Source organism: Anabrus simplex, chromosome 3, assembly GCF_040414725.1.
Source record: "Anabrus simplex isolate iqAnaSimp1 chromosome 3, ASM4041472v1, whole genome shotgun sequence".
In the NCBI taxonomy this organism is placed as follows: Eukaryota; Metazoa; Arthropoda; class Insecta; order Orthoptera; family Tettigoniidae; genus Anabrus; species Anabrus simplex.
This window is the reverse complement of record NC_090267.1, coordinates 137,902,653-138,046,831: the sequence shown is the minus strand read 5'-3', so window position 1 is coordinate 138,046,831 and position 144,179 is coordinate 137,902,653. Positions and strand designations below refer to the sequence as shown.

Below are 144,179 nucleotides of genomic sequence, written 5' to 3'. Positions count from 1 at the left end.
GAAGGTTATGGTAACGCCGATTTTTTATTTGCCTTATGTAGCACCCACTCAGACACGCCTTATAGCTACGATGGGATAGCAAAAGGCTAGGACTGCGAAGGAAGTGTCAGTGGCATTAAGGCACAGCAGCCCCCATATTTGCCTGATGTGAAAATGGGAACCACGGAAAACCAGCTATCAGTGCTGTCGGCAGTGGGATTAAAACTCACTATATCCCGAATGCAAGCTAAGAGCTATATACCGCGAACCACGTAGCCAACTCGCTCAGTAGTAGTGGTGATGTAGGACTGAAAGTCCTCATATTACTCCGTATCGTTGGCAAAGGGGATGAGGTGACTAGGAAATTCTAAATATTGTAGGTGTGGCGTTGGACAGCAGGCGTCTTGTAACATCGTTGTTCACTTTATATTTATTTTCAAAATGCTGGGGAAATGTGCTCTGTAGGATACAATGTAATAATAAATAGTGGTATTGGTTTTTCGTCCTACCGACTACTTAGTACGGTTTTCGGAGAAGCTGAAGTGCCGGAGATTTGCCCCGGTGGAGTTCCCTTACGGGCCGGTAAATCTACTGACACAAAGGTAACCTATCTGAGCACCTTCAAATACCAAATACAAGAAAATAAAAGTAGGCCTAATGTACACGTGCTGGATTGTGCTACACAGGCAACGTAATTCTGCTAATCGCCCAAAACTGTGTACTTTAGTAAAAAAAAGAATCTTATCTAAAATATGATACTTATTCTTCGTGTTTTCTCTACAATTTATGCAATTGCATGCCGCACACGTAGAGAGCATATTTTCTTCGATCTAATCTATTAGAAGTATCGCACCGTATGCGGAGAAATTATATGAACGGCGCTTAAACTATGGAGTCGCTATTTCGCCTTGGCAACACCCAGAGCACTGTAGCAACCATGTTAGCCACTCTATAGTCCTCTTTCTAGCTCGTTGGTTTCAACAAATACAGTAGAGACAATACACGACACTTACGGATTTCGCCTCATAGAGTTAGTAAATGATTCACTAGAGGTAGCATTGGCGCCACCGTCTACGAGAGAATCAATGTAGCGAGCGGAGCATGTTGAAATCGCAGCTGTTTGGCAAAAAGCTCATTCCGCCGTACTCATCAATGTTAAATCGGGGCCTTTTAAAACTGTGTGGATATACATAAGGTTTAAAATTCTTACATGTAAATATTCTCAGATACTACAGTATACTTGTGATGCTTCTCTCCAGTAAAAAAGAAAGCCAAAAAAGCATGAATACAGGATTAAATGCATAATAAAAGGGGACGGTGTTCAGGTGTAGTTAAGTAACAAAAATCAATTTACTGTTCATATTAAGTCTTCTAACAACATACGTTTAGAAGGAGGGCTCGTATATTTCGCTATTTTTGTGTAAATTACCATGAATTTGGTATAATTCTGCCCAACGACCGAAAATGTCCTCTCTCGTACGAAGCGGATGAGCGAGATTTTAGGCCTAAAACGTTGGCGAGATTTTGGGGTAAAGTAGACAAAATATTATCATCGCCGGTTTAGACCCTAGCTTTCTGAGCCCAAGTTGGCAGGTTCGAGCCTGGCTCAGTCCGGTGATACTTGATGGTGGTCAGATAAGTCAGCCTCTTGTAGCACATGAAAGAACTCCCGTGGGGAAAAAATTCTGACACCTCAGCGTCTCCAAAAACCGTGCAAGTACGTAGTGGGACGTAAAGCCACTTTTATTATTATTATTATTATTATTATTATTATTATTATTATTATTATTATTATTATTGTCTATGTTTTCTAAACATCATTACAAGTGGAAATATGACATTCGGTTGTGGTTTCAGCCTATTATGGAGTTTTTATTTAGCTTTTCCTGAAATGTATGATTTGCTTTTAGATTTTAACTTGTAAAATGATTTCCGTTAATGGAAAGGGAGAGTGGTAAAACATATGATTGAAGAGAATTGAAAAAGTAGTTACAATGTTTTTTACAATTTGATTTACATCGCACTGACACATATAGGCCTTACGGCGATGCTGGGTTGGGAAAGGGAAAGAAGCGCCCGTGGACTTAATTAAGGTACAGCCCCAGCATTTGCCTGGTGTGAAAATGGGAAAACACGAAAAATCATCTTCGGGGCTGCCGATAGTGGGGTTTGAACCCACTATTTCCCGAAAGCAACCTTACAGCTGCGAGGCCCTAACCGCACCTCAAACTCGTTCAGTCTATTATACATTATGCTTGTATACAGTCCTGTATGGCATTTAAACGAATAATAATATTGACGAAAGTAAAGGACTCAGATGTTCACACGGTGTGGCACATCTAGTCTCTACATTGTAAAATGTGGTAAGCTGTGAATGGTGACTCCTACACGCATTGTATGAAGGGAAAGCAAAAAACTGTATAGGCCTATATAGAAAATATATTCAATAGCTTTTAATAGGCCTACTATAAATACACACAAAAAGTGAAAAACGGACCACAATTCCAGGCTATCATGCACATCTTTCCTTATTTTCTTTTTTGTACCAATTTGCTTTACGTCGCAACGACATACACAGGTTTACGATGACTATAGGACAGGAAAAGGCTAGGAATGGGAAGAAAACGACTTTGGCCTTAATTAAGGTGCAGCTCCAGCATTTACCTGGTGTGAGAATTGGAAACTATCTTCAGAGCTTCCGACAGTGGGGTTCAAACCCGCTATGTCCTGAATGTAAACTGACAGCTACGTGACCTAAAGCCTGCAGCCACTCGCTCGGTATCATGCACATGGCCATTCAGTGAAAGGAAAATGTCATCCCTTATATTTCGTAAAACATTAATTTCAGTCTTCAAGGTAAGATTCAAAGAATCTCATTCAGCCCCACAGGGGAATCAGTCGCGAAGTCAGCCTAAGTAGGCCAATTCACATGACAATGAGTGTCATGCAAAGTATTATTTTATACGTACGAAAATTAATTTCAAGGAAAAATACCTGTGAAATGATATGCTATGGCTCTTTATGAACCTCTCCATGTAGCCATAAGCTGCATAGGAGACTGACATTTTCCTTCAAAGAAGTATAAACTTCAATTTATTGGGAAGCTCCATTAGTGACAGTGCCAAACAATCCAGCTTTTGCCAAACAGCGCGCTCGTTCAACTTCGTACGCGACTGCAGCGCCAATGCTACCTCTAGTGTATAATATACTAACTCTATGTTTCGCCTTGCTAAAATGGGAGACAATTCGACGGTGGCGCTCCTAGTGACTTGACCTGAACAAATCGCGCTAAATTCAAATATCAATGGAAATGTATATACGGAAATGGATAAATAAATTACGTCTAGAAAGACAGTGGTATTGAGATATTAACTTCGAAGTTGCTAAAGCAATTCTGGATAAATGAATGAAGAATTATTTAAAAGGTTATTATTCAAAGACTGAAATTAGACATATAAACAAGGTGTGAAATGGACTGCTGTGAAATAGCATGATCTTTCATTTATGCATTACTTTTTTAGCTTTAGCATACCTACCTGAAATCTTACGGTTGGATTTGTCTTTTTTCCTCATTTAAAAACAGTGTATCATCACATTAAGACATTTGTCAATAAAAATATCGGCACATTCCTTACACATATGATGCAATGAATTAACATTTAATAGCTGGACAATTTTCCTCTTAACATGAAGCCTACTAACAGAAAGAAAATCTATAAAATCCCGGCTTTAATCTGAGAAGAGGGATAAAAGAAAGAAAAGTTTGAAAATGTTGTCGATAGTGATGCTTTGAGGAATATTTACGTACAATTAGAGTAAAAATGTAACATACCTTTGGCTGTATAGTCGAGGATTTTTAAAGTCGCTGGCTTGGAAATGATCTGAACAGGTCTTATAATTCTTATACAAGCGTAACGTCCCTTCTTTCTTGTACACTTTATCCAAATCGCTTCTGTGACATTTCAAAACCCACAGATCACACCTACAACAACACATCGGTATTGAAGGTTAACTGCTGCACTATACAATAAAATATGCGTATTATATTTTAAGCCCGTTAAAACATGGGTCGAGCAGGTCAGAAGATTATGAAGTACTATAAAAATCTCTGTCACTGGAAGAATATATATGCAAACACAATATTACTTACATGTTCTTGTCACGAGGGAACCTGAAGAACGAGCGCACATTTCTCTCTACTTCGTAAATACTGCAGCCAAACACAGTACATACCTTTCCCCTCATGTTGAGAGGAGATATCAAGGAATGACACACGCTACTATTTAATTATGTCAACTCACTGAAAACGCATAAATAACACCAAAAACTTCACACAAAAATACACGTGCTCTTATGACAGAATCAGTACCGTTCAGGTCTATCCGCTAGAGTGAGCTCCAATAGCTGTCCCTCGATATCTCGCTCAGTGTCGTGTATTGTCTCTACTGTATTTGGTTTCAATTATGATTGAAGGAGTGACGTATACTGAATGTGTTCAAGTCCATATTTCCTAAAGATTAGATTCAACGAAATGGGGACCACAGAACACAAAGAGCTGAACAACGAGCTACAAAGAAGACTATAGAGTGGCTAACATGGCTGCTACAGCTCTCTGGGTGGTGCCAAGGCGAAATAGCGACGCCATAGCATCTGACTTGATGCGTCGCTCTATCTAGCTCCTTGGTACAGATCTCTGCACATGGTTATGAGGGTATTTAGGGGTTGTAGTAAGGATTTAAAGGAGAGGGCATATAAATCTCTGGTAAGACCCCAACTAGAGTACAGGACCCTCACCAGGAATACTTGATTCAAGAATTGGAAAAAATCCAAAGAAAAGTAGCTCGATTTGTTCTGGGTGATTTCCGACAAAAGAGTAGCGTTACAAAAATGTTGCAAAGTTTGGGCTGGGAAGACTTGGGAGAAAGGAGACGAGCTGCTCGAGTAAGTGGTATGTTCCGAGCTTTCAGTGGAGAGATGGTGTGGGAGGACATCAATAGACGAATAAGTTTGAGTGGTGTCTTTAAAAGTAGGAAAGATCACAATATGAAGATAAAGTTGGAATTCAAGAAGACAAATTGGGGCAAATATTCGTTTATAGGAAGGGGAGTTAGGGATTGGAATAACTTACAGTCAATCAATCAATCAATCAATCAATCAATCAATCAATCAATCAATCAATACTGATCTGCATTTAGGGCAGTCGCCCAGGTGGCAGATTCCCTATCTGTTGCTTTCCTAGCCTTTTCCTAAATGATTTCAAAGAAATTGGAAATTTATTGAACATCTCCTTTGGTAAGTTATTCCAATCCCTAACTCCCCTTCCTATACATGAATATTTGCCCCAGTTTGTCCTCTTGAATTCCAACTTTATTTCATATTGTGATCTTTCCTACTTTTATAAACGCTGTTCAAACATATTCGTCTACTAATGACATTCCACGCCATCTCTCCGCTGACAGCTCAGAACATACCACTTAGTCGAGCAGCTCTTCTTCTTTCTCTCAATTCTTCCCAACCCAAACATTGCAACATTTTTGTAACGCTACTCTTTTGTCGGAAATCACCCAGAACAAATCGAGCTGCTTTTCTTTGGTTTTTTTCCAATTCTTGAATCAGGTAATCCTGGTGAGGGTCCCATACACTGGAACCACACTCTAGTTGGGGTCTTACCAGAGGCTTATATGCCCTCTCATTTACATCCTTACTACAACCCCTAAACACCCTCATAACCATGTGCAGAGATCTGTACCCTTTATTTACAATCCCATTTATGTGATTACCCCAATGAAGATCTTTCCTTATATTAACACCTAGATACTTACAATGATCCCCAAAAGGAACTTTCACCCCCATCAACGGAGTAATTAAAATTGAGAGGACTTTTCCTATTTGTGAAACTTACAACCTGACTTTTAACCCCGTTTATCAACATACCATTGCCTGCTCTCCATCTCACAACATTTTCGAGGGAGATGTTCAATAATTTTCCAATTTCTTTGCGATCATTTATGAAAAGGCTAGGAAAACAGCAGATGGGGAATCTGCCACCTGGGCGACTGTCCTAAATGCAGATCAGTAGTGATTTGATTGATTGATTGATTGATTGATTGATTGATTGATTGATTGATTGATTGATTGATTGATTGATTGATTGATTGATTGATTGATTGATTGATTGATTGATTGACAATCGGGTCCACGCACTGTAATCGGAGTAGTTACACAGTTCGACACGTGGCGCTGGCGGCCTATCTATTTGCGGTAGAAATGCGCACTTCTTTATGGAAAAGATATTGATTTTGTTTGCCGATTTATCGTAATTTAGAGTTATGGAGAATGTTACATAGGTCAATACTGTTAAAATGATTGATGTTAAAGGTTACTATCGTTGATATTTGCCAAAATAATGACGTGAAATGAAACTGCGGAGAGATGGAATAGACCAGCTGACGTTCTGATATTGACTCTGATTGCTGATTTATCTTAATTTAGGGAATAAATAGTATGTTTCAATGACTAATACTGTTAAAATTATTAATCCTATAGGCTACTTTCATTGATACGTGCCAAAATAACGTCGTGAAATGAAACAGCCGAGAGATGGAGTAGTCCAGCTGACGTTCCTTAACTGTGAGGAATAGTAATCGCTTTTATTATCATGGCATTTAGATACATAGCAGAACTTACCACAGTAATTTTGTCTGCTGATGTTAACCTTGAGATTAAGAGTCATTTTTCAGTTAGAGTTTCAAAATTCTTCAAGTGCTGCTCTCAGGAAAAGGGCTGGACAAAACATAAACATCCTTTTTTTTTTCTATATTCGTTGTATGGAAAACATAAGTATCTTGACTAGAGGTCTGCATTATCTCTGATTTTTACCGGCGAGTACCGCTCGCCTCTCTGGCTCTCGGGAGTATGCGGCCGAGCGTCCTGTGCAGCCGGTTGCGGGCTATCGATCATCAGCGACTGGCCGAGTGCGCCAAGCGCTCGGTCGGTCGCCAGTAACCGGCGGATTCAGTGCTAGCCAGCCAGCGAGCTGCGCTTTGCCGGACTCGAGATCATAGGCCACTACTTGACATTAACCCTCACCTATTTCTTTTACAAATGTCTTTCGTTTTTTACTATCAGTTCTATAACCTAAATATTAAATTGAATACCGGCATGTTACATTTGAAGTGTATTAATATGTCGCAGACTATTGGATTTTCGTCTTTGAGGTGATCATGTATTCCAACATTTGTAACGTTATGAACTGTAATGTCTTCATATAGTATTCTGATCCGTTCGCTAGATAAACGGGGACTCGGTAATAATGGGCTATGTGTAGCCTATCTCCAGACTCGGCCACATATACACTGTACTAATATCAAATGCAGGATAAACAAGGAATGCAGGATTGTTTTTAAACAAATACTCATCACTTTTCGTTTTACAAGCGTTAATTTGTAAACAAATTATGACCTGTAAATAAAATTACATGTGAATCATAACTATATAATTCGTTTTTCGTCATTGGTGCTGCCTGATGCACAGGAGTCATTTGTGTTCCTGGAGCTACTACTACAGCTAGCGGTTTACACTTCTTCCTGTGAAGTAAAGCGGAATCATACATTTATAGAGCTTGAGGAATGTTTCCTTTCTAGTGATTACGTGGAATGTTCAGAATACTTACGAAATGTTGATGGATCAATAAGAGATCATCCACCTTGTCTGATTCCAAGCACGACATTTTGCTGGACAGCAGGTGACCGGCCTGTCTAAAATTTCTCTCGCTGGCAGCACTAGTGGCAGGAATGCAGAGAACTCTTCTGGCTACTACCGACAGCCTTGGAAATAACTCCGCATGCGTTTTCCACCACTTCAAAATGTGTCCTTTGGCACAGCTACAGTCGGATTTGGAGAGCGAAAGGTACCTATCGAGATCATTAGTAGAATTTGTGTGCCCATCTTCGTCGTCCTCATCCGAACTTTTTCATGGGAAGAACTTGGTCACTGTTTGCTTGAATGGGCTCTAAAAATGAACAAAAACATCCGTAATGCATTCCTGTCATCTTTAAATATGTATAAAACTTAGTTAGGATTACTGGCTACTAAAAAGCTATATTTCCAGTGAATTCCTATATATATCGCAAAAATTACATCAAAGTGCATTGTGGAATTTTTAGGCTGCGAAACCCTTCCCAAATATTGTACATTTTAGACGGCATAATTGTTGATCAAACAAAAGGTGGAAGATTAGACAAACAAACATTCGTTTACTAATTTGTTTCAGTGATTCAACCTTACCATTTACAGGCAGTTCCGAGCACAATCGTCGAATTTCAGCATACGCGACTTGCTTTTCTTCTGCTGTGACTTTCTTCAAATGACGTCGTGATGGCCATAGAACCATTGCAACGTAATGGACAGCCTCCAATTTGCACTTCTCTCTGATGAAGTATGCTGCTCTCGTTTTTATTTTCGTCATGCACTGAAAAGGATAAACAATATATACATAATTAAATTCCGATAATTCAACAGGTTTATAAACGATCGTAACTTATAAAAATATTTCTTACTTCGTTGTCACTCTCTTCTGGTTCACAATGATGTAACAGACGCGTGTACCAAGGCAGCACACGTTTCAGCGTTGCTACTTTTTCACTTTCTAAATCCAAACTCGCTTCTTTAAAGGGGGTTAAAAAAGCGATAACTTCTCGTACGCACTCTTCATGGAAAGTTTCTAAGAGTTTTGATTCTAGTAGATCTCGAATATCGTCAATTTGACTTAGGATGGAATTGAGCATTAACAGTATACTGTTCCACCGCGTTACAGCTTCTTGCTTCACAGAGTGCTGCAGACGCCCCGAGTGATCCGATCTCTTCAAATAGCCTACTATAGCTCTTGCGGATACCAAGCACGACAGGATTTCAGGAGCTTGAAATGTGTGACGAAGCGCAGTCATCAGGCAGTGATCAAAGCAAGGCAAACGGTCGAAAGATTCAAGTGCGTTCTTCATATTAGCTCCTTGGTCGGTTATAAAGTAACATTTTGTAAGATCATTCTTGTTAATTGCTAACTCAAGCAACCGCTCTTCGATTTCGTAACGAATGTTCTCTGCTGTCTTAGGTATGTCCGGAAATGAAATGAAATGGCGTATGGCTTTTAGTGCCGGGAGTGTCCGAGGACAAGTTCGGCTCGCCAGATGCAGGCCTTTTTGATTTGACTCCCGTAGGCGACCTGCGCGTCGTGATGAGGATGAAATGATGATGAAGACGACACATAGACCCAGCCCCCGTGTCAGCGAAATTAACCAATTAAGATTAAAATTCCCGACCCTGCCAGGAATCGAACCCGGGACCCCTGTGGCCAAAGGCCAGCATGCTAACCATTTAGCCATGGAGCCGGACGGTATGTCTGGAAACTCACTTGTTAGCAAAACAAGCGTTCTTAGCTGCCACTCATCGTTAACATAATGCGATGTCACAGTCAAAAAAATTCTCTTCTTGTAGTTATCAGACCACAGATCAGCATCTAAAGCGCGCATTTTGTTCTTTAGGGCACATATTAGCTTGGGCACCATTGTCGCCCGTATTTTGTCGGCCTTTTCTTTAACATGCCGTGATACAGTGGTAGGGTGCGGAAGAACGACAGGATTTCAGGAGCTTGAAATGTGTGACGAAGCGCAGTCATCAGGCAGTGATCAAAGCAAGGCAAACGGTCGAAAGATTCAAGTGCGTTCTTCATATTAGCTCCTTGGTCGGTTATAAAGTAACATTTTGTAAGATCATTCTTGTTAATTGCTAACTCAAGCAACCGCTCTTCGATTTCGTAACGAATGTTCTCTGCTGTCTTAGGTATGTCCGGAAATGAAATGAAATGGCGTATGGCTTTTAGTGCCGGGAGTGTCCGAGGACAAGTTCGGCTCGCCAGATGCAGGCCTTTTTGATTTGACTCCCGTAGGCGACCTGCGCGTCGTGATGAGGATGAAATGATGATGAAGACGACACATAGACCCAGCCCCCGTGTCAGCGAAATTAACCAATTAAGATTAAAATTCCCGACCCTGCCAGGAATCGAACCCGGGACCCCTGTGGCCAAAGGCCAGCATGCTAACCATTTAGCCATGGAGCCGGACGGTATGTCTGGAAACTCACTTGTTAGCAAAACAAGCGTTCTTAGCTGCCACTCATCGTTAACATAATGCGATGTCACAGTCAAAAAAATTCTCTTCTTGTAGTTATCAGACCACAGATCAGCATCTAAAGCGCGCATTTTGTTCTTTAGGGCACATATTAGCTTGGGCACCATTGTCGCCCGTATTTTGTCGGCCTTTTCTTTAACATGCCGTGATACAGTGGTAGGGTGCGGAAGAACATCTTCTATATTGACTTTGCCATAAGTCGCGCCAACATTGATGAGCTCCTGCGAATAGTTCTTGAAGCCAACCTTACTACAAGTATTTAACGGTAGCAAATCTATTCCACTCATATCGACCAACTTATCAACAACAACTTTCTTTACGCTGCTTGGTACTGCACGTGTTCGGTGGAATTCTGATCCGCAGTTACTTTTGCAGCGCCAAATCATACCTGTTGTGCTTGACTGGTAAGAAAGTACAGTATCACATGTGGCACACTCCACGAAACCAGAAGAAGCCTGCGTGACAGGATCCACTACAAGTGCAAACGATTTCCAAGCTTCACTCTTCGCCTCCTCTTCCGACATATCTTTCTTCTTCAGGACTAACGAGCCGCTCCTAATTCTCTCCAGAATACTTCTCTTCCGTTTCTTGAATGCAGCGTTTACAACCTATACTTGGTTGATCCATAACGCTGTCTGCACTGCTCAAAGCCCAGTCACCAACTGATTTTACACACGATTTCTGATGCAAATCCGTACCGTTGAGCGCGCGGCGGGTTTACTGTCACCGGCCGGGATTATGATTACGCTCGAGCGCCCGGCAGTGCTCGACACATCCTCTGATCACCGAGAGGTGAAGGACGACCGGCCACATGGTGCATTAGAAGGCCACAGCCTTATCGCAGCGTGGGCTTTTCCCAGCCGTCGAGCAGCGGCACATAATGGGCAATGCTCGAGCGGTTGTTTTCCTCCAAATGCAGAGCTCTAATCTTGACTCAAACATGTTCAAATTTTAATTTCAATATATATAGTTTCAGATTACATTTCATTCATATCTTTCACTAGAATTTTAAATACCGGGCGAGCCGGCCGTGCGGTTAGGGGCGCGAAGCTATAAGCTTGCATCCGGGAGATAGTGGGTTTGAACCCCACTGTCGGCAGCCCTGAAGATGGTTTTCCGTGGTTTCCTATTTTCACATCAGACTGTACCTTAATTAAGACCAGGGCCGATTCCTTCCCACTCCTAGCTATTTCCTATCCCACCGTCCCATAAGACGGTGCGACGTAAAACAAATAGCAACAAAAAGAAGAAGAAGAATTTTAAGTAAAAATTTAGTGAGAGAATAGTATTTTGAGTAAATACATTGTAAATGGTTCATTGCACAAGTAACAACACTTCATGCGTTGGCTTTATCGTCATAACAGTAATGGTTCTTACTTGTCAGCGTTTAAATGTTTAAGTTCAGATTATCTTGGATAAAAATGTCTTGTGTTGCTGTAATACGACAAATACGACTCCGCCTAAAGGATTATTCAATTAAAGAAAATTTAGGGGTATAAATACGCGATTAGCATGATTAGCTGCCACCCCCGAAGGCCTGGGTTCGATTCCTGACCCTACCACGAAATTTCAAAAGTGGTACGAGGGCTGGAATGGGGTCTACTGAGCTTTGGGAGGTCAACTGAGTAGAGGGGGGGATCGATTCCAAACTCAGCCATTTTCGAAGGAGTTTTCCGTAGTTTCGCACTTCTCCAGGCAAATGCGGGGATGGTACTTAAGGCCACGGCCGCTTCCTTCCCTCTTCCCTGATTATATTCCTTCCAATCTTCCCATCCCCAACACAAGGCCCCTGTTCAGCACAGCTGTTGCGGTCGCCAGGGCGAGGTACTGGACATCCTTCCCAGTTGTATCCCCCGACCCGAAGTCTTGCGCTCCACGACACTACCCTCGAGGTGGTAGAGGTGGGATCATCCCTCGCTGAGTCCGGGGGAAAAGTAACCCTGGAGGTGTAAACAGATTAAGAAAAGCAGGAGATAAATACCCGAAATAGAAACGGAAAACTAAGATGAAACTGCTAACTGCTTTGAGCCACTCCGTAGTTTTGTCCTGGTCTACAGAGAATTCGTGAAATTATAGTGCCCCTTTGCTCTTATTTTCTTGTTCGAAAAACAAAAAGCCACACTGCAATACATATTCGAATATTTCCAAACACAGTTAGAGAAAAGCAAATCACTACACCATTAAAAAAGGAATTAGCGCATAAATTAAAATTCTTGTTTAGGACGAATTTGCAGCGAGACAACACTTTGAGCCACTCAATACATTTGTTCTTGTTTGCAGAAAATTTCTGTTAAAAAGTACAAAAAGGCGCACAAGAATGTCACAAATTCCAAGATTTGTAAACACAATTTTAGAATATAATCACCACACTACACAATAAAACATTAAACTCACTAGCGCATAACTATCAGCTCAAATTATCAAGCCAACTAGCACCTTACTGCGAACCGCCGCTGTCTCGATCCTCTTATACTGCCTGCTATATGCCACTAGTTTAACACAGGAAGGCGCGACTACCAATATTTCTCCAAGTCGCCGTAAGAGTGCAGCAGTAGACGCACAATCTTCGCTGTCAGTGTGGGTGTAGCACTGTGTTATTGGTGCGTGAATGTGTGTGAAAACCTGAGTTATTTCGTATAATGAGTAAACGTGTCTAGTCACTTCCGTTCATACAAGATATATTTTGTATAGAACTGTGAAATGAATTAATCATGTTATGCTTATAGATATTTCAAAAGTGATTTTAAGGTGTTGGTACTTATTTCTTTCCGTTCGTGCAGTGTATATTTTTCTTAGAACTGAAACTTCAGATTGTTTCCCCGAAATACCGTATTCAACTGTTATGTACCATTTTGCCAATCTCGGCAAGGTTGTTCGCAGCCAGAAAAGATACGACTCCATGAAATGCCGTCTAGAAAAGAATTAAGAGAAAAGCGGCTGTCGGCTCTATCAAGGCAAGGGGCTAATGAAGGAAGTAATTAGATATCCTCAGATTACTCTCGCATCTGTGCCTTTACACCTTATTTCAGAAGGTGATGGATCCTCTGTGGCTCAGGCAGCAGCACGCCGGCCTCTCACCGCTGGGTTCTGTGGTTCAAATCCCGATCACTCAATGTGATATTTGCGCTGGACAAAGCGGAGGCGGGACAGGTTTTTCTCCGGATACTCCGGTTTTCTCTGTCATATTTCATTCCATCAACACTCTCTAATATCATTTCATTTCATCTGTCATTCATTAATCATTGCCCCGGAGGGGTGCGACAGGTTTCGGCAGCCGGCACAATTCCTATCCTCGCTGATAGATTGGGGCTTCATTCATTCATTCAATTCCTGACCCGGTCGAATGACTGGAAACAGGCTGCGGAATTTTTTTCCAAACGGTGATTAAAGCCGTGGAGGATAGTGGATCCCTTGTGATAAGAATTGTGACGGACAATCACAAAACGTCCTCATGTTTAGACATTTTGGACAACCTCAGATATCCAGACGATAATATTCCAACCAAACTAGAAACAGGAAATCAAATCCTAATTTGCGGGTACTAGGTTCGTGTTATAGGAGACAGGATGGAGTGTGACATTTGTGTCAGCAACATCTCATTGCCTAGAGCTTCGACACCGCTAAATGGAAGTGATTATGCATCAGAACAGAGGAGAAGTTCGATACCCAAAACCTAGTTTTGTTGCTCTGGTGAAGCATCTGCAGGAGTTCGTTTAAGCTGCTGTGCCCTATTATCGAAGTCTTTCAAACGTACGAGCGTAATACGAGGACTTGCGACGTCTTCCCTGTCAGAATACCGGGCGAGTTGACCGTGCGGTTGGGAGCGCGCAGCTATGCGCTTCCATCCGGGAGATAGTGGGTTCGAACCCCACTGTCGGCAGCCCATTTTCACACCAGGCAAATTCTGGGGCTGTGCCTTAATTAAGGCCACGGCCGCTTCCTTCCCATTCCTAGACCTTTCCTATCCAATCATCGCCATAAGACCCATCTGTGTCGGTGCGACGCAAAACAAATAGCAAAAAAAGAAAACTTTCAGAATGTGTTTTGTTACAGTGTGAGGTCAAAGAACATCAGCAAACTGTTAGTGTTATTATCCTAACCAAGTTCGTAAGACCTTTATTATTTGATATTGCGTTGGCAAGAACACAAAAAGTACGGTACGGTACCACTCCAAGCTTTCGTCCAGGAAAATATTTAAATTGTGCATGAAGAGGCCAACTGCGACTTCATGCAGGTAATATTGCCGATATTTAATACTACTGATGTAATTTACGAACTTTAGAGAACGTATGACCATACTGCATAGTGTTTTGTAGGCTGTCGTCATTAGAATAAGTTTAGAACATTGTGCGTCTATGTCTGCCATCTAGCGGAAAAATTTTGTTGCAGCGTAGTCGCAAAAAGGCTCGCATAGAGCAGGTAGTATAGGAGGATCGAGACGGCGGTGCTGCGAACACACTGACAACATTTACGACAGCAAAACAATATACTATAAATAAAACTGGAAATGCGACAATTTGCGTTATACAGCCTCCTGTCAGTGAGTAGGAGGTCAGCGCTCCAGCGGTATTATGGTGAAACTTTCCAATTACATCTTTATGCTGGGCTTCACAAGCGATTGTCAAGGCCGGTATAAGGAGCGCAGTGAGGGATCCAATCGGCCGTGGCCATAGATTAAGCGCCGTCCATATAATTTCTTCCGCTTAGAGTGCATTACTTTCAACCAACGAGCTCGTTGGTACCGAAAAGAACTATAGATGAAGGAATTTTTGTTCATGGCTCAAAATGGTTTTACATTGATTTAACATGGTATATGTCATGGTACCTCGGACGTGTTTACAGTATGTACTATAGGCCAATATCTGAGATACACTGAGAATCTAACCCCAGATCAGGTTTGATATTTGTCCGATAGGCATTTGTCTTGTCCATCAGTTCAACATCATCGCTTGTAAAGTTGGTGGTATATAGACAGCATGGGTAAACACGGCAAGAGTACCCATTTCTGCTACTGACCATATTCAAATTGTGACACGGATGTGAAAGTGTGTGTCGCTAGTGTTGGAGTGAGTGAAAGTGATTTCTCCACAATTTTAAAAAGTTTCAGGGAGAAATAAACTGTTGCTGGTCGACAAAGTGAAACAACTCGCTGGAAGAATCGGTATTTGTTGCTTTCAGCATGTCAACTGCCCATCCTACTGCCACCTTATTCCATCAGGATCTTCAGAGTTGCCACTTTCCTATCAATAGTAGAGGAAAGCAACGGGAAACTATCTCAATCCTCGTTTCCCTAGTACACCTCTTGAGTGACACCTAGGCTATTTATAACAGCTGTTGGCAGAGCTGCAGAGGATCAAACCGGCCTTCTGGTTGAATACCCAACATACACATACATACATACATACATACATACATACATACATACATACATACATACATACATACATACATTCATACATACATACATACATACATACATACATACATACATACATACATACATACATACATACATACATACATACATACATACATATCAATACTATACCTAGCCATTTGTCCAATGTTTTCAAAGAACTTGGATATTTATTAAACATTTCCCTTTTGCTCGAGTCCTAATGCGCCGCACATTTCACAACTTTGAATGTATGGGCGACAGAAGGTTGCCGTTGTAATAAACCATCCAAATCATGACCAGGCAATTTATAATGTTTTAAAAGATAGGCCTATGTCCGTTTAAGATATTTAAATATAAAACCATTTTTCTGGAGAACTTTAAAATGAACATGAAACGGCAGTTTTACTTACGAAGAAGAAAGTACATTCCATATTTTGTAAAATAAAAAATAAAAACACATTTACGAGTCGGTTATTGACCGGCACAACGAGGTATAAAGAGGTGTCCCCTTTCTAAATCGTTGGACTGGCCTAATGTACATTTAATATCGGTAATAGGTTTATTGCGGGGCGCGCGGCTGTGAGCTTGTATCCGGGAGATAGTGGGTTCGAATCCCACTGTCGGCAGCCCTGTACCTTAATTAAGGCCACAGCCGCTTCCTTCCAACTCCTAGGCCTTTCCTATTCCATCGTCGCCGTAAGACCTATCTGTGTCGGGGCGACGTAAAGCCACTAGCAAAAAAAAAAAAGTTTATTGCAGCTAATGTACATTTAGAGTGTATGTATTACGAACTTTCAGTGATTTCTGTTCTATTTTCATTCTGTGCTGTAAGGCTTTCCCTATCCCATCGTCGCCGTAAGACCTATCTGTGTCGGTGAGATGTAAAGCCACTAAAAAAATATATATATGTATATATTGCAGCTAATGTACATTTAGAGTGTATGTATTTCGTACCTTCAGTGATTTCTGTTCTATTATTTTCATTCTCCATGTGTTGTAATGCTTAGGGACAGTGTAGGTCTAATCTGATTCCTTTTGTAATTATGGAACTGTACTGGAAATTCGTTTATTTCTCTTCTTTGTTTAATACATAATTATGAATGCACTTGCAGAATACATTATGCTCGTTTGAGTACTTTCGCAATGAAGAAAATGTGACGATTATTTTTCGTGCACTTCGTGTTCTCAATCAGCAACGAGTTGTAGCTCGATCGCCACGCCCACTTGTTTTCACCGCTAATAGTATGGCGGACGCGGCGTTCAAGAAGATTCAAATATGGCGGTCGAATAGCCACTCTGCAGTCCTCTTTCTAGCTCGTTGGGTCTGACCGTTGCCTACGAGGTACACAAGGCCGGGAAATACAGCACACTAGACTCGTCCTCGAGATACTTCCGGCAAGTGCCGCTAGAGTTCTCTTTACTGTTCTCTTTCGCCCGCTCATTACAACACGTTGGAATATGAAAAACTATAAAAATTCATTAAAACTAGTAATTTCAGAAGGCAGCAAACAGATATGAGATCAAAGATAGACCAAGAGCAATTGTTTGACTTATTTTCTACAATGTATTTCTTACAATATGCTTAAACGAAATAAGTAATTCACGAAAGAAGCAATGAAATCTGATAGCGAGTTTGTCACTTCTTACCGATTCCTTTAAATGTGCCTCAGAGTATCCGATAAGCGGATCGAGATTGCGGTCATAAATAACTTTGGGTTTAATCGCCCCTTATCCAATTATCAGCGATCCAATCTTTTCCTCATCTGATATTTTGACATTCGTATTGAAGCCGCTGTTTGGTGAGCGATGTTATGGCCGTTAAGCAAATATTTAGCGTCGTTTCACCGTATTTCTCTTTTTTTCTTCCCGTAAAATTAAATTTGTGTTCGCCTCTATGGTGTAGTGGTTAATGCGATTAGTGTCACCCCCGGAGATCCGGGTTCGATTCCTGGCCCTGCCACGAAATTTGAAAAGTGGTACGAGGGCTGGAACGGGGTCCACTCAGCCTCGGGAGGTCAACTGAGTAGAGGTGGGTTCGATTCCCACATCAGCCATCCTCGAAGTGGTTTTCCGTAGTTTCCCACTTCTCCTCCAGGCAAATGCCAGGATAGTACCTAACTTAAGGCCACGGCCGCTTCCTTCTCTCTTCCCTGCCTGTCCTTTCCAATCTTCCCATCCCTCCACAAGGCTCCTGTTCAGCATAGCAGGCGAGGTACTAGTCATCCTCCCCAGCTGTATCCCCCGACCCAAAGTCTGGTGCACCGAGCTCGATAGCTGCAGTCGCTTAAGTGCGGCCAGAATCCAGTATTCGGGAGATAGTAGGCTCGAACCCCACTGTCGGCAGCCCTGAAAATGGTTTCCCGTGGTTTCCCATTTTCACACCAGGCAAATGCTGGGGATGTACCTTAATTAAGGGCACGGCCGCTTTCTTCCCACTCCTAGCCCTTTCCTGTCCCATCGTCACCGTAAGACCTATCTGTGTCGGTGCGACGTAAAAAACTAAAAAAAAAGTCTGGTGCTCCAAGACACTACCCTTGAGCGGTAGAGGTGGGATCCCTCGTTGAGTCCGAGGGAAAAAAAGGCCCTGGAGGGTAAACGGATGAAGAAGGAAGAAGAAAATTAAATTCGTTAATCGTGACACTAATCGCATTAACCACTACACCATAGAGGCGAACACAAATTTAATTTTACGGGAAGAAAAAAAGAGAAATACGGTGAAACGACGCTAAATATTTGCTTAACCAATTTTAGCATGCTTTTCAATTTGCTTTTTGGTCAAGTTCAGATACGGTAAAACTTTTTTCTGATTTCATTACCCGTATCCTACTTCTCAATTTACAGATTATTTTCTGTAATCTGGTAAGTTACTTCATTTTCTCATCCGTATATTTTTTTTAGATTTAACAGAGATACTCGTAGACTTTCCTTGATATAGAAACGAGTCTTGTACTCCTTTTTTGTTTGTGGCTGACGTATGAAGATATGGTATGTTCATCGTTATCTGAATCGGAACTTTTACTAAATTTTGATGGCAATATATCATTTTTGGGAGCTGGACGCTTCCTGCTTTTGACATTTTCCTGTTTGTGAACAGGATACACAATGAAAACAGAAGGAAATTTTATTGATGTGTTTACACTGAGATCAGTTTTATGAGAAGAATTGCTAGGTACCTAAAGAGATCCTACTATATCACTTTGCCTAGAAATAGTTTGCTTCCATTTCTCCCTTAAACCGCACTCGGAAGGGAAACTATGGAACGTCAATTTTCATGCTTCTTTTTTTTAAATGTCATCCGAAATAGAGAGGTACACAACAGTGCACCTTCTTCTCAAGCTCACAGGCATTCACCGACAGAAACAATATTCACAATGAATTGCACAAAATCAACACCGGATCACAATTACTCCGCATATCACAATGTTAAAGTCCGCCAAGAACAGAACGGAAACCTGACATCTAGCGGCCAAATCGTGAACACGGTCGGGCCGCTTTTTCAGCGACAAATTAGTAGCTATGTCCCGGCCTTGTATATCTTGTAGGCACCGGTCTGATCAATTTTTAGAAAAGTTAGCGGTCAAGTACATTAGGGCCATCTACGACTGCGTGTGTCGATAGTGACGGTTTACTCAAGTTTACTATTTGAAATCACGGCCTACCAGTTTTTCCTTTGAATGCTGTCTGTTCTGTCGTGAATGTGAGATAAAATTTTCGCGAACATCTTTAGTAACCATCATAAAATATAGTTAATAGTGTCGTAAAGTGTCTCATTCTTAAAGTATTGGAACTGATTTGAGTGTTTCAGTTTTGTAGATATGAGGATAAACTAATTTTAGGCATTATATTATTTACTCGTGATAAGTGTGTACGACTTGGTGCGAATATCCTTGCATTAAAGACTGCGTGAGCGAGCGCGATTGTTGATTTAAACAAGTATGTCGATAGTGACGGTTTACTCAAGTTTACTATTTGAAATCACGGCCTACCAGATATCAAAACTGATCCAGTGTATCCAGATACGGTAAAGTCTATTTTCTACAGTGAACTTCTATCTGAATAAGTGTTATCTTCGAGTCTATTTGTGTAGTGGAGTAAATATCAGCCAAACGAGCACTTCAAAATTATTTTAGTGTGGTAGCCATATTGCTCTGCTCTGCAACGTCTTCGAGGGTGTGTTCCTAATGCCAGGGAAGGACGATACCGAGAGCACAGGGGACAACACTCCGTGCGGAGAATGTGGAAAACAGATAACAGAGACCAGTGCTGCTGTGGGCTGTGATGGAAACTGTCGTAAGTGGTTTCACAAGGAGTGTTCCGGAGTTAATGCGGGTGAATTCGCGACTCTCAAAAAGCCTAGCACTACATTGCTATGGATGTGCAAGATATGCAAAGATGATTTAATTATGTTAAGACATGGAAAAGAAGAATTAAAAGCAATATGGGAAGAAATAAGAAGTCTTAAGGAAAGCATCAAACAAACGGTTGCGGAAGAGATAAATAAAGCGATGCCTAGACAAAATGAAGAACATAAGAGCAGTTCTAAAGGAACCAGTACTTCTGTTATAGTTCAGCATCCTCAAATCACTGCCAAGAAAGGATTGGCCCCGAAACCACCAAAAGTGGAGTCAAATAGCCACGAACAGAACATTCGAGTAATTGAAGACAAAGAAACGTCATCTGATAACACCGAAGAGGGGACTTGGACGGAGGTTATGAAGCGAAACCGGCACCGTAGACAAGTAATCATAGGTTCGAGAAAGGCTGATGAAACTAGCAACCTAAGAGCGGCTAAAAGAACAGCCTGGTTGTACATAGGCAAACTTCATCAGAACACGGAGAGGGAGGATATTATTAAATTCCTTCGAGATAACAAAATATCTGATGACATTATTTGTGACCAATTAGACACAAAAGGTACAAAGAAGGCGTTCCGAATTGGTATTGGATTTGACCACCTAGAAAAAGTAAATAACCCAGAATTCTGGCCAGGGAGGATTTTGGTGAGGAGGTATAATTTTCGACCCCATAACGACTCGGGTACAATGCTCTCAACCAAATCCCGATAAGGACGACAACGTTTTGCCTACATCAAAGATTAAGCTACTATTATGGAATATTGAAGGACTGCTGAGCATGACAAACACACTAGAAGAGATGATACAGGAATTTGATGTAATAATCCTAGTGGAAACATTTTTAACGCATGCGTGGCAAACTAGTAGACATTATTCAACATTCGTCATGGCAGAAAAACCTCTAGTAGGGAGGCCCAAAGGAGGCATTGCATGTCTGTTCACTGATCAGTTCTCACCATTTAGTGTACAATACAGATCTACGAACGTTTTAGTAGTTCGAACCAAGCCGTGTGTTTGTGTATGTGTATATTTCCAGCCAGATTTCTCATCAGCTGAGATTATTGAGGAAATTAGTAAAGCTTTAACTGTGACTACTAGGGATGATGCCATTATCCTTGCCGGAGACCTAAATTGTCGCATCGATGCAGAACATCGAAAATCAACAGAAGTTTTGGACTTCTTAGAAGAGGAAGGTCTTCGGTTGGTGAATGCCTCTGACATGAATACCTACATGTCTCATAATGGTGCTAGCACAATAGATCTGGTGTTTATAAACTCTAAGTTTGTGTCGATCAAGCAGGAGGTTATTCTCGAGGCGCAACGGAAACACCTACCAGTTGCAACTTCCTTACAGCTGGAGAATAGGCCTAGTACGCTTGATACAGTTAGAGACCGTACAAAAATAAGTAGAAAAAGTAATCCGTCTCTTATCTGTGGTGAAGATAATCAAACGATACTTAACCTATTACGAGAGGGTAATCTTAATGAGGCTGCATTATATCTAGAAGTGCTGCTCCAGAATGCTACGCTACCAACAATACCTGTGGTCAGGAAATCTCAACCCTGGTTCACCAATGAATGCTATACATGTCGTAGAGATGTGCTGGAAGCATTACATACAGCCCGAAGAGAGAAAACAAAAGAATTCCTTGAAATATATGCCAGTAAAAGGAGAGCATACAAACTACTACTAAAAGAAGCCAAAAATCATTATAGAGAGGAAGAAGAAAAGAAACTCATAGAACGTGCCAGTCTAGATCCTTACCTGGCTCTGAAGCCTAGACAACCGAAGTTCTCCAGGAACTTACCAATGGAAGTTTGGGAAAAGCACTTGAGTGCAGTGCTTCAAGAGAGAGACACACGACCTACTAATTATTTCGTGCCAGTTTTTCAAATAATCCCTGAAATTGACGAATTTTCAATTAATGAGGTTGTATCAACTATTACAGCATCTAAAGATAACAAGGCATGTGGCCCAGATCACATTTTTAATGAACATCTTAAAGCTGCTCTCCCAAAATTGGGTGAATCCATCACTCGCCTAATGAATGAATGCTTGCGGCAAGGTAGGATACCAGACAACTGGAGAAAATCTACTATTAAAATGCTATATAAAGGCAAAGGTGATACCGCAGATTCCAACTCATATAGAGTAATAGCGCTAGAGTGTACTCTACTAAAGACTTTAACTTCATTAGTGGGTAAACGTCTCATTAAACTGGTGGAAAATAACCTACCGGAGTCGCAATTCGGATTTAGAGAAGGGAAATCAACGACTTTAGCTATCCGCTGTCTCCAGAATGACATAGAAGAAGCCTTAAAGAAACCAGGGGGTAAATTGCATGCCATCTTTATAGATTATTCGAAAGCTTTTGACACCATAAGCAGAACCATACTGTTAGAAAAATTGGAGAGTTTCATTGGTAGTACGAACTACCTTATACCGCTGATTAGGAACTTACTGCTCAACAATTCAATAGAAGTAGATGATGGCATTACCAAATCTATTATTTTGGAACAAACAACCGGGGTATTACAGGGAGACCCGTTAAGTCCATAATTATTCATCATTGCGACAGCAGACATAGTAGATCTGGTAAACCAGGAAAGCGTCAAACTATTAATGTACGCTGACGATATGGTCTTAACATCAACGTCAGAGAAGGAACTCCAGGAATCATTCAACCAAATAATAGGCTGGATAAAGAAAAATGAGCTCAAACTGAATGTAGAAAAAACAGTGTCCATGACGTTTAGAAGAGGGGGACCTCATGGAATCTTCTATTGTGAAGACCAAGAACTTAAGTCCGTAAAGCATTTTAAATACTTGGGCGTAATTTTTCAAACCCAAGGTGTTGTTTTCACCCTCCATCTCATAGACCGTCTAAATGCATCTATGAAAGCAATATCTGACATTAAGCACCTGAGAAACTTGTCTTTAGAAACGGCCATAAAACTCTTTCATCTAAAAATCAGCCCTATAGCAACATATGGCTTGGAAAACATTTGGGAACATTTGAGTATGAAACAGTTAGATAAAATCGAGAAGTTGAAGGCAATCTACTTGAAACGGGCTCTGTGCCTCTCCAAATATTATCCCTCCCGGCTCGTGTATGAGCTATCCAGAGAGGGATTTTATGTGAAGAGCTAAGGTTACAGTTGTTACTTCCAGCAACAACACCCTATATACATCTGCTTCGAGACCTACGATCGAAGAAGGCTGACATCTGGGAAGATTTCTACTCTACCGATGCCATGCTAAATCGCGAGTGGGTTCAAGGTGGATATGAACTGCGACACCTGCTGACAAGGTTCTCCGTTCATGGGTTCCATTATAAACTGTGTAATATTAAGCGTTATCATGAACCAGGTTTGAACTGTGTATGTCTAAGCTGTGGTGCACACTGTACTAGGTACCATGTTTTAAATTGTAAACAGCGATCAGAATCACTGGTGAAATTTTGCAACGAAGACTAATGTTCTATATAGTAATTCTTTGCACATTGTGCGCGTTAAATAAATTATAAAAGTTAGCGGTTGGCACTCCTTATCCTTCTGATCCAGGGAGTAAAGAATTCACATCTAGGAGAAATGTGATTGACGATGTTTATCAATCTTTGCAGGTGTTTCATAAATAAAGGGATGCCGCTAAGTTTTGTGTTGTTGTAGCAGGATATGCGGTGAGAGTTACTATGGTTGATTAAGAGATTATGTCACTTTTATTGCCTTTCCTCTATTAGATCGTACACGATCGAGAATGACTGTATCATAAAAGGTGAGGTAATATAGTATATACATTATACAGCAGGGTAACGTTAACCTTAACAAGTGGTGTTGTAGCCTAAGGACCTCCGTGTTTGACAAATGGGTTGGCACTGATAAATAAATATTATATAATTCCCTAGTACTGTAAATTTTCCTTCGTTTCAGAATCCTGAGAATTAAACATGGGTCAGATTCCAAGCTCTGATAATATTCCAGAAACAGTGGAAACTATTCAAGAAGATATATGTCGACATGCAAGAACATTTACAGAAATTGCTGCTCTGACGTACGAAGATTTCCAGAAATGTCTTTCCGAACTAAATGATTTGTAAGCATGTGTCTTGTTGATTTATTGATATAAGTATTAATCGTAGTAGACTGCGGCCCCATTCGCAATGCAGACGTAACCGTAAAATTTGTGGTATCCACAAAGGAGGGACGTGACATTAACGTAAAGAATACACAGCAGCCAATCAAAACACTGCCGTGTTGTACAGTATAGCAGGAAGGTCGGGTTTCTACACATTTCTGATCTCGGAGTTTTATTATATTTTAATACCGTGATGGAATCCAACAGCGTGCGAGTGGAATTCATGTATTATTAATTCAGCCCAGCTGTCAAGATTTTCACACCCGCGCAACGACTGTCGTATGACTTTCACACCCGCGAAACGATTGTCGTTTGTTTACACGCTCGTAGCCTTATCGGGAAGGTTGTTGTCAAACGGTGCCCACCGAGCTCGATAGCTGCAGTCGCTTAAGTGCGACCAGTATTAGGGAGATGGTGGGTTCGAACCCCACTGTCGGCAGCCCTGAAGATGCTTTTCCGTGGCTTCCCATTTTCACACCAGGCAAATGCTGGGGCCGTACCTTAATTAAGGCCACAGCCGCTTCCTTTCCATTCCTAGGCCTTTCCTATCCCATCGTCGCCATAAGACCTATCTGGGTTAGTGCGAAGTAAAAAAAAAAATGGTGCTCAGTGCTGACAACCTCTGTACTTGGGAACTAATGAGCGAGTGGTGCTTTGATAGCAAGAGGGACAAGGAAAGGGGGTGTGAAGCCCCCAGGCTAGAAGCCACGAAACGGCCCTAGGCCTTTAGTTTCGTGTGGAAACACGATTGGTCTGGACTGGTTCTTGTTGTGTGGACGGTTAGGATAGGACCTGGACAAAACCATTGGTCTGGAGTGTTTCTTGCCATGCGGACGGTTAGGATAGAATCTGGACAAGACCAGTGACATAAGGACAAGCTGTGAAGTGGCCCTAGGCCTCTACATTCATGTGGAAACATGATTGGTCAGGACTGGTTTTTGCTGTGCAGACGGTTGGGATTGGACCTGGAGAAGGCCATTGGTCGGGGTTGGTAATAGTTTATGATCAACATTATTGACGGGAACAAGATCACGTGCCACTTCACATTGGCCAATAGGAATGCAAGTAGCTACTTCAAAAATGAAAATGGCGTGTAAGAGTCTTCATTAGGTTTTAAAAGTAAATGTACTTCTTTGGCCGGGATGGTAGGTTCTTGGACATCGCAATGAACATCTCTCCTCTGAGATGCTCTACTTTACTTTTTCTTATCCTTCAATAGGAGTATTCAAGGAAACACATTTTCTATTTCATTATAAAGATTGAGCTGTTTATTGCTCTACCCTCAACAGGTTTTGGGCGCATTGACTCAGCGCTCTGGAAAGTGTAATCTTGTGAATTTGTGACAAGCAGCTTGATACTACGATTTTAACCAAGGACATTCTAATTATTTTATGTTAAACAAACACCTACATTGATATCCTCTTTTTACGATTTGTAAGAACAATCAGAATTCTGATTATTCACCTTATGGTTTGAGTTTGAGGCTGATGATGCTCTTAATATGGGCGAAACATGTCCCTTGTAACTTTTTATGTTGAGATTTAATTCTTAATTTACTAGATCTTTGTATTGAATAGGTGGATATTAAAAATAACACTTGTAACATATTTTGTATTTACATACCACTTAGCCGAGCACCTCGCCTCCTTTCCGCCAAGTCTTCTCAGCCCAAACCTAACACGAAACATGTTTGTAACGCTACTGTTTTGTTGGAAATCACCAAGAACAAATTAGGCTGCTTTTCTGTTTGATTTTTTTCAGTTCTTGGATCAAGTAATCCTGGCGAGGGTCCCATACACTGGAACCATACTCTAGTTGGGGTCTTACCAGAGACTTATATGCCCTCTCCTTTACATCCTCACTATAATCCCTAAATACCCTCATAACCATGTGCAGAGATCTGTACTCTCTATTTACAGTCCCATTTATGTGATTACTCCAATGAAGATCTTTCCATATATTAACTCTTAGGTACTTACAATGATCTCCATTGTGGCTCAGACGGTTAAGGCGTTAGCCTTCTAACCCCAACTTGGCAGGTTCGATCCTGGCTCAGTCCGGTGGTATTTGAAGGTGCTCAAATACGACAGCCTCGTGTCGGTAGATTTACTGGCACGTAAAAGAACTCCTGTGGGACTAAATTCTGGCACCTCGGCGTCTCCAAAGACCATAAAAGTAGTTAGTGGGACGTAAAACAAATAACATTATTATTATTATTAAGTAACATTCACATCATCAATGCAGTAATTAAAACTGAAAGGACTTTTCTTATTTGTGAAACTCACAACCTGACTGTTAACCCCGTTTATCATCATACAATTACCTACTTTCCATCTCACAACATTATCGAGGTCATTTTGCAGTTGCTCACACTCTTTTAACTTATTTATTACTCTTTACAGAATAGCATTATCTGCAAAAAGCCGTACCTCTGATTCCACTTCTTTACTCCCTATATTTAGGGTCGCACAGCTGTGAGCTTGCAACCGGGAGATTGTGAGTTTGAACCACACTGTTGGCAGCCCTGAATATGATTTTCCATTGTTTCCCATTTTTACACCAGGCAAATGCTGAGTCTGTACCTTAATTAAGGCCACGGCCACTTCCCACTCCTAGGCCTTTCCTATCCCATCGTTGCCATAAGACGCATCTGTGTTGGTGCAACGTAAAGCAAATAGGGCCTAATAATTACTCCCTAAAGGTTCAATAATACTGCCTAGAGGAATTCCCCTCTTAATTATTTCAGGGTCAGATAAAGCTTTGCCTATGCTAATTCTCAGAGTTCTGTGTTGTAGAAAAATAGCCACCCCTAGTCCAGTTGCACACATTTTTGCGAGTAGTCTCCCATGATCTACCTTATCATATGCCTTAGATAGGTCAGTCCCAATACAGTCCATTTGACCTCCTGAATCCAAGATATCTGCTATATCTTGCTGGAATCCTACAAGTTGTGCTTCAGTGGAATAACCGTTCCTCAGCCCGAACTGCCGTCTATCAAACCAGTTGTTAATTTTGCAAACATGTCTAGTATAATCAGAAAGACTGTTTTTCCAAAACTTACATGCAATGCATGTCACACTGACTGGCCTATAATTTTCAGCTTTATGTCGATCACCCTTTCCTTTTTACACAGAGGCTGCTATAGCAACTTTCCATTCATATAGCTCCTTCATGCAAACAGTAATCAAATAAGTACTTCAGATATGGTACTATATCCCAACCCATTGTCTTTAGTATATCTTTGATGGTTATGAATTTCATGTTTTTGGTCCGTATTGAACAATATATAAGTAATATTACTTTTAGTATATCTCCAGAAATCTTATTAATTCAAGCTGCTTTTCTAGTTTTCAACTTTTATATCTTATTGTAAATGTCGTTATCATAGATAATACTCCCTGGTATTAGACCGAGCTTGATAGCTGCAGTCGTTTAAGTGCGGCAGTATCCAGTAATCGGGAGATAGTGGGTTCGAGCCCCACTGTCGGCAGCCCTGAAGATGGTTTTCCATGGTTTCCCATTTTCATGCCAGGCAAATGCCGGGGCTGTACCTTAATTAAGGCCATGGCCGCTTCCTTCCAATTCGTAGGCCTTTCCTATCCCATCATCACCATAAGACATATCTGTGTCGGTGCGACGTTAAGCAAAAAAAAAAAAAAAAAACCCTTTGTATTAGTCACCTCCTCTCTCTGGACATTATCCTTGTAACCAACAATCTTTACATACTGTTGACTGAATACTTCTGCCTTTTGTAAGATCCTCGCATACATACACCCCTTGTTCATTAATGATTCTCAGGATGTCCTCCTTGGAAACTGCTTCTTCCTTAAAGTACATATACATACACTTCCATTTTTCACTGAAATTTATATGACTGCCAATTATGCTTGCCATCATGTTATCCTTAGCTGACTTCTTTGCTAGATTCAATTTCCTAGTAAGTTCCTTCACTTTCTCCTTACATCCACAATAATTTCTAATTTCCTTCCAACCTGCACCTCCTTCTTAGTCTTTTTACTTCTCTGTTATAATATAGAGGGTCTTTACCATTCCTTTCCACATGTAAACGTACAAACCTGTTTTCACATTTCTCAACAATTGGTTTAAACCCATCCCAGAGTCTGTTTACAATTTTATTTGCTGTTTTCCGCAGATCATATTTACTTTTTTTAAACTCCATCATGCCTATTTTATCAGCCATATGGCACTGCCTAATAGTGCTACCTTTAAGACCTTCCTTTCTATCACATTTATTTTTAAGCACAACAGAAATAGCTTTGTGATCACTAATACCATCTATTACTTCTGTTTCTCTATAGAGTTCATCTGGTTTTACCAGCACCACATCCAGGATATTCTTCCATCTCTTTGGTTCCAGAACGTTGTGAATCAGCTGTCCTTTTTATATTAACTTATTTTCCTTTTGTTGGTCATGCTTCCTGTTGTTTGCATTACCTTCCTAATTGACATTTGGTAAATTGAGGTCACCCACTGCAGTCACGTTCCTTTCCATATCGTTTCCCACATAGCTGACTATCATATCAAATAATTCAGCATCTGTGCTACCCTTACCCAGTCTGTACACTCCGAAGAAGACACCATGTTGCCTCTTATCTTTAGAATTCAGCCTTACACCTAGAATTTCATGTTTGTTATCTTTAATTTTTTCATAGCTTACAAATTCTTCTTTCACCAAATTAAATACTCCCCTTCCTATTTTCCTATCCTGTCTCTACGATAAACACTCCAGTTCCTTGAGAACATTTCTGCATGCATTATATCATTTCTCAGCCATGATTAAACTCCTGTTACAATGCCTGGTAAGTATATATCTAAATGACTTAATTATATTCCTTTCTTTACAGTATTTCTACAGTTCAAAACTGACATTTTGATGTCATCCCTACTTGACTTCCAGATCCCTGTACCCTTATCACCGCTCCCTAGACCACCCAGTTTCCCTGAATGTACCTCTCTGTAACCCTTCTAAATAAATTTCCTAACTTATAAGTACCATTGCGGTTTAAGTAAAGGCACCCTGATCCTTATCTTCCGTCTGTTGCTCTACCTGCACTGACTCGTACCAATTTCTCACAGACACCTGTCCTGAATTCTGCTCCTGAATAGGGCCCTTAGCCTGCAATACCCTTCTCCTTAAATCATTAGACCATATGTCCTCTACAGTTCCCTCATTTCTGTCCCATCCCTCTTTACACCTACTGTATCCTGTACATTGTTTGAGGGAGGCCTACCTTCCTTCCTGTCCTCTGAGAGAATCCTAATTATCTCCCGCATACTCTCCAACTCCTCCCTCCTACTCCTTAATGTCTGGCCACACCCGCAGTTCTTACACTTGTAGTCCTTAGTCATTCTTTACGGAATGATGAAAAATAACTTATTCTGTGCAAGAAAAAAATGAAAGGAAAGGAATATTGTCTAAGATAGTACACAAGGATCACACGACAGTAAGGTAATTAATATACTACTACACTACAATACTGCTTAGTCGTACTATCACCCTATCACCCTAATTACTGAATATTGGTTATAATATTAAGAAATATAGTATCAAAACTTCAGTCTGTTTCAGTTTCCTAGCAACTGGCGATTCTATTCCGAGTCTTGCGTAGAACTACAGAATTGGGAAATCCACACCATGCCAGGTGATACATGAAACCACTCATGCTATCTGGGACGCACTTCATGAGACTTATCTACCGTTGCCTACTAAAGAAGCTTTCTGGAGAATTGTGCAAGACTTCTACACACAGTGGGATATGCCATATTGTATTGGAGCAATAGACGGCAAATGCATTATAATTCCAGCTCCAAGCAACTCAGGCTCACAATTTTTCAATTATAAGAAGACATTCAGCACAGTTTTAATGGCACTGTGATAAGACATATCTGTGTCGGTGCGACATAAAGCAAAATAGCAAAAAAAAAAAAAAAAGTTGACATTAGAGCTTATAGATCACAGTTTGATGGGAAAATATTTCGTCAATCCGATTTTGGACGTAGATTTGACAGTGATTTGCTCCCAATTCCTACCCCTGGTCCCTTTCCTAATTCAATAAACCCCATGCCATATTACTGTGTTGGTGGTGAGGCATTCCCTCCGACAACAAATTTAATGAGGCCATTCTCAAAGGCTTTCTTAACGAACTTAAAGGCAAAGGTATTTGACTATTGCTTCTCTTACGCGCGACACGTTATTGAAAATACTTTCGGTATTTTTGTTTTTTGCTGCCATATTTTCCATTGGAATTTAAACTCGAAGCCTGAAAATGTAGATGATATAATCAAAACAACTGTTTGTCTTCACAGTTTCTTAAAAGTATCCGAAGTTAATTCTCTGGCTAAATTTTATTGCCTGTCAGGATATGCTGATAAGGAAATGGGATGGCCAGGTACAGGATGGCGATTGGCGGATGAATATTCCAGAGAATATGGGTGCAATTCAACATTTGAGGGGTAATCGTCAACGAGTTGGTGCATGAAATGTAACACTTGAGGACCAAGATGTGCGGGAAAAAAATTGCTGACTACCTTGTTTCACCGGCAGGTGCAGTAGATGGCCAAATTGAGTACATTTTGAGAGGAACTTTGCTCAATAACTAGTGTAAGTTTTGTTATTTGTCTATTATAACTTTAAATAAATATACATATTAGTTAAATAAATTTAAACATATATTATCAATGACCCTATTTAGAAATTGTTTCTCCTATGCGCCGCCTTAGCTTCCATAACGATAGTCTCATCCTTTATGTACTCTGGCAGCACAGATAGACTCTCAGCCACGAACTGTGAGAAGAAACTTTCAGCACTACTTTGCACTTATTCTGTTAGTTTGCTTGCACTCTCCACCACAAATTTCAAATGCTTCTCTATTCACTCCTCTTGTGGTATAGAAGAGCACTGCTTTTTACCACGGCACTCAGTGGATGGACTGAGCAGAATTCGAGTCTTCTGAGCACTAGTGGGAGAGAAAGCAGTGACGTCGGAGCTGTTGTCGCTCTCACCTCTGTAACCCCCTATGTCGAAAACTCTAAAGAAAAGGAAAGAAAACACATTTAAGCTGATTGCCCGTTTGAATGTAGTGAAACAGTAAGTAAATAAAGCTTTTATCAATATATATACATATCCATCGTATTCAACGACGCAATGTTTAATCATAGAGCAGCTGGGGCTCTGACAGGGAATTTTCACTACTGATATTGTTATTTCCTAAGTCTGGAAAGTTGCTGTAGGTTTTTCGAGGCTTGATGTGGTCGTCCAAGAAGGACATTGCCTCCACTAGAGGCCACGCTCTTTGATAGACTTGCCTGCCCCACTTCTTGTCTCCGTATGTAGTAATTTTTTTTCCTTACAGTATCGCTCTCTCAGGCGTTTCATTCGCGACTGGCAATGAGCAATTGAAATACAAAAAAATATCGTCCCTACTCTGGCAAACTAGCGAAACTGCAAATTGTCAAAAGGTTAGAGGAGCTGAAAGAAGTTGTGATTACTCATGTCAAATCAATTTTTATATTTAATAATTGGTTTCATGTGTTAGGCATAAGGAACGAGTTGCAGATGTAAGACTTTGTCAGAGGGTAGACAATATTTAACCAATAAAATCTACACCAAAACTTCAGAAGTACAGATTCCCTAGTTTGTCACTTTCGCTAGTTTGCCAGAGTGGGGACGATATGCTATAGTATACCAGGTGTATGCATAAGTTTTTGTCGGTTTTTGAGGTAAAGAAAATATGTAATTTTCGAGGGAAATTCATTTTTGTTTATTCAAAATATTGTCCTTCGGCTTCTACACACTTCGCCCGTCTTTCAGGTAAGTTATGAATGCCATGCCAGAAAAGCTGCGTCTTTTGCGGCAAACCATTCATCAAGCCATTTTCCAACTTCCTTGAAATTGCTGAAGTGTTGCTCTGTGAGCACGTGCCCTGTTGATGCAAAGACGTGATAGTCAGATATCACCAGGTTGGGGCAGTACGGCGGATGCGGAAGGATGTCCCATCCAAGTGATTTCAAGGGTCATTCACTGGTTTTGCTATGTGAGACTGTGCATTGTCGTGTAACAAAATCATTTTGCCATGTCTTCTGGCCCATTCTGGTCGTCTTTCGATCAATCCATGATTTAAATGGATCGTTTGTTGGCGATAGCATTGGGCATTAACTGTTTTGCCGGGCTTCAAGAGTTCATAATACACAATACCGCTACCAGATCGTGCACTGTCTTTCACATTGAAATCATCACGTATAAATTGTCTCACATGTTCTGATTGATGAGCATGTTCACCATTTGTTTATACCAGCAAACAATGACTTTCCACAGCCTTTTTCTTTTCATTAAATAAGAAAAGCAATGTGTGCCGCAAATGTTCTTTTTCAGGCACAACGTCGACATGATCACTGAACAGTACAACACAGTTGCTAGTGTTTGGCAGGCTCAACTTGTTTGTGTTGGTAGGTTAATGTCAGACGAACAAACTGATGTCTGTGTCAAATTCATACGCTGCGTACTGTTCTCTGACGCCGTCTCTTAGTGAAACCCCGGAGAAGACTTATGCATACACCTGGTTAGTCTAGAAAACATATTTAATGTATTTATTTTCACAGCCTCTTCTAACGTCTATGTCTCATGAATTTGTTGTATAATTCATTAAACAGTTAATTGTCATTCTAGGTATGCACAAAAATTAAGATTATGGGAACTCTCACACTGTACTTACCATCAGATTTCATTGCTACAGCAATTTCCTTCCATGTATTATCTTTCAATGTAGCATCTTTGTAAGTTTTTTCTCTTATCATATATGGTAAACGAGGGTTATTTTGATATATAATTACCAGTGTTTCATCGAATGAAGTCATTACTAATATTGCGCACAAATTACAATGTTTACCTATGTTCTGATTGGCAGGTTATCAAACTTAACGTAAAGTTAACCACAGAGCTTGGAGTTTGCACTCTCTTAATTTTACGGACTCTCAGTTAAGTTTACGTTGGCACATTGCGAATGGTTCCATCAGATAACATGATCGCAAACTTTTAAGTTAACATTAATTTTAAGTTTACATTATGTTACATTTGCATTGTGAGTGGGGTTTTAACAGTTTTCTAGTGAATAATAGTTGGTAGTGTTGGATCTACTGACATTTTCTTCAACTTCCAGGTCGAAGAAATGCACTGACCCATGTGGAAAGCGATTAGTGTTTGCAGTGAAGAAGGGAACAGATTCTACTATGTTGTGGAAGGGCACTGTTAGAATTGCTTGTGTTAAAGTTGATGCAAGCACTAGACAAGTTGACTCTTACAGACTGCTGAATTTGAGTGAGTTTCTGAAGGTATGTAAAGGACATGACGGCATGCATAACCCATTTTGAGTTCTGTAAAGTTATCATTGGCAATTAACTAACTGGGTAAATCTCTCAAATGGTGTGTGCCACTGGTGATCACCTGAATCTTTTCATCTTGGCCAACAATGTTATTTAAACCTATACACATGCACACACTTGAACAAAGTCTTGGTGGGTGTGCTAAGTACCAACTGATGAGCCCAACTTAGCACAGGGGGGCGAAACGCTGGCAACCAGGAACGAGTTAGCTGGAAAATTTATAATGTTCAATAATGGACCATTTATATTGGTATTATAAATTTACTCATTCGGGACAAATATTTCAGGTTCCCTATGGGAATCAACATCTATACCATGCTTCCTTAGCTAATCACGCCCTCCTAAGACCTTCCTTCAGCCTGTCCCAGTTATTTCTGGGGCCAGTGGTTTGAGCCGGGGATTGAAGGTCAGATGGCTTTCCTGATGCCACATAAGTTTTGAGATGTAAATCTCATTCCAGGATTGACCGGGATTCGAACTTCAGTCTTCCAGGTGGGAAGCCAGTCAGCTAATCGTGACTCACCATGCTGCAAGCAGACCAGTGGTGATTAGAATTGATGTGTATACCTGCACCTAAACAAAGTTTAACTCATATATCTCACCTCTCTTATCATAAATATATTGGGTGAAATACTTCTACAGAGAGCCTCCGTGGCTCAGGCGACAACGCGCTGGCCTTTCACCACTGGGTTCCGTGGTTCAAATCCCAGTCACTCCATTTGAGATTTGTGCTATCCAAAGTGGAGGCGGGACAGGTTTTTCTCCGAGTACTCTGGTTTTCCCTGTCATCTTTCATTCCAGCAACACTCTCCATTATCATTTCATTTCACCCATCATTCATTCATCATTCATTGCCCCAGAGGAGTGCCGACAGGCTTCGGCAGCCGGCATAGTTCCTATCCTCGCCGCTAGATGGGGCTTCATTCATTCCATTCCTGACCCGATCGAATGACTGGAAACAGGCTGTGAATTTTCTTTACTTCCACAGAATTGTCTTACAATCTGAGAAGAGAGTGACTTTCTATTTCCCATTTTCACACCAGGCAAATGCTGGGACTGTACCTTAATTAAGGCCACGGCCGTTTCCTTCTGACTCCTAGCCCTTTCCTATCCCATCGTCGCCAGAAGACCTATCTGTGTCGATGCGACATAAAACAAATAACAAAAAAAAAAAAAAAAAAGACTTTCCAAGGCCTGTGCAGCATTTGTTGATCACCTACCAGAAGCGATACACACTCATCTAAATGGAGCCTAATTTCTTATACTCGGCTTCATTCAGTTTACTCCAACAATGCGCAGACCGATCGTGACACAAAGTGAGTTGGCTCTGCAGTACAATTTATGTAACACTATTGTGGATGATGGTGGATTAAAAACCCACTGTCAGAAGTCTTGAAAATGGTTTCTCAATTTCACACCAGGCAGTTACTCGAGCTGTATCTTAATACCACAGTCACAATCCTTTTGGTTATACCATTTTCCCACCCCAGCATTTTTGAAAACCTGTATATGTGTTTGCAATGTTGCAAAAAAAAAAAAAATCCACTGGTGGTGACAAGTGAATTTACACAATTAAAACAAAGCTTAATTCCCTCCCAGACCCATCATAAATTGCAACATCACACCTGCCAAACAAATCCATACCAGGTGAGTTGGCCGTGCGGTTAGAGGCGCGCGGCTGTGAGCTTGCATCCGCGAGATAGTGGGTTCGAATCCCACTGTTGGCAGCCCTGAAGATGGTTTTCCGTGGTTTCCCATTTTCACACCAGGCAAATGCTGCGGCTGTACCTTAATTAAGGCCACGGCTGCTTCCTTCCAACTCCTAGGCCAGGGATGGCGAACCTTTTCCAACTAGTGTGCCATTTTAAGTCTGGTTTATTATTCTCATCTGTTGACTGTGCCACTTGTTTTCCACTAAGGGATGTCTACAACCTACGACCCCCCCCCCCCCCCCCGGCGACTTCCTTTATAAATTCCCGATTATGTTTCATAATATGTTATTTATTTATTCATTCACTGATTTATTTATTTATTTATTTATCTATTATACATATATCTTGTGAATACATTTGATTGCATGTTCCGTGGGGCTGTACTTCAATTATGGGCCACGGCGGTTTCCTTCCCACTCGTAAGCCTGTCCCATCGTCGCCACAAGACGTATCTGTGTCGGTGTGACGTAAAACAAATTGTAAAAAAAATATCATTAGATATAAAAATCAAAAGTACTAATACTGCGAATGGACTTTACTTTCTCCATTCCAGGTTGTAGTTTGTACACCCACAATTAAACTAATTTCTCCCTGATCACATTTCCATGAGGATATCTAAAGAAATGGCTATCCTTGTTTGTAAGGCCACATTCATGATTTCATCAAAACATACTGCATACATGTGAGAGTTAACCAAATTAGCTTTCAACTGCACCGAAACTTCTTCGCTCATTTTTATTATTCTATCCTTGACAGCAGTTCAGCTGGCTGGCATTCCTTTATTTCTGTTAAGTATTAGTTGTTTGTTAGGGAAGTTTTCAAATAATGTGTTGGACGTCAAAAAGAAACTTTCTTTTAACAGCTCACCATCGGAAATCAACTCACCATCAGAAATCGATTTCCCATGCATGCTGTACTATGCAGTGAGACAGATAGAAACAGCCGCACTGATATTATTCCTTGGCCGTACAGATGAGACAAAAGAACTGGTTTGTTTTGTGTAATGTTCGATATTTTGTGAAACGAACTCTCTTCTTTCTTCATTTGAAATGCAACAAACATTTGAATGACCAGTCTCGAAATTGCGCTTTACATTAAATGAGGGGATACAATTATTGTTTTCGAACACAGGCAACACATCCCTTTAACTGGCCGAATTCTCTTGGCCAGAGTTCTTGAAACATACGGTCACCACCTTTGTTAAGTTTCTGTTATTTTCGGCACCGAAAACGTGTTTGCGATGTCTGTGTACAAAACCACCAGAAAACGACACTATCTCACTTGACTTTCGGACCTATCAGTGTAGCCGTGTTGCCATATTGCACGTCCGAATGGAACTAGGATTTAGATTTTCGATATTTATTTCTTACACGTGAAACACTATAAGATATGCATTGTCTGTAGTACAAGACGTATATATAAAATAATATTATGTTCACGTGGCGTGCCACTGAAATCGTGTTCGCGTGTCACCTAGTGACACGCGTGGCATAGGTTCGCCATCCCTGTCCTAGGCCTTTCCTATCCCATTGTTGCCATAAGACCTATCTGTGTCGGTGCAACGTAAAGCTGCTAGCAAAAAAAAAGAAGAGAGAGAAACAAATGCATTGCTGTTGTAATGAGTTATTCAGTATTATTAAGTCAAATGTGTTAAAAAAAAACCTCTCCGCATTCATAATAAGCATAATGGCAGCCCACTTATCTGCCTGAATTTTGTACTTAATAAAGGAGCTGGGTGGGTTTATCCCCAGCAATCAAATGAGATACATCTCTCTTAACTACACAAGACTGTATTTAGATTATGATTGAAAATTTACCTGCTTTAAAGCTGGGGCAGTCATGAAAGCTACTAGCAAGGTACTCTTGCTTTGCTATGGTTTTAACTGAGGTTTCTTCTTTATGTTTTGGAAACTGCACTCTCAGTGGAGCCTGTGTAATACACCCTCTTCATCTTTTGCCGGTGGTAGGTGGCAATAAAGGGGGATATCAGGAGATGAAAAATAGTGAGGTATTGTTTAGCTGCCCCGAGGCATCTAGGTATGTTCGCCATTACTTTTAACTTGTGCCAGGTTCTCCTATCATTGAAAAAGAATACCCATATTTTCAAATGTTGCTGCTTTGAGTAGGATAAACATATTGAGGTGATAATAGGTGATTATAGTCTTAAAATGAAAAGGAAAGAAGGATTAAAGAAACCCTGTTGCTAGTAGTCGTTGCGTGACTTTGATCGGGTGATATAACCCTTGCTATGAATAGCACATCTGTTTGTGTGGTGTGTAGCAGGCCTGGATGATGGGAACCGCCCAGCAGACAGCTCAGTGCATGTTTTAGTTTGCAAACTTTGAATCAAACATGCACACCGGAGTTTACAATTAGGAATACCCAAGACTACTATCCAAAATCATCATCATCATCGTTGACCAACTCCAATTTCCCAGGTGTGGTATACGAGCCCTTTCCATTTTGTTCTGTCCATGAACCATTCTTCCTTCACAATCCGCTCCCAATCCTGACCTCTCTCCTCTACATCCTTCTTCACTAAGTCTGTCCATTTTTCTCTAGGTCTGCCCACTGGTCTCTTTCCCCTGATTTCTCTTTCATACTCCTTTCTTGTAGACCTGTTGGCACTCATTCTTTTCACATGACCAAACCACTCCAGTCTTGCCTTTTGGATCTTCTGGAATAAGGAGTTTTCTAGTCCTACGTCTTCTCTGACTTTTTTATTCCTGATTTTATCCCTCCTGGTCTTCTGGATCATTGTGCGTAGGAACTTCATTTCTGCAGCTTGGAGTTTCGAGTTGTCCTTTCTTGTTAATGTAGCGGTTTCCAGGCTGTATGTGCGGATAGGGGTGTAGTATGATTTATACAGTGTCATCTTGTTTTGAGTGGTACTCCCCATAGTAGCTGTCTTACTTGGAGGTAAAAATGTATTGCTTTGCTGATTCGACTATTTACTTCATATTTAGCTAAGTTATCCTTGGACATTATACTACCCAAGTACTTAAATTCTGTGACACTATCCAGCTTAGTGCCATTTAGCATGATTTCTGGCTGATTGTCACCCTTCTGTACCTTCAACACCACCGTTTTAGCCTTGTTGATGTTTAATCCATATCTCTCAAACTCCTGATTCCACCTTTCAGTCTCTCTTCTACATCTTTCTCTGAGTTACCCCAAATTACCACATCATCTGCAAATGCAAAAGCTTGTAAGTCTTGTTGCCCCTTTTCTTTTAGCGCCTTTAATATGGTATCCATTACAATGCTAAATAATAGGGGCGACAAAGCACTACCTTGTTGTACCCCCCTTTTTCTCTCAAACCAGTCTGACAGTCCAGAACCGACTTGTACACAGCTTCTGGTTTTCTCGTAAAGCACCTTAACTTTTGATTAGACTGTCTCGAACTTCGAGCTTTCTTAGGCACTCCCAAATAAGCTCCCTTGGTATGCTGTCATAGGCCTTTCCGATGTCAAGGAACAGTAGATATAGAGGCTTCTCTTTTTCCCAATGTTTTTCCATCAGCATCCTGACAGCAAATATAAGTTCTGTTGTTGGTCTTATTGTTCCTCTTCTAAAAGTGGTTCTACAATTTCTCGCAGTCTATTCTCTATAATTTTTTCCAGAATTTTTAGTCCATGGGAGAGTAGAGTGATACCACGGTAGTTGGTACATTTCCGTCTGCTGCGTTTCTTGAATATAGGTACAATACCTTTCTTCCAGTCTTCTGGGATGGTATTTTTCTGCCATACTACATTTAGGAGTCTATATAGCCATTGGATTGCTGGGGTTCCTCCTGCTCTTAACATGTCCACACTTAACTCATCTATTCCTGCAGCTTTCCCTTTCTTCATACTTTTGAGGCTCTTCTCTATCTCCAACCATGTGATTGGTGGCTCCATATTTTTACAGGGCTCTTCACTTTTTCCAGATTCTTCTCTGTTTCGAATTACATTTGATGCCTCTCCATTCAGGAGCTTGTCAAAGAAGGTCTTGAATTCTCTCCTGATTCCATCTTCCTCTCGTACTACTGATCCAATGTTTGGCATAAATATTTACATGACTTAATACATCTCAGAGAACAGATCACTGCTGCCTTTGCAACTGTTGCTCCAGACATGCTTCAGCATACGGGGCAAGAAGTTGATTATCGACTTGATATCTGCTGTGCCATTAATGGGATTCGTGTAGAAATTTATTAAGGTATTTAAGAGAAAACCTCTTATCTTTCTTCTTCAGTTTAAGATCATGATCGCCTCAATATATTTTTTTCTACTTGAAGCAGCAATGTTTTTGGGTATTCTTTTTCGATGACCCTGTACATTTCTATCGACTGTTGTTGGTCAATTCTTATCTTTCAAACCTGATGGTATTAGGTTTTCGTATTCAAGAGAGTCTTGTAGTTTTACTACCTTTCATAGTCCTTCTGTTTCATAAGCTGACCCCCTCATTAAACAACATGTCCGAACTGTTCATTTTTCTTCTTAATTATAATGGCTGATGACCCTGTCTTTATCCTTACAAAAACATCTCCACCACCACTATTACAGAACTTCCCTGTAAAATACATTTTCTTTTTATCTTCTGGCTAGAGAATTTCAAAGTTGTGAGGGGAGCTCGCTCTCAAATAGGTTTACAGTACGTTCTTATCATGCGTCTTAAACTTTGTCCCCAAGCATTCACTCTCCATGTTTCAAATGCACGCTTTTTCCTATCATAATAACGCCATTTGTGGAGGCTGTCAAACTCTTGAATTCTTCTTTTTGTAACATCTGCCATTGTAATACCAGTAGTTTTATGCAAGTTGAGAATAAACCATGGGTGATCTACATATTCCTACCTTGTAAATGGGGAAGACATCCCCCAGCGTGTTCGTGTGGAACCAATGCCATCTTGGCCCACTTCGTCTCTGACCTTAGTTGAAAGCTTAACATGATGGGAATACTATTGCATTTTTACCAAGGATGAAACTACTGTTGATCTTGTCATTCACTTTATGTGCAAGATTGGCCTTTATAAATAAGAATTTTATTGCAGCCAATGGCCATATAAGGAGTAAATACAGTATCTTTCCTCTTATTGTCACCAAGTTTGTTTGTACTTTTGATAATTGTCCATTATTCATTGGCAAGCTGGGTGATCGTTTGTTGCCTACATTTGCACTGTAAGGCATGATATTTCTTGCAGTGTTGGTCACGGAGTCTACACACACAATCCGGGCCTGGTTCATGGCAATTCAAGGTCTGGCATACTTAATAATGAAACCCACGTATGGCAAACCTCGTAACTGTATGCCGTAAGTCATATCCTGTGCATGTCCATTCACGGTTGATCATGGTGTCTGTCCCGTAGAAATCCATCCTAATATCTGCTCTTTTTTCTTTCAGTTCATGTAAGAGTTGCCAATAACTTTTTGTGGATGGTAGCAGTAGGTGAAGTCTTACATCCTCCATCCTTTATAAATCATTCTAAATTTCAAGTATGTAATTACTCAGGGAATATAGTCGCTTAAGAAACAATACTACCTATTTGACAATGCTCTTCGTAGCCATAATTTTCCTTAAGACTGGTCAAGCCTACCAGCCCCATATGGATATGCAGTCCATCACAACAATTTTCATTGTGTTCATTTTCGTATGCTTATGATGAAGGAAATTGAACCTTATATACAGCATATTGGAGGAGTGTGTAAATACGTCATGCAAACGTACAATTCTACACTACGGTATGGTAAGGTTTATTTTCCTTACACGTAACCACAGGAAAATGAACGGAATGAAAATTGTTCTGATAGACTGCATAACCATATGTGGCTGGGAGACGTGACCTGTCTTAAGGAACATAGTGGATAGGAAGAGCATTGTCAGATAGGCAGTATTGTTTCTTAAACAACAATATGTTACCTTTTGATTTATTTTTTATTTTTGTATTAAATTGAATTTTTTCCTGTTGCTCTTCTAAATTCTCTCATTGAAAGTTTGATTTGATATTTATTTTTATTGTTGGTTAGAGACCCAACATGGTGGCGGCTGCAATGACCTCACAGTACACTCAACAGGCTTACTAACGTTGATACATTACACTCAGCTACTGAATGACAAATACAAAAGATAGGTTAAAGCTGTTGAATTACTTTTTATCCTTTCCTTGCAGACAGTATTCATAGAAAAGAGCCTCTCTGACTTAGATTGGCCTGGATACTAGAGAAAATGTGAATTAATGAATAATGACTTACCTTTAATAGCGCAGGGCAAAAGATAACCCTCCAAAAATTGCAAGCATGTTTCTGGAATATGAAAAATAGTTTTGTTCCTGACACTTTCAATTTCAGATCTCTATAACGCACACTGTAAGAAATAAATCCCTTAATTAAGCCGTGACTGGTTAGTAGGGACCTGAAAAATCGCATTAGCGATAAATGCAAATTTTTTAATCTTGTACTGAATCCAAGCCTACGGTAATTCTAATGTGGAATAAAATCATTTTTATGCATAAATAGAAGTGCGACAAATTGCGAATTGTGACCCAAAATGCGAAATTAGTATGAATATGCAATTTTGGTGTGAATTCTGCAAAAATGTGCTATTTTACTGGCAAAAACAACATATTTTGGCAAAATCATCAGAAATACTCAAAATATGATGCATATGAAAAATTCTAAGTTCCCATGGAGGGAATTAGATATTTTTCACCAATAGAGCTTGTCAAAAACAGATCAGATGTAGGCTTTTCAGGCGTTTGCTCTATTAACCAGCGTTTTGTCTTAGGTCTGACACTAGACTCATCAAAGTGGGATGTGTTAGATCCTACCCACTGACGCTGGGGTGTATGCAGGTGAACTTATCAGAAGCCCATTATAAGAGGCACAGTCTGATAACTGCATACGGGAGATAAATCTCCACAATGGAATTATTGCCTGCCTAGCAATTCCGAATGGAAAATTCAAAGTTCCCATGGAGGGAATTAGATATTTTTCACCAATAGAGCTTGTCAAAAACAGATCAGATTCCCTCCATGGGAACTTAGAATTTTCCATTCGGAATTGCTAGGCAGGCAATAATTCCATTGTGGAGATTTATCTCCCGTATGCAGTTATCAGACTGTTCCTCTTATAATGGGCTTCTGATAAGTTCACCTGCATACACCCCAGCGTCAGTGGGTAGGGTCTGACACATCCCACTCTGATGAGTCTAGTGTCAGACCTAAGACGAAACGCTAGTTAATAGAGCATACGCCTGAAAAGCCTAACATCTGATCTGTCTATGATGCATATATCTTTCGACCATTCCGTTCGATAAAGGAAAGTAGCCGATCAATTGCTGTTTGCTGACTTTAATCGATATTTACAATGGGAATAGCAAGGGGAATAAGATCTGTATAGATTATTATCGAAATATAAATCGACTGGCATGGAAATAATGAGATAGAAGCAGCGTTGTTTTCCTGTTCAAAATTGAAACTAGTGAAGAGTAGAAAGTCGAGCGATCGTTTAGGTTATAGGGCGCACAACAAAAACTGCGCATGAAAGGGCTCAGCAATATGCAAAGGATGGTTTATATGCCACAGATTCAGTGACAGTGTTTTGCAAGTATTGTAATTGCCAAGTTGGGTGGGGAAAAAAAAAATAAGAAAAAAAAGATAGCCTTGTGAAACATGTTAAATCTGAAAAACATGTGGGTAAGCAACGCGATAATAAAGTTCAACCCTTGCTGCTAGTACGTCTCAAAGAAAGGAATCTTCTGTGCTTACACAGTTAGATAGTGTAAATGACGAAAAATTTCCAGAGATAACTTCTCGAAACGCACAGTTGAAGTATCTGCCAAAGCAAATACACCTCTGGAAAAGCTGGAAAACAAAGAGCTAAGAGCCTGGATTACTGAGTTTTCAAATGAAGAGCTGCCATGTGTAAGAACTCTACGTGAAGTATATTTACCGGGTAAGCTTCGATTTCATTGATTGGGTACGGGTTAGGTATTACAACATCGAAACCTCGCGCAAAATTGAAGGATACCGAATTTGAGTGCGATTTCCATATCGAACTATCTTACCCGTACGCAATTGATCCAGTAATTTTAAATTATATTGTTATAATTTGAGGTCTTTCTTCCTTTCTAGAAGTTGCATCTAACCACCAGAAAAGAACAGCAGAGGCTCTAGGCCTAGTGAGGAAGAACATCAACATACTCTGTAATGAAACTACAGATAGAATGGACCGTTGTGTTTTTATCTTCATATTCCAAGTCCCAGCCGGATCGAAAAGAGAGCTGCACATTGTTTCTGTGAGCTATCTTGATGCAGGAAATGCTACAAATTGCTCTCGTGCTGTTTTAGAAGCTCTGCTCAGTTATAGTGTACCATATGATGCAGTTAAAGTGTTTGTTAGTGACCGTGCTCCGTACATGACCCGGTGTTCTGAAACATTAAGTGTGGTCATAGGGGATCATTTACTGCATGTACAGTGCTGGGCACATAAGATCAGCTTGGTTGGCAGTAGTTGGGTCGCACTGATGACAGATTTAAATCATATGGTTGCGATGGTAAAGTCTGCATTTTTGAACACAAGAAAGCAAAAATTTACAATTCTTAACATCAAAGTATGGTGCTTCAAAAGAAGCAAAGCTTTTTCCTGCCCGTCATAACCCGATGGAATAGCTGGTTTCAGGCTGTGTTCTATTTGAGTGTTACTTCACTGATATTGTTACATTTTTCAAGATGTCTGATATGAAAGACATCAACAACTGTGGTATTTAGTACCTGACTGATCTGAGTGACCAAGAAGTGAATAGGCTTCACTCCCACATGGTTTTTGTCACAGATCATGCAGCTGAATTGGTTGACCTCCTTACTGAACTTGAAGGGTCTCTGTATCCTACCTCTCATCTCCTTTACCCCAAACTGCATAACCTTGACGCCAGTTTTATCTTCATTTGTGAGGGGAATTTTTCTGCGGCAACTAATGATGCTTTGATTAAGCGCACTCCTCTACAGCAGGCTGCACGTAGGGATACATTTGTCAAAGCTGCTCGTTCTTCACAGTGCAAGCTAGCCACATTGAAAGCTAAAGACCTCAACCATAAGCATTTTATGTCGTTTTCTCAAGCTTTGTATCCAAAAAATATAATTTTGAATAACACTGATAAATTAGATGAGCTTGAGAAATTGTTTGGAGTAACAGATCTCTCACAAAACGATATCTGGTCTGGTTACTGTTCTCTGAAACATGAAATTCAAACCCAGATGAAAGAAAGTGAAAAAAATGTGATGTCATGCTTGCATTAACTGCAGTTCAGACAGAGTTCAGCATAGTTGCTGGATACTGTCTTGAATTGTTGTGGATCCCAACAAACATTATAGATAGCGAGCGTGTGTTGTCTCATTACAACACAATGGTTACAGACAGACGGTGCAATGCCGAATTACTGACAGTGCTTTTGTTTGTACAATGAATTTGTATTGTGTGTGAACCAAGGACAATAATTGCACTTCATAAACTTGGAATCGTTAAAATTAATAATACCATGCGATTATTTTAACTTTGTAAATAGATGCTAATTTTGAAACAAATAGATGCTAATTTTTCAGGTCCCTACTGATTAGAAATTTAATTACAGTAAACAATGTTTTATTATAAACCACCTATTCAATACATTAAAATGTTATTACATTTAGAGTTTCACTATTAATATAAAGTTATAAGCGGGACATGTTTCGCTCTCTTATAGAGCATCATCAGCCGATCTAGAATCTCAAAGGTTGGTTTATATTTACAACTAATGACTTAAAAACTATTTGTACATTTTACAGTCTTAAACTTATTTTACTAATATCATAGGAGGCATAATCATTGGTAGCATGCCTTATTAACTAGAACTTAATAGTGGAAAAGTTGATAACAATATATTCATTTAAAATTATGGTAGAATAAGTTTGCTCTCAAATACTTACAAACATTTGGTATGTCTAAAATCTTGAAGAATGACTTGTGCTTCAATCTTAAGAACTTATGATTAGGTCATAGATATTTAAAGTTTAAAACATGACATCGGGTTAAAAGTTTGTTATCCTTTGAGGATAAGACTATGAAATTCTAAGATTTCGTCATCTTGTTGATTGTAACATGTGACAGGTTAAACTTTATTCTTTACGAATTTTGAACTTTTGTTGTCATTTGACACTGGTGATGATGTTGATTGAGTATGTATTTGTTGACATCAATGATCAAAGCTTTGAAGCAATGAATTAAAATGGAGCGTAGTTAAAAGGGACGTGATTCGACGAACAATGTAGCTACAAGTTGTTAAATAGGCCATCACTTGTTGGCGTGTCTGTAACAAGAAAAACGATTCATGTGAGTGTCGAATGTTACTGGTTAAGTGAGCCCTTAAGGAAACTTCACTTACCCCTCCAATTACTGCTTCTCTGTCTAGTGTTGTCTAAAGTTTCGTAGTAACTGCCTGTTGTTCTGCATCTGCTCCTTGTGTTGTACAAGTGAGATGGTAGAGGTTGTGGGGAGGGAGTAGGGGTGGGCAGAGTAATGTTAGTAGGTGTGGCTTAGGGAGGGGAGCGTTTAGAGGAGGTGCAGGGAGGGGTTGTGTTCATTAATGTTACATGATTATTGGTTGTTTTGGGGATAAAAACTTCAGCAAAATTACTTTTCTCTAGATTAAGTGTTTGTAAAAGTTTAGGCAGTTGTTCATGTAAAAGATTTTTATTTCAATTTCGTCATTTTAAGTTTTTTCCTTATTCAAATTAAAATGCTGGTCTAAATAAATATAAATATTTTCTAATTCTGTAATTAATTTTCCCTTTTCTATTTTTTTAAATGATTTTTAAGTCTTTCTCTATAGTTGTAAAGTGGTAGCCTGATTCTCTCATGTGAACACTCATAGCAGAATGTTTATTGTGTTATGCAGCATTGACATGTTCATGGTATCTTGTAAGAAAGTACGACCAGTTTGGCCTATGTATGAAAACTTACATTCTACACATGTTAATCTATAAATACCGGAATTTAGATAAGGGTTATTGCTTGAATTTACGCTATTATGGTTGAAAAAATGTTTCGGTTTGTGTTTTGTGTCTTGAATGCTATGTTAACATCTTGTTTCTTGATAGAATTGTTATTTGATAAATGGCTGGATTAGTGAATGTGAATGTTGCAATTTTGGATTTCTTAGTTTTGTCAGGAGTAAGATTAGTTGCTAATTCCTTTGACCGAGCTCGATAGCTGCAGTCGCTTAAGTGCGGCCAGTATCCAGTATTCGGGAGATAGTAGGTTCTAACCCCACTGTCGGCAGCCCTGAAAATGGTTTTCCGTGGTTTCCCATTTTCACACCAGACAAATGCTGGGGCTGTACCTTAATTAAGGCCACGGCCGCTTCCTTCCCACTCCTAGCCCTTCCCTGTCCCATCGTCGCCATAAGACCTGTCTGTGTCGGTGCGACGTAAAGCAACTAGCAAAAAAAAAGTTGCTAATTTGTGTTTTACTTTATTAATGATACGATGGACAATATCCATTTTGTAGCCATTAATTGAAGCCAGATCTTTTATGAATTTAAGTTCCTTTTTTAAGTTACTATCTGAAAGGGGAATTTTGAAAGCTCTGTAAATCAAGCTAAAGAAAGCCGCGTGTTATGTGATTTTGGGTGGAGTGAGTCGTTTTTTATCGTTAACGGAGCGTTATGTTAGTTTGCTAAATATTTTAAAGTCAAATTTGTCACCTAATCGTGTTACACTAATGCCTAGAAAGTTTATTGAGTTGTTAGATTCATCCTCTTTCGTAAACTTTATATTTGGGTCAATATTATTTAAGAAATCTAGGATTTTTTCACTATCGTTTTGTTGACTATCTATTATGACAAAGGTGCCATCTACATATCTAAGCCAAAGAGAAAGTCTTGTTATGTTTGTTTTTATTTTGTTTTGCTCCAAATGGTCCACATGTATATCAGCCAGTATGCCCGACATGGGGTCATCCATTGCTGAGCAAGTTTGATGGTAAATCTTTTTGTTAAAGGTAAAATTATTATTATTTAAAACAAATTTCAGTAAGTTAATAAATTCTTCCATTTTGCATTTGCTTTTAATCTACTCTGTTTGGAAAGATTGAGTTTGGTGATATTAATAGTTTCATTGACCAGTATATATGGATACATGTTGGTTATGTCAAATGAAACCATTTTATGATGTGGTTGTAAGTTGAATTTGTTTAATTTATGACATAATTCTATTGAGTTTTTGATCAACAATTTGTTATTAAACTTGTAGTGTCTTTTGAGGAAATAGTGTATAAATTTAGATGTTTTATATGTGGGTCTGTTTTTGCTGTTAATTATGGGACGTATGGGTACATTAGTTTTATGTAACTTGGGCAGTGCCCTTGCCGTTGGTATCTTAGGGTTCATGCTTATCATCTTGTTCATTAAACAAACAAGGTAGAATTCTTAAGGATAATTTTTAGGTTCCACTGAATCTTATTTATAGGATCTTTGTTTACTACAGTGTAGGTTTTGTCCTAAAAGAATTCCTCAGTTTTTTTAATATAGTCGTCTTTATTTAAAAGGACTGCAGTTTCACCTTTGTCTGCTTTGGTAACGATTATGTTGTTATTGTTTAACTTAGTTTTTAGTTTCATGATTTGTTTTATGAAAGTAGGATTAGGACTTTCTTTCATTTCTCTTACAAAAGTTGGAAGTTTCTTTTTGACTTCAAACCTGATATCATTTTGTAAATCTGGCATAAATTTAAGTTAGATTCGACTTCTGCTACTACGGTGATCACATCTTCTATTTTTTGTGAGTTTTAACTTTTGAACCTTTATTGAATAGGTTCATCTCATTATCCATGAAGTCTGTATCTGATTGATTGTGGTGGGAATGTTTTTTAGATCAAAATTAGGTTATTTTGCCCTGTTGTTAAGTGTGTTTGAATTTAATTTGTTTTCCTTTAAGTGTAAGAGTTTGCTATACAGGGTTTTCTGTTTCTTGTCCAAAATGTCAACAAGCTTTTCCGTTATGTAATTTTGGATAAATCTCCATTCTAGAGGAGATAATAGTTCAGAAATTTCCAAGTATGTACGGTATAATTGCAAGTTTAGAAATTATTTCTTCATATAGAGTAATTTAATTTAAATTTTCAGCCAGATTTCATTTATTTTGTTCTGAGTATCAGCTACCTTTGGATTATATATGCTCTTTCTTTGTATAGATTTTAAAAATCTAGGTACTAGCTTAGATTTTAAACATTCTTTCAGGAACCAAACATCTTTGGATATTTTGCAAATTTTAACTTTGAGATTCAGATGTGTATGTATGTTCAGTCTTCAGCCTCTAGAGCTGGTTGGATCCTCAACAGCTCCGCCATCAGCTGTCATAGATGGCCTAGGCATCACTGAAGAGGCGTACTAGGGAAATGAGGAGTGAGGTAGTTTCCCATTGCTTTCCTCACTGAGCCAGAAGTTTTTACATATTAGTCTGCCAAGCCCACTGAAATGCATGCACCAACCGACCCTATGAGCAACACTTTCACACCATTCATAGCAGTGACTGGCTGCAGAAAGAATAGCATTACTAGCATCGCTCATACCTGTCACTTTCATATTGTCAAAGCTAAGTATAAGACAGAGACAGATCAATGAAAGTAACAAAATTACTCTAGCCCATACCACAAGACATAGTGCACTGTAAACACTAGGTCCTGCCAACAAAGGCATGAGATTCAGATATCTATCCTTTTTGTTTGTACCAGCCTCGTTGGCCATTTCATTGCAAAGTAACTAACCTCAGTACTCAGCACTCGTCAGTACTCAACATCAAATTATGTAGTGTGACTACAACCACCACATGCCATGACCGTTTCAAATTCTGGGATTTTCTTAATTTCAAAAAATATGGTAACCCTGTGGCCACACATGATGTGAGCTCTGTCAGAGACAATATGGACATTGCCTTGATTACAGCTGGCCAATAGCAACAAAGAAAAGGGTCACATTTTCCAGTTTTAGGCTGTCTTGTCTTTAATTCTTTATAAGTAAGAGTACCTTTTTGGGGCAGGTTGATGTGTCCCTGGCAAGCATCAAGGAAGGATCTCTTGTCTGTGATACATCAGGTATTGTAAATCATCATATTCTGTTTCCAAACATGCAGGATGGGTACCTAAGTGCCACCTTACATTTAGATTCGCATTTCATTTTTTAAGAGAAGCTGATAATCATGATGTTTTGTCCCTTAAGCTTTAGTCCCTTGACCTACCATTTGTTTTTGAAAACGTGTGCCCTTACATGCTATTTATTTTTCACTTCTTATGGAAATGCAAAAGGTCATATACAGTGATTTTACACTCATATCAACAACTTTGGTCAGTCTTACAGTTCTTTAGCTGGTTTACTTGTAATAAAAGTAGGTTTATTTTCTTGAAGTTCCCAAATCCAGTCGTGACTACTGTTCAGGGTATCTGTTGATATGTTGCGGGTGTATGTGTGTAACATAAGGTACCTCATATTATCTGTTGACACTGGTGCGCCCAATTTAGTTTTGCCACTGTCACTTGAAGATGAATTATTTTGCATACTTTCATACCACTCTCAGTATCACTATTCTCAAGCCAATCATGAATAACATCATACCACTCCAGGGCTGCCATGTCCATTTACAAACGACACTCAGTTGAAGATAGTGAGGTGCATTTTATTTTTCATATTTTGTCGGTAACTGTAGAAATACGCCTGTAAGTAGACTGTGTACACAGATGGATTTGTTTGTCAAAGTTTATTACTGCATTTCAATCACTGGATGGAACCTTCCATCAAAGTTGTGCATGAAATAAAAGTCATAACATTTAACATAACGTTCAACCTATCCAGTCTATTCATTGTCTTATTGTAGGATAAGTTTAAATATTGTTGTTTACCTGTATGCAATATTTACTGTATATTTCCTCCCCAGGTTTTCCAAACTTTACAGTGCCAGTTGATGGCTGCAAAGCAACGTACTGCTGCTGAAGAAGATTGTCGAAGAGAAACTAATCTGAATCACACTGCCGAGCAAAGTCTGTCAGAGTCATCTTCATCAGGAAATACTCGAACCGAGTATGATAGTATTAAATATCTGACGGCCACCATGCTGCTTGAAGAAGTGGACAATGCAACTTCCAGACCAGGAGAGAGGTTGAATGAATGCTGTATATGTTTGGAGCGCAAACCAGATGTGATGTTGCCTTGTGCTCATAGTTATTGTCTTCCGTGCATTGAACAATGGTAGGTGTAGCTCATTGATAATACTATGATTTTGAATAATTCTCTGTTTCTTCCATCATCATTATAAGTGTTGTGTGTATGACAACTACAGGACCTTGAAGTAGAGTCTACCATCACCTTCACGTGTGCCCAGCGTGATCTATCTCTCCATCTTTATTTGGCTTGGTTTTCTTTTCCAACTATTTTCTTTTCACGTATCCAAAGGTTTCAGTGTCTTTTAAAAGCAGATTTTATCCTTAAAGCTGACAACCTAGATGTAAAGCCTGTATAATTATATACCGTATTTACTCGTGTATTAGACCCCCTCGCGTATTAGACGACATCCCCCCCCCGGCTTTTCGAGACGAAGAAAATGAAAAAAAAATTCTCGCCTGTAAGACCCCCAACGTAATTCGTCAAAGAACGACAACGATTCCGCTTCGAAGCGGATACAAGTCTTATTGCAGCTCTGATGACATTACACAAATTTGTGAATAGTTTTGTCCGTACGACCTACCCAATGAAAATGCGTCGAATCCAAGCGGTACTACAGCTCTGATGACGTCACGCAAATAAATGAATAGGCCTAGCTTCATGTCCAACCTGCACATTGCAAGCATGCATCGGCCATGCTATATGTCTGTGTTTTGTAGTTAATAATGTCCGCCAGCGTAATGATTAGCACAGTTAATTGCTGTTTTCTGGGGTCTGACTTCGATACCCGGTACCATACTGCAGGAGATTTACGAATGGCAGGAAGGTTGATATGCGATAAAAGCGATACATGTACCTCCCCTCCACTGGGGGTGTGTCTAAAAAGAGCTGTACCTCCTCGGGATGAGGAAACGAGTTTACTTTGGTTGAGAAATATTCGCGGTTGTTGCTGTTTATACAGCAGGCGAGATCATTAACAAAGTGGTCGTTTAATATCTCGTAACTCGGGCCAATATAGGTATATATTTGGAGAGAAGTAAGTTTAAAATGTGATAAAAGCTATCCAATTAAAACGATTGTTTTACTTGCCAACGTACCTAATAAATAATAATAACAATTTTATGTCCCCACATACTTTAAACGAATTTCGGAGATGCCAAACAAAACATACTAGGGTATGAGTTAATAATTTTTAAAAAAAGGAAACAACGAACATACGAAATTAAACATTATAATAATAAAACGCATTACTGCCACACCTGTAGATATCCATAAATGCGGTATATTTTCCTGTTATTTATTATTATTTTTTCTGTCGAACTTTTGGCACTATCAGGGTGATAATATACCTATCCTAAACAATGTGGTCTGTCTCACCTCATGGACAGCTGTTTACACAAATCCTGATGTGATAAATGTAGAGAACAAACATGAAATGTACTTAAAAATAAGGGTCTGTGTTTCAACAGCCGCAATTATCAAAAGAATGTTTCCAGTTACTATATATTACATTCGGAAGTGCAACTCGTAACATACGCTAGTTATCAGTTGATGGTTTGGCATGCCTTCTACAACACGCCTTTATTCGGAAGGAGTGGCTTCTGCTAAATATACACCAACTGGGAATATCAGAGACCATCTGGGAATAGATTTACCTGTTTAGACTCTATAGTCGGGAACGAAATTATTTTTAAAAGGTTCAAAAAGACGGGACCTCGTATGCTCTTGTTTGCAGTGCATGGCTCAAAGAGATGAAGCATGGCTGATGCGACTGACGAGAGATAGCAGTGAAGATGCCGTCACTTAGAATGCCGACACGCTGGTAGCACGGCAGGGAAGTTGGCGGCGCAAGGCGATAATTCAAAAGAAAGCAGTGATCAGGTTTACTGTGTGGTAGGCCTACTGCTGAACTGACAGAGACAAATGACTGGTCATAACTTCTTTTGTGTCAATATTTAACTATATGATAACACGATACCCTTATCCCTTTCTCCTACAGGATCGAGTATGAAATGAGACGAATCTTCGTAGCGAGTTTTTACGGCCATATGCCCTTCCTGACGTCAACCTCACCAGAGGAATTAATGAGATGTAACGAATGACGTGATATGAGTAACTAAAATGGACTTTTATATGTACCGTAGGCCTAAAAGTCGTGTTCACCATTTATTGTCTTTTTACGTTTAGAAATACTGCCTTCCGATGAAAATAGCCAGTATAACTTAAATATATTCTAAGTTTGTTAAATAATAGTGTAGGATGTTTACCCGTAAAATTCATACCTCTTTATAACCTAGAAGTCATGTGTTCGCTGCACACAATTTTGAGGTTATCGCACATTGGACCCCCCTTTACTATTTTTGGCTGTAAAAATGGGGGGGGGGAAAGGGGGTCTAATATGCGAGTGAATACGGTAATTACCATTTATCATGTTCCTTCACTGTGTTCTGTTTTATTGCATATTATTGCTTATAGCTAGGGACTGGAATTTTTTTTTTGGTTTGTTTTGCGATAGTTGCAAATTTTAATGTGAATTTCAACCGAAAAAAGTTAATAATGCAAAATTAGTAAATACTTGCGATTTTGTTGGTAATTCATTATAAATTCATTATTTTTTAGTGAAGACCATATTTATCGACAGAAAAACGTCCAAAACTCGATTTTCAACCATAATTATCGATTAGCATTAATTGATCAATTAAGAATTGATTTATACAATGGTCATATGACTTTTTATCGATTATTACTGATAAACAATATCTGTGAGATGTGTGTCATTTTCTTCCTGAATTTCGGGTTTCATAAAACTTAACTATCGATTTTTACTGAAAAGCTATATTAGCATGAGACAAGACACGAGACGTGTTTCCATTTCCCGTCATTCTTATTTGAACTAAAGATGAAGGAAATAATTTAAACACCGATATATTGATGTTGCAGTAATTGAAAACCTGTTTTTTATAATCGATATACCGTATTTTCTCGCGTAATTAACGCACTTTTTTTGACAAAAGATACAGGTGAAAACTTTGGTTGCGTAAATTCTTCCAGGAATTCAGATGTTTAAAAATTATTTACAATTCATTTACATTTAAAAGGTATATCAAATATAATATAAACACAATCGGTTGAACTCATTGCGGTTATCGTCATTTGGTGTAAAATTCCAGCGTGAGGTTTTTCTGAAAAGTCAAATAGGATAGGCCTACATCAGGTAAGTTGGACATGTGGGTTTGAAGTACCAACACTCGAAAATATTCTTCCCGTTTCAAGCTGATAATATGACCTGAAGTGAATTAAACATGAACTAATAAAAGTAAAATTCATGAAATGTCATAATAATGACATACCGGCAAAACAAAATAAAACTGTCCAAAAGGAGAATGGCCGGGTATTGAAGGAGGGACCCTACTAGATTTCCCCAAACCGTTTGTACCCAATCTTGTACGAGTGACGTGTCCATCCACCCCTTTTCTTGGATACGAACGTGGATCCCTTGCAGAAATTTGACTTTAGGCATTGTTTTTCATTTTAGAACATCGTAAGATGTAAGCTTTCTGCTGTCAGCTTTTACAGCAAGCATTGCAGTACATAGTTGTTTTTCGCTTCCGGTAGCGCATACGATAACACTCAATGTCCCTTTCGTATCGATTGTTCTGTTTTGTGGCATATAGAAACTGATTGGCGTCTGACGTGTAGTACCTATTTGGGAAATCAAATATTCCTTCATTTTACGCTTCTCAATCACGAAGTGATGTAAATCAATTGCTTTTTTGTTGAAATCATTTGGCATTTTTTTGGCATAATGTTATACTTCGTCGAAGAGAAAGTCCATTTCTCTTCATAAAATTATTCATCCAGCCGCGGCTAACCTTCAAATCGGAGACACTGATTCCATGTGCACTGGCTATTTCTTGTCCTTTAAAATACAGCATTTCGTGAGAAACGGCATATCAAACGTGCGTGACAAAATCATATATTTAAGCAGATTCTCCTCAGTTTGCGGAAACTTGCCGCTTTTTGGTCCGCGAAATGCTTTGCAAGACTCGTTGGTCACTTCAGGTGCACTTCTGTTACCACGGTAAGGCACGTTGCATTTGAACACTGAATTCTTGGCGGCCCGCTACCCTGTTCTCGTATGTTTCGGTGTAACTGATCACCGCGAGTTTATATGATGCAGTATTTCTCAAATGCTTGCTGTGGACTAACAAACAATTCTGAGATCACAGAAAACGCATGTCCCGTACCTGAAACACTCATAAAATATGTTTGTACCAGACTGGAATAGAGCGTCACCAGTTACTTCTGGGTTGATTCTCTCACTGAACTAGTGCGGTGGTATTTCCTACCGCTGATAACAGCACGTTGCCCAGTATTTGGAATAGCCGGTTTTGCAATAGGAAGGCTGCTACTTGAGTAGCTGATATCTGTATTGCGAAATGCATCCGGAGCTGCGTGATGGATGTTCGAAGAAGTGGGTGCGTCAAATACGTGAACATTTCTTTTTCTTCACTTTGGACCCAAAAATATTGAGATGCATAAATTATGCAAGGGCATTAAGTATATGAAAAAAATACAGTATGTTGTACATGTAAATAGATATATCAGTATATTGAAACGATACTGATATATTGCTAACGATTTTTAAGTCACCGATATACTTACTGTAGAGGGAACATCCTACGTAACTCAAATTATGGTAGGTAAGGTGATCTTAAAAAAATATACAAGGGAAAATAATTAATTGGACTCTACATGGATCTGTAGATCCATCGGTGCAGGAACAGGATTCAGAGATTTGAATATTATATAGGATTCAGTCTAGGACTGACGCAAATGTAATAGACTGGTATGACTTGGAAACAATATTCTCTAACCCATGGGTAAGTAATGCAAAAATCGGACTTGAATTATCATCATCATCATTATTATTATTATTATTATTATTATTATTATTATTATTATTATTATTATTACTTGTGAGGGGTGGCTATGAAGTTGTTTACATCTATTAGTATTATTATTATTATTTGTGTAGGTGTGTACGAACTTTATTTGGTCGTATTATTTGTGAGTTTTTGTCATAAAACATCTACTGTGTATATATTAATATGAGTTTATTTGATGTAAGAACACATAAATTATAGTATATAATTTATTGTAACCTGTATATATAATGTATAATCCGATGCAACATTGTGCAACACACTGTAATACATCCAGAACAACTCAATGTGTGACTAAATGTGTTTTGGTCCAGGTAACTCGAGGAAAGTGTGAGGTGGTTGGTATGGTAAATCACTATCACAGGTAACTTCACTGAATAATAGCAATATGTGATATTGTTAATACCAATATTGCCATGGAAATCTTAGTTACTTTCCTAATTATCTCTAACCTTGGCAATTAGCAGTATTCCACTTACAAAATCATTTTCGGAATCACTCTCCCTGACTATAATCTCACTAGAAGTGTTTTCAACACTATTATGAAGTCCATTTCACTTTCTGACTCAACATAATCATCATCATTCACTTAACTATGTATGTAATCAGTTAGACCTTCATTGTTTGTAAATATGTCACCCCATAAGTCCGCCATCACTGTTGACATATGCACAAGATGTGCAGACACGGCCTTCACATTTTAAAATGTTTTTCACACGAGAACAAATAATTTTATGCAGCTCCTGGTGGTAAATTTGGAGACTACACACCTTCCTTGATAAAAATATACTGATATGTGCTACCATCTAATGGAAAAGGAAGAACTACAATGGTTTCTAAATGAGTCTGCATGAGGGATGAAATATCATTCCTGGCACTTTCAGCAAGTTCACGGAGGAATGAAAAATCATCCCTTGGTGCTCAGAGAGTTAATACCGGTATTTTTCACAGACTGATTTGTTTATTTAGCCCAGAAAAGAGCCATTGGTATGGAGCTGGGTTGATAGAGGCTAGGAAACATGTAAAAGGATTTCAGTTATCCACGTTGTTTAACGCAGCACCTGCTCGAACGGACGACCTCCATGGTCGATACAGAGCTGCACGTGATGTTGTAAGGACCGTCTGGCCAGTTGCAACATCTCTGGCATGCCTCGGTGATGAGCTGTCTAAGGTGACAAGGATTGGACAGCTCCTGTGCATACACCAGTTGTTTTACATGGCCCCATAGAAAAAAAATCCAGGGGCGTAAGATCTGACGGACGAGGGGCAGGTCCTCCCCTTCCTATCCGTATGTCGCATAGAGATGTTTCCGTACAACCACCGCCGTGTGCGGTGGAGCTCCGTCATGTTAAAACCACATCCTGCAGCGGTCAAGGAGTGGCACATGTTCCAAAAACGGTGGTAGTTCATCTTGGAGATAGCTTTGGCTGGGCAGATGGCCCTCAAATAAATGGGGACCAATGAGGTGATCACCCATGATTCCACACCGTACATTTACGTCCCACTGTACCTGAAAAGCTGTCTGTCGTACCCAATGAGGATTATCCACACTCCAGTAATGCATATTATGGCAATTAATGGTTCCATTGTTGTGGAATCGTGCTTCGTCCGCAAATAAGAGAATCGCTAGAAAAGCAGGATCACTAACCACATGCTGTAGGATCCATTGACAGAACGCCACCCAGGCAACGAAATCGTTGTCCATTATATCTACGCTCGATTACATTAGACTGTTTATGATAAAAACAGTTTTTCATATCAGGATGAGCTCTTATTATGAACTATGATGCTGTTTTTTAAGAATAATCATGATGAGGAATGCTAAATCACATATGATGGTTGAAAAACGAAGTTCACTGATGATAAAACGTCGTCTAGATCGGCATAAATTAGCCTGTATGGGATTCCTCGCGTTGTGTTTCGGACATTATTTTGTGCAATAATATGTTGACATTGGTCTCCTAACGGAGAATTACTGATCTAGTAGGTGAGACTTAAATCGGGTGTATCCTCTAAAAGAAGAAAAAGGGGGGAATAATATGTGTGTCAGCTATTGGAAATTTAAAGACTGTAGCACTGTAAGAAGATAACGAAAAACGCTTACCCGTGTGTGAATTGGTCCCTTGGTTGTTTACTGAGGTTTTGATGGTAACTGACTTACTGCTGCGTGTTTTGTATGAGTGCGGTCGTGGAGACGGGGAAGGTAGCGGTGAGGGAGGCGGGACATTACGCGAGTTGTCGGCCAATGGGGAGGATGCAGTAGTAGGAGGCGCTGTGGGTGTGGTTACTGTTGCTGCCGTTACTACGGGAGGATTGAAAGCATGTTTATAATGGAAAATCTTCATGAAATTATTAGCATTAATTCCGAATTTAGCAATTAGTTTGGGGATTTGCTCAATTATGGGGCTGTTAATGTCCGAGACATCATTTAAATTACTATTTTTATTAAAGTATTGGTCCAAAAAGATGTAAGCATTTTCATACCCGGTCATTAAACTGCTTTTATTTACGTATTTGAGTATTTGCATATCTTGATCGAAAGTACTGAAATTATGCCCTGTCCCTCATATGAATACTCATAGCGGAATGCTTTTTGTGTTTCAGGGCATTATAATGTTCTAAATACTTTATTCTAAAACTGCGGCCAGTTTGCCCTATATATATTGTCAGCAGACGTCACAGGATGATCTCAAGCAGGCTGTGTCCTTCCCACTGATACAGTATCCTGCAGACGTCTTTCCACACTCCGAATTGTCATGCCCGTCAGTTGTTGTCTATCCGGATAGCATTCTTGGTACAGGCATTGTGCCTGGTTTGCATTCTGTCCATCTTCTCCATAGATAAGTAACATATCCACATACTCGTCGCTGGAATACGTCTCGAGGCTGTGAATAAACTTTGTGTCGCGAATTGCTTCAAAGGAAGGGAGTTCACGCAGCTACATACTTACCTGACATGGCATGGCATGTTGTCCTACCTGTGGTCTACGAAGCTTGGAACATGTACGACATAACTAACTGGCCACAGACCATCATCTCATCCTCGTCCAACCCAGTACCATACCCAATGCAACGATTCATACAGTCTTTTACAGGGTCAAATAAACAAATCAGTCCTTGGAAGCTATCAAGTATGCAACCTTACCACATACCAGGCAATTGGCTGTTAAAAATATTCTTATGTGGGATTCGAACCTCCTACCTTGAGCACTGTCCACTATCACATACCTCCCCTTCCACTTGCCATGTGGCCTACTACGACACTTGACATACAGCGCCCTCTTCATAACCTATTCAGTACCGTGTTCCCGGTCTGTGCGTCCATCTCCTGTTTTAAAGTACATGTTCTGTGTATCTTTACTCGTTTTTTGGGTTCATTCGAGGTACCCATAATGAATTAATAGTGGTGCTCACGATTCATGCTGTCTTCTAGCCCGTAAACACACATCTCGTTATATTACCCCATTGTAGGGAGAGTGACCGATGTCTTGTCTTTCAGAATTGTAGTTAATTTGAAGGTATGCATAAAACTGAATCGCAAGGGGCTGGTGGATCACCTGGTACAGGTGTCAAAATTAGAATTCAACAGAGACAAATTTCTACAAAAGTCCTCTCATCACAAAGTGGAAATGTTGTATCTTTTCTTCAGTCAGAGTATTAGAATATGGAAAATATTGGTAATACCCTAAAAGAACACGTTGGTCTTCGAAATATCGGTCTATGAAAGCGCTGCGTTATGCTTGTCTCAATGTACTTAAGGCTCGGTCAAGAATAATATTGATACCTAATAAAGAGGAAGAAATAGACCAAGCTGTTGGTTTGAAAAAATAATTAGAAAATTTTGAATTCATTATTCAGACAAAGATTCTACAGTACATCACAAATTTTACTACCTGAAGTGTAGAGCTTTATAAAGCGTGTCCTCTTATTCAGAATGGAGTTGATAATTTATTTTGCTACCAAAATTATTTTGAAGAAGCAATGTCATCAGCTACATTTTTGGCAAGGAGTTGGGCATTCCACCACAATTTGAAAATACAAGAATTCGAAAAGCGATAAGACCATTTAAAAAAAATGAAATGTGTCAGGATGAGCGGCTAGTAGATTAAAAGCATACTTCACAATCACTGTTATTAACCCTTTAACGCTGAAATTATTTTTTTCGTCCGTTTTCTTTGAAATTCGTCTAAATCACTTCATGTCCATAGTATAACATAACTAAAAAATATTAAGCTCATACTTTTCACGGTTTCGTCGTTAGGTGGCGTGTTCATATGATCACGCTAGGCGGATGTGTTAGCATTTCATTCTGTATAGCATTTCTTTGGTATTTAGAGATTTTATGTATTGATATTGATAAATTATGAACAAAATACACTAAAATAAACTAAAGATGATAATTTACGAAGAATATACATTAATTACATACACAAATAAAGCAATAAAAGTCTCAAGATATTCGTAATACATTCAAGTTATCTAATTCACAGAAATTACCGAATAGGAACAAATATAAGAACTGTATGTTTCACACTGTATGAAATAGGACAAAGCATGGAACACAGAGTCCAGCATTACATTTTGTGCACTCGGTGCGAACATTACTGGAGCATTCCTTTCCAGCACAGCGTCGTCGATTGCAGGGCGCTATGAGGTGCCCAATCCCGTCAAGTCGTACATCGTCAGTGACACTACTCTGCTGGATGCTGTATCTCGAGGTGATAGGGCGCCCTCTTTCTACTGGCGTTATTTTGAACTTATGTAGATATGTTTGCACAATGTGGCGACGAAATTCTAGATGTGACAAATCCCATCCAGACCTCCTTAGCAGTAACCATGAATATTGTGATGGATACGTCCAGGAGCCATGTGAATAGCGACCACCACCATTTCTTTCCACGTATGCCTACTCTGTAGTACGACACATTCTGGTCCATCCTATCTGTTCCTGCTGAAACGGGATCATCGTCTGCGCCTCCTATACGATCGTTGTCAGCGAGTACAATTTTTGCCTTACTTGAAAGCTGGCGACCTGTGAGGTTATCAACCAAACCACCAACATCTTCATCTCCTGAATCTTCGTCAGAGTGAATATTAGCTTCCGGAGGTTCAATAAAAATGCTGTTAACCTCTCCAATTGGTTCGTCCGATTCAAGAATATCTAATACTTCTTGGAGCGTAATGTCCCTGTAAAAAGGGAAACAAGGTTTTGTAGCTGCATATATGTTAACAAGTCGCAATTTATTTAATTGTAGAATAGATGACCGTAAATTGAATAAAGTTGTTCAATGAAAATTGATGTATAACAGTAATAGTAACAGGTAGCATAACGTCCACCATCAAATACACGCACAGGGTGAACAGCTAACACAAGCGCCTAGCGTGATCATATGATCACGCAATGTTTTAAGTGCCTACGGGAGTAATATTTACTGTTAAATGTAAATTAACTGCATCATAATGTGAACATAGATCACTCCCAAACTTGTTAAGCATATGAGTTGTGTAATCTAAACATAATATATATGTGAAATATCAAACTTACTTGAAGCGCGCCATCATGATTCAGCTGCTGTGACAATGACACGAAACGAAAGTGCGCCGAAACAATGAGTCGATATGTATCACGTAACAATATGCTCGCACACAGCTGCCACATGCTTCTTGAATTGATCTACACAGTCAGCAATCAATTCCAGCGCTATACAAAGCACTGAGAGCAATCTAAATGAAGGAATGCAGGCCGTGATCATATGGACACGCACGGCGTTAACGGGTTAATGGCTGTTTAAACATTATTGTAGCCCAATTAAAGAACAGATTTGAGGATACACATCATGTTAACCATGTATTGAAAACGATTTTTCCAAAATTTCTGAACTCTGCTTCTGATGAAGAGATTCACAATGCAGCAGTGGTTCTTCAAAATGAATGACGAAGTTTTATACAGCAAATTGCTCGACCAGGTAGTAGATTTCAGAAACACTTTGGAGGAAGAAATAGCCTCATTAACCTCTCTAAGGTAACTTGACAAAGCTATTAGTAATAAGACAATTCAAAATAGGCTCACTCCAAAGATTCGTTAGAGTCTCTATCATACAATACTAAGCCGAGTTTGCTTGAGATAGGGTGTCAAGTTCATTTTTTCTGCACTTTATATTCACCACTTGGTAACACGAGGCAGGTAATACCCCGTTCCAAACGCTCTGGCCAGTCTTGAATTCGTGGCCGAGCTGGGAATTGAACCTGGGACCTCGTGGTTAGCAATTCAGCAGCTTAGCCGTAATGCTACGGAGGCATTCAAATGAAATCTATTAAATATTTTTAATAATCTCACAATAATGAATATTCCCTGTTTTTATATAACTTGGCAGTATATTGCATTACTTCTCCCTGCTGTAATTTGTTAGTTATTTATAGCTTTTACATTATACTTGAAGGGGCCGAATTTTAATTTTTGCAGGAAGGCTCATATCACATATCTTGAGGTTAAAAAAATGATCAGCAAGAGTGCTCAAGAACCTCTACATGAACTTCTATTTTTAATTCAAGAAAAGTGTCATAAGTGCTACAATTGTGTTAACTTCTTGCCATTTTTGTGTAGGCTGATGATGACATGGACAGATGTCGAAACCGGTCCCTTAATAAATTAAATATGTTGCTACGTTGATTCGTGCAACAGTGTTATTGTATTGAAAAGGTGGAACATTTTTCTCTTTTTAGCATCATAACATGGTGCACAAAACTTGTTGACTTTCAGCGTCCGCATCTTTATTATACATTACTACCTGTCAAATGAGACGTGCGTCTACTGGCAGCTAGTTTTATTATTTTTTTAAACTGACGCATAGTAAAAGTATCAATTTTATAGACAACAGGAATATTTTCGTGATGAATTGTCATATTGTAGACACGTGGAACAGGTAGTGTCAACAAATTTTCAATGGGTTCTTGTCAATGTTATGATGCTAATTTTAAGTTATGGGTATTAAACTCGTGGAAATAAAGAATAATTGTGCAGCCACAAAAAAAGTCTGCCATAACTAAAGCCAATGTTCGGCATTGGCATGAAGACAAAGATAGCTTAAAAATGCGTAATGTACAAAAAGTGCTTTCAGTGGCCCACAACAAGGATGCTCTAAAGAAGTCGAAGATGAAATTGTGAGGTATGAGCGTGAAGAACACAAGGTCGGAATGGCCATACCACGGCACACAATAAACTCGTCGACCTTCATTATCCGCGTCTTCATTATGCGTCGCTAACCGCTGAATTCAACCGAAGCCGGCAAGCGAGATGTGCATCTGACGCCAGCCGGTTGTACCTGACACATAGTAAAAGTAACAGTTTTATAGATAGCAGGAATATTTTCCTGATGGATTGTCGTTTTGTAGAGATGTAGAACAGGTATTGTAGGCAAATTTTCACCAGGTTCCATTTGATATTATGACACCAATTTTAATTTAATAGTTATTAAACTCATGAAAATAAGGAATAATTGTGCAGCCGCAAGAAAATACGGCATAACTAATGCCATTGTTTCGCGTTGGCATGAAGACAAAGATAGTCTAAAAATACGTACTGTTCAAGAAAGGTATTTGTATGATTCACAAAGCGCTTTTTGAGCCTGATTTTTTTAAAGGAAAATATGGGGGTTGTCTTGGATGCTGAGAAATACGGTATATCTACAAGATACGAGAATGTGTGTTTCCTTTTCTCTTCATTCCTGTTTTTGAACTTCATTGTATATAAGGTGAAGAGAGGTTGAGGTTATGGGGTGTACAGCTATAAATACCCATGAGAGGGCTTGGCAATATTCAAATGAAGGATCACATGCCACAGATTCATTGACAGGTTCTGCAAATTTTGTAATTGTAGAGTTGTGTGGGAGAAGGCGAACAGTATTGTAAAACATGTGGCAAAAAAATGAAAAAATGTTGCTGCTGGCTCATCTCAATCTCAGACAAAACAGACTTCTATTATCGAACAATTGGACAAAAAATAATATTACATCAGTCTTGGGACTAGCCATTTCAGCCAAATAAAATTAAACAGATTATGCGATAACTAAACATATGTATACCAGACAAAGACAATGTTGCAGGATTAATTATAACATTAAAATACATATAATAACAAAAATTATGGTTATAATCTTCTTGTCAATAATAATTGGACAGCTGCATATGCTGGAAAATTTCTAAAGATAACTTTAGTGAACAAAGACTCCACATCCAAACTCACCAAATTAAGTTGAAGGGTTGAAGTGCCGATTGACTCGGTCATGTGTCTCATTGAACATCTGTTCCCTGAGGACATTACTAAGCTATTTGACCACTGCAGACTTCCGCCTATTTCTTGTAGGGTGGGAATTTTTATGAACAGACGGACGGAGTGGCTGTGGGAAGTCCACTTTCGCCCGTAGTGGCTAATTTCTTTATGGAGCATTTTGAGGAGGAGGCTATTGCTTCAGCGCCATCAAACCTATGATTTGGTGGAGGTATGTTGACGATACATTTGTGGTCTGGACAGAAGGTCCTGACAAACTTCATCTATTTCTAAACCACCTAAATCAGCAACATCCTTCAATTAAATTCAATATGGAGATGGAGTCAGACGGATACCTTCCTTTCTTGGATGTTCTAGTAAGAAAGAAACTGGACGGCTCCTTAGGACATACTGTCTATCGTAAGCCTACTCACACAAATCGCTATCTTCATGCAGATTTTCACCACCATCCAGCACAAAAACAAGGCAATCTCACAACATTCGCCAAGAGGGCGAGACAAATTTGTGAGCCATCAGATATCCAGGTGGAGATGGACACACTCATAGTCAGCAAGCTCGATAGCTGCAGTCACTTAAGTGCGGCCAGTATCCAGTATTCGGGAGGTGTAGGTTCGAACCCCCACTGTCGTCAGTCCTGAAGATTGTTTTCCGTGGTTTCCCATTTTCACACCAGGTAAATGCTGGGGCTGTACCTTAATTAAGGCCACGGCCGCTTCCTTCCCACTCCTAGCCCTTTCCTGTCCCATCGTCACCATAAGACCTATCTGTGTCGGTGCGACGTAAAGCAAAAGCCCTGCATCCCAGAGAAACGACCAAGCAAAGCTCACAGAAGGAAGAAGTGAAGGGAACTGCCTACCTGCCTTACATTCTATTCAAGTGTCCAAGTGAATCGATTCACAGGAACGGCGAGCTGACGGCACACGATTCAGCTTGCTCCCAGCGGACAGTGCTGAGTGGCGCACTCACTGGACGTTGACGGGAGCCAAGCTTCCGCTGCAGCGAGACAGTGAATCATGGCACATCGAAAGAATAGTGAATGAGCGCGGCTCAGTGAGACACAAGATACACACGGCTCCTTATCGGCTCACTGGACACGCGGAGAGCCGAGCTTCCGCTGCAGCGATACATACAGTGAGCCATGGTACACTGGAAGAATCGTATGCTATAATTGACTCTCGAGCTCAGCTCATTTGAAAATAATACCCATTTGCATTCACTGTCCTCTTCTTACAGGGAGGTTTAAATAATATATGGATTTATTTGCAGTGTTAAAAAGGTAGTCAAAACATAATTCTGAAGTAGCTAGTAAGTAGGTAGACTATTAGGTTATACTATTTATTAGTCTAATGAATCTTAGTATTATAACTTAGTGGACATTTGACAATTAAACTCGACTCCTGCCTGCCCTATGACTATGAGTCATGCTCATGACCACTTAAAAGTACCTGTTTTATATTGGGAAGAACGGCTCAGTATTCACTCAGTTCATATGTCACATCATTGCACAAGACTTCAATCACATGTGGACAGACGCAATAACTTAACCAACAGTACGTTGAATCAGAAAACCAGCGGGCTACTGTACTTCTCGGGTAGCCTATACAAAATATGACAATTTAAAAAAATCCTCAGCTGATAGAAAAATACTTATTTTCAAAAATGACTGAGCGAGTTGTCGTGTGGTTAGTATCGCGTAGCTATGCGCTTGCATTCGGGGATGGTGGGTTTGAATCCCACTGTCGGCAGCCGTTAAGATGGTTTTTCGTAGTTTCCCCATTTTCATACCAGGAAATGCTGGGACTGTACCTTAATTCAGGCCATGGCTGCTACTTTCCTAATCCTGACCTTTCCCACCCTGTGTTGCCGGAAACCTTCGATGTATTGGAGTGACTAGCATGTTTTTCTAAGAAAGGAGTTCATAGTATAGAAGACCAGATGGCAGCTGCAAGCACTGAATGCTGTTGCGGCTGTCTTACCAGAACATACTAGACAGATGCAGTAGGAGCAGTGACTAATGTGTCGTGAATCGGATTACTGTATCGATTCAGTAACGTGAACGGAATCAAATGAATCGATTCAGTAAAATGAATTGAATGTCGCATCACTATTACATTCACAACACCACAGATCGAATTGCCAAGGTCCTCCGCAAACCCAATATAAAAACCGTGTATGGCACCATCACTAAAATGCTCACAGTCTGGATAAAACCAAGGACAAATTTTCCCCACTTTTACATACTGGGGTATACAAAATTCCTTGTACTTGTGGCAAGGCATACATTGGACAAACATTATCGTTCTCAAATGCGATTTTATTTGATGGAAATAAATATCACCCGAGAACACGTTCACTTCCTTGTGTAAATTACTTTATTGTCACTGTAAGTCACAATACACAATTTTACACACTAGCAAGTGACACTGTCTGTCTGTCTGTTTGTCTGTCTGTCAGGTCATCAGCCCAAAGGCTGGTTGGATCCTCAAATAGCACCACCAAAGGTTATGCGGTTATAGGAAACCCCAAAAACCAATGGCACTACAACACTTAATAGCAGAGTACCCTGAAGTCGATTCTGCCAAGTACAGATATCAACAACACTGACTCGCGCACTATAACATACGCTCTCTTGAACTCACTGCCTCCACCTCAGAGCCCAACAGTCACTCCGAGTCTAACACTTGCCTTCGAGTCCAACCTGACTGACTCACTGACTGACTCACTGACTGACAGCTTGATATATATACTGTTCGATCAAACGCTTAGAATTATTGATTTCCGGAAGGGTTCTTACAACGCTCTAATGGATCACACTCGAAAAATCGATCGACCAGCTAGTCGAATGGAGTACTCGAACTTTCGTTACTGTCTACCAATACACATGGAAACCTCTCCAACATTCCGAATGTCTCTACATGTATCTAGATAATAAACCTTACAGTAAGTTTCCAGAACCCTTCATATATACCAAATTATAGTAGAATAAATCTAATATTCGAATATTATAGAGTTTTCTACTATATAGATTTTGAGGTTAAACTTATACACAATACGTATTTGAGGTTATACGAATTCATAATACATATTTACAGGGAAACCCTGTATTAGTCATATTTAACATTTAATAAAAGATAATTTAGCATTTAATAGAATATAATTATATTAAACATAGTAATTGAAGGTTTTACACCAGTTAGGATGTTGTACGTACGACAATTATCCCCCCTAAAAGCTTCAATATCTATCCTGTGCATTCCTTACTCTAGGTCTTAAATTATATCTAGGTGTCCTTATATCTATGCCTTTGTCTCTCTTAGTCCTCACTATTTAATTACACTTAGACTACCTCAAACACACTGTCCTCTCGTTGGCGCTGTTACAGTACACATTTCGCAGCCAGATAGTTCGATCGGTGGCCACCACCCTTCCATGGGGGATCCGCTGTGTCTGGCCGATGGTGTCCTTGTTCCCGGTGTCAATGATCCGCAGGTCATCGCGTGGCAGTCGAAGCTCCACTGACTTTCCCCTCGTTCGCACCTTTGTGTTCTGTCAGGACCCCCGTGTCTTCGTAGTCCACCGGTGTGATGCACGGGAGAGGCTCGCACATCGCGGACTTGGCTCTTTGAGTCTCCTCTTTTTCCGGGGTGCTGAATTCAATGTTCCTACCGGTATATGGTTTTGTGCCAGGACTAGTGTCCTGGTCAGGTGGCACCCTCGTTTGTTGGTTGTTGGTTCGGACCCCATTGGTTCTCCATCTCCTCGAGGGGTTCCCCCTGGCTATGTTGTTGCCATTGCTACAATGATCCCGTCATCCCATGGAGTTGCCATCTTCACGACGCCGGAGCCGTCATCACTGATTGCAGGCTTCACCCGTCTCCCCAGAGCTGTCGTACTTCCACGCAGGGCACTCGCTTTTTCCGCTGGGCCGTGAACTACGGGCTCCACAAGCATCACTTCGGACCGCTTCCCGTCTGGTTCCTTATTGTCCTGCACGACGTCAGTGATCACCTTGGTTTTGAGAGAGCGCACATCATTTTCCAAAGAATTGCTTTGGTCCTTTATTTCTTGAGACTGGGCCTCAATTTTCCACTCAAGTTTTTTGTATTGGGCCTCTATTTTTTCAGACTTGTCCTGAATCAAAGCAGTTAGTTATGCGAACATAATGCTTACCTGGTCGTTGCTTTCTTCCTCCGAGGTGACTTCGAAGTCGAAACTGCGTGGGTCCTCTTCGTTGTCTATCAAATCCTGGCGCAACCTCTCTTGTAAGTCCGCTTTGCTTCCAGCCGTCGGTAATCCTCGGGATGCCAGCGCTTTCCGTAAATTCACCACGGTCATTTGGTCGATCTTCATTGCCAAGTCTGGAAGTGTCCTGTCCTGTCCTGTCACAGTCGCCAATTCATCGTTCTCGAATGTGGTTTCATCTGACGGAAATAAATATCACACGAGAACACGTTCATTTCCGTGTGTAAATTACTTTGTCACTGTAATTCACAACACACAGTTATACACACTAGCAAGTGACACTACAACACTTAATAGCGGAGTACCCTGAAGTCGATTCTGACAAGTACAATTATCAACAACACTGACTCGCGCACTATAACATATGCTCTCTTGAACTCACCGCCTCCACCTCAGAGCCCAACAGTCACTCCGAGTCCAACCTGACTGAGTCACTGACTGACAGCTCGATATATATACTGTTCGATCAAACATCTAGACTTATCGATTTCTGGAAGGGTTCTTACAACACTAATGGAACACACTCGAAACATCGATCGACCGGCTAGTCGAATGGAGTACTCGAACTTCCGTTACTGTTTACCAGTACTCATGGAAACCTCTCCAACATTTTGAATGTCTCTACATGTATCTATATAATAAATCTTACAGTAAGTTTCCAGAACCCTTCGTATATACCAAATTATAGTAGAATAAATCTAATATAAGAATATTATAGTTTTCTACCTCTCTCAACTATATAAATTTTGGTGTTAAACTTATACACAATACGTATTTGAGGTTATACGAATTTATAATACATATTTACAGGGAAACCCTGTATTAGTCATATTTGACATTTAATAAAAAATAATTTAGCATTTAATAGAATATAATTAAAATACACTAAACATAATAATTGAAGGTTTTACACCAGTTAGGACCTATGACCTACGACAACATGCCGGTCCATTGGTACTCGTATCGACGAAAATGAACGAAATATTCGTCTCAACCAGCCAGACAAATCAGCAGTAGCCGAGCCCGCTCTATCGTTGGGTCATGTTGTCGTGTTCCAAGATGCTCGAGTTCTTACCCACACTGGACGCTACAGGTCCAGGATTATATGGGAAGCTGTGGAAATACGCATAAATCCTAACAATGTCAACAGGGACACTGGCTATCAATTAAGTAATATGTGGTTGCCAGCCATTAAGGATCTACGTAGGTAGTTCCCTTCCCTATCCCTTCGCTTTTGTTATTTCATTTTGCTGTTTTCCAAATTCGTACGTTCCTCATCGCCAGATGTTTCATTCCAGGCTTGTATCTGTGTCATACTTTCGTATGTGTGTACTCCTGTTGTTATGTATCTCCCTCTCAGACTGATTCTGATGGTTCCGTCAGCTCCGCATCAAACGCTAGCACTGTACCGAGTCCGGTGAGCCAGCTGGTGATGAATGAACATACCACTTACATTATATCGTCTAAATTCAAACCTCATTCCTTGAGTTCTAATTTAATGCATATTAAAGAAATCATTATTGAAACAATCCACAGTTCTAGCCCTTTAAGCAAGCAACTCTATGTTGAAAACATCCTAGGGATATGAGCTACGAATTTTAGGTAAATAAAATATAATTAAGTATGAGAATATATTTATTTATTCCTAAAAATTACAATCATTTTCTTAATCATCAGTATCCGGTCAATTATATTAGCAGTTTACCTTTTTCTACCGCTACAGCACTAATGTGAGTCGATGCATTGTTTCACTTAAGCACCATTACGAGCCCTAATGTGAGTCAATTCAGAGTTTTACTTATACTCTTATATAACTACATTCGGTGTGGACATTAAAAAAAAAAAAAAATCAAAAACACTTGAGGGTATTGAACCAAGGAACATATTATAGAAAGAATTATGTAAATAAGTTAATTTGGCTAAGATTTGAATAAAAAAGAAATGAGTAAAGAAACAAGCGATTTTAAGCTGTTTATCCAGAACTGCATTTAGGCCAGAAGTGATTTTTGAAATTTGTTTTTTAATTTGATAGAGCTATCCAAGACTCGCAATTTGAAACCTTCCCGGGCCTTTTAGCTCTTCAACATTCGGCACAAATGAGGACATTGCTTAATTTTACGTTTTTCATGGTATGGGGATCGCTACTTTGTCTGCAATGAAATGTTTTCAACATTTAAAAAAATATTTACAAAGGACATAACGTCATTATCCTCGCTGTTTTTATTTATACCCATATGCCCATCACTAGAAAGGAAACTCTGTCATTGTTCCTGTCCATATTACTATTCAGCTGCCCAGTGCTTTAACTGCACACATAATCACTTTCACTATCTGAAGCTATCAGATCACCTATCGTTATTGTGCAAAATATCACATATTTCTTCTTCCTTAATCACTCTTATTACTACAAAATTTACTCGTTTGAAGCTTTGTCTACTGTACAACCACTGTCACTTGCAATTTCAATCAGTGTGAGAAGTGCCAAACTTGATTTGTAAACATTGTGTAAATGAACACACAGTGTACAGTGTCGAGAAAAGAGGACAATTGAATCATCTGTCAGAAGAAAAAGAAACTTCTAGGTAGAACTCTTCTGGCCTCCAAAAACACTAGCATATCGGAGTGTGCTACACTGAACGAGCACTAAACGACTTTATTCCCCTATGGGCTACAGAAGACTGCGTGCTTAAATGACCATACTCCTCTGTGGGAGCAAAGGTGTTATCATAGGTTAACCCAGAACTAACACATGGAATATTTATGTAACCATTACACTTACTACTTCAGAAGGGTTTTTTTTTTTTCCTCCAGAATTTATATCACTAGCTTTCAACACTACAAACGGGTCTGGCTCCATGGCTAAATGGTTACTGTGCTGACCTTTGGTTCAAGGGATCCTGGGTTTGATTTCTCAGGTCTGGGATTTTAACCCTCATTGATTAGTTCCAGTGGCTCGGAGGCTGGGTTGTGTGCCGTCTTCAGCATTACAGTTCATCATAGGTAGGGCCTTACCATCCTCACAGACATACAGGTCACTTATACGTCAGCACTAAAGACCTGCACCAGGCCTCTTCGGAGGCAACATGCCATTGTTGCAACTACCAACAATTGCACCACTCTGAATTGCTCTTCATTTTGCAAACTTCACTGATGCTCCTTAGTTGTTCTGTTGTATAGAATGCAATATATATGGAGAATAAAAATGGATGCGGTGCAGTTTTAGACAACAGAAGGGCTATCAGGTTCAGGCTTTTGGCATGTGTCAGGGAACTGAAAAATGCATCTATAGGAATATATGTGTAGTTCGTAGATCTAGAGCTGTATGACAGAGTACTAAGGCAAAAGGTGTTTGCTATTATGATGGATTATGGCATCAAGGCCATTCGTTGTGGCATCATACACAAACCATTAACCTGGCTCAAAGGAGATAGGGTCATCTTCCCTATTCTTCACTTGAGTAATTCTTGTCTGGCGCATCCACGTTGCGGGGGTGGGTATCCTCCACATCAGTAGGCCAGTGTGAAGGAGAGCTAAGTTCATGCAGGGACCCAGTCTCACAGGGCATAACGTGGAACCTATGCCCAGGGTTACGGGCGACGACCTTAACTGCATCTTAGGCAGAGAAGGAGACCTTTGGAATGGCGAAGATGGTGGATGAGGCAACCCGTCCTCTCTGGAGAAAATGAGAAGAGTAAACCACTATCTTGTGGAGAAGGGGGATCTTCAAAGGCTAGGGGAGTAAACCCCGAAAGAAAATCCTCAGATGCGTTAGGCTTAGAAGGTCAGCAGATGAGTAAATTTGTACTTGCTTTCATTTATAATACAACGTATCCACACAGACGCACACAAGATGCTGTCAGTTGGCACAATGAATTTATTGACATATTCACAAATTAATACACACAGAACCTCAACCACAGTATCACAAAACAAAAATATTTCACTTGTAGAATATCAACAAAGCACCATCTTTAAACAGATGACTACCGATCAATTCAACATGGAGACTGCCTTAACTCGGCATGTCAGCCACGTGCTACTAAACACAACACAACCAAACCACAACTTCAGTAACTCTCAGTAACTGTCACTCCACCGTCAAGATCGTCTCTTTATATATATGTGGCTAGATTTCTAGAAAGATACATTACAAAAAAAAAAAAAAAAAAAAAATCTTCCTTCTTGAATATTCCAGTGTGTCCAGTACATAGAAATAGTGTACAGAATATTCTCAATTGTATTTGTGCATATTACCATTCTGGAAGTTCAGTGTGTTTCACAATTATGGATTACAATTTATATATACAGGTAAGAATAAATTATAAATATTAATTTACAGGTATTTACATTAATGGAACTGATATCAGTGTCTATGTACAACACATGTTCATGACATGACCTCACAAACAATGCGATCATTCAACTACGTAAATAATAACAATACTAATACTAAATGGATGTACACTTCATAGCTATACATACAAGTAATAATAATAATACCTGTTATCACACTTGCTTCAAGTTTAAAAATGGAAATGGAATTGACAAGTCTCTGACTACAGTTGCACACTTGCTGATGTTCGTGCAAGTGTTAGATCAGAGAACAAAACCCGATTTGAAACAATAAATATTTTAACAATGAATGGGAAGGAAAATGAATTGATGACCTAATGGACAGACGAAAACTTGACATCCTGGGATTAAGTGAAGTAAAATGGAAAGGGAAAGGAATGAAGAAACTAAGAAATGGGTACACTTTGTACTGGATGGGTAACAGTAAATAGAAAAGAAATGGAGTGGGCTTTGTAGTGAATCATAATGTTGAACCAATAGCTGAAGTTGAGTATGTAAATGAAAGAATTATAATAATGCACATACATGTAAACAACAAACTACTGAAGGTAGTACAAGAGTATGCTCCACAGGCAAGATGTAGAGTGGAAGAAAAAGAAGAGTTCCTCAATGAGCTGGAAACACATATTGCTGGAGATGGGATCATAATAATGGGAGATATAATGATCATGACTGTGGGAACTGATTGAATGGGGTATGAGAATGTTCTGGGCCCACATGGGTATGGTGATAGAAATGAAGATGGAGAGAAACTGTTGGACTTTTATATCAGAAATAACCTGATAATAAAGAACACGTGGTTTATGAAGAGGAGTAGCCATAAGATCAGCCGATATAGTTGGGATGGACAGTATGGAACACTCATCGATTTTATAATAACAGACTGAGAATGGGGAAGATACGTCTTGAATACGAAGATCTTTCTTCTTTATTCGTGTCAGAAGTATCAACTTATAGATATTTAACAAAAAGCAACATCTACATTTCTACTATACAAATATACAAGTCTATTATACAATCACAGATAGAGCAACAATATTCAAGAGCTAGATGATGCTTGCCCAGTATTGGGCGACGTCAATAGCGTTGGGGGAGGCTGCAATCAAGTCTTTCATAGTGCACATTGAAGGACATAAAACACACTGACATAGATGTTGGATCGTCTGCTGCTCTCCGCAATCACAAAGTGATGAATCACTTGAGAAGCCCCACTTCCGCAAGTTTACTTTGGTTCTGCCGACTTCTGTACGGAGTCTGTTAAGGGCTTTCCATACTGTCCACTTCTCCTGGTGTCCACATGGAAGACTTTCCTTTGGCTCTATCCAGTTGGAAAGGTGGTGGATTCTTTCTTTCCACATTGTGACTCTAGCATTCTCTGCTTTCCCCTCAAGGTTGACTGATGTGCGGAGAAAACTTTTCCTAGATTTTAGCCTCTGTGTGGCTGGTTGGTATCCATAGAGAGGATGTGCTTCTGAAGAAGATGCCTGGAGCCTTTCTTTGTTAGCTGCTACCTCCCTACGAATCTCACCGGGAGCAATACCAGCTAAAAGTTGGACCTTCTCAATGGGTGTAGGTTTCAAACATCCAGTGATGATCCTGCAGCTTTCGTTTAAAGCTATGTCGACCTGCTTCGTATGAGCTGACCTGTACCAAACTGGGGAGGCATATTCTCCTGCAGAATAGCATAGAGCTAGAGCTGATGTTCTAATTGTTTGTGGTTGTGTTCCCCAACTTGTTCCTGGAAGGTGATCATAGATTATTAATTGTGGAATTGAAACAAGTAAAAATCCCTAAAATTGTATTGAAGAAGAAACCCATGATCAGGATTTGGAAATTGGAGGAGGAGGATAAAAGAATGGCATACCAAGATTGTATTTAAAAAAAGTTGCCTAACATGGAAATATGAAGTAGAGAAGAAGAATGGGACAGTTTAAGACAGACATTTGTGGAAGCAGCAATTGAGGTATGCAGGAAAACAAAAGCAAAGGTTAAGGGAAAGGAGACACGGTGGTGGGCAGACAAAATAAAAAAAGAAATAAAAGAAAGGAACAAGGTGAAGAAAGCAATGGATAAGGAAAAACAAAAAATGTATCAGAGGGATGAGAATAAGATAGAAAGGTTACATGTGGAATACAAAAGATTGAAACTATAAGTAAAGAGGAGTATCAGGAAAGAAAAGGAGAAATGTTGGGGAGAGTACCAATAAAATTGAGCAGGATAGTTGAGGAAATCAGAAATTACTACACATAGTAATAAAATCGAAAAGAATAAATCAAGAAAAAGTCAAGGCATTAGAGAGAGAAGATGGATCCATAGTACATGACGAAAAGGGTCTTCAGAAGGTGATGGTAAAGTATCTTGGAAAACTTTATAACGAGGATGACTACTCGGAGGAAGAAGGAGATAAGAAAATGGAATTAATAGATGGAGAAAAAGAAGAGAACCCGATAACATGGTTGGAACTTGAAGGGACAGTGAAAGCAATGACCAAATGTAAAGAAATTGGAAAAGACTAATTAAATGCTGATATGATCAAGGCAGGAGGAAGCATTGGACTACAGTGGCTATACAGAGCCCTCAATGTCATATGGAAGGATGAAAGGATACCTGAAGATTGGCAACAAGGAAACATTGTACCACTGTTCAAAAAAGGAAATAGGAAGTTATGTAAAAATTATAGAGGTATAACCCTACTATCACATGGGCTAATAATAATGGAGAAAGTCACAGACAAAAGACTGAGGTATATAATAGAAACACAGTTAGATGAAGAACAATATGGCTTTAGACCGAATAGATCAACAATAGACTTTATATTTACAGTGCGAACGATAATGGGCATCTGGAAAGGAACAAGGAAATCATTCGTATTTTTGGATTTGGAAAAAGCTTATGATGCTGTTAAGAGAAATCATGTATGGGAATGCCTACTGAAAAGGAATGTACCAAAATCATTAATTAACAAGATAAAAATGTTGTATCATGAGAGTAAAAGCAGTGTACAAGTGGAGAGTGGTGACTCAAACATTTTATACAAAAAATGGTCTCAAGCAAGGAAGTGCACAGTCGCCATTATTGTTTATTATATTGAGGGATGCAATCATAAAACGTGTAAAACAAAGTATCAGTAGAGATGAAGTGAATGGTATTTGCAGATAATGTGGTGATTTGGGGAAAGAGAGAAAAGGAAGTACAAAGGAGACTGGGCATTTAGAATGAAAACTGAAGGAGTTTGGAATGGTAATTAGTAAAAAGAAAACTGTAGTCATGCACTGTGGAAAAGAGAAGCCAAGTGAACATAGACGGAGAATGGTTAGAGAATGTAGAACAGTTTACATATCTGGGTGGTATTATTAATGAAAGTAATTAAATCAACCCTGAAATGAATAAAAGACTAAGTAAAGGTACAACATTTTATCATCAAGTCAGAGAGCTTTTATGAGATGACAAAGTGCCCAAGAGAACAAAATTAACATTATGTAAACAGTATTTCATACCAATTGTAACATATGGACTAGAAACGCTGGTAACTAATAAGATACAAGATAGTAAGATCCAAGCAGTAGAAATGAAATTTTTAAGAACATCGGTTAAAAAGACAAGAAGAGATAGAATTCAAAATATTAAAATCAGCAAAGAGCTAAATATAGAACCGTTAGTACAGAAGATACAGATGGCAAGACAGATAGTTCGGACATGTAAAAAGAATGCAAAAGGAACGGGTAGCAAGAAGGGAATTGGAAAGAGAAGTTAAGGGAAAGAGACCAGTTGGAAGACTGAGAAGAAGGTGGATGGATCAGGTTTGGAAGGACATTAAAGAAGCTGGATTGGATGTGGCAGAAGTAATGGAGCAGGAAAAGTGGAAGGACAGAAAGGAGTGGAAGAGGCTTGTTAACCACACCCGGGCGACTGGAGTGGGACGATGATGATGATGATGATGATGATGATGATGATGGCATCAAGGGCAAGATTGACTGATAATGTAATAAACAGTTTGACTTATGCTTATGACTTGTTCTCGAAGGCAGACTGCATTGACAACTAGCAGTCTGATATCAGGGAACTTGAAAAGAAATTTAATGAGTATGATATGAAAAGTTATATAATAGGATTGAATTGAGGTATGTTCCACCATTCAACATAATATATAATACATAATATTTGATGAGTATGATGTCAGTTAAGAAGAAACCTAGTAAGATTGAATATCATATAAGGATTAGAATACAGGTGTACCTTTTCAAGTGTTTAGGATTTATATTTCCCCAGAATGGTAGTATAACAAGTGAAATCAAATCAAGGTGTTGTAAAGTTAGTGCATTGTGTTTGCATTTGCAATTAGTTGTATTTTGTAAGAAGAAAGCAAGTTTGGAGACAAAACTGTCCTTATATTGCTCTGTTTTCAGAATGAAAACTAGGTTGATTGTAAGCTCTCTCTTATTCATAAACTGGAAGTAATAGGCATGAAAATAGCATGAATGATTGCTGGTACAAACAGGTGAGAATAATGGTGGGAATACATTTGCATTGAATAGATAAAGACGCACAGGATAGGGTGGCATGGAGAGCTGCATCAAACCAGTCTATGGACTGATGACTCAAACACACCCTCAGAATTACTGACTGCCTTAGGAGAAACCAGCATGGAGAGGTTATTCCGTTTAGTGTGTAAGATGTATGATACAGGAGAAATGTCATCAGATTTTCGGCAGAATGTTATTGTACCTATTCCCAAGAAAGCTGGTGCTGACAAGTATGAAAACTACCGCACCATTAGTTTAGTATCTCACGCCTTCAAAATTTGCACGCGTGTTATTTACAGAAGAATGGAAAGACAAGTTGAAACTGAGTTGTGAGAAGATCAGTTTGGCTTCAAAAGAAACGTGGGAACATGTGAATCAATCCTAACTTTACATCTGATCTTAGAGGATCGAATTAAGAAAGACAAGCCAACGTACATGGCTTTCGTAGATCTAGAAAAGGCATTTGATAATGTTGATTGGACCAAGCTGTTTGAAATTCTAAAGGTGATCGGGATCAGATACCGAAAAAGAAGAATTATCTACAATCTATACAAAAATCAGTCTGCAGTGATAAGAATCAAGGGCTTCGAAAAAGAGGCAGCAATCCAGAAAGGAGTGAGGCAGGGCTGCAGTTTGTCCCCTCTCCTTTTCAATGTTTACATCAAACAGGCGATAAAGGAAATCAAAACCCTGAGATTTGCCGATGATATTGTTATTTTTTCTGACTCTGCAAAAGATCTGGAGCGTGGCATTGTATGGAAGTGAAACATGGATGATGACTAGCTCAAAAAGAAAGAGAATAGAAGCTTTTGAAATGTGGTGTTACAGAAGAATGCTGAAGGTTAGATGGGTAGATAGAATAACAGATGAAGAGATACTGAATCGAATTGGTGAGTGGAGATTGATTTTTCTAAATTTGACCAGAAGAAGAGATAGAATGATAGGGCACATCTTAAAACACCCAGGACTTGTACAGTTGGTTTTTGAGGGAAGTCTAGGTGGTAAAAACGGTAGGGGTAGACCAATATACAAATAGGACAGTCATATTAAAGCAGATGTAGGATGTAGTAGTTATATAGAAATGAAAAGGTTAGCACAGGATAGGGTGACATGGAGAGCTGTATCAAACCAGTCCATGTACTGTTGACTCAAACAACAACAGATAAAGGCTATATTAGGAATGAACTTAATGGACAAAGCAGTATGTGGGATCCATTAGATAAATGGATGGAGGCTGTTGGAATATATCAGTTGAACTAGATATAATTAGGAGTTTGCTTAAAGCCATGCCTGATGTCATCCAAAATCTTGAAAAAGTAGCAGGCAGGAAGATGGATTTGTAAGTTGGTGAATCCAAAACAAAAGATATGCATGCAAGAAAAGCCTTTTGTCAAAAGAGGATGTATATTTGAAAGCATGGAGAACTTCAAGCATTTGGATCCACTGTTACTCACGGTAACGATGTGTCATTGGTGGAAATAAAATCTAAGCTAACATTTTGGCCTAATTGTGCTCTTTGTGTATAGAAAACAAAAATAAAATTTTAGAAGACGTTAATGTGGCCAGTCTTGCTATATGTTTTGAGACCTAGACATTATCAAAATTTGGATAGATATTAGAAATTTTAGAAAGGAATTATGTGTGCAGTATTATAGGCCCAATTTGTGTTGTATCCACAAAGACACACATCAGTTGTGTACACTATTTTATTAACAAGTATACACACAAACTAATAAGCTGCTATCATAAAACAAAACACTGTTACAAAGAATCAGAAGAAGACTACAACAGATGCATGTCAACTACCAACCCAGCGAAACCAATTCACAAACTAGACTTCGAACACTCGGCTAACACGACTTCAAAATAAGTCTCACCAAAGCAGCTCAACTCTATTCCCAAGACTGCCTCTTTATATATGTTGCCTGGCTAGGCTTATAGAAGAATATGACACAACATATTTTCTTGTAATTTCGAGAATCTCCAATAACCTATTTATAATGAAAAGAATTTTCTATCACTCTCTAGTGCCAAAGATACGTTATTCTGGATATTATAGTGTGTTTCACAATATTGTAGTGGATTATACATCATGTATACAGGTAATAATAAATTATACACTATTAGTTACATGTTCTTACATTAAATTAACCCATATTAATATATATACAGCATATGTTTCATGACATAACTTCACAAATAATATGATTGTGATTATACCAAATAAAGTCCGGACATAACTATCGTAAAATGGGGTGAATAGGGACAGTTTCTTCAGTTTTTGTTTAGTAACTTTTGAAGGAATTGGTTAACTTTAATGGGGTAATTTTTTCTATTAAAAAGAAACTCTCGTGTTTATATTTTATACATACAGAAAATTCTCTTGTAGTTGTAGAACTGTATATATTATTTTAAAGGGCTGTCCCTATTCACCCCAGTGATGGGGTCAATAGGGACACTTAGTATTTTAAATGGATATCCCTATTCTAACCAGTGTTTGGGTTGACTGGGACACAATGTATGTTTCTAAACAGCTTTTAATGTACAATGTACTTATTATGGGTGCAGAATTTACATGTTTGGCACAACAAACAATCAGAAATCTTTACAATCCACTAAAAATATATCTTCCTCTTCTTACAACCGGTGGCTTCAGAATGTTGTCACATGTGTCTGCTCAAACTCAAACTCATCAGTTACATTTGGGAACAGATAAATACCATACACTTTCGTAGACTGTCTGAGAAATGTTCCTAGGTAATTTCGTCCTGGGTTTATCACTTTCAGTACCTTTCCTACAAAGACCTTTTCCACATTTCGATCATATAAAACTTCACTTTCACCCAGCTTCCTCCCCCTATTCCTTGTTCTACAGCATGTCAGAATACAATCTATCAATTCCTCCTCGAAATTGTGTGATGAAATTGTCTGCCCACCTTTCTTCTTCATAGACACTACGGCTCCATCCGTGTTAGCAACATATCTTTGTCAAGCAGATTTTGAAATGCTGAATTTCTCCACTGCTGAAAGTATTAACATGGCACTTTTCACCTTCAAAACTGCCTTTTCCACTATTTCAGCATCCACAGGTAAATGATTTTTTGAATGAGGGTCTCTCTTATACTTTCTTCCCATTGTCCCTATTCATCCCACTTTCAAGTTATACAGTACAAGTCTCTAAAAAAGATTAAATAATGCACAGTTTAGTCACAGGAATCATCTAGAAACTTCAGAAGTAGTTCAAAGAATGTCACCAAATGTAATTATAATCCTAACACACCGTTTCAGCCTCTGAAATTAGCTCACCAACCAAAAATTTCCTGAACCAAAAAATTGGCGCCAGAACATCAGCTGCCTTACAGGCTGGCCACCCCGACAAAAATGTGTTTTCCTTCCCCTATTCCTTGTTCTACAACATGTCAGAATACACTCTAATACAAGTATAAATCCTCAGAAAAGGTAAAAGAATGAAGAACACTTCAATTTCCCTTAAATGAAAGAATATCTTTAGTTGACATTTTAAAGAATAAATTATAATTTTTTTCCTTTTTTGTCCCTATTCACCCCATTTTACAGTATGTGAATAATAATAATAATAATAATAATAATAATAATAATAATAATAAATGTAAATGGATGTAAACACTTCGTGACCATACCTCACAAGTCATAATTTAAAAAAATAATAATCAATATTTGCATTATTTACCCATGGGTTAAAGAATATCGTTTCCAAGTTACATTAGTCTATTACACTTGTCAGTGTATCACTGGACAGTGGCGCAAGAGATACAGTAAGGATTTGATATTATTTGTGAGGTTTCTCCTATCACTAATGTTTAAAAATCTTCAAGGCTAAGATGGGCTGGTCATATATACGGCCAGAATGGATGATAATGAACCCCCTGAAAATATCCTGTTTGACAATGCAAGTGGGCAAAGAAAGTAGGACTCCTAGAAAGTTTTCATCAGTTGCAAATATTAAAGTATTCAAGCTCATTAGGCTTTTTCAGTTGTGACATTATCAGCGTTTTACGTCATTGGGGCAGCGGACTCATCAATTGGATTGCCACACCTTTCCAAGATGCTGCCCGCTAGTGTGCCATTAAGACATCTTGCAAGCCTCCTTTGTAAGACAGTGCATTTACTATACACTAGGGGAGATACGCACCTCCACTTATATACCTTTGGTTTTTACCTCCAAAAAAAAAGCATCATCCCAGAAGGGAACCTTTGTCCTACAAAAGAGATTTACAGTGGTGTCACTAGCACACTAGCAGCCATCATCTTGAAAAGATATAGCAATCCAACTGATGAACCTGTTGCCACACTGGGATGAAACGCGGTAATTTCATGGTTGAAAGGCATGAAGAGCTTGAATATTTTGCATAGTTTTTGTCCTATTGAGGATGTGCCATTTTGCTACTATTTTTAATGGTAACTACAAATATTATTGTTGGGTTTAAAAAATGTAGTTCTTTCCTAGAAGATATTACAACCTTTAATGGTTGTGTGTGGTTTTTTTGTGTTTTTAAAAAAAATATATATATTGATTGCTATTTTAAATTGTGTGGTTAATTTACATTTTCTTTTTCTCTCCAGGAATGTTAACAATAAGACTTGTCCAATTTGCCGTGAGACATTGGACAGCACTGATGATACCTGGGTTATCTCGGAAGTTCCTGACTCGCATGAAATAAATGAAACAATTTGCAAAACACTTCTAGGTCTGGCTTCAAACTCTCAGGTGCCACCTAAATAGTGAAGTGTATCACGTTTGCTGAATGCAAGAAGCAGATTGTAAATGTATCTTACTCAAGTCCTGTGTACATAATTCCTCTTTGTCATAATTTTAAGTTGTTCATATAGTTTATATCATAGTATATCTACTAAAGTCCTTTTTATACAGTATTTTCTTAATGTAAGTAGGTAGTTTATCTGTAGATCATTAAAGTTCCTCTAGATAAATTAGAATCCATAAATTTTACATCTGTAACTCTTCTCTTACATTTATTTGATGTCTGTAGATAAAATTGCAATGTATTCTTGGTAATTGTCAATTCTTTTCTCAGAAATTAATCATTGATTTTAGTATTTGGTTGTAAGATACATATTGTAAAGACATTTTTGCTGAGACTTAGCCTTATTACAGTAAAACCTCGTTAATTCGAAGTCATTGGGACTCAAAAATAGGACTTCGAATTACGTGATTTCGAATTAACCGCCAATTCACAATTCAGAAGTACCAACCCTTGCCACGTTACAAAATATTCTAAGGCCCGTTACTGCATGCATTTAACCTTAATTCACAGTTTATACCTTTCAAATGCCATGAAAAAAGAACTATTTCCAAAATGTATCCAAGAAGGTGCATTTACAGTATTCAAATAATACACTCGGATATCTCACTGGTAAACATAACCTCACGCAACGAAAGAAAGAAAGGAAAAAAAAAAAAAGCACGTTTCGAAGACGAGGAGAAATCTATGCTCGCTCCCATGTGCAAGTGCTTTATTAATTGGATTACTATACTGTATGCATTTTACATGCCTTGTATTTACACAGAAAGTACCCGATGCCCTTAAAATCGAACTTTCCTATGACCCCATCCTTGTACGATTTCCCGCCATGGCACTTCTCTCGTACTTCAGAAATGTAAACACTTGCCGCATCACGAAGTATTCTAAGACCCATTAATACATGCAATCACCTCGATTCACAGTTTAAACCTTTCAAATGCTATGGAAAAAACTATTTCCGAAATGTATCCAACAAGGTGCATTTACAATGTTCAAATAATGCACTTGGATAAATCACTGACAAACATAACCTCACGCAACGAAAGAAAAAAAATTGCACAATTCAAAGACGAGGATAATTTATGCCGGTTCCCCTGTGCAAATGCATTATTTTTTGGATTTCTTTACTGTTTGCATTTTTATTATAGATGCTTTGTATTGGCATGGAAAGTGCTCGACGCTCTTAAAACCTCGTGTCTTATTGAAGTTTCCTATGACGAGGGAATAAAGTATCTCACTTCCATCTGCACTGCAACGCACTACTATGAACCCCATTTCTCACACTGTACGATTTCCAGGCTGGCAATTTCTCATTTAAAACAATAAGACCGTTTGGGCTCGCATTAAAATAAAGCAATGCAGTTTCACCGGCAATGTCAATATTGTTCGGTGCCTACAAATTTATTATATTTGCCACGTTTTTTCGTCAACTGTCGGCATCGCCAGTGTTCGCGGATTCTGTTTTCCCGCACACTGCCTGTTGCGTGATATTACGGCGTTCCTTAAAAGGTTGAATACAAAAGAATTCCGATTTCATTCAACTTAGCAATCATGAAGCGCACTGTAGACCCACCGAAGTGAGTGTAAGTGCGGAAAGATACCCTTCAACGTTCCGGAACGCGCGTTCTATTATGACGCGGAGCGGATAAATTTCGAGTTGAAATTACTCTGTAAAATACTATTGTTTTAAAATGTAAAGGCAGTTTCGAATTAAAAAGTCTGAATTTTGGTAATGGGGCCGACATTGTACTTCAAATTATGAATTATCCGTATTTCGAATTAAACAATTTAAATAACATGCAAAACTGTATCTCATGTTTCTGGGAATGGGAGCTTCTTCGAATTAGGCGGGATTTTGAATTAACAGATTTCGAATTATCGAGGTTCTACTGTATATACCTGATAGTTTTAACTAGCAGTGGTGGGACATTTTTTATTGTTTAGCAAAAGCTTCTCATCAGGCACTTTTTGAAATATATCACTAGCAATAAATTTCTTAGTTCATGATTCTTTCCATTTATTTTTATCACTTTAATTCTTTTTTGTTATTCTAATTTTGATGTGTGGATTCCTTAACCTTTTGAACTCCATTACCCTTAGCGTATGCTTCCTGCTCCACTCCTAATTAATTTCTGCACTATGAACAGTTGTAGTGTGAACAATGCAAAATAATATAACACAAAATATAAGTATGTCACATGAATATATTTACAATTAGGTACACAAAATACCTTAATCCTTGTAGGTTTTCACTTATGTGGTACTTTTCAAAACAGTTTTCTGGGTGGAGACCGAGTTTTCTCACTTTCTGAATTTTGACTTCAGCATATCTGTTGGTCTCGTCGGCAATTTGCTTGAAAACCTCGTCACTAAAAATAAGTTGAAAAAATCCGTTAGGTGTTGAGGGATTGTTCCTACCTGATGCTTTGTATCCACAAATTATTTCATTGAATGACAATGCAGGTAAATCAGGATCGCCAGCTTTCCACTCGTGCCATGGTTATGGAGGAGCATCACCACCTCCGGTTTCATTATCACTATCATTTTGTTCACTTTCACTTAACATTATTCACTATTAAATCATCCAAGTCAGTTGTTGGTTCATCATCGTCACTATCACTGTCCACTAACTGTTCTAAAATATCCAGTTCTGTGAGTGAAGACGAAGCAGAAGCCATGTTTACATTCAAACAACAACATTTGTGAGCTTGCATAAACATTCGAGAATAACAGAGCGTAAAATAGTTACCGCAATTCCCGCGAACTATTGTAAATAGGAAAAAGTGTTCTCTTAGAGACCGTTAGATAGCTCTACAATACCAGAACACAGCACAGTCCTCATACAAGTGCTGAAAGTATGAGAAATTGTCATGTCAAGTGGAGCTCGACATCGGAGCGCAAGTCTAATATTTTAATGTTGAACTCCACTCGACATAGGAGTGCAAAAGTTTAAGCTTATTTTGGGTATTTCTGGGGTTGTCTTATCCACCCTAGCTCATTTTGAGTTGTGGCCAGGTTTTGAGGTCAAATATCCTGTCTGATAACTGATAACTGCATACGGGAGATTTATCTCCCGTATGCAGTTATCATACTGTGCCTCTTATAAGGGCTTCTGATAAGTTCACCTGCATACACCCCAGCGTCAGTGGGTAGGGTCTGATACATCCCACTCTGATGAGTCTAGTTTCAAACCTAAGATGAAACGCTGGTTAATAGAGCAAACGCCGGAAAAGCCTTACATCTGATCTGTTTTTGACATCCTGAATAATTATTACATAAAATAAATTTCATCGTAAAGTATCCTGAATAATGTCATCACTTGTTGTTTGACAGCATAGGTAGCTTCTTGACATTATGAATGGCATTGATTTCTGCTGTCATTCTAATACATAACAATCAATCAATCAATCAACCAATCAATCACTACTGATCTGCATTTAGGGCAGTCGCCCAGGTGGCAGGTTCCCTATCTGTTGTTTTCCTAGCCTTTTCTTAAATGATCGCAAAGAAATTGGAAAATTTGTTATCATCTCCCTTGGTAAGTTATTCCAGTACCTAACTCTCCTTCCTATAAACGAATATTTGCCCCAATTTGTCCTCTTGAATTCCAACTTTATCTTCATATTGTGAACTTTCTTACTTTTAAAGACACCACTCAAACTTATTCGTCTACTGATGTCCTCCCACGCTATCTCTCCACTGACTGCTCAGAACATACCACTTAAATACAAAGTATGTTAAAAGTGTAATTTTTTTAATATCCACCTATTCAATACAGAGAGATCTTTTTCAGAAATTAAATATTATTATAAACTGTTAAGGGACATGTTTTTCCCATATTAAGGGCATCATCAGCCTCAAACTCATGATTTCCGTCCAAACTCCAGAGACCAGGCTTCTATTCGATCCTTTTTCTTACATTTTTCCGCTAAAATGTCTAAAAGGAATTACCGGCCCCCACCGTTAGAGGAAGACGATTTACGGGTCATGATAAACGAAATGTTGGAATTTAGTGGGGATAATAGTGATATTAGTGAAGTAAGTTCTGCCGAAGGGGAATTTTTAAGTGACAGGAGCATACCTGGAATGAGTACTGCAGGCACAAATGTACAGGATTCGGGCCCAGCTGATGCGAATGTTCAGCAGTCGCAAAAGAGACAGCACATGTTCGATTCCAGTTCAAGTAGCGATTATGACAGTGACAGTGGTGACGCTAATACTGATTACAATTCAATCAGTGCAAGTTCTTCGTAAACTTATACTGAAAACATACAAATAAGTTACCGCTTTGATCCAAAATTCCATTGTGATGTAAAGGGAGAGTTTTTACGGAGAACAAAACTGAACAAAATATTGTAATTACTTTTTTATAACAATATATGCCAGAACATAGCTGAACAGACAAAAGATGCCCAGCAGAAAATCGCACATAAAACCCAGTTTAGTAAGATGAAATGAAGGAGTTGAGATCAAGGCCAGGTCCGACCAAATAAGGACGAAATAAAGCATCTTATCGCCATACTGTTGCCACAGGGGATTGTACAGAAACCTAAATTAGCACACTATATTTCTCACATTCGCTTATTCACTAAGCCTATTTTCTATGAGCTGATGGCACAGAAGAGATTTTTTCTCGCCGGGCTGAGTGGCCTAGACGGTAAGGCGCTGGCCGGCCTTCTGACCTTAACTTGGCAGGTTTGATTCTGGCTCAGACCGGTGGTATTTGAAGGTGCTCAAATACGTCGGCCTCTTGTCAGTAGATTTACTGGCATGCAAAAGAACTCCTGTGGGACTAAATTCTGGCACCTCAGATTCTCCGGAAACCCTAAAAGTAGTTAGTGGGACATAAAGCCAATAGCATTATTATTATTAGATTTTCCCTCGCAGATTTTTACATATCTCTGACAATGAGATGAATAACGGACAAATTCCTCCCAAAATATACAAGATAAATCCAGTATTTGACGACCTCTTAACAAAATTTTCAGAGGCTTATACCCCTGATGGCAAAGTGTCAATTGATGAGAACCTGTTGCTATAAAATTTACTGTGTCCACCTATTCAATACAATTATATTCTGTAGTGTCCGACTCGTTGGCTGAACGGTCAGTGTACTGGCCTTCAGTTCAGAGGGTCCTGGGTTCGATTCCCGGCCGGGTCGGGGATTTTAACCTTAATTGGTTAATTCCAATGGCACAGGGGCTGGGTGTATATGTTGTCTTCATCATCATTTCATCCTCATCACGACGCGCAGGTCGTCTACGGGTGTCAAGTAGAAAGACCTGCACCTAGCGAGCCGAACCCGTCCTGGGATATCCCGGCACTAAAAGCCATACGACATTTCATTTCATATTCTGTAGTGATTAAATCCTACATGAATTACAGACACTAATTAGGGACATGTTTCGCCCTAGTTTTGGGCATCTTCAGCCTAATAATAATCTTAAGGTCAAGTCTTTAAACCTATTAAACATTAGAACTTAAAACTAAATACAAAGGTCTTATGCTAAAAAATGTTTACAAAAAGTTGTGCTTTAGGTGATATTTACATAGTTTACAATGTGTACATTAATTAAAACCCACAGACAGCTCATTTTCCATAATCAAAAATGACCCCACCCAAAAAATTCAAAGACTACTTAAACAAACTCTTAAAAACACTTCATTTTTATTTACTGAACAGGAAAAATCCAAACTCATACATATGAACCCAGGACTCCCCACTGCTAAAGCTCTCCCCAAGATGCACAAAGCCGGAGGTCCCATCTGCCCAATTATCAACTATAGACCAAGCCCCTTATACAAATTATCACAATTCATCCAATGTTTCTTAAGAAAAAATGATCAATTTTTATCCAAAAAAAATCTATTAAAAACACATCAGAGCTAGTAGAAAAACTTAACAAGTTCAATTTGCAACCGGATTACTCTATCCACATTTTCGATATTGTGAACATGTACCCAAGCATACAAGTATCAAAATTAATTCCGATAATTAAAAACAATTTAAACAAAAACAGCCACTTAAGCAAACTAGAGATACAAGACTTTATCACAGTATTAAAACTAATCGTCAACAATAACTTCTTCACTTTCGACAATGTTATATATCAACAAGATGGTTTGGCAATGGGGTCACCGGCCTCGGACATCTTGGCAGAAATATACCTGGACTTCCTCGAATACACCAAAATTGACAATGAATTTGGAAACATTCTCTTTTGGGCCAGATATATTGACGATGTCTTCGTAATCATGAATGAGAAATCAATTAATGCCTCTACCGCCCTCTTAAGACTCAACACTATTGATTCTCATATCAAATTCACACTAGAATCCGAATCAAATTAAAAAATCAACTTCCTAGATTTAACTGTCACTAGAAACTCAGATTCTTTCAGTTATAAAATATTCAGAAAACCTACTCAAACAGCCTCCACCATTCGCCAAGATTCAGTGCACCCCCAGTCCCACAAACGAGCCACATACAATAACCTAGTTCACCGAGCCTTCAGCATACCTATGTCCAAGAAAGATCTAAAGAACGAACTTAACACAATCCGCGGAATGGCAAAATTCAACGGCTTCAGCAATCATTTTATAGAAAGGATAATCAATAAACACAAACATCGCCCTAAAACTACCCTCAAAAAAGAAATAACTAAACCTCTAACATTTTCCACCTTCACGTTGAACAATGATATCTACAAGTTAACCAATTTCTTCAAGAAACAAGGCGTTAAAAAAAGCCTTCAAAACCAACAATAAGAACACGAACGTTTTACACAATACTTCACACATCAACAAGACCAGCAGTTTTTTAAAATCAGGAGTTTATAGGATCAAATGCAACACCTGTGAAAAATCCTACATTGGACAAACCGGAAGAAACTTCAATACCAGATACCACGAACACACTAACGCAATAAAATACAACAGGTTTTCAGCCATCGGCCAACACATGCAAGATTATAACCATAATTTCACCAATATTGAACAGGACATGGACATCCTCGAATTTGCAAACAAGGGCCCTTTACTCAACATAATGGAAAATTACTACATACACCTAGACCAGTACTTCAACGCCAGGCACAATCTCAATGAAATCTCAGAGAAACCCAACATACTCTACGATCTATTCATCACTTTCCTCAGAAACAATAATGCAGCCAACCAAAACTCAATCCTAAGTCTAATCAAAGGTACTTTTCCGAGACAATTACCCTTTCTCCCGCACCCTTCAGCTCCACCTTAAGGTCCCCCCCCCTCCCACCCCCATCGCCCCGAGCCACCCCCACTCTTCCTAACCCGCACGCGCCTGCCCTCCTCTCTGCCCACATTTCTCTTCCCGCCACCAGTCGCACACCATCAGCTAAACTACACACACCACAGCGCGAGGTAAGCGTCCTTTCACTTTATGTTAACCTTTTTCCTATCTCCGTTTTTTGTTTTTTACCGATTTTCTCCTTTTTAACAGGTCCAATTTGGTTTCCGCTAAGAACCGAGAATTAATTTATCCACGTGCAGTATCCACCTTCTTCTTAACCAGAAATTCAAAAATACCTTCACGTCCAACAATCAACAATGCTGCCAGTCAACACAGCTTTAATACACCAAATGCCTAATTTCTCTGCTTAAGCTGATCAGTGTCAAGCCGACTCGGCATTAAAAGAGTATCACTTTCTACTCTCCAGACTTTGTACATACTTGTATATATGTTTATATGTGTTATTTTACATTGTATTCTTTAGTACGAGGACACCTGATATCCATGAGTTTATAATTTTTACAACACCAAGCACCCCATTTGTACTTTGTTCCAAACTTCTTTGTATGTATATTTCCTCGTATTATTATTAATTACTACTCACCTGTACCATACTAACATTTCTCATCTCATTACCACACTTCACTTTATAAATTATAAATCCATAAGATTATTACAGTTAAAAATAACATGTTTTAGGATTCGACAAAACTTATTTATGCTTTAATATGGTTGATGATGACCCCTAGGTGGGTCGAAACTAGTTCCATGTAATTTATAATATTGTAAATACATATTAGTATTGAATAGGTGGAAACCTTTACTGTGTTTTTATCCATAATTTGTGACAAGGAAACAATTAAAATTATCTTACATGACTAGAAATTGTTCAAAGCGTAAACTGTATGGATGAAAGTTTATGCAAATGTAACCTGTTGCTATGGAAAGGGTGGCTAGGGTGGAAGTTTACATACCAAGAAAACGATCACGCTTCGGAGTAGAACCATATAATTTATGTGATGCCGAGACTGGTTATATAACATGATCTGCTTCCGTGTGTATCATAATGATCAGCTGTAAAAGACATAACACTGTGAAGACTGTAAATACTGTTAATGTTACCTGTATCGCAGTGTAATGTAGTCCGTGTGAGTCACTTATGAATTGTAGGTAGGCTATATAAACTTGATCCCTCGAAAGTGCTAACCAACATAACAGAAAATTTCATGAGTATTATAATTTATTCTGTTGTAAATCTTTTAAGTACAGTACATGTGAACTTTGTAAATCTGAAATTTGTATATATACAGAAAAATGTATTCCCAGGCAGAGATTGTCAGTGAACTGCCTAAAATATTCAAGTAAAAGTTACTGTATAAATGAAAACTAGAGCTTTGTTATTAGGAAGAAGTAACCTCAATATCTCAGTGTGAAAGCACTTAGTATTCTTGCACAAAGTATTGAAAAATTAAAATAATATAATTTTCCAACAATTAAATACATTATATTCAAATAAATATTTCTCTTGGGGCCCTTCAATAGTTCATTATAGTCTAAGATTGTTTTTAATCAAGTAATTAAATATTTTCTTCAATCAGGGAAATCGTTCCCCACCTGGGAGTGAGCCGGTATGTAGCGAGCTTCCCGCTTAAGGGGTTAATGTCTTATAAATAACAAGTCTTAGGGCCTGTTCTCATGAAGTTGGCCGGCCTAAACAGAGGGGAATATTCAAACTCTCGCCCACTCTGAGAACCGATACAAAAATTATGTTGCACCCTCAGTCGAAATTACTGTCTATAAAGTATTTGGAAATTCTAAATAGACTATTAACATACCTTATTAATAAAAGTTAAACTTTGCATGTTTTATACAGCATTTGAATGGAATCAAAACAGTTATTATAGTATTTCCTTACAAACCATACTGAGTGCAGTTGTTCGCGTCTATGGATCTGAGTACTCTGAAGAAAGCTATGTACAACTGTCCAAAACACTGGAGTAAGGAGATTAACCCCAACTTTAAAGTTTGTCCTGTTGGCTTATTCATTGTGACATAGGACTAAATTTAGAGGAAAGTGCTTCCATTTAAGAATGATGCTTGTTGTTTAAAGTGGCCTAACATCTAAGGTCATCAGCCTATATTTAAGAACAAATGACATACCCAGATTGATTACATTTTTAATGTTATTGTTTTTACTATGTAACGGTTTCCAGAGGCTCTGAGGTGCCAGAATTTTTTCCCCACAGGAGTTCTTTTATGTGTCAGTAAATCTACCGACACAAGGCTGACATATTTGAGCAGCTTCAAATACCACCAGACTGAGCCAGAATTGAACCTGCCAAGTTGGAGTCAGAAGGCCAGCACCTCAACTGTCTGAGCCACTCAGCACAGCATACCCAGATTCGCTGGTGCTAAATCTATTCTTGGAATAAAACACTTTCTTCCTGAAGCTGAGTCCGTCTGAATTTTTGCATGAGCAATATTTTTGTCTGTTTTCCTTTGATTCGGTCTCATTTCATTGCACAGACCAGCTTTATTAACTTCATTGACGTCATCGCACACTATGGGGTCAATGCTAACGTACATTATTTGGTCACGTTTCAAACTATTCAGAACATATTTGTTGAAGATAACTTGTTTGTTTTTTGGCAAAATATTGCTACTTTGGAAAACATTGTATACTCACTTGGATGAAAAGAAGAACTGAGTGAATCTCATAGAATTTTTTTTCAAATCCGGTTTCGTTGAATCTCGATAGTGCCATTTGATCTAGTTCCCCGTTTCCAAGTTTTAGAAGCCCTTCAGTGAAGTTAAATCTTAATTTTGAGCCATAGAGTAGAATATTTAAAATTTTACTGGATAAGAGCTGTTCTGTAATCGTGAGAAATTACTCCCAGGCACTGTTGGAAGTCTGTACCAACTTTTCTAGAAAAAGGTGATTTGTGATTATAAGCAGCAGACCTACTGCTGAAAGAGCATAATGGAGAGAAATGGTTGCTTCATCCCATTTGATTAACTTAGCCTGTCTTATTTACTCCAGTCTTCTGATATTCTTATATTATGTCTGTGAATTGCAGCCAATATTCTCTCTTTCCTGTTACTAAAGTTGACTCAATTCGTCTTTCTTCAAACATATCATTTTAGCTTTTGTTGTTTGTATCATTTTAGCTTCTGTTGTTTGTCTCTGTAACTGCATATTTATCTTTGCCACTTTGGCTTTGTTTACTTTTTTTTTGTCTTCCTTGTGGATTTTTAATACGTTGGATGGTCGGCTCATTTGAAATTTGGTGATTTAGGACACAACAATCATACAACCTTTGATGATTAAAAGTTATTTTCAGAAACGGAAAACTTGTACTCTCACTTGGGGGAAAAGAAGAACAAAGTAAATTTCATAGAACATTTTTTGAAATCCTCTTTTGTTAAATCTTGATAGTGCCATTTCGCCTAGTTCTCAGTTTCCAAGTTTTAGAAGCCCTTTAATGAAGTTAAATATTCATTTTGAGCTGTAAGGTAAAATTTTTAAAAGTTAACTGGATAACAGCTGTTCAGTAACAGCGAGGAATTCATTTCATAGACATAATGTTCTCCCGACGGATTACTGCTGACATATTTCTGCGGAAGTACAGTATAGCTGGTTGGACTAAGTCCAAAGCTCCAAGCTTCAAAGAAAAGAAAAATCATTTTATGGCCTAAAATATGTTTCTCTGGAGAGAATATCGTGAAACAATTAATTAACATAATCTCCTGATAAATAATCACCAGTTTCTAATTCACTCTTGAAATCTGCCATTTAGATAGAGCGAGCAAATGGATACGATGTCTACTAACCAGACATTTAAATGCACAGAACGCAAATATATTGAATATTGAACTATTGTTATTTGCTAATTTCCCTCTCTGTAATGTGATTACATCAAAGCTGGCATCAGGACTTGGTTCAGTCTTTTGCCATCAGATGATGTTAATGTTGCTACTTGTTCAAAATGACGACCTCACTGCACTGAATGAGGAGGATTAACGATTGTCTTCTGTTCGTTATCACATTCAATACGCGAAATCATCAAACCAGAGAGTAGAACTTGGATCAGTCTTATGCCAATAAGTGCCGTTAATGTTGTTGTTGTTTGAGTCATCAGTCCATAGACTGGTTTGATGCAGCCCTCCATGCCACCCTATCCTGTGCTAACCTTTACATTTCTACGTAACTATTGCATCCTACATCTGCTCTGATCTGCTTGTCATATTCATACCTTGGTCTAGCCCTACCGTTCTTACCACCTACACTTCCTTCAAAAACCAACTGAACAAGTCTTGGGTGTCTTAAGATGTGTCCTATCATTCTATCTCTTCTTCTCGTCAAATTTAGCCAAATCGATCTCTTCTCACCAATTTGATTCAGTATCTCTTCATTCGTGATTCGATCTATCCATCTCACCTTCAGCATTTTTCTGTAACACCACATTTCAAAAGCTTCTATTCTCTTTCTTTCTGAGCTAGTTATCGTCCATGTTTCACTTCCATACAATGGCACACTCCACACGAAAGTCTTCAAAAACATCTTTCTAATTCCGATATCAATGTTTGAAGTGAGCAAATTTCTTTTCTTAAGAAAGCTCTTCCTTGCTTGTGCTAGTCTGCATTTTATGTCCTCCTTACTTCTGCCACCGTTAGTTATTTTACTACCCAAGTAACAATATTCATCTACTTCCTTTAAGACATCATTTCCTAATCTAATATTTCCTACATCATCTGCCTTCGACTGCACTCCATTACTTTTGTTTTGGACTTATTTATTTTCGTCATGTACTCCTTACCCAAGACTTCGTCCATACCATTCAGCAACTTCTCAAGATCTTCTGCAGTCTCAGATAAAATAACAATATCATCGGCAAATCTCAAGGTTTTGATTTCCTCTCCTTGGACTGTGATTCCCTTTCCAAATTTCTCTTTGATTTCCTTTACTGCCTATTCTATGTAAACATTGAAAAGGAGGGGGGGAAAACTGCAACCTTGCCTCACTCCTTTCTGGATTGCTGCTTCTTTTTCAAAGCCCTCGATTCTTATCACTGCAGACTGATTTTTATACAGATTGTAGGTAATTCTTCGTTCTCGGTATCTGATCCCTATCATCTTCAGAATCTTAAATAGCTTGGTCCAATCAACATTATCGAATGCCTTTTCTAGATCTACGAATGCCATGTACGTGGGCTTGTCCTTCTTGATTCGATCCTCTAAGATCAGACGTAAAGTCAGGATTGCTTCACGTGTTCCTACATCGGCAGCCCTGAAGATGGTTTTCCGTGGTTTCCCATTTTCACACCAGGCAAATGCTGGGGCTGTACCTTAATTAAGGCCACGGCCGCTTCCTTCCAATCCCTAGGCCTTTCCTACCCCATCGTCGCCATAAGACCTATCTGTGTCGGTGCGATGTAAAGCCCATAGCAAGAAGAAGAAATTTCTTCTGAAGCCAAATTGATCTTCTCCCAACTCAGCTTCAACTTGTTTTTCCATTCTTCTGTAAATAATACATGTTAAAATTTTGCAGGCATGAGATACTAAACTAATGGTGCGGTAGTTTTCACACCTGTCAGCACCGGCTTTCTTGGGAATAGGTATAACAACATTCTGCCGAAAATCGGATGGGACTTCTCCTGTCTCATACATCTTGCACACTAAATGGAATAACCTTGCCATGCTGGTTTCTCCTCAGGCAGTCAGTAATTCAGAGGGAATGTCATCAATTCCAGGTGCCTTGTTCCTGTTTAGGTTACTCACAGCTCTGTCAAACTCTGACCTCAAAATTGGGTCTCCCATTTCATCAGCATCAACAGCCTCTTCCAGAACCAAATTATCTACATCTTTACCTTCATACAACTGTTGGATATGCTCCTGCCATCTTTCTGCTTTGTCTTCTTTCCCTAGAAGTGGCTTTCCATCTGAGTTCTTAATATTCATACACCTAGATTTCCTTTCTCCAAAGGTTTCCTTGATTTTCCTGTATGCAGCATGTACCTTTCCCAGGACCATACAGCCTTCGGCATCCTTGCACTTCTCCTGCAGCCATTCTTCCTTAGCTACCTTGCACTTTCTATCCACTTGATTCTTTAATCACCTGTATTCTTTTCTGCCCTCTTCATTTCTAGCATTCTTGTATTTTCGTCGTTCATCAATCAGGTCTAGTATCTCCTGAGTTATCCACTGATTCTTAGTTGATCTTTTCTTCCTTCCTAACATTTCTTCAGCAGCCCTACTGACTTCATTTTTCATGACTATCCACTCTTCCTCTATAGTGTTTCCTTCAGCCTTTTCATTTAGTCCTTGTGCAACATGTTCCTTGAAACGATCCCTCACATTCTTTTCTTTCAACTTGTTTAGATCCCATCTTTTTGCATTCTTTCCTTTCTTCAATTTCTTCAACTTCAGATGGCATTTCATGACCAACAAGTTGTGGTCAGAGTCCACGTCTGCTCCTGGGAAAGTTTTGCAATCCAACACCCGGTTTCTGAATCTCTGCCTAATCATAATGAAGTCTATTTGATACCTTCCAGTGTCTCCAGGTCTCGTCCACGTATACAGCCGTCGTTTGTGGTGTTTGAACCAAGTATTGGCAAGGACTAAATTATGATCACTGCAGAATTCAACCAGCCGACTTCCTCTTTCGTTCCTTTGTCCCAATCCAAATTCTCCTACTGTATTACCTTCTCTTCCTTGGCCTACCACTGCATTCCAGTCTTCCATCACAGTTAGATTCTCGTCACCTTTGACATATTGTATTAAATCTTCTATCTCCTCATATATTCTTTCGATTTCTTCATCATCCGCTGAACTAGTAGGCATATAGACCTGTACTATTGTGGTGGGCATTGGTTTGGTGTCTATCTGGACTACAATAATTCTTTCACTATGCTGGTCGTAGTAGCTTACCCGCTGCCCTATTTTCTTATTCATTATTAAACCAACTCCTGCATTTCCCCTGTTTGATTTTGTGTTGATAATTCGGTAGTCGCCTGACCAAAAATCCTGTTCTTCCTGCCAACGTACTTCACTTATACCAACTACATCTAACTTTAGCCTATCCATCTCCCTTTTCAGATTCTCTAACCTACCACAACAATTCAAACTTCTAACATTCCACGCTCCGACTCGCAGAATGTCAGTATCCATCTTCTTGATGATCCCCCCCTCTCGTGTAGTATTATTATTTAATCAGTTTACTGTCCAGGGTTGGATTTTCCCTTGGACACAGCAAATGATCCCATCTCTACCGCCTCAAGGGCAGTGTCCTGGAGTGTGATAAATTTAGTTGTTGATACTACTGGGAAGGAGGACCAGTACAGCAACCAGGCAGCCTCACCTGCTATGCTGAACAGGGGCCTTGTGGGGGATGTGAAGATAGGAAGGAACGGGCAAAAGTGCGAAGGAGGCGGCCGTGACCTTAAGTTAGGTACCATCCCGGCATTTACCTGTGAAGAAGCGGGAAACCACGAAAACCACTTTGAAGATGGCTGAGTCGCAAATCAAACCCCCTCTACTCATTTGATCTCCCGAGGCTGAGTGGACCCTGTCCCAGTCCCCGTGTCACTTTTCAAATTTCGTGGCAGAGTCAGAAATCAAACCTGGGCCTCCAAGGTGTGGCAGCTGAATACACTAACCATTACACCAAAATGACAATCTCATCTCGTTGAATGAAAGGCATTTTGTCGAGAAAGAACCAAGCATTCTAAATTCCATTTCAGCCGAATCATATCTCTACCACAGAAACGCCTACAACGAAGCATCCAAGATCAGCATTTGTTAAGATGGCGAGTTTTTACGACTGGATGCCCTTCCTGACATCAACCTTATCATAGGCGTTAATGAGATGAAATGAGTGACATGATATATGATAGTGGGAAGGGAGAGGATGAAGCCCCATGCCGGCAGATAGCCTAGTCCTGCTAATAGCACCAAAGGGTCTGTTCAAGGCTTTACGTCCCTATCTGATGGACAAATTGCCATCAGCAGCATCATATGGCCTCACGCCATATGAGCACTGAGAAAAGATTTAGAATTTAACCCAGGCTTTTGGCACGCAATGTAGTTATTAGAAATTTTATTTCACCACCTCTCCTGTCTTGTCAGCTGACATTCTAATGGTAAAAAACTTTGCAACTAAGGGGACTCGAACTGATAACCATGGTGTTTGAACATTTAGGTTCCACGCTTTAAAGATCGTGGCCACCGTACGAACTATACTAACCAATGGAGATAATGTGCTTTCAACACCAGAAAGGAAAAACCTATTCATTTCATGGAAAATTTCATTAGATAATTTTGCATCCATCTCTTGGCACAGGCCAGAGAAAAGTGTAGCTTCCACAGAAGTCCCAGTCAACATCCATGGCTGTGACAATATGGAAGTTGCTGGGGTATGGGTAGTGCTGAGTAATGACATTCAGAGCATGACTAGTGCATCTGAGTGTTATGAAAGTTGCTGTTCATAGGGTCAGTCGTGCTGCAATAGTACTTTCTGGCCCAGTGAGGAAAGCAATGGCAAACTACATCACTCCTCATCTTGCCTAGTACGCCTCATTTTGGTGCTGCCATTGGTTTTTGGGGTTTCCTCATAACCGCATAACCTTCGGTGGTGCTATTTGAGGATCCAACCAGCCTCTGGGCTGATAACCTAACAGACAGACAGTTTGAGTATGATGGTCATCATTGTATTGTTCTTGTAACCCATATCTGATATGACTTTACGTCTCTTGAACATTCCCGTTTTCTCAATATACCAAAGAGATAAATTTTAATGGTAAACAAAATGATAGTATTCTCTTTGCAGATGATATTGCATTGATAGCCAATTCAGAGCACAAAATGACTAGGATGCTCGGTATACTAAACATCACGTTAGAGAAGTTCAGGCTAAAAATAAACCACAAAGAAAACAAAAATTATGGTCATTCAAAAGAAGAAGACTGAATTGAAAACAAACATTAAATTAGGCTGTGAAAAAATAGATCAGGTTAAAGAATTTTGTTATCTGGGTAGTGTTATTACCAATGATAATCAGTGGCTGACAGAAGTCAAAAGAAGAATTGCTATGGCAAAACAAGTGTTTCAAAGCTGGAAAAATCTATTGTTAAATAAGCACATAGGAATTGAAACCAGGAAGAAATTTGTTAAAACCTTTGCTTGTAGTGTGCTAACGGTTGTGAGACCTGGACTTTGGGAAAACAAGCACAATCAATACCAGAAGCTGCGGAAATGTGGTTCTGGAGAAGACTGACAAGGACAAGTTGGACAGAAAAAAAAGACTAATATCCAAATCTTGAATGACGTTAATGAGAAACGGACCTTAATTTATTCAACAGAGCAGAGGAAAGGAAGATAGGAAAACGTAAAGGGGTCCACCTTTTCAATACAAAAATGTTATAGTTTATTTATAACATGTATTTGCACTTGGAACTAGTTTCGACGCTGTTTAGCGTCATCATCAGCCAAAATGTGGGAAATAGGCCAGCATGTAGGCATTTATATTACACAAGGCGTTACATTAAACAATACACATCTTACAAGGAGATAAAAACAGGGACGAATATAGAAACAAATGAATCGTAAAAGTTGTACATATTAAAAATAACCTTAACCACACATCTTGCATTGCGAAAATATTCTTCTTGAATGATTCCTGAATATAAAACACACGCACACACATTTCTGAAGAGCCAGCAGGCAGGAAAAAGTAAAGTGAAACCTTAAGAGTTCTTCTGAGAAGAGTTCATTTTTTCTATGTTCCGACTAACTAATGAAGTCTCCCTTGAGTTCCTGATAAACATATACAACAGGAAATTCTCCTTCACTCTCAACAATAGCTATAAAGACCAACGGTAAATTTCATTTTAAATATTGTGCAGAGACGTGAAAGCATGATCTTGAACATGATATGACTCCTTCATTTAACCCAATTTTTTACACAAGGTGTTACATTAAATAATACACATCTTACGAGGGTATAAAAACAGGGACGAATGTAGAAACACATGCATCGTTGAGAAAGCAAAAGTTATACATATTAAAAATAAGCTTAACCACACAACTTGCAGTGCGAAAATATTTGCCTTGAATGATTCCTGGATACAAAACGCACGCACACACACTTCTAAAGAGCCAGCAGGCAGGAAAAAGTAAGGTGAAACCTTATGAGTTCTTCTGAGAAGGGTTCATCATTCTGTCTATGTTCCGACTAACTAATGAAGTCTCCCTTGAGTTCCTGATAAAAATACATAACAGGAAATTGAACAATACACATCTTACAAGGAGATAAAAACAGGGAAAGTTATACATATTAAAAATAACCTTAAACACACATCTTGCAGTGCGAAAATATTCGTCTTGAATGATTCCTGAATACAAAACACACGCGCACACATTTCTGAAGAGCCAGCAGGCAGGAAAAAGTAAAGTGAAACCTTAAGAGTTCTTCTTAGAAGAGTTCATCATTTTTTCTATGTTCCGACTAACTAATGAAGTCTCCCTTGAGTTCCTGATAAACATACACAACAGGAAATACTCCTTCACTCTCAACAATAGCTATAAAGACCAACGGTAAATTTCATTTTAAATATTGTGCAGAGACGTGAAAGCATGATCTTGAACATGATATAACTCCTTTATTTAACCCAATTTTTTACACAAGGTGTTACATTAAACAATACACATCTTACGAGGAGATAAAAACAGGGACGAATGAAGAAACAAATGCATCGTTGAGAAAGCAAAAGTGATACATATTAAAAATAAGCTTAACCACACAACTTGCAGTGCGAAAATATTTCAAATATTGTGTGGTTAAGCTTATTTTTAATATGTATCACTTTTGCTTTCTCAACGATGCATGTGTTTCTATATTCGTCCCTGTTTTTATCCCCTCGTAAGATGTGTATTATTTAATGTAACACCTTGTGTAAAAAATTGGGTTAAATGAAGGAGTCATATCATGTTCAAGATCATGCTTTCACGTCTCTGCACAATATTTAAAATGAAATTTACCGTTGGTCTTTATAGCTATTGTTGAGAGTGAAGGAGAATTTCCTGTTGTATATGTTTATCAGGAACTCAAGGGAGACTTCATTAGTTAGTCGGAACATAGAAAAAATGATGAACACTTCTCAGAAGAACTCTTAAGGTTTCATTTTACTTTGTCCTGCCTGCTGGCTCTTCAGAAATGTGTGCGCGTGTGTTTTATATTCAGGAATCATTCAAGAAGAATATTTTCGCACTGCAAGATGTGTGGTTAAGGTTATTTTTAATATGTACAACTTTTACGATTCATTTGTTTCTATATTCGTCCCTGTTTTTATCTCCTTGTAAGATGTGTATTGTTTAATGTAACGCCTTGTGTAATATAAATGCCTACATGCTGGCCTATTTCCCACATTTTGGCTGATGACGACGCTAAACAGTGTCGAAACTAGTTCCAAGTGCAAATACATGTTATAAATAAACTATAACATTTTTGTATTGAAAAGGTGAACCCCTTTACGTTTTCCTATCTTCCATTCTCAGTTCAATACGGACAAAAATATGAAATTCTTAGGTTTAAAAGAGCAGAGGAAAGATAAATTTCTTGAACACGTCCTACGATATGGCAGTTTTTTTCAAAATGTCTTTGAAGGAAAGGTCCTAGGGAAGAAGTCGAGAGGAAGACCACGTCTCTCATACCTTAGGAACATCATTCAGCTGGGTTTGCTTTCTATGTCACGATGAAAAGGACGGTGAGATGTGGCTGCAGCGGCAAGGCTTAGTCTTTAGATGATGGATGGACTGTATGTGAAAGGCAACAGAAGCCTCAATGTACGTAGTTCGACCTCAAGCCTATAAATATAGCCGTGTTATCTATGTCATTATGGCGAATCTGAAACAATAACTTCACTGATACAAATGTATTTTCCCTTAAAAAAGTACAAAAGTCGTGGCCGTGAGAGGTTCGTTGTACTTTTCTTGTCAAGAAGACATAAAAGTCTATAGCTGGTATCAATTTCAATTGTTGCAACATTCTTGTTTTCTCAATATTGCTATGAATGATGGGCAAAATAAGGATTTTATATATGTAAATACTATGTACATAATTTTGTTACAGAACATAGTTTTTTGTCTTTATAAACGGTAAGTCTGCTTATTTAGGGATTTTATTTTATTCATAACGAAGTTAATAGAAGAAAGGGAAAATAAATAAAGGGATGGAAGTTGAAAGAGAAAGAAATAAGGGAAAAGTTTCAAGAGGATCTGAAGAAAGAAATTCCCAAAGATGACTTGAACAATGTGGAAGAGGAATGGACATGTTTCAGAAATGGATTTGTAAAGTGAGCAGTAAACACTTGTGGAAGACTATCAGGGAGGAAAAAGGAAAAGGAGACTCCTGGGTGGAACAGCAGGGTAAAGGAAGCAGTTAAAGAGAAACAAATGACTTGGAGGAAGTGGACAGGCAGCAATAGTACAGAGAATTGGCAGAAATATAAAGGAGCCAAAAAGGTATGTAAGAAAATAGTACAAGAAGAGAAACAGAAGAGCTGGGAAAGTTTCACAGAAAATTTACAGGAGAATATAAAAGGAAGTAAAAAGGTTTTGTATGGTTTGGTGAAGAATAGTTTATGAAATGGGGAAGATACAAAATTTGTAAAAATTGAAACAGGGCAGATATTGATGCAAAGAGATGAAATACTAAAAAGATGGGAAGAATACTTCTCAGAATTGCTAAATATTAAATACAGTGAACTGGTAGATGAGAAGGAGCAAGAAGAAACAATGGAGAAAGAAGAAGAACACGAAAAGGAGATATCAATGTTAGAAATAGCCATATAAAAGATGAAGAGCGGTAAAGCAGCAGGTGTGGATGAGATAACTAGGTAAATAAAAGCAGCAGGACCAATAGGGCTACAGCCGCTGTATAGATTATTTAGAATAATCTTGAAGAAGAAAGAGATCCCAGAAGAATGGGGAAAGAGTTTAATTATCCCGATATTTAAAAAAGGTGATAAAAGGAATGCAGTAACTACAGAGGGATCACCCTTATTGCCCATATAGCTAAGATATTTGAGAGAGTATTGGAAGGAAGCTAGGAGAAATGGAAGAACAGTATGGTTTTAGGAAAGACAGGTCAACCTTTGACCTGATCTTTACATTAAGACGTATGATGGAGAAAAGATGGGAGTTTGGAAAAGACATAGTGATGACATTTATTGATATTGAGAAGGCTTATGGCAGTGAGTTTTTTTATTATTTTTAGTTGGCTTTATATTGCACTGACCCAGATAGGTCTTACGGCGACAATGGGATAGGAAGGGCCTAGGAGAGGGATGGAAGCAACCGTGGCCTTAATTAAGGTACAGCCCCAGCATTTGCCTGGTGTGAAAGTGGGAAACCACGGAAAACCATATTCAGGGCTGACGACAGTGGGGTTCGAACCCACTATCTCCTGGATGCAAGCTCACAGCTGCACGCCCCTAACCCCCAACTCGCCCGTTAGTATGACAGTGTCCCCAGACCTTTATTATGGGACACATTAAGGAAAAAAACAAGTTAACAGAGTGGAAGTGCAAATGATAAAAGCTATGTACAAAAATTGTGTTAGTAGTGTGAAGATTAGTATGTGGTGTTGTTGTTTAAGTCATCAGTCCATAGACTGGTTTGCTGCAGCTCCCATGCCCCCCTATCCTGTGCTAACCTCTTTATTTCTACGTAACTACTGCATCCTACATCTGCCCTAATCTGTTTGTCATATTCATACCTTGGTGTACCCCTACCGTTCTTACCACCTACACTTCCTTCAAAAACCAACTGAACAAGTCCTGGGTGTCTTAAGATGTGTCCTATCATTCTATTCTTCTCATCAAATTTAGCCAAATCGATCTCCTCTTGTCAATTCGATTCAGTATCTCTTCATTTGTGATTCGATCTGTCCATCTCACCTTTAGCATTCTTCTGTAACTCCACGTTTCAAAAGGTTCTATTCTCTTTCTTTCTGAGCTAGTTATCGTCCATGTTTCACTTACATACAATGCCACGCTCAACACGAAACATCGTTCTAATTCCTATATCAATGTTTGAAGTAAGCAGATTTCTTTTCTTAAGAAAGCTCTTCCTTGCTTGTGCTAATCTGCATTTTATGTCCTCCTTATTTCTGCCATCGTTAGTTATTTTACTACCCAAGTAACAATATTCATCTACTTCCTTTAAGACTTCATTTCCTAATTTAATATTTCCTGCATCATCTGCCTTCATTCGACTGCACTCCATTACTTTTGTTTTGGACATATTTATTTTCATCTTGTACTCCTTACCCAAGACTTCGTCTATACCATTCAGCAGCTTCTCGAGATCTTCTGCAGTCTCAGATAAAATAACAATATCATCGGCAAATCTCAAGGTTTTGATTTCCTCTCCTTGGATTGTGATTCCCTTTCCAAATTCCTCTTTGATTTCCTTTACTGCCTGTTCTATATTAACATTGAAAAGGAGGAGGACAAACTGCAGCCTTGCCTCACTCCTTTCTGGATTGCTGCTTCTTTTTCAAAGCCCTCGATTCTTATCACTGCAGACTGATTTTTATACAGATTGTAGATAATTCTTCGCTCTCGGTATCTAATCCCAATCACCTTCAGAATCTTAAATAGCTTGGTCCAATGAACATTATCGAATGCCTTTTCTAGATCTATGAATGCCATATACATGGGCTTGTCCTTCTTGATTCAATCCTCTAAGATCAGACGTAAAGTCAGGATTGCTTCACATGTTCCTTCATTTCTTCTGAAGCCAAATTGATCTTCTCCCAACTCAGCTTCAACTTGTTTTTCCATTCTTCTGTAAATAATACGTGTTAAAATTTTGCAGGCATGAGATACTAAACTAATGGTGCGATAGTATAGTATAGTATAGTATAGTATAGTATAGTATGGGAAAACCAAAATGGTTTAAAGTTGAAACTGGTCTCTGACAGGGAAGTGTACTATCCCCCGTACTGTTAATCATAGTCATGGATGAAATTCATAAGAACATTAAACAGAGTTTTGGAAGACAGGCAACAAAAGCCATGTTGTTTGCATATGATATAGCAATATGGGGTGAGAATGAAATGGAAGTGCAAAATCAAGTAGATGTATGGAATCAAGTGAGAAAAAAATTTGGGATGAAAGTAAGCACAGATAAAAGTAAAACAAAAAAAAAAGGAAGGAAGATGAAACTGAATGGTAAAATTCTGGAAGTGGTTAAAATTTTCAGGTACTTAGGAAGTGTGATCTTAGAAGATGGAAAGATTACCGAGGAAATTGGAAAAAGAATACAACAAACAAACAAACAGCTTCTACTAGAGTGTAAGGGGTCGCGAAAAATGTAAGAAAGTATTATATTCAACCTGTTATGAACCCATACTAACCTATGCAGCTGGATCATGGACTACAACAAAACAAGAGGAGAGTAGAATACAGGCAGCGGAGATGAAATTCCTAAGAGGTATCGAGGGCAAGACCAGAAAGGATAGAATTAGAAATGAAGAGATAAGGAAAAGGACAGAAATCTTGAAACTTCAAGACAGGATAGAAACAACAAAGCTAAAGTGGTATGGGCATATGATGAGAATGGGAGAAGAGTGTGTGCCAAAAAAAGCTTTTTCAGAGAAGTTAGCAGGAAAGAGACCACGAGGAAGACCCCAAAAGTGGTGGACAGATTCAGTGTCGGAGTACATAGAGAAGAGGAGAGGAAAACCAGAAGATGTACTTAAAAAAGGAGAAGAGTGGTGGAGAGACAGGCAGCGGTGGAGGTCCTTGATTCACAACCCTACCTGGGAAGCAGGAAATGGGAAATGAAGATGATGTTTTATTTGTAACCCAGATTTTCGATTGTCTGCATTGCCTTTGGTCTCAGTTAGTCCAGATGAACGGGGTTTTACTGTATTTACTATTGGTATGGTTTCGTCTGCGCATTGAAAAAAAATTTCTTCCAGTCTCTCCATTTGTTTATGTCTATATTGCCAGTGAATTTTGAGGTGAGAGCAGCGAGGCAGTTTAATAGTAGAGTGGATAGATTGTGCAGTTTGTTTGGGAAAAATTTTAAGTTGTTCTGTATGGAATTTGGGTAATGATTTTATATGGCTTATTGTTGCAAGAATTGCTTGATGGTCACCTTGAAGCGATATGGACCATATGCAGGAGGGGTATACTATTTTTGCCACCATGGAAGCAAAATAGCTAATTGAAAATATGAATAGTCTATTTAAAATTTCTGCCTGGTGAACTTTGAAAGTTTTTAATTACATCTTTCATGAGCAAAGAGAAGGTTTTCCTTGAGGCAAATCCACTTTTCCCGTGTGCCAGCAGATGTCGATTTGCCATCCTGAGGTTCCTCTTTCTCAAGTTCAAAGAATGATAAAACTTGCATTCCACAGTCATGTCCTCACAGTTGTGTAAATACTTATTCCATTTTTTTTTCCCAAATAATTTCTCTTCCTGTCAGCTTGTTACCCTGATTTTTGTTCCACCTAGTTTCTGTTTTCGTCTGCCTGTTTCACCTCTTTTGTTGTCCGGCCCCATGGCTAAATGGTTAGCGTGCTGGCCTTTGGTCACAGGGGTCCCGGGTTTGATTCCCAGCAGGGTCGGGAATTTTAACCTTAATTAGTTAATTTCGCTGGCATGGGGGATGGGTGTATGTGTCGTCTTCATCATAATTTCACCCTCATCACGACTCGCAGGTCGCCTACGGGCATCAAATCGAAAGACCTGCATCTGGCGAGCCGAACTTGTCCTTGGACACTCCCGGCACTAAAAGCCATACGCCATTTCATTTCATTTTACCTCTTTTGTTGCATGCCTTTCTCTATCACCCAGTGCTTCTTGTTTCCTGAGCTTTGCTTCTATTAATATCTATTTTTCATTTTGCATATGTCTGCTTCAGCCCTTTAGTCACATGCATATTCCTGTCATCAAGCAGTACTTTCCATTTTGTTCCTCCTGATCTTTGTTCTCCCCAGTTCGTTCTTTCCCTGCTGTATATCTTTCTTTCCTTTCAACATTTACTTTTTAACCAATAGCAATGCAGCCTCATCTGATTCTGTATTTGTTTCCAAGAATGAAAAAAAATATATTTTCAGGTAAAAGTCTTTCTGAATGGTCAGCGTTGAGGACTTCAGTTCAGAGGGTCGAGGGTTTGATTCCCAGACTGGTTGGGATTTTATTGCATCAGGCTGATTTCCCCAACTCAGGGACTGGATATTAGTGTTTGTTGCAGTGCACTCCTTTTCATATACACATAACACTTCACACTACCCATCACCACAAGAATACATCATAGTGAACACATCCCTCCAAATAGGGTTGGCTTCAGTAAGGGCACCTGGCCGGAAAACAGGTAGACGCAGTTTGCACGGGTGATCCCACCAAAGTGTGGGAGAAGCAGCAAAAGAAGAATTGCTTAACTGAAGGTGGTGAGGACAAAGAAGTGATATGAAGGAAATTTGTTAAAGTGTGTAGAAATAAATCCTTTTTCTGTTCGGGCTCTTTGTTTTTTTATTCTATGCTCTCTATTAGTAGGAACAACAAACACATAATTAAGATGCACATTATGTACAATTGAAGTCTTTTCTCATTAATGAATACAATCAGTTTTCCGTTTAAAGCTAATACAAATTCATAAAAATAAATAATCACAGATATACAGTAAGTTAATAATATATTAACTTATGATACCTACTTTCTTTGTACCATGCTTTTTTTTTAAGATATAAATCTCTTTTAAGCTCTTCTTGGAGATTTAAAATGGCACATCACATATGTTGCCTAGATATCTGCTAAACCAAGTACTGCACAATCTAAGTCTTACAGCCAAAGATGTTTGCTATTTCAATATGTAGGATCTTCATGGTACCTTAAACTCTCGTAAGTCTTTTTAGTCTTTACCAAGATTCTTTCTTCTGTTATAATTATCGACAAGTTCTGTGACAACACTACATTTTCAGCTATTTATAAATATATGTATCACACTATCATTTTCACTATAGTTTGGATCTTATTCATGTCATGACCGGATACCAAATGAGTTTGAATTAATTCACTGTCTGATAATTTTCAATGATATTCGATAAAGGCATGTTTATTTTCTGATAGTAATAATGACTGCTGTTGGTTCAATTTGCGAATTATTTTGGATATTTCAACATTTTTTGAAAGGTCATCATCATCATCATCATCATCATCACTGAGAGTTGTCTTTGTTTTTCAGAAAGTGAATTGGTACCAGTAGTATTGTTTGAGATTACCTGGAAGGAAAGGTACATTAGTGAAAAAGATCCGTGCCACCAACAGAATTCAGAAATGGCTTTGTACTTAAGCTGTTGATATATCTTCTGAGGGCAGTTATTAGTGGATTTTCCTGTCCTTGGTGAAGTACAACTGTCAGTCTTTGTTGTGATCATAGTTGCTTCAATTCATTTGATGTTTCCTCAAACAACTGCACATCTGGAAGAAAGTATAAAACTTGTAGAGGTAGCCTTATAAAATTCAATATATACAGTAGTTCACTGAAATGTGATGTGATACTTTCAGTGCTTGCAGTAAATTCAGTTATAGCATACTTACTATGACCTGAGAGTGATAGAGATCTAGAATATTCCTGTTCTGCATTATATAATAGTGTACATGTGTATAAGCCATCATTTTTTCCGTTGACGTCTAGAACTGACAATTTGTGAACTGCTATTCTCCTCCCATTTTCAGTTTCCAGAGGCAGCCTTTGCAAGCGAATCTGACCATTCTGCAAAACAAAAACATGTATTAATTTTTGAAAATTCAAATTTCAGACTTATGTTCGAGCCAAAGTTAACTAGAAAGTCAGTACAAGCTAACAATTTAGAGTTAATTTTCATATACAGTATTTATACTGTAAATGTGTGTGAGTGTAGACAGTTTAAGCATAAAGTAAGAGAAGCAGAACATTCAGATGCTATTTTTGTCTGTAATCTCTCATGATTATGTACAGTTTTCAGTTATTTTCAAATCATCTGACCTTACATTTAATCTGAAATAAATTGCATATTTAGCTCTTCATTTGTTCTTGAAACAAAGTTTGAGAATGTAATCATGCTCACCACATGACAGTTTAATATTTGCAGGTCATCTGGCTGGGAATCGGTTATCTTAATGGACTAGAGCTGTTTTGCTGTATATGCCTAAGTACTGTATATGTTATTTTCGCCTTTAAGACTATGATGATGATGATGATGATAATGATGATGATGATGATTGTTTAAAAGGGCCAAACATCTAGGTCATTGGCCCACTTTAAGACTACATTTACTAATCTAGAACAAAATATGTTACCAGTACTTTCATTGAGCCTGTTAGTCTTTCTTTGACAATGACAAAATGAAAGTTTCTGAGGTATGAGCGATTCTAGTAATGTTATTCCTTAATGCAGGCAGTCTCTGTTATGACTGGTTGTCAAAATGTTGCTTATTAGGTCAGTTGGTACATGCATTTCAGTGGGCTTTGTAGACTGATATGCAATAACAACTTCTGGCTTGGTCAGGAAACTACAGTATATCACTCCTCATTTCCTAAGTATGCCTCTTCAGCGATGCTTAAGCCATGTATGATAGCTAATGGCTAATCCAACTACACTTTGGACTGACTAGTCAACATGTTCCTATTTAGGTCCCTCAATATTCTATCAAATTCTGACCTCAAATTGTATCTCCTATCTTATCAGCATCAGTAGCCTCTTCCTCTGCCAGTAAATCATCATCTATTTCTTTCCCTTGATAAGGTTGTTCAGTGTATTTCTATTATCTTTTTGCATTGCCTTTTCTGGTTTCTCACCTGAGTTTCTAATATTCATGCATCCACTTTATGCTAATTATATTTTCCTATATGCAGTATCTACCTTTACTATACTATGCAGTGTTCAGCATCTTTACATATCTCTTTCAGTAATTTTATTCTTTTTCTTCTTCTTGTATCGCTTTTCCCACAGATGTTGGATCGTGGGTGTGAACTGTCACACATGTGAATTTGGCTCTGTTTTACGGCCGGATGCCCTTCCTGACGCCAACCCTATGTGGAGGGATGTAATCAGTTTTGCATGTTCCTGTGGTGGTTGGTAGTGTAGAGTGTTGACTGAATAAGAAGAGGAAAGTGTTGGAACAAACACAAACACCCTGTCTCCAGACCAGAAGAATTAATCAGACGCGATTAAAATCCCTGGCCCAGCCAGGAATCGAACCTGGGATCCTCTCAACCAAAGGCTTCAACGCTGACCATTCAGCCAATGAGTTGGACACTCAGTAATTTATTAATTTATTAAATTGATTAATTGCATCCTTTACTTGTTCTTTAAGTTGCCTGTACTCCTTTTTTGTCCCCTTAATTATTTTTGCATTCTTATTCTTTTGTTTCATTTTTTTACAACTTGTTTTACGTTGCACCGACACACATGGGTCTTATGGCGATGATGGGACAGGAAAGGGCTAGGAGAGGGAAGGAAGCGGCCGTGGCCTTAATTAAGGTACAGCCCCAGCATTTGCCTGGTGTGAAAATGGGAAACCACGGAAAACCATCTTCAGGGCTGCCGACAGTGGGGTTCGAACCCACTATCTCCCAAATACTGGATACTGGCCGCACAGTGACTGCAGCTATTGAGCTTGGTCTTCTGTTTCATATCTAGTATCTGATGAATTATCCATTTCCTACTTGATCTTGTCTTCCTTCCTCTCTGTTCATCAGTTACGGATGTCCACTCTTCATTTTTTGTGTTTCTTGCTCCTTCTTCAGTTAGTCCATGTGGAATATGTTTCTTGAAACTAATCCTCACTCTCTTTTTCTTCAACCTAATCTACATCCCATCTCTTTATTTTTATTCCTTTTTCAATTGTCTTTGTTTTCTGTTGACTATTCATGCCAACTAGGTTCTTGAGAGAAGCCAGATTTTTTGTTAACCTGTGATATATAATATCTGTATTATTAATGTATTTAATAACCACAATTTTGAAAAGAATATTCCAAGAATAGGGAATCTATGCCCTTTTTCACTGATATTCCCCTTATGAGAAATTTCACCTCAAGTTAATGAAAGATTCTAGAATTATATAGACTTAGAGAATCTATCACCGCTGGATAGTAGAATTATTACAGGTCTATATATTTATGATTAATTATTATGAATGAAAAGAATATGAATAATAAACTTGGTAGATGATTTCTCCATTTAAGATCTAAGAAAAAGTGCTACTGAAAAGTTTTAATGTTTACCTTTCTGGCAAGTCTGCTGGGTCCTTGCCAAAACATATGATATGGAGTTCCATCCTCTAGCAAGGCACGACAAGTAACTTCAAAGTTACCTTCTTTAAATTCATAAGACAATTTTACTCGCTGCTGTGGCTTTTCTCCAATATTTCCTGGAGTATCATCTATTGGAGTTCCTGAAATATGTTAAGAAGAAGAGTTTTTACATACTTAAGTACCATATGAGGGAGGTGCAAATACTGACATCTGCCCATGTTACGAAGTTAATTAGAATTTCCAGATTGGGTATTCAGGTTGTTACACTGGGTCAAATTTGTCCTGTTTCTTTACACTTCCTTTTCAAGAACTACTGGGTTCTTCAGAGTTAGTGGTTCATTCTAGTCTGAGTGAACAATTAGTGACTGTAACAATGATGAAAGCCTTACGTGCTGGGAAAATATTAGCAAACATTTAACATTTGACAGGGCCAAACAACCTGAAATAATGCTCTACAGATTTTTTAGCTGGCTGAGAGAGCTTACATAAATGAAAGGGAATTGCTTGCTTTGTTTTGAAATGACTTAGTTCTGAAAACAATTATGAGACACAAGTATAAAACCTTTTTTAACCTTAAAAATAGACAACAATACACCCATTCTATGAAAGGGAAATAAATATGAGTACAGTTCAACCAGTCAAACTTATTTGACTCCTAAAACTCAAATTATTTGCTGTAGTTTCTAGGAAATAATCTTATTTTACTTGAAATTTAATGACTGATGGCAATGCAATTATTCATCAACTTTCTATTGCTAGTTTGGTAAAACCTAGGGTAAGAAATAACTTTTCCATATTATTTACTTGTCAATAGTTTTTATGCTGCAGTTCTGTCCCATATTTCTGCATGATTGTTTTCCTTTCTACTCGTGTTTTCATGTTTGTTCTTGTCTCCATTTTTTGTTGCTTCCTCTTTCCACACTGACCTGCCATTATGTTTGTCCCATTTTGAGTTCATTTTCTTGTTCCTCCTATCCATCTATTCTTCTTCTTGAAGTGCCTTCTCCATTACTGAAAGGTTGGCCACAATCACCGCCACATCTGTATGATGTTCGGCTGTCGTCATCAGTCTTCTAGAATCTAGTTCTATCCAATCCCATAAGTTCCTCAGCCAAGAGTGTTTCCTTTGACTGCGACCCTTACGTCCATAACTTTACCCTACGTGATCAGTTTAAGTAGGTTGTACTTTTCATTCCTCATAATATGCCTCTTTTCTTGGTTGTACACATCAACATTCATTTCCTCCTCATACGCTTGAATACGGCACCATTGGAGAAGTGATCAGTCCACAAGATCCGTAATATCCTTCGGAACACCCCACATCTCGAAGACATTTGTTCTCTTAATAGTGTTTTATTTCAGAGTCCATGTTTCAGTTAAATAAATAGTTCAATATTATCCTCAAACTCCTCATCAAAATAAATTGTTTGACCTCCTCCAGTATTTTATAAGGATTGCAATAATCTTGTCAGGATATTATTTGCATGAATGGTTCAGAAATTATGACCATTTTAGACTGTAGTGGTAGTACGTGAACGTACAGCGTTTCCTCTACCTCGGCGCTTGGAGTGCTGTAGTCGCCTCGGATGAAAAATATCATCAGAGCTTCGTGACTGTATATATAAGACCGTGGATCAACTAAGTCAGCATTTGTAACATATTTTACACCCGGTGTGAACACTTATCTCTTGAGCCAGGTACGTATAGACCAGTGTTTGTCCCTACCTCTGCTGTCCCATTTAAATAAATGACAGGGAATTTAGTGTAGCATATGACTATGTACCACGCAGGCATATACGGGAATGTTTGAGACATAAGAAAGTGCCCAATGACATCATAGCACGAGTACAACGATTATATGATGAAACCAAGTGTTGTGTCCAGGTCCAGGATGGAAGGTCAGGTTGGTTTGAAACGAAGAGTGGAGTCCAGCAAGGAAGTTGTCTTTCACCACTTCTCTTCATAATCATAACGGATGAAGTTTTAAAAGCAGTTAAGAGAAAGGATCCAACAACTAATGCCCTGGTTTTTGCTGATGATGTAATGGTATGGGGTGAGACAGACGCGGAAGTACAAACTAGACTAGATCTCTGGCATGAAGCTTTTACAACCTTAGGTCTCAAAATCAGCAAAACAAAGACAGTTGGCTTGGTGATGAGTAGAAACTCTCCAACTGTTCATCTAAGAATTGGAGATGAGGAGATGGATATTGTAGACAACTTCCAGTATTTAGGTAGTGTTCTGTCATCAGACAATACCATACATCAAGAGATTAGTAACAGAATACAGAAAGCTTCCAAATTCTATCATGCTGTACGTCAAATACTTTGGGACGAAACATTTCCGTTAGTTTCCAAGATCAGCTTGTACAAAATATATCTAGTACCTATATTGACGTATGGCCTGGAAGCAGCAACACTTACTGGACCAACAAAGAGTCGTCTTCAGACAACAGAAATGAAGTTCCTCCGTTCTTGTCTACAATGGGAAAAACAGATAATGAAGGACCTTGAAATTAGAGATGTGAACTGATGTCGCATATATGAGCAGCATCTGTGGATGGATAGAACAAACTGGAGGAGGCTCGTACACAACTGCACCTGGCTTGCTAGAGCGAAGAAATGATGATGATCCTGATGATGATGATGATGATGATGATGATGTTTGTTTGTTGTCCTAACAGAATACCACACACCTCCAAGTCACTACACACATCCCACCTCTGCTCACTTTATTTGATTTTGTCCAAAACAGTTTGCATTTTGATGTAATTTTATTTTAATAAAACAGAATGTACCACAGATATCAAAGCTGGAATGTTTCTGTTATGAAATAGTACAGCCTTTAAGCTCCTTTTAGAGGAACCCACAAACAGTCTCCAATCTTCTGGCTTGTAATCACTCACCCAGGTGTTGTATCAGTCCTGGAATGTCACAGCAGTAGGTCAGATCATATTCCTTCTTGAAATACTTCCTGAACACCTTATCTCTATGTCTATACCAAGAAAAGGTACCGTAAACTGGGGTAACTTTGGCCACTGACGAATAGCAAGACTTATTTTCTCCTGCCTCCTATACTGGGAAAGATGAACCACTTGCAACAACTAAAATGCACATACACTAGAATGCTCTATCAACACTCTGTAGTCCAAATAACATTGGCGGGCTCATTGTTGAGTCAGTCTATTTTTTTGCAGCCCCGACAATTGTCTTGTCTGGTAACAGCAGAAAACAAACTGTTCTCTAGCCCCAGCATTCGATTCTCCATTCCAGTGGTTTGTGGGGTCAAAATATAAGTTTGTCTGGTAACTGATCAACACAATTTGATGCATTTTATTCAAATAGGTTTTTCAGGGAATAGTTTTGTGATAAAAGTTGTCCTCTTCCGGGGTAATTTCGGCCATGCCAAGAACGTGCAGGAAAACATTACGGGGCCGCGGATATTGTAATTACAAGGGAATGGATTTATATGTAAATACATATCTCTTTAGCAAGCTAAAATTCATTATATTTTGCATTATCTTTACGAATCATGACGTGGAGTTGAAAAATGAAGTATTCATCTTCCATATTTTTCTATATTTTGGAGTTTAGCACATATGTTCCATATTCTTCCTCATTAAAATCAATATAGTCCATATTTCGACTAAAAAGGAGTCCTCTCAATAATGGAGAAATAAATTAAAAATCTATATTCGAAAAATTAATATTTTAACTGGTGTGCAGGTCATTATCACGCCTGTCTACGTCTGGGCTGATAAAATAAGCTCATAAGCGTTGTGAAGAAAGAGAGGGGCTGAGCCCGGAAGTGGTGGAGTTCAGCTGGACAGTACCGTGACTACCTGAATCACACTTACACCACTGATAAGCTGCATTACATAACATCGACTGTGTCTGTGCCATAATTTTGTAACTAGGAAAATCTCATTCATCGACGATGTGCTAGTGGTTTCCGGATTAGTTCGTAATTCTGACATTCCCTTTGATTGCTTCATAACTCCATCTAGTTCACTACCAGTCATTCACAGTTTGAATTAGCTGTGAGACGGATCATAGTGTTCTTGTACGTTCAGTGTGTGCAGTTGTGTACAGTACTGATATTCATAGAAGACATTAACGTTGTTACAATATGCTTAAAGTAGCTCAGTCAACCAGTTTAAAATTGAAAAGTTACGTATCAGAATTTAAAGAAGATGGTTTATCAACTGACAGTAAGATATTATTTTGTAATTTGTGTCATTGTACAGTGACATCTACTCAAAGGTTCCTTGTGCAACAGCACGTTTCAACCAGTAAACACCAGGCTAACAAACAACGAGATTCCAAGCAGAGACAGTTGTTTCCGACACAACCAGCAACTTCCACTGTAACGTCCGAGTTCAACACCGATCTCTGCCGTGCTCTCATCTCTGCTGACATACCTCTCTTCAAACTGAATAATCAGTGCTTCAGGGAATTCCTCGAGAAATGTACTAAACGATCCATCCCGGATGAGTCAACGTTCAGAAAAACGTACTGTTCAGCCATATACGATGAAACTGTTTGGAAGATATGGCAAGAGATTAAAGACGGTCCAATTTGGGTTTCCATTGATGAGATAACAGACAAAGAAGGCAGGCTAATTGGCAACGTAATCATTGGTTTGTTAAGCGAAGATTATTGTAAACGGATTCTCTTACACTGTGATGTTCTAGAAAAGTGTGATAACAAAACTATAGCAAAACTGTTCAATGAGGCTATGGGTATCCCCAGGCCACAGGGCGTTAAGTATAATAAATTGTTACTTTTTATTAGCGATGCCGCACCTTATATAATAAAAGCCGAAGAAGCATTATGTGTTGTATATCCTAAGATGACTCATTTAACATGTGTAGCACATGCCTTTCATCGTGTGGCAGACGTGATAAGAGGCAGTTACCCCAAAATAGATTTATTGATTTACTCAGTGAAAAATGTTTTTCTCAAAGCCCACAGAAGAGTTCATCTTTTGAAAGAAATGTACCCAGAGATTCCATTGCCACCTAAGCCGATTCTAACTAGGTGGGGTACGTGGTTGCAAGCGGTTGAATATTAAGTTGAATATATAGACTGTATTAAGAACGTTCTGCATGCCATGGACTCTGAAGATGCAGCCTCACTTGAAGCCGCGAAAACAGTTGTCTGCGATACAAGTGTGAGAAATGACTTATGTTACATTCAGCATAATTTTTCATGCATCACAAAAACACTGGAAAGGCTCCAAAACTCGCATCTCTCACTTTCTGAAAGTTGTGAAATTGTGAATAAAACTGTGGAACCACTAAATCGTGGTACAGGTAAAGTTGCAGATGTAGCAAACATGAAGATGGCCACTGTACTTTCAAAGAACCCTGGATATGAAGAAATGACAAAGGTTTCTGCAATGCTGTGTGGAGATTTAAGTGTAAAATTAACACTGGATTTAACCCCAGCAGATATTGTGAAAGTGAATTATGCCCCCATTACCTCTTCCAATGTTGAATGCAGTTTCACTCAATATAAATCTGTCCTTAGAGATAATAGGAGAAGATTCACTTTCCAGCACTTAAAAGAACATTTTGTAATGCATTGTTTTGATAATTGAGAATAAAGGATTGTGTGTTCTTCAAATATATTAAAATGAGAAATGCAACATTATGTTGCATGTAGATCTACTTTGTTTAGCTTCTTCGAACTTTGATATTAAATAGAAATTATGTTATATGTGTAATTTTAAGTCCATATATAATTCCATATTTCAATAAAAATAACTAAATATATATGTACATATTTCAATAATTATTAGTACATATAAATCCGTTCCCTGGTAATTACAATCCTGTTTACTTCAAGAACACTTTAGAAGAGATTAATAAAGGCACAATAACAATAAACGGCGAAGTTTATCTTCGACAGGGAGGGGAAAGACAGTTTCCATTTTCAATGATAAATAGACCGATATCAGTTGACATGGACAATACACATTTAAGATGACAGCCCAGATATTTTCTAATTTAGAAGACAGTGTATTATGAGAACAGTCTACAAGATTGCTTCTTTTTCAACTGCATTTTCTCTCCATACAATTGGGCTTTATGATTTCCGTACCTCTTATTTATTTACCATTACAAATATTTATGCAATGCAACATGTAATTTGTAATATCAAACAATGCTTGTATGCTTAGGCTAAATAAAATAGTTTCTTCTTTGGGGAAAAGGTGAATTTGATCACTATACATCTGTTTCACCATAAATTGTTTTAATTTGTTTGCGATTGTTGATACATGGCATTTTGCAGGTTTAAAAAAAACATTCACGGTGGCCGAAGTAACACTACATCGAAGAAAACTTTGTTTCTTGAGTTATTTTCATGGCGGTCGAAGTTACCCCAAAACAAGGGGTAACTCCGGCCACTCTTTCGATAAGTACTGAATAATTACTGAATAACAATGAAAATTATGGTCATACTTAAAAATGAAGAACAAACATGGCAGAATTTATATTATATTTTTCAGAAAATTAGAGGGAATATTTCACATTTTATTTTTTAAAATATATGAAAAAGTGGCCAAAGTTACCTCGTTTTACGGTACTTCCAGGCACAAGAAGATTTTTTCTTTCAATCGTGACCCTAGCAGTTCACTTTTTTCCTTTGAGAGACCAATGTCTCACATCAGATTACTCAATGGGTCTCATCACCAACTTTAAATTTGGGTACCGTACGCAATACTGTCCTTGTTTTTCTTATTAAATCCAGCTACATTACGTAGGCAAAAGTAACAATCACTGGTATGGTCCTGGAGCTCGCACCCTACCATCCCTATCCTGAATGGAAGAGCCTTACATTTCCCATGGCTTCACTGTCGTAGGTTTTCAAGGCATGTTTTACAAATTACACCATGTCCAAGTCTTCTTATTTTACTTTAAGTTAAATTATAAATGTTTCACCAATGCAGTTATTGGGCTATTCTACCCTTCATTATATAACACCCACACATGTAACAGAATGAGTCTGGCTTATTTACATATCTAATTCCTGACACACCTGCCATTTTCACAACACAATATAAACAACAGGTCATACTTCTGCTTCACTTACAGCACAACTGACTGCCACTAGACTAGGCCGCAATTCTGCATTTCAGGCAGTAACAATTCTAAAAATACATTCTAATATCGGACGGGTTCAATGGAGGGGACAAATTCGGCGGAGGGGGGTCGGATTGACAAATATGCACGGCAATAACAAAGAAAGCTGCAGCCACACTAACAACAGCTGATTTGCTATTGTTGCAAAGCAGCACCGAGCCGCAATGACACATTTTCAGGCAGTAAATGGCGATTAACACTAAAACTAGATGTGATAAAAAAACAGTGATATTTCTGAAATCACTTGTTAAAATCACTTATCAGATGCTTTGCCACAAAAATAATTCTGGATAGTGTCATCAGGGTAAGAATTATGTTTACATTTGGTGGTGTATCAACTTGTTCTGGCATGGTGATAACAGCTTGCACTTTAATTATGTTACATTCCATGGCAAGAAATAAGCATATGATTCTCTTCACCGTGCTGCTGGGTGGAATTATGTTCATTATAATGTCCTGTACAGTGTTATAATAAAGTGTAACATATGTCATTTTAACCCTCTAATCTGGTATTTAAATGCCCAGCAGCTAATTCCCTTGCCAGTAGGCTATTTACATTTTTGCTTCATGTCCACAGCATAGTTATTTGTAGGATGTTCTTCTGTTGGATCTACAAATACGAAAGTTTTTTCTCTTTTCATAACCACTGTCACAACCTAATACTATCACTTCTGTAACTCACTCCCCCTATTTCCACCTAGAAGTACACAAATAATTGCTGCTCTTTTGATAACCAGAGTGACCCACATTAAAGCAGGGAAAATGATATAATAGGGAGTATTGCAAGAGTCCAGAATGTAAGCATATTACTTAAGAATTGTCAAGGAGAAAATAATTAAGCTAAGCTTCTAAAAGAACAGTTTAAAAAAATCTAAAGTGATCATTGGAATTATTAGAAATAATGGATAAAACAAGCATGCAAATATAATGGTAATGACAACAGTCAATTTTGTTTACTCACCAGTAACATTGACATAAACTTTATCTGAGGTATCTTCATTGATATCATGGCCTAACTGTATACAGTAGTAGTATCCAGAATCCTCAGGAGTAGCAGATGTCCGAGTGAAAGTTGATTCATACAGATCTATTGATACCATGTCCGGTATCAAATTCACTTCTTCTACAATCGTTCGGTCCTATAACATATTCATTATGTTTAGATTGATGCTTTCAAAACCCAGAATAACAAACATTTATTGTTTTGGATTAATACCATATGAAAAGAGACAAGTAGTAAGAAATCTTTTTATTTCCGAAGACTTCACTTCCTAATATTATTTGATTCACTTTTGAGGATGTGAAGTGTGATGGATTCATTGCCTCAGAAATTTAGATGTGTTTACCATTGCCCTAGATCCAAAACAGAGACTGTAACTTTCCTAGCATGTATCAGTTGTTTGGTACTGAACTTTATATATATTTCTGAATTAAATAACAGATTGTGTGAATTATATTATCATTTTTGTTTATTTTCTTGACAGAAGGTACTGGTAATGTGTTGTTTGAAAATCTTACAAATTTTATAGAATGTACTCAGTCATTGAGAATATGGGTTCTTTAAGTGAAGAACAGGGTGAAAGGTTTCATAAGAATTTGAAGGAGATTGAGAGAAGGAATTAATGATGATTGAACATCGGCGTGCTTGTTGACTATTTATTGTTAGATGCTCAAGAGGAACAACCCAGAAGTCATGCATAGAAGGAAAGAGTAGAAGAACTTTCACAACAACAAAACATGACTATAATACCTCCAAGTTAACATACTGTACAGTTACATTGACACTGAAAATACACAGTGACATTATCATGATTAGGTTTCATACAGTAAATAGTGACAACATTTACCAATTTGTAAGATTGAGACTAATATCAGTAATTTGTGAACTATATGGACATTTTTGCACATATTTCATTTAGTCTGTTATATTTTAAAGGACTGGATTCAAATTTTCAATATTCCTTATGTGATACTCTGGGTTCGATTCCCAGTACTGCTAGAAATTGAAGAATGGCAGGAGGGCTGATATGTGATTAAAATGGTACATGCAGCTCACTTCCATTGGGGATGTGCCTGAAAAGAGCTGTACTACCTCAGGATGAGGACACAATTTTATTTTTATTTATTTCTTTAACAATTTAGATTTTCAGATTTATTACAGCAGCACTGTGTTGAATCACTTTATTTGATTTAGGTAATATTCTTGAAGTCCAAGGATGGGCAAGGCCTGTTAAGTATTATTACAACTGTCTTGATTCACTTCTGAGGATTTAAGCAAAACCTCTAAAGTATAATTGGAACCATCATAGTTCACGTCTAAAGCTGTAGAGCAAAGCCTCTAAAGGGTATTTGGAACTGTGGTGGTTTGCTTCTGACGATGCAGAGCAATCCCTCTAAAGGGTAATTGCCAGGCTGAGTGGCTCAGACAGTTAAGGCACTGGCCTTCTGACCCCACCTTGGCAGGTTCGATCCTGGCTCAGTCCGGTGGTATTTGAAGGTGCTTAAATACGTCACCCTCGTGTTGGTAGATTTACTGGCACGTAAAAGAACTCCTGCGAGACTAAATTCTGGCACCTCGGCATCTTCGAAAACCATAAAAGAGTAGTTAGTGGGATGCAAAACAAATAGTATTATTATTAAAGGGTAATTGGAACTGTCATGGTTCACTTCTGAGAATGTGGAGCAAAGTTCATAAAGCATTATTAAAACTGTCACTGTTCACTTCTAAGGATGGGGAGAGAAGCCTCAAAAGTATCATTAGAACTGTTGAGGTTCGCCTCTGAGGATGCAGAGCGAAGCCTCTGAAATATTATTTGAATTGCCACGGTTCACTTCTTAGGATGTGGAACAAGATTTTGCAAAACATTTACTTTTCTTGCAGTTTGTCTCATTTCACAGAACATAAGCCTGAAGAATATCATGTCCACATTTATTATATTGCTGCTCTTTGGCTTACTATACAAATAATAAAGCACGAAATTGCAAAGGAGTGGACAGAAGTAAACTCTGCTTTAAGTGCGGGGAAGGCAGTGGGATGCAAAATGAATCCATGATGCAAAATTTGCACAGATATGGATGTTGAAGAGTCAAAACGACATCATGCTCTTGGCTCAGGCAAGTGTATCATGTTTCGTGAAGCACTAGAAAAGGCGAAAAAGCAGAAATTTGGCTCACACAAGGAGAGCTGGGAAGGAGACGGGCCAAGGCTTTGGCTCTTAGACACAGAATGCAACGATGGCAAATGAGATGGGAAGACGATTCTAAAGGGAAATGGATGAAAAGACTGATACCTTCTCTGGGCGTATGGGTTGGCCAAAATCATAGGGCCGATTGCAGAAACGATGACTAGTTTTAAGCCTTAGACATCGTCTACCTAAACAACGTCTAAATCATTCACGATCTTCCATTGCATAAACAATGTTCAGTCGATGTTTAACTAGACATCCCTTAAAGTTTCAATTTTGGTTTGAAAATGGAGACAGAAGTATCTTTCATGCAACTCTTTGCTTGTCGCAACCAATGAAATTCGTCGGTGCGCGCGCCGAACGCCAGTCAGCTGTTTGTCTTCCTACACATTACTCAAATATGGCTGAGCATGACTTGCCCACAGATAAGAGTATTGCTTTGGGTGCAAATTAAATCTCATAATATTATCGACACTAAAGCGACACGGCACCGTACGGGGAAGTGTAGCTTACGCTTTCATTGTAGCGTTGTTACAGTGAGTGTAATTTACTCATAAATACAGTAGCTTCAACGAAGAGAAGATGAAGCAATAGTAATGTGTAACGGAGTGTGTTGTACGGGCCATATAGATGTAGCTTGCATTCTGGAGATCGTAGATTCGAAACGCATCATCGGCAGCTGTGAAGATTGTTTTCCATGGTTTCCCTGTTTTTACACCAGGCAAATACTAGGGCTGTTATTATGGCCACGGCTCTTCTTCCCCAGTCCTCTTTAAACGATAATCACCACCACTTGCCTTTTCCTATCTGATAGTTGCCGAAAACCTATGCGATTATATATATATATAAAAATCCCATACAACCTACTTTTTAGTTTTCACCATTATGTGTGTTTACTTGGCAGTAAATATAAGTGAATCTCTCCCGGTTGATGTATGTGACGGCCCTCGGACGATCGGGACACGTAATTGTGATATGTATGTTGTCGAAGTGACCTATAATTCCATGGAAATTACCCCATATATATATATATATATATATATAATAAAATATATCGATTGCCAAGAATTTATTCAAGTTGACAGTTACCGGACTGTCACTTAGTCAGTCTCAAGAAACAAGTCTCTCGTAAAGCGAAACCTTATTTTATGATTATCTCCCCGTGCATGTCAAACAAATTGCTGCGATTTAGCAGCGGACGACCAACAGAGAGGCCGTCGGACTAACCTTTCTTCCCGGTATCGTCTCAACATGACAATACAAATTACATATTTCACGGTACACAACCTCTGATTGTGAATTCACTCCTGTCATTTGAGGTTAAACAGTGCTCTCGGCAGTGTTTAAACAAGACCGGTTGAACATCGGTTTTAGACAGTGTCTAAGTGATAAATAACGTCTCTGCAATGCGGCAGCCATACTTAGGCATTGTTTAACCGTAAACATCGTCTAAATGCCGTTTCTGCAATCGGCCCATAGTGAAGTGAACTACTATCTCACACAGTTCTTGACAGGTTATGGATATTTTCGGAAATTTCTCCATATACTTTCTTTGTGTGTGTTCATTGGCTTCCACAAAGAAGATGCTTAGAAGTTATGCAGGGAGAATATACACCAGAAGGCATCGTGTCAGTAACGCTGCGAAGTCAAGAGTCTTGGGATCAGGTGGCAGTCTACGTACAAAATATTCTGTCAGAGGAAGAAAGATCTGTATGATTACGACAGACAGTAAAGCAGAAGAAGGAAGAAGAAGCACAAGATGCATTAAGCACAACACCGTCCTGAAGTAATGCGAGAGCGGTTCCAGAGCGGAGACAAACGTCGTGGGAAAAGGGCGTGTGGTTTTTAGTGGGTAAGAATCTCCACACACTTGTTGAGTGTGGACCCTCACAAGCAATACATTTTCTGTAAGTTTTATGTTGATATGAAGGCATTTTTTAATAATAGTCATTCTGTGTATACCTGAGCAGTTTGTCTAGCACTCTGTTGTACTTCTTCATAAATTAAAAATCATGTATAAATACTTCTTTGGGTGTGGATTTGATTCCCTATCAGGAAGTTGAAAAATTTAGAAATGAGATTTCCACTTCTGAAGAGGCACATGGTCCTGAGGTTCTCTTAGCTTACACAAGAGTACTAGATTAATTCTTGGGGACAAAGGGAGCTGATCATAGAGCTAACCACTCCATGCCTCTAAGTGCTGAGGTTACTGATAGCAGAAGCTTTTACCTCCTACTACTCTGAGGGTTTCATGGCCTCTATGGAGATGGCCTTGCTTACTTTGCAGCGGATTTACACAAGATTGTCCATAAAAGTACTTAATCTATTTGAATGAATAATCAGTGCAGTTCAATCAGAACAGTCACTCACCATGCATGTACTTGTATTGAGATGAAATGAAATGTTGTATGACTTTTAGTGCCGGGATATCCCAGGACGGGTTCGGCTCGCCAGGTGCAGGTCTTTCTATTTGACACCAGTAGGTGACATGCGCGTCATGATAGGATGAAATGATGATGAAGACAACACATACACCCAGCCCCCGTGCCATTGGAATTAACCAATTAAGGTTAAAATCCCCGACCCGGCCGGGAATCGAACCTGGGACCCTCTGAACCAAAGGCCAGTACGCTGACCGTTCAGCCAACGAGTCGGACTGTATTGAGATGATCACTTACCAGGTTATTTTCAGGAGTCATCCACCTTAGCCTGAAGACATTCTGGCATTTAAATGTAAAAGTGGCTCCAGGTCGTACTTCAATTTTTCTTTGTGTTGGGAAAGTTATTTTTGGCGGCATAGGGGGCATATAACATGCCAAACCTGCAAAGAATATTTAAGACTTCATTATTAGGTTCTCCAAAAACGTTTATGCAGTGAAATGGTATTACCTAATCACTAATTATGTTATACCAATGAAAACAAGAAAAAGAAACATAGCAAAGATAAAAATGATGTTAATAGGTAAATTGAGTAAAGATTTCAACATTTCTATTCATAGTGAAACACTGGAACAAGTATATTTTTAAGTAGCTGGTAGAATAATATCAGAGGACAGCTACTGGTACTGTCAAGGTGCGACTTGGAATGGCAAGGGCAGTGTTCTACAAGTGCCAAAAATTGGTAACCACCAGTGCATTGAGCTTAGTGCTCAGGAAGCGATTCATGATCGTTTGGTCAGTGGAGTTTTAGGGTGGTGAAACATGGGCATTGAACTCCAACTTGACAGTTTGTCTCGAGACATTTGAGATGTAGCGTTGGAGGCACCTCCTTAAGAGGCTCTGGACAAATTGAATTGCAAATGCAGAAGTACTCAATCAAGTTGGTGAAGAAAGAATAATTTTTAAACAACTGTACAGAAGATGACTCACCTGGATTGGACATATGCTGTGACATGGAGGCTTGCTATGGGACATAATGGAAGGCAGGTTGGAGGGACAGATCACATCACTCTTTTATAGACCAACTAAAACAAGAAGTGGAAGTTCACACATTTGAGCAACTAAAAGAAAGGGCTCTTAGCCAGGAATGTTGGAGAGCCATCATCAGAGGAACAAACCAGCCAGATGGCTGATACAGTATGGATTATGGATGTTGGAAAATAAAAATTATTACTCTTTTTGAAGTTAAGCATTACAAAATTATATCCAAAAAGCAAGTTTGTAGTTTTACTGGACCTCTCATATCATGAATGCTGTGAGGTACACAAAACTCTACAAATCGCACTAACTACTCCAGTTTCAACAGCGGAAGCAGAGAGAAGTTTCAGCACATTAAACATAGTCAAGAATTGCCTTAGGAATAGTATGGGTCAAAACAGACTGAATTCACTCGCTGTTTGTTCAATTCATAAGGAGAAAATGGGTGAAATTCCCAACTCAACAACAGAGTCATTGAAATGTTTGCCAATCAGAAGAATAGGGATGCTCAATTGCTGTAAAGTAATATGCCATTTGGTGAGTTCAGTTCTATTTCTTTATTAATAATTGTTTAGTGTATGTAATTTAGGCTGATATATTTTGCTATATGTACTGTCTTTTGAACCTTTTGTGGTATAGTGCAGTACAGTATAGAAACCCAAGTTTCAAAAATGCCTGCCTCAATTCCATATTCATGATCAAAAACTTTATATCAGGCCCCACTGGTGGAATTGATCATGAGTCGCCACTGTAACAGACAATCATCATTATTAATCGTACGGTAGTCCTAATTTGATTAATTAAACTTTGATTAGTCATTCAAAACTGCACTGTGTGTTCATCACTATTATGTTTCTCTTGTACACAGATTGAGTATGGCAGCATTTACAAAGTGTTTCAAAGTCCATTGTTTGCAGAGGTACAGTACTGTATATTTTGGGATTATTAGCATCATGTTAAAGAGATAGACCTATACCTTAATCAGATCCAATTCTATGGTAAAAAGTCAGACCAAATTTGAATCAACCATTCAAATGTTTGCAAGAATGAGAACATTTTCAAATTTTGTACCAATAATTTCACTTATCATACAAAACCAACCAATTTGATGATGATGATTAGGGCCTATTATTATTATTTTTAATCGCATGGGCTCAGCTACCTTGCTCAGGCATTTTGATTTGACATAATTTAGGCTACCTGTAGGTCAATTTTGACTTTCCCTTTACTCTACTAGATGACACAGAAACAGCAACCCCGTTAGGCGATGTATGGTTGAGGTTTAATCAATTTTGTAGTGTAAACACCAAATGAGTCATCAGAGAGCTATTACATCCCGACATTGGACGATGTAGGGCATTGAATATATTTCCGATCTTCAAAAGTCCAACTACCTTTGCCGACTATTTTGGAATCCAAAGGCCATTACTCTACCACTGATCCACAGAGGTAGTGATGTTGGTCCTGTTGATGATGACAGAGTTGTTGTTTGAAGGGGCTTGTCTTTAAATTTGCTGGTCCTTCAAGGTTTGACTATCAATCAATGAGATGCATTGACTCTAACTCCTGGATTGCTGGAGTAATTAGGTGCCAGGACATTCAGTAAATACTGATACATCAACTGCAGTAAAAAAAATTCACCAGATTTGTTTCCAAGTTCTCAGACCCCTCAGATTGTTGCCTCCAGATTGCTACATTAAGTGATACATGAATTTTAAAACAAATAAAATTTCTTGTAAAATACTGTATATACTCTTAATGTTTAAGAATATTCTGTAATCATGGTAACCTACTGAACATTTCACAATGCCAACGACGTGGAGCGCTTGATTTTGGGACCATTATGTTCACATGTACCATTGTTCCACAAGATTAACAATCGCTCCTTAAAAATATAAGATATCGGTGAGAAATTTTAATACAACATACAATTGTTGCAAATTGCAGGCATATGATATTAAAATGTGCTAACAATAGCTGTAGCCGTTTTTATTTATAACTACCTCCAAAGTTCCAGTTTGCTCATGAAATATAAAAAAGTATACTCTTTTTGACGTAGGATACATCCATAGTTTTGGAACTATACTTTAGGTGAGTGAGCATTACAAAAACATGAAAGTATTAAAATCAAAATAATTGCTGGACAACATGTGTGATGACAGTGTTCAGCATTTCATTTTAAAGAGGAGGGACCATTGTATCTGACAACAAGAGCCTGACCTCGGAATGACGTCATCGGGCGATGCGATAGTACTGCCATCTTGAGGTACAAAAATCGCTGTTCAGTGAAGCTCTGCATAATGCATGCTATGCGAGATGTGAATTATTTCGTGTCAGTGGGTTCTACATGTATACATTAAAAAAAATTAAATAGTGAGCATTTGAGAAAAGTGGGATGTTAAAATGTACAAAGTCGCAACATAGCAGGGGCGTAGACAAGTGGGGGTTACTGGTGGTTAGACTACCCCCCACCATGGAATAAAAAATTTAAAAAAAGAAAATAAACAGAAACTGACAACAGTGGCATATGCTGGGATCAAGACGTGGGCTACCACTAGACTTAGGTTACCCCTTTTCAATGGTTGGTTTAGTGAACGTCAAGCCTTCAGTGGTTTGAGCCGCAACCAATAGCCTACGGAGAAGCTTGCTGTGTTGTCAAGGCTGCTTCACAAGCTAATGCCCTGGCCTCTGCTACTGCCAATGCTCAACCCCTGATCAGTGGAGATGGTAGCCTAAGGTTTAGCAAACTAAGTCTGGCTTTGTGGCTAAATGGATAGAATGCTTGCCTTTGGTCCGATGGCCCTGGTTCAATTTTCAGAATCAAACTCCTCATACTGTTCAATCAATCAATCAATACTGATCTGCATTTAGGGCAATCGCCCAGGTGGCAGATTCACTATCTGTTGTTTTCCTAGCCTTTTCCTAAATGATTTCAAAGAAATTGGAAATTTATTGAACATCTCCCTTGGTAAGTTATTCGAATTCCTAACTCACCTTCCTATAAATGAATATTTGCCCCAATTTGTCCTCTTGAATTCCAACTTTATCTTCATATTGTGATCTTTCCTACTTTTATAAACGCCACTCAAACTTATTTGTCTACTAATGTCATTCCATGCCATCTCTCCGCTGACAGCTCAGAACATACCACTTAGTCGAGCAGCTCTCCTTCTTTCTCTCAATTCTTCCCAGCCCAAACTTTGCAACATTTTTGTAACGCTACTCTTTTGTCAGAAATTACCCAGAACAAATCGAGCTGCTTTTCTTCTGATTTTTTCCAGTTCTTGAATCAGGTAATCCTGGTGAGGGTCCCATACACTGGAACCATACTCTAGTTGGGGTCTTACCAGAGACTTATATGCCCTCTCCTTTACATCCTTACTACAACCCCTAAACACCCTCATAACCATGTGCCGAGATCTGTACCCTTTACTTACAATCATATTTTTGTGATTACCCCAATGAAGATCTTTCCTTATATTAACACCTAGATACTTACAATGATCCCCAAAAAGAACTTTCACCCCATCAACGCAGTAATTAAAACTGAGAGGACTTTTCCTATTTGTGAAACTCACAACCTGACTTTTAACCCCGTTTATCAACATACCATTGCCTGCTGTCCATCTCACAACATTTTTAAGGTCACGTTGCAGTTGCTCACAATCTTGTAACTTATTAATTACTCTATAGAGAATAACATCATCCACAAAAAAGCCTTACTTCTGATTCCACTCCTTTACTCATATCATTTATATATATAAGAAAACATAAAGGTCTGATAATACTGCCTTGAGGAATTGCCCTCTTAATTATTACAGGGTCAGATAAAGCTTCACCTACTCTAATTCACTGAGATCTATTTTCTAGAAATACAGCCACCCATTCAGTCACTCTTTCGTCTAGTCCAATTGCACTCATTTATGCCAGTAGTCTCCCATGATCCACCCTATCAAATGCTTTAGGCAGGTCAATCGCGATACAGTCCATTTGACCTCCTGAATCCAAGATATCTGCTATATCTTGCTGGAATCCTACAAGTTGAGCTTCAGTGGAATAACCTTTCCTAAAACCGAACTGCCTTCTATCGAACCAGTTATTAATTTCACAAACATGTCCCCTAGCTTGGGGACGAGGTATTTATGACATCTTCACCATTCATTTTATCCTCATTAGGTTGCCACCAAGCCTATAGAAATGCCATGCACCATCATTATTATTATTATTATTATTATTATTATTATTAATATTATTATTATTCAGGAGATCAGTCATGGTGTCTGACCCATGATCATGGATTCAGTTCCAACCAACAAAAGAGAACACTAAACCTGAAAGATTGCATTTAATTCTAGCAGATCTACCAATAAAAAGAAAACTATATTGCTCCTGCAACAGCAGCCCTGCAGTGTTTTCCTACAAGGATGTAGAAGTAAATGGGAGTGAAATACCAGCACTCTGTTATCTATATAATTAAGCCAGAAGTATGAGGTGAGGAAATATATAGGATGAGTAACGCATGGTTGATAGTTAGCAGTGGCGATCTGACGGACTGGAGCCTAGCACACCTATCTCCCCCAGTCCCCGCTCCTATCTGATATACATCAGCAAGCTGCGTAGGGTGAGTCGAGGGGAGAGGGATGAGAGTCTGGGCTGCAATATCAGTCTTTGATTCCTTGCTCTCAGAAATATGTGCAACGTTTTTTTCTCTCATTGCTTTCAAGTTTTGTAAATGGAACAATATGTCAGATGCTTACATTATAATGTGCTTTAGACTTCCATCATTCTCAGTTGAAGTTTGGGCTTCACTGATAGCTTGGTAGCCTTCAGTATATGCCACTGACTGACAATAAACAAGTGAAAGTCGAATCAGTGGGTTGGCTCTGTTGAACATTCACAGAGATATAATTGTAAAACCAACAGATCTCTTGAATCTATTTTCTAAGAAGACCGGGCGAGTTGGCCATGCGGTTAGGGGCGCGTGGCTCTGAGCTTGCATCCGGGAGATAGTGGGTTCGAATCTCACTGTCGGCAGCCCTGAAGATGGTTTTCCGTGGTTTCCCATTTTCACACCAGGCAGATGTTGGGGCTGTACCTTAATTAAGGCCACGGCCGCTTCCTTCCAACTCCCAGGCCTTTCCTATCCCATCGTCGTCATAAGACCTATCTGGGTCGGTGCGATGTAAAGCCACTAGCAAAAAAAAAAAAAAAGTTTTAAGAAGCCTCGAAAGTTGGAGTTTAGACTGTAATCTGAACATTCCATTCGCTGTAAAACTGTTGACCTTGATCATATTGTTCCGTATTTTAATGTACGATATTTTACTGTACCCTGCAATCTGAATATCAACATAATTTACTTGTATCAGCGTCCTTAGAATGACACTCATGCATGCGCGTACCGCACACGCACAAACACCATTATTTTCTATCATTATTTTGTAACTACACTACTGCGACATATGGACAATAAATGGTGTCAAAATTATGGAAAGTACATTCGAGAGAATACAGCGGCTCCTCAAAATCATCAATGCCGAGTGTAAAGGTTATCGGGAACGTCTCAAAATTACGGCGGCCAAACGTCGTGAGGCGAGTTCTGCGTTGCTGGAGCCCCAGCCGAGCACATATACTGCCCAGTGGTGGAAAGTGATTTGGAATTGACGGTCTCGAAGATGTGCAAATCTGTTTAAAAAAAAAAAAAAAAAAAAAATGTCAACAATAAAAGTCAAACCCATACTGACTTCAATACCTACCACGCGGTACGTAATTTACGCCAAAACGTTGTTAGGCTTATGGCAGGCACACTTTAGCAGGAAAATGCCTCTGGGCAAGGTGACATTATTTTCCCTTCTTACGCATATGCCACCCGATCCATTTATTTATTACCAAGCGACTAATTTTGAATTTATTGTGATAGGTCCCTATAAGATTTCCTTGTAGACAACATTAGTTGTTTTTCCTCCTGATGTAGGGCCTATGCACTGTAGGCGTACAGTAGGTACATACCTACTAGAGCAGTGCGGCGTTTTTTCGAGGTCCTTCCGCCCGCTTGCATGTCGGCTCGCTTCTTCTCCCCCGTGCGACATTGCAATCATTCTTGCACTTTCACGTAAACTCGAAATCATACATGTAAATTAGCTACACCGTACTGCAAAGAGTATCTTTTTATCTTCATAAAATTTGGAGGTGAATAAGGGTTATGTGGTTAATCTCAAAATATGTCTTATAATTTTAAGGTTGACTTTTTGCTGCAAACTATTAAAAACCACTTATTGAGAGCTACCTTTCACTGATGGGTGTTTACCGTCGCGGACATTTTGTAGAGTTTCTTATGCTCAGTAATCCCTCTATCCATACTAGCGGTCTTTGGTTCATGGTTTATGCAGCGTAAGCCAAGAAAACGCTTGGATGACCAATTTTTTCTTTGACTTTCGTAATTAAAATCGTCACTATTCGGCTCTCTTTTGTCATAGGTTAATGTACCACGTACCTTTTCTCCGCAAATGCTCTATTCAGTGGCAAAACGCGCATGAAAATCCGTTTTATAGTTATCGGGGTTACCTCGCACAGACAGACGCCCACCGGGGGTTTCGTTGTATGTGTATAGATAGGTTAATTAATTTTATCTGTCATAATCTAGATCGACTGATTAAAAATGTTAACAATGTGACGAAGGGAAACAATTCTTGCAACAAATTTACGACTATTTAAAATAAAATGGATAACTTCTGTATTCTGCATTGCGCATAATATAGCCTACTAATATGCAAACAGAGACTTCAGAGAAGATACGGTGATTTATACTTACAAACATGTTTTTTCGGAGATAACCGGTCATTTCCTAATATTTACTATTGAAAATTGACAAATGAAGAAATGTAAGCTAAATCCTTGCTGCCGTCAGTTGGTCCATTCTGTAGCCGAGTTAAAGGGGTGATACCAACTCCCGCCGGGAAGAGGGGCCGTCTACCTGACTGCGTGTGCGTGACTACGCTTCAATTCGGAAGGCATAGTGTTGGACAGTGGTCAGGCATACGACGTACCTATTGTTTGTGAACACTGAGGCTATGTTTCTGTTAGGGCAGTGCCACGCAGACCGTTGCTGCTCGCCACCAGCTGATTTATCTTTCCGCGCAGCCAAAGATCCCAGCAACTAACAGTAAGCAGAATATTGCATAAAAGCCCCCGGACTGCCAACACGAACTTTATGATAATATTTTTCGAAACCACTGTCAACGAAAGTATAAAATTATGATTAACACTAATTTTTTTACAAGTGGTTTTACGTCGCACCGACACCGATAGGTCTTATGGCGACGATGGGACAGGAAAGGTCTAGGAGTGGAAAGGAAGCGGCGTGCCCTTAATTAAGGTGCAGCCCCAGCATTTGCCTGGTGTGAAAATGGGAAACACCGGGCGAGTTGGCCGTGCGGTTAGGAGCGCGTGGCTGTGAGCTTGCACCCGGGAGATAGTGGATTCGAATCCCACTGTCGGCAGCCCTGAAGATGGTTTTCCGTGGTTTCCCATGTTCACACCAGGCAAATGTTGGGGCTGTGCCGTAATTAAGGCCACGGCCGCTTCCTTCCAACTCCTGGGCCTTTCCTATCCCATCGTCGCCATAAGACCTATCTGTGTCGGCGCGACGTAAAGTCACTAGCAAAAACAAAAAATGGGAAACCACGGAAAACCATCTTCAGAGCTGCCGACAGTGGGGTTCGAACCCACTATCTCCCGAATACTGGATACTGGCCGCACTTATTAAGCGACTGCAGCTTTCGAGGTCGGTAACACTAAATTACTTTCTGCTTTATTTTTACAAAGTTTTTAATGTAGAAACGAAAACTGGATTAAAGTCACTTGTCTCTAAAGAAAGAAAACGTCTGGAGTTTTAGATAAAGATATTAATATAGCTTTCGATTCGCTTTTGTCTCCGAAGGGATTACGTCGCTCTCTGCGATCTGATTTTGTGTAGGGTAGGTGTAGACCTATTGAAACTCGGCAGTTTAGACTTATCATCTGAACAGTGAAAATAAAGTTGTAAGCAATCTTCCTCGAATGAATGTTGTGGGAAATAGTTCTGGTGACAGGTAGGGAGCTGGTAATTCTTTCATTTCTTTGTAAAATAAATAAATAAATAAATGACAGGAAGAAGTGCAGAAAGGAATGTAGAAAGAACAAAAGACAGAGAGAGAAGAAGGATGGAAACCTTACCGTTAACTAATGCAGTTCATTCTGCCAAACATAGGCAACGACTTTTAATTTTTCAGTGAGTGTTCACACTTCGATAGTGTGAAAATTAATCAGTAAAAGTAAATGAAAGTATAATATTTTAAATTGTGGAGATTTAAAACTATTTGTTAACTACAGTATGTTTGGTTTAAGAGGGAAATAGCCATGATTATTTTATCTCTATTTTGGGAGTTGCAAGTTTTGGATTAGTTTTTCAAAACGTTGTTACAAATAGAATACGTTCATTATATTCAGTCTACTGGTATCATTATTTCTATAATAAATAATAATAATAATAATAATAATAATAATAATAATAATAATAATAATATTTCTATGATTTTTGAAAACACAGGGTACTTCGTTTTTACTTAGCATACTTGTTCTTCCTGAAAATTCTGCAGCTAGTTTAATTTCTTCAAACACAGGGTTGTAGTCACTACGATTTCCTCCCATTCCATTTATATAATTATTTCTTTATCACGATCTTACCCATTTTGAATAACTCGTAAATAATGCAATCTTTCACTTATTTGCGTCACTATAACACTCTACTATACAGAGTCTATAATCTACTATACTACATACACCACTATTTGAAGCTTCGAACTAAAGTAACTGGCCTAGTAAGAACTGAAACTGTTTACTTACTAGAATGTTGTAGTTACGTAATTGAAGGTTAAAGTAGTTGAAATTTTGATTCAGAAATTAATTTATTTTAACTCCTCAATTCGGTTTATTGTTATAGGCCTACTTTGAATCTAATTGTTCATAAATATTATTTTTCAGTTGTTGGAAACAGTCTAAACAACTTTTTATGCATTACAGTACAGAAGAACACAATGGATACACATCGCCCATTAAATTTCGTTGGGTGCTAGAACACGAAACAACCTACGGAATCGACGCTTATGGTACTATGCATGCATAATAAAACAATGATAACATTCGATACGGTATCAAGAGCTTGAAGGAAGTACAACTAGGCAACCATCCTCAATATAACTCATAGTTACCGTAAACTATTGAGTATAACTTCAAAATGTGAAAAATTACCCCATTTACATATGAGTATGAGAAAGTATACAGGCGACAATGATTTAACTGTTACATCCACTGTTCATTAATGTAGATAATCAAGAAATTCAAGGGACTTTAATGTCTTATACAGAGAATTCAGTATCGAGGTTGACATTTTGGACTCGATGTGTAAGTTACCGGTATCGTATAAGCTTAAATGGATATGAGTAGGGGCTAGCCGATATGTAACTTTTATGTTATCAGTATGCACTGTAAATGGGCCGAAGTTTATAAAAGAGGTGACATTGACATACGACATCTACTGTATATTCACAGTAAGGATAACTAAACAATAATACTTGTTACAAAATGTATAAGAGTGGAATTTCCTGTAAAAAAGAGTGAATTGAGTCTGATAATGTTTTTTCCGTCTATAAGTTTGTGTTGTACCATTGTTTAAAAACCATTTCAAATTTGCCGCCATTATATTCATGCAAACATTCTGAGTCAGCAATTGGCAACTGGCTGATCACTAGTAAACAAAATGAGCACCATTCTGTAGTACACGTTTATTTATTTATTTATTTATTTATTTTGCTAGCGGCTTTACATCGCACCGACACAGATAGGTCTTATGGCGACGATGGGATAGGAAAGGCCTAGGAGTTGGAAGGAAGCGGCCGTGGCCTTAATTAAGGTACAGCCCCAGCATTTGCCTGGTGTGAAAATGGGAAACCACGGAAAAACACGTTTATTTGACATCATGTAGGTATCCAGTGTAGGCCTACACTACGTGACCTTCTAGCCATCGACACTAATATGAGACATTATTTTAATGAAGAATAGGCCTACGGTATTTTTCGGAGGACCTTCTTAGTCAAAAGCGACACACGGACATTGTTATCAACAGCCAAATAGCACATGAGTGTACTATGCCGCGGTGGTGGTGATGATGGTGATTATTGTTTGAAGATGAAGTATAACTAGGCAACCATCCTCTATATAACACATACAGTAGTTAGCATAAACCATTGAGTATAACTTCAGAATGTGAAAAATTATCCTATTTACATATTACTAATTTCGTTTATATATTTGTGTATTTTAAACACTGTTAGAGCAAATAATATCGTATATTACAATAAAATCGTACTAGTAATATTATTATAATAAACTTGTTGCAAATAGTTGTGTAATATTAATAAAACAATAACATTCGATATCAAGAGCTTGAATATTTGAATAACATTCGAGCAGGAGTTGATACTTGGTATCAGTGGAATTTCCTGTAAAAAGGAGTGAATAGAGTCTGATAATGTTTTTTCCGTCTATAAGTTTGTGTTATTCCATTGTTTAAAAACCATTCTGCGTTCGTTTTTTTAAAAACTGTTTATTATCATCTTAACAATCAATGCTGTATCCTCAGAAGGGTTGAGAGTCTTTTGTAGGCTTGTGCCTGTTATCTAAATGCTCCTGTGCTGTGCAAATTGCATGTAGAATAGCATCAACTTACCGGCTTGAATGAGTGCCAGAAGAAAAACTGCAGCTAAGAGTATTCCTGTCATCATGGTAGTGTGTACGCCTGGCGACTGTCGACAACAATGTGCTTCTGGCTAGCTGTTCGCGCGAGTTTATATCAACCTGTCTTTCCTTGTGGTTACCCTAAACGTCATATGTCATCTTCATCGGAAAGCTATGGCGCAGGGAGTAGACTCATGCGCATCGTGCTAAAAATACGAATTACGCACGGTGCGTTGTGAATGATGTAGGTCAGTGCTTCTCACGCGCCGCGCCTCGGGATTATCTGATCACTCCAAATAAAGAAAAGCTTTTCCAGTGATCGCCTTTCGAGAAGCAGGGAAGGAAATTAACAGAACAGCTTCTCTGTCATTGAGCTGGAATGTAGCCATGAATGAACGTACCATTGCACTCAGCGTTGTAGTAGATGACGTGTTCGGAAACTGCTGTTTAATGTTACGGGAGTCGTGCTAGGGGCCGGAATACTCGAATTGGTTCCCGAAAGTTTTGGGGTTTGAATTATAGTTATATCGAGAAATAATAATAATGATGATAATAATAAACAGACTGCGCAAGCCTCGTGTAGGTAAATTTACCAGCAGCACGTAAAATAATTTCTTCGAAACAAAATTCTGGCACCTCGGCTTCTCTGAAAAAAATCGTATAATTAGTATGTAAAACTAATAACATTATTAATTACTACTTGCGCCGAAGTACCTCTCTGTTTCTCTCCCGATCTCGACAGCGTAATGATATGTGAGTTAACCTGAATTTAAGGCCTATAAAGGTGAATAAAGGCTCGTATTTCTGCTGTATCTAATTTCCTTACGGCTTTCCCTGGGTAACAATGAACGGACCGACCCACTATGGCCGATGTCTGAGAGTTCAGAAAATGGCAACAGAAATATTGTACTTTAATGTTCTTCCTCATTAAGGAACAAAGATGACGTCATCAATATATCGTAGTGTAATATAGACCTGCGGAAGTGTAATTGAGAAAGAACATTCTCTCGGTACCTTCTTGTTAATTATAAATTAACTCACACTTCCCTCTATTCTTTATAGGGGACACTCGGCTAAATCTGAATATTAAGCAAAATTGGAAGTATGACGCATTTTAAGAATAATTGTCGAAATAATATGTATTAACTGGAACAACTGTTACTTGTATTATATGTATTACTTTAAAATAATATTTTAATGTAGTTTTTCAATTAATTCACTTAATTGTCATTGTTATGCTTCGGCTAAATCTGCAGCAGTCCGGATAATTCGACAGCAGGTATAGCTAATACCGCAGTAGTTGCGAATTATTGCAAATAAGACTGCATATAATACTACTTCCAAATAGTAATAAATTTTGCAGAAGTACTCACGTTAAGGGAGCCGGTCTTCCAAACACAGTGAACAGGATAAGTACTGAAGTTTCTTGATCATCATTATCATTATCTAAAGGCTTTGCCTTGTCGCTACAACCATTAATCTCTTCTCTCTGCGATCCTTTTCATCTCTCCATAACCTTGGCATCCCATCATCTCAACTATCTCTTCAATGATCTTCTCCGTGGTTTCCCTCTGAAGTTGATACTGTCACCAAATGGATACGCTGCATATTTTACAACCTGTACAAATAAGGTACAAGATGTTGGAGGATGTAATATTCTGATCAGATCTCCTCGCGCTAGGGTCAAGCCGCAGGAAAGATTTCAGTTACGGTACTGTAAAATTAGCCGTAGTGTGGATTTATCAGATCCTGTCCATAACTAGCCAACGGCAAACATTCATAGGCCTACTAAAATCTTGAGATATCGGCTATGATAATTTTTAAAACACGGCTCGCTACCATAGAGATCTGAGCTTGATGGCTGCAGTCGCTTAAATGCGGCCGGTATCCAGTATCTGGAGATAGTGGGTTCGAACCCCTCTGTCGGCAGCCCTGAGGAAGGGCGCCAAACAAATGTTGGGGCTGTACCTTAATTAAGGCCACGGCTGCTTCCTTCCCACTCCGAGCCTTTCCCTGTCATCGTCGCCATAAGACCTATCTGTGTCGGTGCGACGTGAAGCAACTTGAAAAAAAAAATCTGGGCTCACCTGCTCTGGATATTCACAGATATATCCCTGACCTGAACTTAAACTAACTGAATTATTCTTTTCGTTACCCTTTGAGATACTAGTCCACCTGTTCTCTCCCCCCTCGTGCGTGCTTCTACAGTTATAGGGGCTAACCTTGGTTACCCTTTTCAATTGAAGATCCTCTGCATGGTGAGGGGGACTAGTAGCTCCTTTCTTGACATGCCGAATGGAGTCCTGTTGCGTAACCATTCGGTATACAAGGAGGAGGAAGCTAAAGCACCACCCAACCCTAAGGTGTAGCGTGACCCGTGCCGATGGGGAGCATGGCACATGGGAGATGTGTCTTAAACGGAGTCTTCGAGATACCTGGCGCCCTCTCGAAGTAAGTAGCCTTATCCGGGTATGCGGGGCTCTGCCTGGGCGGACACTACATTTCCCTAGCTAATCCTGGGACCTACATGAGTACTGTAGCAACCCCAAAACCGGAGAGGTCCTCTGGGGCCTCTGAGAGAAACACTATTTCGACGACAACTGATGGGGACTCTTCGGAGATACCCTCGGACAGCACAACCTCGATCGTAAGAGAGCTCAGTCTGGAGGTGGGCAGTCTTCTAGTTCAGAGGAAGAAGAAGAAACAGCGCTCCGGCGCTGAGAAGAGAAGGTACAAGAAGGCTTTAAAGGCCCGGGAGCAGACCAAAGAGGGCTTAACTCCTGGAGCTGAGTGCCTTCTATTACCATGGCAACGACGACTGCAGGGGGGATCCAATGGTCACAAGAGGCGGCACACTGAAAAGGGCTCTGCTTCCAGGGCACAGAGGACTGCTCCCATCAAAACGTCAGTGGCAAAACGACTTCTGTCGGGGGCAAACTCAGAAGATCGGCAAGCCCACAAAAGACCTAAGGTGGAGTTTGCCAGGATAGCTAAAGCTGGGATCAGGAGCCCCATAGCGCCTGAAGGATATCCTGACCAGCAGCTAATAGAAAAACAGGTGGAGTCTGTAGAGGAGACTAACACCAATCTGACAGATGAGCTTCCGGAGCAGGGGCCCATTAAGCTTCAGTTCCTGGACTGCTATCTGTCGAGAGGTGCGGTCATCATTATTGCAGAGAACGACGAGACTGTAGCATGGCTCTCTAGTCTTGTTACATATATGCAGCCGTGGAAAAGAGCCAGGCTCACAATTGTGGGCATGGATAAACTCCTCTCCTACAAGAGAGTCATGGTCTGGATACCAGGACAACCAAAGGACAACGATGTCCTTTTGAGAAGAATGGCACGCCAGAACCATGGTCTAAACCCCAGTAGCTGGAGAATCTACGAGCGCAAGGAGTAGAAGAAGGGTTGGTCAGCATGGACTCTAGGGATGTGGAAAAAGTGGTGAGAAAGAAGATCTTCTGCGGGTTGCATGTTGCTACGTTTACCCTGGTGGAGGGCAAACGCGACAGGCAGAGGACCAACCCCACCACAGGCAATACTGAGACCAACAGGGGCAAGGAACAGGAGCCGGGGCCAGCCAAGCATCAAGATTCATCGTGGGAGACGGAGCTGCACGTTCCAGAGACTGTATAAGGTAACGAATTGTATGAAGGTAAGGAATGATTACTTTCATACAATCAAACATACAACATTGTACAGCGGCCTCTACGGTACTTATAAAAAGTATCCAGAAAGGTGGGTTTTCGGTCGCCTTGATACAAGAACGCTGGCTTAGACAGGGACATATCATGGGACTAAAATGTGCAGGCTTCACTCTCTTCAGTGGAATAGTGGAGGAGAAGCCTAGAACATGTATACTAGTTAAGGATCATAACGCCTGGGCTACACCGGGCTTCATTACTAGAGACCTAGTAGCAGTCCTAGTGAGGTATGAAGGCGGACAGCCAAGAGATTTGGTTGTCTGCTCTGCATATTTCCCTGGAGACTCTGAATCTCCACCTCTTCCGCCGGAGGAGTTCAAGAGACTGGTGACATACTGTAGGAAACAAGGACTTAACCTCATAGTAGGATGTGACGCCAATGCTCACTACAGCATTTGGGGAAGCAAATATACAAACCGGATACCCCAGCCTTCATCAATAATAGGAGTGAGGCGATCATAGACCTTACTCTGGGTTCCATGGAAATCATACAGGAATTTAAAGACTGGAAAGTTTATGGAGCCTTCCTTGTCAGACCACAGACACATTGTGTTTCATATAGAGGGCTTCTTCGAGATCCCATCTTACAGGAATCCTAGACGAACCGATTGGGCGTCTCTTTGGGAGGATGTGAGGTGGGAACTGGAAGGAGGACCCTCAAATATAATCAAAAGTAAGGGGAGCTGGAGCTCAGTGTGACTTTTCTCACACAGACACTAGTTACCTCTTATGAATTAAACTGCCCAGTTGTTAAGGCAAAAAGAACAACAGGAAGCTTCAAGTGGAACAGTTATCTGGAACACCTGAGGAGAAACACACGACGGCTCTGGAACAAATACAGGGAACTTCAAGACCAAGAAAGTCGAGATTCTTATAAAGAATCACAAAGAAAGTACAAGTCAGAAGTCAAAAAGGCTTCTAGGGAATCCTGGAGACAATTTTGCGTCTCCATCGAGAGCCAACATGAAGCGGCAAGGCTTCATAAAATTCTAACCTTGGACGGAAGGGCAAGACTGGGCTCATTGGAGTCTCCCTCGGGTGGATATACATCCACAGAGGGGGAGACCCTGAGCTTATTGCTTGATGCCCACTTTCCAGGTTCAGTAGTCACGAACGGCGAAGTGGAATCGAGTGGATCCTTCTGGTCCGATAGAAGTAGTTGGAAGGAATCCGCAGAGATTGTTACCCGGAGAAGGGTGAAGTGGGCATTCGAATCTTTTGCCCCTTATAAAAGTCCAGGAATGGATGGGATCTTCCCAGCGCTTCTTCAGGAAGCGGGAGCGGTCCTTATACCATACCTGGTCAGAATTTTTAGAGCCTGTCTCACTGTGGGGTACGTGTACTCCTTGTGGCGTCAGGCGAAGGTAGTGTATATACCTAAACGCGGAAGGTCATCATATACTAGACCTAAGTATTATAGACCCATTAGTTTAACGTCTTTTGAAAGACTGGTGGATAGACATATCAGGGAGAGAGTATTAAGAGACTGTCAGCTGCATCTTCATCAACATGCATACCAACCAGGGAAGTCTGTTGAGACGGCACTACACCAGCTTGTTTCCAGGCTGGAGAGCGCCTTGGAATAGCAACTTGCTATTGTGGTATTCCTAGACATAGAAGGGGCCTTTAACTACATCTTTGGGCTCCATAGAACTTAGTCTAGAGAGAAGAGGCGTGATTAGGATGCTCATAAGATGGATTATGGCCTCACTGCAGGGCCGTCAAGTTCTGTTTACCCTCAACACAGTATTGTTGAGAGCTAATGTAGACAGAGGGTGTCCACAGGGAGGAGTATTATCACCAACATTATGGTGACTGTTAGTCGATGAACTACTTACCAGGTTAAATGTTTTAGGAATTATGCCCAAGGCTATCGGCAGATGACATTAGCCTGATGGCGGTAGGAAATTTCCCCAGTACGGTTTCAGAGCTCGTACAGAGCTCCCTACGCAGGGTGGAAAGATGGTGTCACGATACGGACTTGTCGGTCAAGCCCGACAAGACGGAGCTCGTGGTGTTTACCAGGAGGAGGAGGCTAGACGGACTGTCAGAGCCTTTCCTATTTAGGAAAAAATTAGTTAAGACAACCTCATTTAAGTACCTAGGAGTAATCCTCGATGCAAGCCTGAGTTGGAAAAAACATATAGACCATAAGATGGATAAGGCTCGCAAGATTATGCGGGCTTGTCGCAGGGCCGTCGGAAAGATTTGGGGCCTAGGACCTAGGGTGGTCCAATGGCTTTATATTTATATTCTACGGCCCACGATCATCTTTAGTCTGGTGGCCAGGTTCTGAGAGTAAAACTGTGACCACCAAGTTAAACAGTGTCCAAAGACTTGCGTGTCTAGGAATAACGGGGGCACTGGATACTACACCATTATGTGTAATGGAGGCCATCCTATGCCTTCCCCCCTTTACATTTATATGTTAAGGAGATAGCGGTAATGAGTGCTTACCGTCTCTGGTCATTCGGAGGATGGTCTTTCAAGAATCCGAATAGAGGTCATGCTTCTATTCGTACAAGGCTTCTCCAGACTTGGCCAATGACAATGATGATCGGGGACCTGATGAAGCCTAGTTTTAATCTGAATTATTTCACAGTGGTGGTACACACACGGGAGGAGTGGGTCACGGATGCTGGGGCCCGTCTTAGGTCTGTGGGCTGTACGTGGTACACAGATGGCTCGCGGACGGAGACGACCACGGGCACCGGGGTCTGGGGGCCTAAGACAAGGCTCTCCCTTCCCATGGGTAAATATGCTACTGTTTTCCAGGCCGAAGTATATGCAATACTGGCCTGTGCTGCACATGCGCAATAGAACAACATCCAAAATGGTATGGGAGTGCCTTAGGATGTTAGATAAGCTGTGTGAACTTAGCCCAGTTACCCTGTTATGGGTTCCTGGGCACACAGGAATCAGTGGAAATGAAGAAGCTGACAAACTATCGAAACAAGGCTCAAAAGGTCCTTTCATAGGACCAGAACCCTTCCTGGGAGTATCAGTCAGAAGTGTGAAACTGGCAATATCCCAGTGGACAAACCAGTCTCACTTAGACATTTGGAAGAGGCTAACCACAGCAAGGCAGGCACGTGAACTTATCGAAGGACCTAGCCAAAGATATAAAAAGGTTCTAATAAATTTGAATAGGACCAGAATACGAATGGTAGTTGGAATGTTGATAGGCCACAATACCTTACAGAGACACCTACACATCATGAAAATCAGTCAGAATCCGATGTGTAGAAGATGCGGTAGGGAGGAAGAGACCTCAGCGCATGTGTTGTGTCTGTGCGAGGCTCTCCAAGCACTAGACATCGATGTCTTGACTCACATTTTGTGAACCTGGAATACCTCAGGAATGTCAACATCCAGACACTGGTATCCTTTATAGGAGCACTAGAGTTGGACTAGGCAAATCCGTTTAAGGGACACAAAGGCTCTTCACAGACCTGCATGTGGAGCCCTGCGAAGGCAAGGCTCATCCATTCCTTATCTATCTATCTATTTATCTATCTATCTATCCACCTGTTCTCTATATCAAAAGCTACATCAGTGGCCTGAACTTACCTTACCCAGTGAGATATGAGCCCATCTGTACTCTATATGAACAGATCGGTGATAAAGAGGTCCGTCGTCATTCTATGCCATCACTTATATAGTTCTCAAAACTAATATCTTTGACTCTTTGGTTCCCCTTTCCTGATTTTCAAGTTCTTTTTTATTCGTTATCCATTACATCTACAATGATCGATGTCATTTCCATGTGAAAATGTGGTGTTTACCAGGAGGAGAAGGAGGCTAGACGGACTGTCAGAGCCATTTCTATTTGGGAAAAAATTAGTTAAGACAACCTCAGTTAAGTACGTAGGGGTAATTCTCGATGCAAGACTGAGTTGGAAAAAACATATAGACCATAAGGTGGATAAGGCTCGCAAGATTATGTGGGCTTGTCTCAGGGCCGTCGGAAAGACTTGGGATTGACCGACAAGTCCGTATCGTGGTACCATCTTTCCATCCTGCGTAGGGAGCTCTGTACGAGCTCTGAAACTGTACTGGGGTAATTTCCTACCACCATCAGGTTAATGTCATCTGCATAGCCTTGGACATAATTCCTCCAACATTTAACCCGGTAAGTACACATCTTTGGGCTCCATATAACTTAGTCTAGAGAGCAGAGACGTGAGTAGGATGTTCATAAGGATGCTCGCTTGAAAATATTGTTTTTTGATATGCTTTGTCTGTCAGGCAGCCTTTAACTTAAGGAAGCAGTTCAAATAAATAAAAAAATATGAACTATCTCCTCATTACCTAGTAAAGTTAGAATCCACCTATTCTCCATATCAACAGATCAGTGGCGCGCGGTGACCCTCTAAAAACGTGAAGCACTCTGGATTTAAAAACAAGTAACAGATTCGAAAATAAGACCTTTCTAAAACATCTTTCAAGTAATATTTTTCAGGTAACTCTTAAGAAATGTAATCAAAGTGCAAGTTATAAAACCTATTGCTAACTGTAACGGGGAAATGAGTTCAATTCAAACGTAAATAAATAAATAAATAAATAAATAAATAAATAAATAAATAAATAAATAAATAAATAAATAAATAAATAAATAAATAAATAAATAAATAAATAAATAAATACCAATCTTCTTCTACCGCTTTTCTCACACCTGTGGGATCGCGGTGCGAACTGTGTCACACATGTGGCTTTGGCCCTGTTTTACACCCGGATGCCTTTCCCGACGCCAAATTTATGTGGAGGGATTTGCGCGTTTCTGTGGTGGTGGTGGTAGTGTGATGTGTTGGGTGAATTTGAAGAGGAAAGTGTTGGAAAAAAACAAACAACCAGTCCCCGGGCCAGAGGAATTAATAATTATACGCGATTAAAATCCCCGACCCGGCCACGAATCGAACTCGAGATTCTCTGAACCTAAGGCCTAAATGCTGACCATTCGTGGATAAATGAATAAATAAATAAATAAATAAATAAATAAATAAATAAATAAATAAATAAATAAATAAATAAATAAATAAATTGTAAACTATAGTGTAATATATAGGGTTGTCGCCCGAAATGTTATTAATGTGGGGTGGGTTGAGGAACTCAACATAATTCAGAAATCAAAGATTCTTATTTATTACGTTAATTACGAACATTAATTATTTATATATATTTTTAGTCTCCCTGCAACTGCAGGTTGGCAGAGACAATACCAAAAAATTAACGAGGCCGTAAGGTATTCCAGAAGAAGGCATCTGCCATCTTGACGCCGCCTCCCCATCCCCCCACCAATCCCTCTGCGGATGCTCATGGTAATATATACGGTTTATATATATACGAGAGTTGGGGCAAAAGTTATTACAACATTTTTTTTTCAGATATGTGAGCGGATCCCAAACTATTTGTCGCGTGGAAACTATGAAGTCATAGTGTGTACTCACAAGAACAGAAGGCTCTGTGATTGCTGGTAGTAGCACAGGGAGTGCTGTGAAATCAGTTGTGTGGCGCGGTGTGGTGAGCGTCATGCGAGATGGAAGTAGCCCGTGTTGAGCAGCGCGCATACATCACAATAGCCGTTCTCCGGAGAGAAATGTGAGAGAATGTCACAGTGTATTGGTGGAAGCCGTTGGGAATTATGCCCTCCCATACCGTGCAGTAGCATGGTGGGTAGGAATGTTTCAGGAAGGACGTGTTGTAACTGGTGATCAGCACCGCTCTGGACGACCTTCAGTGTGGACCGACGTGGCACGTGCCGTCATCGAGCAGCTCCTGGAGGGAGACTTTTAGGAGACGTCGAGGTGCTAGAATTTAGTTCCGCAGGAGTTCTTTTACCTACCAATAAATCTACCGATACGAGGCTGACGTATTTGAGCGTCAGAAGACCAGCGCCTCAACCGC

General features: G+C 39.2%; 2 protein-coding genes across 2 annotated transcripts; one reads left to right on the top strand and one right to left on the bottom strand.

The window, feature by feature from the left end:
* Positions 1-23,491: 23,491 nt before the first annotated feature.
* Positions 23,492-83,481, top strand: LOC136867111 (RING finger protein 141). Its single transcript, XM_067144216.2, has 5 exons — positions 23,492-23,691; positions 23,847-24,009; positions 33,228-33,399; positions 50,102-50,412; positions 81,278-83,481. The coding sequence occupies exons 2-5, from the start codon at positions 23,864-23,866 to the stop codon at positions 81,435-81,437; spliced, it is 789 nt and encodes a 262-aa protein (XP_067000317.2). The 5' UTR covers positions 23,492-23,691; positions 23,847-23,863; the 3' UTR covers positions 81,438-83,481.
* Positions 83,482-106,267: 22,786 nt separating this feature from the next.
* On the bottom strand, positions 106,268-134,709 carry LOC136867109 (uncharacterized). The gene is made up of 6 exons (XM_067144215.2): positions 134,561-134,709; positions 123,060-123,202; positions 118,158-118,335; positions 110,020-110,189; positions 107,353-107,527; positions 106,268-107,232 (listed from the first exon to the last, which is right to left on the bottom strand). Exons 1-6 carry the CDS (start codon positions 134,613-134,615, stop codon positions 107,186-107,188), a joined length of 768 nt encoding a protein of 255 aa, XP_067000316.2. The 5' UTR covers positions 134,616-134,709; the 3' UTR covers positions 106,268-107,185.
* Between the last annotated feature and the right edge of the window lie 9,470 nt (positions 134,710-144,179).

What these genes read in the sequence shown, in the direction of transcription:
- LOC136867109 (XM_067144215.2), bottom strand. Translation starts at nt 134,615, where the DNA reads ATGATGACAGGAATACTCTTAGCTGCAGTTTTTCTTCTGGCACTCATT. An exon ending in AGTTTATGTCAATGTTACTG is followed by an intron (nt 110,190 to 118,157) that starts GTGAGTAAACAA and finishes AACATATTTCAG; the next exon opens with GAACTCCAATAGATGATACT. An exon ending in CCAGCAGACTTGCCAGAAAG is followed by an intron (nt 107,528 to 110,019) that starts GTAAACATTAAA and finishes TTTGTTTTGCAG; the next exon opens with AATGGTCAGATTCGCTTGCA.
- LOC136867111 (XM_067144216.2), top strand. Translation starts at nt 23,864, where the DNA reads ATGGGTCAGATTCCAAGCTCTGATAATATTCCAGAAACAGTGGAAACT. An exon ending in CTTTCCGAACTAAATGATTT is followed by an intron (nt 24,010 to 33,227) that starts GTAAGCATGTGT and finishes TTCAACTTCCAG; the next exon opens with GTCGAAGAAATGCACTGACC. An exon ending in ATTTGAGTGAGTTTCTGAAG is followed by an intron (nt 33,400 to 50,101) that starts GTATGTAAAGGA and finishes TTTCCTCCCCAG; the next exon opens with GTTTTCCAAACTTTACAGTG.